This window comes from Galendromus occidentalis, unplaced genomic scaffold, assembly GCF_000255335.2.
Source record: "Galendromus occidentalis unplaced genomic scaffold, Mocc_1.1 scf7180000077450, whole genome shotgun sequence".
NCBI lineage: Eukaryota > Metazoa > Arthropoda > Arachnida > Mesostigmata > Phytoseiidae > Galendromus > Galendromus occidentalis.
In genome coordinates, this window is record NW_003805438.1 from 694,600 (window position 1) to 818,056 (window position 123,457).

Here is a 123,457-nt window from a genome sequence, read left to right on the forward strand (position 1 = left end):
CGAGCCTTTTTGTATTACCGTACATAATTGACGAGCCCAATGATTCTCTGTCAGTCGGCCGGCAAGGGACCCAGTCAGTCGATTCCTCGGCTGCTTGCGAGTTCCTTTCCCTGGATCACGTCGCCGGAGCCCTGAGTTCTTGTTCTCGCTCAGTCATTTAGATGAATGTATGAATAGAGCTCGGCAGGCGAGACGGAGAAAGCTGCCTTCGGCGACGGAAAATCGCCATGGACGGCGAGCTGCAAATGATTCGGAAATGGAACGCTACGCATCGGAGCCCGGAACCTTACTGACGAGCTCCGAGCTTAGGTATACCTACTGAGAGTCCAAGCTCGCGGGGTGCCGGGCGGAGCGATGCAACAACGGTCGGCATGGGAGAGTCGAGTCATACTTTCTTAGACGATTAGAGCTGTGGTGGCAAACGTGTCTACGGATGTAGCAGCCGAAGGGAGCCAAGACCAGACGAAGCTTTTTCTTTCTGCCGTCTGCTGACGAGTGTGTCGTGTGAAAAGCATTCAGAATACTCTCAACACCACCACCGGCTTGCGGTGCCACACACATCAACGACTGACCGAAAGTTTGGAGACCTAGATTGCCATCTATTCTTCAAAGTTTTCACAACGTGTGTTATTCCTGTTTTATGTTCACGGAGGAAAACAGCGTCCCAACTTACCTAACCGGATCGGATATCTCGCGACGAGCGTAACTAACACGATCCGGGCAACGATTATATCTCGATGCACGCGGAGCACTGCTGGAATTTTGTCAGGAACACTCAACGGTTGCGGAAACAAGAGCATGCGAAAACTCAGCGATCCGCTCCCGATATAATTCCCGAGCGAGCTTTATCCCGAGTTGTATTTTTCGACAAGGAAGATACTGGCTGAGCAGGGAAACTACCGCCTAACGACACTTAAAACTGTTACATCTTTTTCTTACTTCTTGTTAGTGGTATCGCTGGGAAGCATTTGTGAACTCTGGGAACTTCTCGGCACCTCACCGAAATTCTCTGGAAACTGTGCCGCTAAAAACATAGGGAGATTTCCTCGAACCAGAAGGAAGTGGAGCAAGTCAATGAATGCGGGTACAAATTATTGGTTTGAAACAGCGTGGACCACCTCTTCGCATAAGCAAACAAGCTCTTGCCGGTCCGGACGTTTTTCGCGGCTTCCCGTGTTTCCGAACCTCGTAGCGGTCAGAAGTTCCAACACTCCCACTTCGAGATGACAGTGACCCGGCTGAGGGATGTCTCATCTTGTCTGGCCGAAAAACATCGTCGCGTCGTCGGATCGTTCCCTTTGTAAAATCCGAGCAGTCCGGAGTTCGCATCGATTTCGGTGGGTGTTGGGACCATTCTCAATTCTTCCCGGCCGTGGATCGATCCTCTCAGATGAGCTCCCTATATAACGGTGCTTCCCCGAAACCATTCTGCTCACCGGACATGATTGAAGTCGTCTACTTTGGTGTTCGACTCCAACTCCATGGGATGAGCGCGGTCGACGGGAGCGCCCTTGAATCTTAATGCTCCAATCAAGGTCGAATGATCACTCACAAGGAGCAGAACTCCGTTCCACGAGGGAACGGGAGGCGCGTCATTGAGCTGCACGGCGACTCCGGAGACGATGGGAACGAGGAACTCGACGGTGGGAAAATAACGCCCCGTCGAGGATCGACGATTGTGGCGGGAGCTGCGGTACGGACTGTTGCTGGGCTCAGAGTCTGACTCGGCGGAGATGGGCTTAGTTCGACCTAATCCCCCCTGATGACCTTGACGGCGCCGAGCTCTCTTGTGTCTTTTTACTCGCGTTCTCCCGGAGCTTCTCGGTAAAAGTTCCGACTGAAGTAGCTGACAAGGGTGCCCATGAATCATCCGTGCGCTACCAGCCATGACCTCCCTCATGCACCTTCCATGCTCGAACTAGAAATCCAGACCGCGGTCCGAGCTCGTACTCTACCCGCCGCTATAGAATCCTTTGCGTACAGACGAAGACAAAAGTCCTCCGATCGCGATTTAAATCTCTGACATACACACCGACCGTACCAGGGTCGGTCGTAGCGTGACTTGACAATCACGTCAACGCGACCAGAGCTGCGGTTGCCGCCGCTATCCGTACCGTGGAGAAAGGGGATGTTCGTCTGGAGGCGACTTTGTACAATGGCGTTTCTCAAGCGTGCGCGGTCGAGCTAGCGAAGCCGGCTGTTGCACCAGACACAATACGCGTTCGAATTCGCTTGTCCCAGACAAACACTCACACACGGAGTCGGGCACAGAAAAGCACAGGGGAACCGCACACAGCTGAAGACGCGGGTTGAACGACCCCGCGCGAAAGAGGCCCGTCGCCGTCGACAGAAAACGGTGAAGTCCGAGAAGAAAGCAAAACAACAACGGTATGGAGAAGAGAAAAAACGGAATCCGACTTCCAGAAATTCTGATCGAGACTCGTAGCGAGAGGAAGAGGAGGACCGACCACCGTCAACTCGGTCAAGGGCACTCGAGCAAATAGACAAAAACACGGTCAATGAGATTTTTGGTAAAGTCAGCGGTTTTCACCCCATGGGAAGCACCTTAGATCGCATTAACGGTTTTGGAATTTGGGCGGTTTTTGCCGAATCGGCTGCGGGCTAGCGAGCCGCGTGTTGGAGCGGCAACTTCTTCACCTTCATCAGCTAGAAACGGCTAGGAAGTCTCCGCTCGTCTTGATTCCGGATCTCATTCCTCTTGATGATGAGCTCAAGCATGCGGTTCTGCATCCGGAATGGTTCAATTGTGAGAACCCAGTTCTACCGAGGGGCAGGGCGAATAATTGGCAATCGGACAGGGACGAAACGGAAAACGGGGTGTGGTCAGGAAACTCGTTCCCTCAGAATCGAGAGGAGAGCAATGATCCAGGACATGAAAGCGCCATTCTGACTCGTCTGTTCCTTGCTTTCAGGTGAGTTGTTCCCTACTGAAAATCGCCCTCTGAACAAGCATGAATTCCGGATTGTCACGGACGCGGAACCGGTCGGATTACATATCTGGATGACCCTCAGAGCTGAATTGAAGGCTCGACTTCCCCAGGACGATTCAGTGTAGTCCGGCGAAGATTTAGGAATCCATGCACAAAGGACGTTTCTCTGACAATTCCCTGGGGGATGGATCCCGATATTTACTATTGACAAATCCTTCCGAGGAAAAGTGATGTAGGAAGAGCTCCGAAAATATGAGAAGCGGATCCAGAAGGCGGGAAAGACAAAAAGGAAGCGAAAAACGGCAGCTGGTCTTGGTCGAAAGCCGGCTTGTTATAAAATCTGGACAGCGACGTTCTGAGCAGCAGCAGCAACAACGACGGCCGTCGTAGCAGCAATAATGTTATCGTCCACCCACGAGAATGACGTGACCAGTTCAGCCACTAAGTCACGAGAAACTAAGCGAAGTTTCTCCTTTCGAGCAGCGGGCGCTACTGGCATGCAAGACATCGACATGCGAGGGGGAGAAGCGGGAGGATGTGAATTGAAGATCCGAGATGTTCTGGGAAATTCTGAGAAGCTCCGCCGCGATCGCTTCGGTCAAAATACCACGGAGGCGAACACCGGAAGCGTCGCAGGGATTCGCTATCTCCTTCACTTGTTCTTCCCGTCGTTCCCTCATCAGATTTTCTCTGCACAGATGGGCAACAAGAGAGTAATGACCGTATGTATGTAGATCCTCGCCACTAGAGAGGAACACAGCGCAGCGGAAACAAAAAAAAACTGGTCAAAAGAAATGAAATCACCGGGCAGGGAGGGGATTTTCGCTCCGAGTAATGGCCTACACACTATCGGTAGAGTTTTCGAGAACCTCGATGTGATTCATCCCTCTGCTCCTGGAGGCCGGAGCGCGAGTATTCGATGGAAAACGGACCGCTCCCGTACGTCGGTGGAAGAGCTTGGTAAAAGCCGAGAGTGACGCAAGTTCCGACAGAGAGTGCCGAGCTAATATTCGATTATTCGGTCGAGGCTCCATGAGGCAACTTCATTAACAACACAAACTTCAAACCAGATCGATTTGCTTACTGCCTCACACTCACACCCTGCTTACTGCTCGTGGGAACGATAATAACATAAATGCTTTGTCCGGGATTCATCGGCAGAGGAATGCGACAGGGGGGACCGCAATGAGAGTGCAGAGTCTCCGCTGATTTTGAACTTGAGCTCAACTCGGTCGAATTCTATTCGGTTTCCAGAGATTTTTGTGGTATGGGCTCACTAATGAGAATTACGCTTTAGGGGGGAACAGTCTCCCCTACTTGCCCCTCAATGAAAGCTCGATTAAGCTCTCAGCGTGGATTTTGAGGCTCAACAATGCGGGGGAACTTTAAACGTTCATGATTAGCTGGAGGAAAAAAATATTCGGAGCTCCCCACAGCGGCTCCATCAAACCCATCGTCGGCTTTTCGTACCGTCGGCGCATGTGCTCGGGGCACGCGGACGGATATAGAACCACGACCAAGATCAGGAGTTTGCGTAGGATTAAGCGACGCCCGAGTGCATTACCTCCACCACATCGGCTTGTCTGGCCGCCTGCCTTATGGGGAAACGTCCTTAGAGGGGATAGGGAAAAGATATCCACGTGCGTCGGAGTATACGTGTCCTGCGGAGTGGTGAAGGCTCTGCACCACGTGGCGAAAGCGGACGGAACGACTCGGACAGCGCAAGTGCCTGCCCCGAGAAACGTAAGCTCAGCCTCAAGCCTGGAATCCGGCCCGAGTCAGAAACCACCGCAGCGTTTGCGCCGCCTCCTGGAAGAAACGGCCGGACGCTGTGTGGGAGAGGATTTTCGAGGATAATTACGATCCGAGACAGTCATTTTGCCTGCTGTGTAATCATCTAATCATGCTCCAGAGCTCAGGAAACAATGCGTCTCATGTATGGATTAAACATCGGAGCTGCTAATCGCGTACGATTCCGGAAAGCGGACGGGACGAACACGAGCAAGGCCTTGGTGGACCGGGGCCTCGTGCCGGCGTAGATGGAGCGGGCAGACGCCTGGGAGAGAATCGCGGTCCCATGTCGGACAAATTAAGCACTCATGGTTTTAAGCTTGTTTTGTGGCGAAGCTTTTGCTCGCGACGACTCGACGGAAAGGCGGATGAAGTCACAATGAGTCGGAAGCGATGTTCAAGAAGCCGCCCACTCTTAAATTCCTGACGAGCGCCAGGGATTCGGAGAATAGGTGGTCGCAAGTCAGTCAGGAGTCCCCGAATAATTCGTCGGGAGAATATATAAGTTCAAAGTGGTTGTATGCTGAATGCGGGCGCCGGAATCGCTAAGGACTCTGGCCAGCATGCAAATCGAGCACGACTTTAAAGATGGAAAAAGCTGATTTCCATTAATTATGGAAACGGCACGACGACGCGGTGCCTTAACCTGAAGTCCTGACGTCCTGTCTCCGTGCCTCCTTGTCCGCGCGTGTGAAGCGACCGTGCGGCGAAGCTGTTCGAATTTAAAGCGCCTGCTGCTAAAACGGATGCTGGCTTCGTTCACAGATATTCCATCCAACGGTTGCAGACTTTGCTCTCGATGCTTCGTTGTACGTCCGTCCGTCCGTCCAGAGCATCGTTCATAGACTCGAATCGCGGACATTCCTTTTCTTGCCGGGTTCCTGATGAAGTCTTGAACCCTCGCCCATCGAGGCTATCGTCGAGGTTTCTGCCTTGAGAATGATGTTTAAATGTATCTGATCTGTTCCACATGGTGAGCGTGACTGATGTCAGCGCTCATCAGGCCTCGTCGTCGCGCTTTCCTTCTAGGTCCTCTTGTGCGAGGACACGTCAGGCTCGGGAGCCGGTCATTAGACTAGTGGTCCTTACTCACGCGATGGTGGAGAACAAGATATCCTAATTTTTTGTTTTTCATATTCCCCACGAGCGTGATTTTCCATGAGATCCTGCCCCTGAGCTCTGTGCCGCTATTTCTATACCTACTCACTGGACTTCTCAAAGATATGAAGATTTCCGGTTCGCGTCGCCTCTGGCGTCGCAGATTCTTCCTCCAAGGAATCCCGGAAAACCTTGCGCTCCAAAATCTCATCCTAACTTTCGAGAATCTCAGAAGGCTGGGACGAGTCCGCGACCGATCTCTAGAACTCCACGACGCACCCTTAGAGCGCGAACGCGGTCTCATGCAAACTCGTTGTTCCTCGCGCCGTACGGTTGCCCTTCCCGCTCTGAAATGCTTTCATTTAAGGGACACTCCGCCGACCGACGAATCAAGCGAGAAGACCGAGAGCCTGCCGAGCAATACTAAGTCCGACATAAATATGAAAACATGCGCCCGCTTGTGTGCCACCAGAGCAGAGAATGAAACCGAGGGAGTACCGAATTTATGGAGCCAGCGTCGTGATGGATTTTTTTACGCTCGCTTCCACCCGAAGCAGCAAACTCTCCATTCGTCCAGACATTCGAGAGCTGCGCGGATGGAACAAGAGGAGCAACTATGTGGAACCAGACTTCGTCGGCTGCGGGAAAAAATCCCAGCGTCTACGGAACTTGCGCAACACGCGAACCGTTGCCGTTCGCGCCGTCATCTCTGCCTCAATTCAGAGACGGCGGGGCATCTCGATTGCGTCTGACCAGAAGAACGTTTCTCCATATCGGAGAAGTTACTTATTTTCTCCTTCTGGCTTGATGGCGGAAGCCCCCTATCATTAAGAGTAAGAGGCAATACTTGGCTGGCTGCGGGAAACCCACAAGCACGAGCCGCACTCCGAATCGTCTGGATGACGATCCTCCGAAGAGCGAAAGTCCGCTCGTCTTGGGATGCCGGATCAGTAGTGAGTGGGTCCTCAGCGCGAGTTGACAACGAGTCTCGAATTCCCATCTCGCTCATTTTCTTTTGCGGCCACGTCTGGTTCCCCCCGGTCTTTCTGCTCAGTCTGCGCTCTAATTGTTGGTTTTCCGAGCACATGGCCGAGGGCGATGTGAGGAGTGCGGCGCATAACGCTCCGGCCCCAATTGTTGTCGCTCCAGAGCAGCTCCATTGTCAATTTGCCTACGACATACCCGGACTGTCTCGCGAGCTAAACAGTCAACTTAGTCGAATGGGCCAGTAACGCCTGGCTTTTGCCCGCTCGATCCCGCCATGCAGTCGCTCTGTTGATCCGTCGAGTTCGACTGGTTGCTTGGTTGGCTGGTTAGCTAGCCAGCCAGTCAGTCAGCCAGCCAGACAGACGGGGCGCTCGACGACTCGGGGTTCCATTGGGAACCGTCGAACTGCTTTTGCTAATGAAATCCACAGACGGAGTGGTGGAGAAACTCAGCCAGTGAGAGAGCGCCACAGCTTCACGGTCGTTTTGAGTCCCGGAGCGAGCTTCCGTTTCGCATAATCATGGTCCTCCACAGCGGCGTAACTGTGCTACAAAGTTGGCGTATCCCATCGACTCCTTGGATCCGACGATGCGGAGACCATTCGTTGGTAATTTCAGAGGAAAAAAACGGATGAGGATCTTCGACGAGCGCCGGGGAAAATCAAAACTCGGGACAAATCCATCGACCTGCGGTAAAAGAAGAATGTTCGGAGTTGTTCAGGGGACGCTCGCCTTTCCCCATCTCGCACCAGACCTACGCTCCGTCAGGAGAGGCTTGCGGGAGCAACGTATTTTCAAGCGCTCCCCCGAGCCGCCGATTCACGTTGCCGGTGATACATATTAATAGCAGAGTGATAATCTCGTCGGAGGAACTCTGCTGCCTGAAACTGTCTTCGAGCAGTCGACGTCAACAGGGATCCGGGACGGCGATGACAGCAACGGAAAAGGACCGAGTAGACGTAGATCTGTGTAGATCGGCCAAGGCTGCCAACTAGCCGGTCTGTCTGCTCGGAGGAGCCTTCGGGGATGTCCTGATTATTGCATTAGTCCTTAATTGCTTCCTGCAATGATCACCGAGCGACGTCAGCATCCGTCGTCGTCCGAGCGGGATTGCTCCCCTCCGTGCCGCCGTCCTTGGCGTTCCCGCATTCGTGGAGAGCTCAGTCATCGCCACTCACGCTATCCGCGGAACAGGGCATCCAATGGAGGCCGCTCTGCACGGCAGACTGCGGCACGAATCGCGAGGCGTCGCGGTGCAGGAAGCGTTCGGTGATTGCGGTGCCTCTCGCAAGGTTGGGCCTCCAAGTCTGCTTACCAGGCCACAGATGGGGAGGAAGAGGGGGCGATTTCGAACATTGCACGCGCAGAGGATCACGTCTGGCGGCGAAGAATACCTTGAGCTATGCCGTTGCGGGGATCGAGTGCGGTAGCGTCGGATGAGACGTAGGCGCGAGGAGGTAGATTCCCGAGAAAAGCTCCGCACGAGGCTTCCTTTCCAACACGGACTTCACAGGGAACGAGAATTCCGATGATCCCGAAGATTTCTGCGGGCACTCTTCCAGCGGAAGGAACTTGTTCCCCTGACTGGAATGGATAGACGGTCGGGGCGAGAGACCTCATTCTCACACAGGTACACGGTCCCACGCGTTCGACTCGACCTCTCACTCGCTCTCGAGTTCGCCTTTTCGAGCTCTTGCACAGAGGTCGTGCAATCTCAGCGACTGTTCCGCTAATAATCTCGAAGCAGGTGTGCGAAAGCTGCTTCAGCAACATCTTATCCGCCGGATAGATCGACGATCACTGAATCAGAATGAGCTAATGAAAAAGCTCGCATTGAATGCTTATCTTGTCGCTCTTCGCGTTGCCACGAGAACGGCAAGCTTCATTATTGTTCACCGCTGAACTGGAATCTCTAATTGAAGCCATTCAGAGCTGGTGATGCCGGGTTCCGGCGACGACCCCGCAGCTTCTTCCGCCCGTCTCGGACCTGACTATTTCGCCCAATGTTCATCTTCGTAGGGAGCGATGCTCCACCTATCCCTCGATTTCGTTCACTCGGGGGAACCGTGAGCTTCCCGCGTTCTAAGATTCCCATAAGGGATGGGAACGTGTATGTGGCCGCGGATTTCGAGAATGGAAGCGATGGCGGACCGATTATTATCATCGGGGTCGCCGAATCTGGAAACCGCTAGGTGGGAGAAACCGATAGGTGATGTTCGAAATCTCGGCGCATCGCCTTCCGTGAGGTTCCACGTATACATAGAGGCCATTTGACACTGACAGACGCTCTGCTTCTTCTCAGGTAAATATGGGAATCCGTGGATGGGGTCGCTGCCTGTAATCACAGAGCCCCCGACCTAAATCGACGATACTCATCCAGGATGAAATACTCGGGGAATTCGCTCGAACCCGACAAGAATCAGCCTTTCCGTCCTGTTGCCTAGATCAATCTTCCCTGACGGTTCCGCTGATTCCTTCTTTCTCACAGAAGTCTCGGAGCTTCATCTGCATCACTCACCGAGTGAGATGCATTCTGGTACCGAAGAGAGGTGGGGCAAGGGAGATGCGGGATCCAGATGAGCAGATGAGGTCAAGGCAAAAAATTCTAACGGAGGGGGAGCTACACGACGTTCGGGCCAGGGAATCGGAAGCAGGAGTTGCTATGGATAGCAAACACGGTCATATCGGATCTCAAAGTGAGACCACGAGCCTCAGGAACAAGGAACGGATGGGGGAGGGGGAGTCCGGGGCTGGAGGGGGAGATTATTTAGGCACTTAGCGAAATTGATGCCGCCGCTGTCGTTTCTTTACTCCGTATGTAAATTTTTCGACTCGGATCGGAGCGATCAAAGTTGCTGCAGTGAAACAGTCAAACTTACGACCGACTTTTCCATCTCCATCTTTCTGTCTGCTCGCTGCTTCATGTCGAGACTTCTCTTCCTTCTCGGGACGAGGATTTCCCTCTGAGACTGGTTGTCGTCTACGCTGTCGTCTCCATGTGAAGTCGTGCAAAGATGGGAGAGCATAATCGACTTCGACGGTAGACAATTTGAAGAGGATTCTCATTCCTCGGCCCGAGCAGACGGTCTGAGCTACGATTTGAATTGACGGGGTAGTCGTGTAGGCGGAAAATTGCGTTGTCGAAATGCGCACCGGACTTCAAGGAAGGCTGAGCAAGAAAATTCCGAGACGGTTCGGCTGCGTGTGTTCAGCAAAGAGGATTCCCGCGTCTTGTAGCGTCCTGTTGTCATGCAAAGTGGTCAATTAGCTCGCTCTCGGGAGTCGCAAGGCCATGATAAGCGAGGAGCTTCGTTACGAGCTCGGTGCCTGAGCGAGGATGCTCAGGAGGGAGATCCTTCACGGCTTTGGACCCGAAGGACGGTCAAAGGATTCGCCGTTGTCGTCACCGTCGCCGCGCCGAGTAAGACGGAGAACAGAAGCGAGTGGAGCCGACGACGACGACCAGTGGAGAAAGGGTGAGGGAGAATGAAAGTGAAAATAAAGCCCGCGTTCCTCTGCGACGAGTGATGTTTTCCGAGCGACGGGTCGTCCTTCAAACGTTGGAGAGACGGGAAAGACGAATATGACCTCGAGGCAGAAGCTTCAATTAATCTTGTTTGTATGTATCTCTGACTGCGCGTTCCTGCGTCCCACCGTTCTCCGCTTTTCTGATATGATGATCCTGTTCAGACTGCTGCCCCCAGCTGTTTTGCGTTCGCAAGCGTTGTTCCGCTGACTGGGTCGATGGGCGAGCGTTTCATCTACCCAGTTTTTCTCGGGACTCGTCTCAGAATGCACTCGCGAGAAACCTATCCGAACGGATGACGGGATGGAGGAGAGCTGCAGATCAATGGGTCATGCGTCATGCTTCGAAGAGAGAGAGAGAGGAGAGCGGCCCAACATTTCGTTTAGTCTTCGAGTTGGAACTTCCGACGGATGGCGGACCCGAAGACTTTGCGGATATAGGGCGATGCAATCGTTTTAGAAAACTTGTATCCCTTCTCACTCGTCTTGAGCGAGGCTGCGAGCCCGCGCGTGAAAAGATCCAGCTGCCGTCGAGCGCGGCGACAGCCCAGCCACTTCGCTGCGTAGACGTTTTACGTGCTGAGGAATGCGAGGCAATTAGGAGGAGGCTGATTGCATCCGTTCTCGTGCTCACACGTGTGGTTGGTTGCTCGCTCGCAGACCGTTTGACGCGTCCTCATAGCCGCACCTCGCATCGAAATTGCTTGCGCTCCCCGATAGGGGGAATGTTCCCACTTACTATCTGGGAATGGTGAGCTTCGGGGAGCTGGCCGATGAGAAGTATGCGATGCCACAATCACTGTGCCGCCGATCGTTACGAACAGGTGTTCCTCAGAGCAAAGCAGAGGTATCAAGGGCTCTGTCGAGCCGAGCGACCGCCATGAAGTGGTTCGTAGGTAGGGAGACAGAGGACGGCCCATGGTCCGAAAACAATTATTTGATTCGTTCATTCATAGCGCTTAAAACCTACGCTTGAAGGGATGACTTCCGTATTTCTGCCACTGCAGAGTTCAACGAGTTCTGAACCGTGAATCGGTCGAGTCCTTACACGGCCATGACAAGGGGAGAAAATTGAAACCTTTCTCCTAGCCTTTTCTTCAGAACCTCTCTCTCATTCCGGGACTGTCAGCTGAGTGGGTCCCGAACGGAGAACACACATAGGTACCAATAGTACTCCTCTCCTCGTTCTTGTTCGTCCTGGGGAGGAAAGAAAAAAAATTCGTTTGTTCTTGACTTCTCAATATCTCAATTATACCTGCCGAGTCAGGCGTCCACTTGTCACATCCGTCCCGCTCGCGGAGTCTTCGATTCGTTCCGTTGGATAGGAATCATCGATTTGGAGCCGTGAGGGATACGGACAGAGTATCGAGATCAGGAAAGCGCAAGTATCCGGGAAATTATCAGGAGGTCGCGAACCATAACATGACGTACTCTGCACTTTCTTCAGACTCATTCGACGACGGGCTCGCGCCGCCTGGCTCTGAGAGCTCCTAAAGAAGGCTGGCGGGCTCGGTAATCGATCTTAGTGAAGGACGGCAAGCCTGTCCCTGTTTTCGCTCAAGCTCCCTCAGTCTCCAGGATGGATGTCAGAAGGCGGCAAATATTCAATTTCGCTTCTTGCCACTCTCGGATCGTTTCTTTGTCGGTCAGCCCGCCCGCCCGCGTGGCCGACCCGTCGGCCGCCCGTCTGTCTGCCCGTTCCCAGCGTCGCGGCCCCTGTAGTTTGTCGCCTCGAGTTCCCGAAGTCCTCCGCCACGAGCCATACGGCCGGCGGCCACCACAAACCGCGGTCGGGGCAAACATACTCGGTATATTTAGCCTCGCGACTATTACCCCGATTCTCGTCGGCCTACGGGCAGCCGAACGGACTTGCCGCGATGGCTTTCTAACTCGAGCCCAGATTGGAGTGTTGCCCGACCTCCGCAGCGTCGGACGTCGCCTGGAGAACGGGGTCAAGCGAAATCGGCTGCTGCCGGTCGGCCGCACCGGATCCCCTGATCTGGACAAGGAGATTTCCCTCCATTCGGATTGTGTATCCGTCGGTGTCGCTCACTAGCTTGGCTCCTTCTCCCGTTGCAATACATAATGCATTCGAGTAATGGGCGTTGGAACAGATAGATGACCGGAGCATTACTATGTTCGAGGACTGTGTCTCGGCGGTGAGGTCCCTTCGCAGGAGCGCTCCTACACAGCAGCGGTAGTGGTGGCACCGTCTCAGCTCGATCCATTCGAAGCGTCCCATTGTTTTTCCTCAGGCCAGCCGTCGGGCGGGCGGGCAGGCCGAGCAGCCTTCATGGATCTTCCACCGCCGATATCGTTGCTGGCGAAGCAAAAGTCTCCCATTCCTCAAGCGCCTGCGTGGCCGTATGTGACGACGGGAAGAAGAGTGCGTATGGACGACTGGTCAGAAAACATCGGCCGCCGACCGAGAGGACCGGCGTACGACGACCACTCGTCCCGGAGAAGAAAGATCCGCTTAAGTGACACTATACCAGCGGACTTAAGGACACGGCGACGAAGGGTCGATGCATCGTCGACATCGAGCTTCTTTACCGCTTTCGCCGGACGGACCGTCGGACGGAGGGACGGTCGGTGGGACCACTGGGAGTCTGACGCGGATCCGAAAACGGAACCGAGCCCCGGGGAGACCCTATCCAACCCAATGTCGTCGGCAATAACAGCGGGCACGGGGGCGTTATGGTTTTGGACTTGATGGTAAGCGGCTTAGCATTGTCGAGCGATGTTGAGTCACGCATGGGACGGACGACGACTTCGGAGACCTAGTCTCGGAGTTTTCGAATTCTGTCCATCAAATTTCCGCGACGCTAATAAATGTCACGAAAACGATGCGTCGAAGATCCATTAAATCGCTCGCTGTTCCGGCAATGGATGGCTCGCGGTCGGCTCGAGATCGGCTGCTTCTTCCTAAGCGTCGGGAATCGAAGACAGCACTCCAGCGTGGCCGAACGCGTTTGCGAAGGATGCGTCCAGCGAAACAGACTCGAGGAGGCGAGACTGGAATGGAAGCCGTCCGATCTGGAAGACCTCTGTAGAATCCGCGGAATGGAACCGATTGGAGTGCTCGAGATCGGTCAAGCATCATTGGAAGAGTGATTACGACCATTCGTGGAGATCAGATATCAGTCGACGAGGAAAAGCCTTCACTCACAGTCACATCTGGGGAGAGCGACCATATCCTTTCAAACAGGCGGGAAAGTGCGGCGACGGTAACTGAGGAATTAAGATGAGAACAGCAGGTGGCAAGCAGGTCATTGTAAGTCTTTCTCTGGGAGCAATTCAAATGGAGAATCTATTAACGCACTATTAGCGACCTCCTGACAGTGATGAGTTGGGTCGCTCCGTCGGTGTGAAGACTGCGGAAACGCTAATGGAGTCTAGGTGACTGGGAGAAAGTTGAGGCTTTTTCCCCAGCTCGCCGTCTCTCGCCAGTCAACAGGGCTCACACCGGAGGTATCGTCCGGAGAGCGCGCCGCGTATGGATGCACGCGTGGCGTTTATCGCTTCCACAATCAGATGTGACCGCGCCGAGTGCGATCGAAACACGCCGGAAAAGTCGGGACATCTCAGTGGAGCGACGAGAAACGACCCCTTGCAGGACCGGATAATGTTCGTATCGATATCCCATAGGCTGGAGCAAGCGGCCGCAAAATCCGTTCTCGGAAGCCGTCGCCTCTGACGTAAGCACGGTGTTTAGAATAACCTCGGCTAATGCGTCCGCCTCATCGAAGACTGCCGGATATCGACGTCAAACTGCCCTCCGATCACGAAGGGGGAAAAATTATCCCCGGAAGCTCCGGAAATTAATTAGGTGACTGAATTCATCTATTTGTATACCAGCCAGCCTCGAAATGGATCTTCATACAGGTGAGGTCTCTGACTGAGAGGAGGTGACGACTCGTCCCCCCATCGCAACGCACCGAGACGCACGTATCTAGCGTGCATGAAGTTCCGGGTGCTCTTGGCAGGTTTCCAGCTCCGTCTGTAGCTGCCACCTGCACAGATGGAGAAGCGGAATATTCTCAGCGTCAGGATGGAATGAGCACCCAGGAAGAAGTTACTCGCCTTCCTTGTTCCTCGCCGGCAACGCACACTGACTTCGTACAATATGGAGGACCTACTCTTGTGAGTGAAGCAAGTGCGTAAGTGGGTGTGCGGCTGGCGCTGCGGAGGCGACCGCAGGAAAGCGAGAGAATTCAAATTCTCTCTTTTGCAGACCGCGAACTTTCCAATTTATTTTCAAGCCAGGAGGAGACCACAAACTTGGCCCGGTCGTCAGCGGTACAAGAGCTGTCTTCAATTCAGGACGCCTGCCTTGTCAGACCAATGAGCAGAGTCAATCTGCCTTGAATCCGACGCCACATTCCTCCTCCTCGGTGACATGATTTAGCTCCTGACTTGAACTTCGTCTTAAGTCTGCTCTGCGTACATATGCCGTCGCCTATGTGCTCCGAGTCGGAACTCCGGATGACTCCGGGAGAGATTCTCGGGCAGATGAATTTTGAGCGCCGAAGGAACCGATGACCTGCTGAGGGTCCGAGCTGTCGGCGTGACATGTTGTATTCTGAATTGGAAGGGGTTCCGGCTGGGACGACTTCAAAGCCACATAACAGGCGTCCGGGTTATGCGGCTCGATGATAATAGTTCCGAGCAATGAAAAACATGCCCTGTCTACCGGAGCCATACTACATACAAACATATGCTGCTGCCGTCGTCGACGTCGACGACCATGACACCGTTGACGATACCGAACACCTGGACCGCGAGTTGCATTTGCATAACGACAAAGATGCATCAACTTTGGGATAAAATCACGACGAATCGGGGCCCAGATCGACGGGCTTCGAGCTCCGAGTGGTTCGTGACGGGAACAAGGAGGAAAAAATTCCAAGGATGCATGGAATGTGTAATACGGGCTAAGACGTTACAAAATACAAACAGCGGAGCTTGAACTTTTCAGAAGCGCATCTCAGGGAGGTCGTCGCGGAAAGTGCTCTGAGTGAGAAGGGGTTGCGACGGCAACGGCGGTGACGGCGGCGGCGACTTTAGTTCGACATGCGAAAGCGAGACCTGCGGTATGGCTGGAGGAAGCGATGTTGTGGCGACGGAGCTCCGTGGTCCCTGATGAAATATGAAAGAGGTGGCTTTGACGCGATATCGGCCGGGCTTTGTGGATATTGGAGCTTGACACGGTGGCAAACGCGTTGGAAAGCCGGTCCTCAGGGGAACGGCACGGGGCGAGAGCCTATTATACGAGCGTTATCCTGTGGTCAGCCATCGACGGTCAGCCGCTTTGATACTGTCACCTCTAAAAGCCAACGGCTTTGATTCATTTAATTCATTCTCTTCAAAAGGCGCGGCATCATTTTTCGGTGGAGATTCTCAGCGGAGCTCACCTCCCGTCGCTTGCATTCATTCATACATTCATTCGATGCCCGTCCCGCACTTCTCTCCATAGACCACGGTCCTGCCGACCAATCGCGGGACCAGATTCAATTTTCGACGATTCGGGGAGATATGAGGGCGAACATTCAATTGAGGGCGACCCTGAACTCCTTGCGACCATTGAGCCAAATGAGAATTGAGATAAACGGGAATCTAAATGCTCCGAGGAGAGGGCTATCCGAGGGAGGGGAAGATTGAGCGAAACGAAAAAACAAGCAGAGAAAGCGACTCGAACAAAGGAAGAAACGGGAGGAAAGGAACTCGGGCTGCACGAAACGCCGGTCGAATCACTTCATTACCTCATTGTTGTCGTTGTTGTTGGTCCTCCTGATGTTGAGGGCGATGGCAGTGTCTCAAGGGGTCTGATTGAACGACTCAACAGGGTCGTTACGGAACTCGGCTCTGGGCCTATCAGCGGCGTAATCTTTCTCCCTGTTTGGTGTCGGCTCCCTGCTCTCCTGGTCCGCGCGGAACAATGACCCGCACACGACCGATGGATCAACAGACAGATGGACGGATTGACTCGGTCGGATATAAATGTCTCATCAAGAGTCTGTCGAGAGGCAGTGCCATCGGTCGAATATCAGCTGAGGGCCTTCTGCAGGTTTCTCCCGGGTCTCCTGAGCGGGAGCATCTGACGGCATTATCTCGGAATTCTGTCGCCCTCCGAGCTTCTGTCAGGAAGGTGTCTTTCGGCAGGAAGCAATAAACGCATCGACTGGCGAGCCCCGAGAGCTTAAAGTTTTCAATTCCAACTGCCATTCTTGTCTCCTGGGATGTTAATCTAACGAACGGCGAGTCGATTCCTCGGCGCGGATCCTGGCGTGTGCGTCCGAGTTTCCCCATGGAAACTCCTCGCCAAGGTAGCCTCTCGTCTCATCCCATCTGAACGGTATCAGATCATTCCTAGACGTTGGATATCTGAGCCGTCCGAAGACGGAGGGATTATCGGGAGAGCCGCACGAGATCTCGCTTCGGGAATGTTTCGAAAGTCGAACTCCAAGATAACGCCGGGAGGAACGAGAGTCGAAAGTTCCGGACGAGATTTCCGAAGGAATGTGCTAGGGTTTCCTCGCTCGCTTCCGTCTCCCTCCTCTCGGGTGGGTTTATTCTGCTACTGCGAATTTCAGCGGCACCGGCTTCAGCAAGCTGGCGTCCGGAGCAGTTTGCTCTCGCTCCGAGAAGCAGAGATCCGCTCGCCTTCGGACCCATTTTTGATGAATTGAATCCGTTCGATAAATTGCTCCGATACCTCCGATGCGTGCAATGCAATCTCTGACGAAACCATTGGGCATCCGGCGGGGGTAGGAAGCTGATTGGCCGCGATGAAGAAAGTCCGCCGCGTTGCGCCTACCCGCGGAGCCGGCTCACTGAGGCCATTCGATTCGAGTTCCGTCGTGTTTTTCATAAAGAGGGTTATTCCTGGGTCGCTGTCAGTCTTCCGCTCTTCTGATCGATGATCTCGACGAGTTCTTATCGAATCGGGCGAGTAAGCCTTGAACTTACGGAAGATAGCTCCAATCCATTGCCCTGAGCGAGCTCGCGAAAGATCCCGAATCTCCAGCCCAGCCGTTGCTGTCTGAGTATCCCTGCAATGGCTGTGGGCTCCGACCCGCTGGAGTTCTCGTAGATCATTCCTTTTTTTTTAAAAGAAAATCAGCTCGAATTTCTCATACCGCACAGCACTCCTCTATTCCTCCGATGGGTTCAGCGCCCTCTCTCTCTATAGCTTCCCTTTGTTTTCCTCTCGTTACGTTCTGATGGTAAACAATAAAATGACAGATGTCGAAGATCAAAGCTAGACAGATCGACATGCTGGATGGTCAGAGCAACCATTGCGTTGATCGTAATGTCTCAGATTTTCGGTCTGTGCAGCAGAAAACAATCGCTAGAAATGTCGGACCCAACCCTCTTCGATTGTTTCTGCGCACACGGGACATTATGGTTGGCCGAGGGAGCGAGTGCCCGATAGATTGGGGCTCATTCCACTTGATTCTGACGTTGCTCCATCGCGTCTGCCACTCTGGCGCTAGATCCCGTGGGTGCGGGATCCCTGGTGACTTCACTCATCGCGTTCTCTTTTTCTTTTTCAATTTTATTTTCCTCCCATCCCCGGGCGAGGGCTCACTATTGCTCTGAGACACTCAACAGAAATTCAACTCCTCTCCTTTCCGGCGGTCCAGCTCTTGCGAATGTCAGAGCATTGGACAAGGAATTCCCAAAGTGGACGCGACCCGAGTCATCGACTTCATTTTCCGGAGGTGACCGAGGCCTCCTCCCTTATCTTCTGCGTTATCCCGTGGACGCGGAGTCGTGCCCGAAGAGGAGGACCCTAGTCTGGAATAGGCGGCGCGAGGCTCGCTGTCAGACTCTTCCTTATAGATGCTGTCGTTGCGGACCATCGATGAGTTCCCCGGAGCGCCGCGTTGTCAATGTCGTATTTCGCTGTTCGAGGGGACTCGTCGGTTCGCGTCGCTCTCTCCAAACAAGGCGGAACAGTCTTTTTCTATGTGGATCACGTTTTGTTGGGAGACGCTCGCGGTGACCGGAGCGTCGGAGCCGTACCGCCGAGGACGGGCACGGCTATTGTCTTCGCCGCAGCGGTCGGCTTCGATACGTTCTTTGGGGCGATTCGTGGCCTAATCTGACCGCCCGAGTCGACGGCTGTGGTAGCGCACGTTTAATGGTTGTCCGAACGGCAGGCATTTCTTTCTAGTCGGTCATATTCGAAGGGACCTCACAGACGCTCAGAAGACTATGAGTGTTGAATCATCCATCCTATGCACGGAATAATTTCCCGCTCACGAATGGATGAGCAGGCGGATGCTCCGGGAACGTAGGTGGTGGACGAAAGCCGCCTAGGGTGAATCACGCTTTTTCACTGTCGTGGTCGGATGACGTGATCGTTTTTAATCTTATTCCGCGCCATACGAGAAATCGCCGCGATTCAAACAACGCGGCGTTTCACACTGCAAGGGTGTGGATGGATGATTTTTAATTCAAAGCAGCATCTGCGTGATGGCGGTTTCGGCGCTCATGGAACCATCGATTACGAAAGCGGCGGAGTTGACACGTAACGAAGCATTAAATCACAGAATAATAATTTGCATAATAGCACACGTTCCGACGTTCGGACATGGTGGAGAATTGATTCCACCTTAGCAACGGAATAGTTTCCAAACCGAGTGGAGATTTCCCGCAGGAGCTTGCCGTCCCTACGAATCCGAGTATGTACGTGGACAGAGCAGTGGAGATTGCTGAGATCCCGGCGGATCCGCTGAATTTTCTTCTATCGCCGCCGATAATACCAGTATGTGTCTGCGACGAGTTCGCCAACAGCATTCATCGTATATTTCCGCTGTAATCGGAATTATTCCCACGATGAGATTCCTCCATTTCGAAACGATTATATCTCGAGCTCGATATGAAGTCCCGGCTGCCCGGCTGAACGACTGGAACCAATCTTGGGATTCCCGAGTTTGCGGCACACAGTTAGCCTGTCAGCGCTCCATCATCCCCGATGTTCCGAATAGGATCGGATCTCGTCTCTATAGCGGTGATGATAATCTTAATCATCATTCCGGCATCATCATTCCATTATTATTTCAATCAAGAGCCGCCGCACCGTGTCTCTGAGGCGTTTCCGAAGAATTATAAGTCATTTGGGAACATGTATGCATTCGACGATGGCTGGAGCGACAGGTCTTGGAAACAATTACGATGAAAAGTTCCCGGTGGAGGGGGGGAAAGAGCGAATTTTCCGGTGCTAATAAGGCCAAAGGAAGACTCTTGCACCGCGCTCTCTTCGGTGTCACTGATTGTATTTTCTGTCGCTCAAGCGAAAAGGCGACCAGTTCCGAGACATGAGCAGGTGAGAGGGAACTGTGGACTTCCTTGCTGACCACCGTCTTCCCAACTGGAACCAGAACCAAAACCATGACGACCACTTCGAGTACCCGAGTGACCTCCTCAGCGACGAAGTCGGAGCTACCAGGCGGCATTGTTGAAGTAATTCATTGTCTTGGCCTAAATTCACTTAATTTCGAGCATTCCGCCTGTTCTTGTTTAAGCAAGACGAGTTCGCCAAACACTGTCCGACTGACGGATGGTAAGCCGGGGTAACGGCCAACGAAGAGCCGTGAAAACTTTGAGCTGCGTCAAGTAATTTCAGTTCAAGCGCTTCAGGAATGAACAAAGTCGGCAGCCAGCAGTGAATCTTCTGCTATCCGTCTCGACGGCCAGCCGACCTTTGATCCGCAGAATTCGAGCAAAAAGTTTCCTCACGCTCTCGGTGTTCTGATTCCCATTTGAATCGCAGAGAGAGAGAAAAAATGGTATCGGACTTAGCTCATATCGTGCATGGTGTGTTTCGCTCGATGCGAGCACAGCTAGAGAGTTTCGTCATTGTATGATTGATCCCCCGGCACGACCGCGGAAAATGCGCCGCGATTGACGGCACGCTCCAGGAGTTTCTAGGAATGAGCATGCGGAGACTCCCGGGATTCCAGTGTTGCGAGCGTCGTTCCCAAGATAAACGTTATGGATGACCGGAGTTTTTCGTGCATACGGTCTCTGCCCTTAAGAGATAAAAATAAAACTGGGGCGACGTTCGCCATCAGGACGATCCGTCGAGGTCGTGCCGCTACCGGACCTCGGCGGCGCTGATGATCTCGCAGATGGATCAGATCCACCTTCGAGAGATATCGCTCACAGTGCTCCCACGACGAGGGCAACGTCAGTCACGGAACCAGAACAGACGGAGTGAAGTTGGTGGGACCGGTGGTCATGTTCACTCAATCACTGAGGTCTCCCGGTCTGTAGCTGCCTGTCCTTGCGAAGCGGCGCGGCGGTGACGCCGGCCAGCTGACGTTTCGCTGATGGATCGCGAGTGATGAACTCGCCGTCCACTCACTCGAACGGGCTCCCGGATACTATGGACAACTGGTCCAGCGATACCGTCGGAGACTGTTGTTGATATATCGGAACGGAGAACCGACCGGGGGCCAAATACCCTCCAGATCCAATAGCGTGGGCCGACTATTTTTTCCAAGAGTCAGCGGGAACGGCCAGACTCACTCTAATTCGCTCGTCCAGCGAGAGAATTCACTAGCGAGCTCTGATGGTATGTCGCTGCACTCGAGTCCTGACCAACAGACGATAATAAGTGAGAGCTTAACGTTCCAAAGCTTTTCTGCGGTATGTGGCATCAACAAACGCGCCTTGCCTCTCTCGTAGCCCGGTGATAATGAAGCTAATAAACGCTGCGCATGCACGACGTCGGCGACCAGTGGGCTCCGCGACCCGCAAGGTTGTCAAGAGATCCACGGATGGGGCAACGCAGGAAATTCGTGTTGCATAGCTTGTCAAAGTCGACTTCAGCGGAATTCAGCGGCTCGCTGGACCACATGGGCCAACGACATCGCGGCGCTAATTTTGTGCTCGAGCTTCAGTGCAAGCACTTAAAAACCCACAGGACTTGAGTCACTTCGGGAGGGTTCCCTTCCCAAAGGGTGGGAGCCATCTAACAATGTCTGGGGAGCCGGTCCCCCTCACCCAAAACAAGCCAGCAACCTTTATGGTTTTAAAGGGTTCATTCAGAACAAGGAACGAGACCGTCATCCAGATAAATCCGAGAGAATATATGAGAAGCGCCGCGATGTCACAGACGATGCGGGCGGAGGGACTGTCTGGCTTTTTGTCAGTAAGCGACCATCCTTGGAATAACTTCTAAGTCGATTTATCCCTGTCAGCGGCTCAGGAAAGGCGATTGATATCATGTCGGAAAATAGAGCGCCTCTCCCAAGGATATTTAAGACCCATTTTTATTCGATTCCGAGGTGGAGCATGTCGAAGAGCAACTCGATGAAATCTAGGATTTACCTCGACGTAGCGAATCAGGCTTCCAAGAACCGTAGTCGAGAGGAGCGCCGTTCGTCGGATTCCCCGAGAACGAATCCTTTTCCCGGAAGGGATGGCGCCCGCATGAAAACAGAGCGCAATTCTGATCTGCTTCTGATCGAAGTGGAGTGGACCAAACCACTGACCTCGGTTCAGCTGTTCGCTTCTTGCTTCTTGCACAAACGCATGCAATACTCTGTTCTTTCAAACTGTACTTTAGTCGACGGACTCCGAAGAGACTAGTACAACGACACGCGGAGCGCAGAAAGGACCCATTCAACGGGGAACGGGGGTGGAGGGGGCAGGGTGGGGTCAGCAACATCAAGCGACAAAATGGGAAGACCCCATGCAGCTTCCATCTCTAAATGGATTTCTGCCCAACAGCAGCCTAAATGGCTTTCTCTCCAGGCGGGCAAGCGAATGAAGGGGCTGGTGTTGGACAGCGGGAACGTTTTATGACACCAACAAGCAACGAACCAACACCAAGATCACATGGGCGGGCGTAGTCAAGCATCAAGCCCACAGGCGCAATCCTCGTCAAGCTCACTTACAGACTGAGTGAGTGAGGGGCAAGACCAAGAGAGGAACGACGACTCCTCGGGCATGGGGAAGCATTACTGTCTGGCGACCGTTCGAGACGAAGAACGAAGTTGTCTTTTGAACACGAGGAACAGCAGGAGTTTGCGCTCGCGGAGTTCGAGCAGCTTACGACGGTGAGGTGAACGGATCGAATAAGTTTGTGAGACACTGACTCTCAGATCCATTGACTTTCTGATCATAAAACGCGAAGACAGAGGAAGAAATATCCGCCTAATCGGCTTTATTTCTCTCCACCTGTACGCCATCACCGCCTTAGTCTGCCTGTCTCTTCCCTCTCCTCCCGCCTCTGCCTCCATGGTCACCATTCTTTTCTCTCTCTCACTCTATCTTCTTCTCTCTCTCTCAATAGCGTCTGTATCTCTGCGCCGACAGGGAAGACGGTCTCCCGACAGGAGACTCGTCACTAATCCGTTCTCGTGGAGGGAAGACTCCTGAGAAAAGGAACAGCGGCGGCAACCAACTTTCAAAAAGAACTAAGTGCTGACTTTCCTCCATCCACCGGAAGGGTTTCTTACATCCTGGATGTCCAAGGGTACTCCGTGGGCTGCAGTCGGAGAATGAGCGGGGCTTGTCTGATTTCGGCCCGGAGAAGCTTCCCCACGTCTTGCTCCGACTGTTGTTAGAACTCGAGTTCCGTGGTCGCGACAACACCTGCTGATTGTTACCTTGCCCCACGGTCGCTCGAGTTTCCTTTCGCTCTCGATCCCTGGCATGCTTTTCCCGCCGCTTGATTGGTTTCATGGCTTTGTTCGAATGTTCGAGCCCTTGTCACGAAGCTTCAGTCAATTAAGTCAATCAAATACCATCGAAAGAGCAACCAACGCATTCGTGCCTTACCGAGCAGAGGCGGCACCGTTCGACCCGATGTCTTCGAAGTCCAGTGCGAAAGAAGTGAACAGCAAGCTCGGCATAGCTCAATCAAGTTGGAGTTTACTCTTGATTGCCTGGGGAAGAACACCGAGACTCACTTGACTTGTTGGTCAGTGGGAGGCGCACGTTTTGTTGTTTTCTTTCGGTAGATCCTTCTTCTTGTCCTGTCTTACATTGGAAGAGTTGACCACTTATCCGTTCTCTAACAACACCTTTTACCGATTCCCTGTTCACGCCCACCCACTCGGTCGGCTGTCAAGCGACTTTTCCTTTCAATTATTTCGTTTCGGTCAGAAATCGTTACCGTTGTTTACCGGATTCTTAGCTCTTGGTGCCTCTCTCATGCTTACTAGGATCAGGAGCGTGAGATGGCGTTCATGCGAGCAAAAAAATTATCGAGACAAATAGAAAGGAATGACTCATCGACAGTCTTCAACATTCTGCTAAATAAATGATCGAAGTCGCTATCCGGTACCTACTCGAATTGTTCTCTTCACAACTGGAGTCCTCTGAAAACTCGGGTCGGCAACTGGGCTCCCCTAGCCCTATCTAATACGCATTTTTATCGGGGGTTGTTGCGTGCTCCGAAACAGCAAATACAACAAAAATAACTTATTCGTTGCTCGGTTTTGCAGGTGAGGAAAAGCTGTTCCTGAGCTTGCTTCTTGCGGAGCCAAATATATCATCAGAAGGATGAGGATGACGGCAGGAACCGCCCAGGAACCTGTGAGTTAGTTCCTGAGTGAGTGAGTGCGTGCGTGTGGGTGTCAGAGACTTCGGGGTTTAGTCTGGGAGCCGATCAGACCGGCGGAGAGTTTCCCGATTAGTCTGCTTTCCGTCTCGACCACAGCCACAAATATTCCTACTCTCTAAACAAGCGGCTCGTCGAGCTCTCCGCTCTTCTTGCCTGGGACCTCGAATTGCTCCAGCTCCTCAGGCTGGCGAGCTCGGCCGATGGGGACACAGAGTCGACCGATGCGTCCGTTCCATGAATGCCGAAAAGTTCCGAATATCGAAGACGATTTTATTCCCCGTTTGATCCCACAGGAGCGGCCGCTAGTTGCAGCCGCGATGTCTTAACGGACTATGAAGGATCAGGCGGGGAATTCGAGAGATCCGTTGGTGCTTCCTATGGCAGGCATCTGAAGGGACGATGTCTTCTTTCGCTTCCATTTCCTTCGGTCTCGTCGGAGTGAGGTCGCGAAACGACCGAAAGGCTGATTGGGCGTGCGAATAGCGATCGCCGGCCGACGAGTAGGGATATGGCGCTCGGGGGCCCAACCTGGGTACACAACCGATGAGATCGCAACGACGACGTTAGTTGATCTGAAGAAAATGCTGAAAGAGACTTCCATTCCGCGTCGCCAGCCCCGCGTAACGCGCATCGAAAAAGTGCATGCCGTCGGCTCGGGATCGTCCTCCGCATGAAACTTCTTCTTGCGCACAGATACATACAATACGCGACGAGGATCGCTGAGAGCCGAAACTCTTCTGAGGGACTTGCCGGCTCGTTCGGTGGATCGCCCGCCCGCTCGCTCGCTCCTTCTCCAGGACTTAGGAGGCGTTGGCGAGTAGGCGCTCCCAAATTCAGAATCAATACTTCAGCTAAATCTAATAGTCGACGAGAGAGAACGGGAGCGTGGGAAGACCAAGTTCAACTGCGCGGCTTCTATTCTCAACGAAAATAATTTCGCCATCAGACGGTTCCAATCCGCTCCGCGTACATCATGAAAGTCAGGCCCGAGAGGTATCGACAGGTCGTCCGACCCAATGCCGCCTTATAAGTTCTCCTTTTCCGCTTCCTCCCGTCTTCTGCTCCTCCTTTCGGCGGCGAATTCATCCTCTATTCAGAAACTGGTTCCGCCTTTGAACGGTGCTCTTAATTTCGTTTGACCCCTGGAAGACAGCCGTAGATTGATCGTTCCCCTGGGTGGCCGTCCCGACCGGCTCTTAAATAACTGCCGTCGTCTGAAGTCCGTCGACATTACCTCAAATCCAACTTGCGCTTCGCCCTGCACCGGGCTCTCCTCTAAAGCTGATTGAGCTGTCGTTGACCTTGGAAATCGTCCCCACACTTACCTGATGGCTTCTCCGATCCAAGTTCCAGCGGAGTGTGTTGTCGAAAACTGTGCCACGGGTCCGACGAGCCAAGCCAGCGTACTCGGAGTTCGTAACGCTTAGTGCGGTTTCTGCGACGCGTCGTCCCGTTCGTGACGCCCACCGACATTTTCGATTCCGAATCTGAGTTGAGGTGCAAAGCTGCGAAGCGCTTCGAGAGAGCGATCTTGACTTGGAGAGTGGGAGAGTTCTCTGGCTCGGTTGGCCGACTCATCTAGGGATGGAGTTACAGCGCGAATTTCATTCCGAACCCGCCACCCATCGGGTATCCAATGGGGATCGACAGCATCCAGCAAACCCTCTACGAGCCCCATCTGCTTCCCTCTAACGCTCGTACCAACGCGACGCTCTATCCCCGAGCTCTCCCTGGCTGCTGCGCAAGCTGTGGCTTTCGGAAGCCAGAAGAACCTTGTAGCCTAAGAGCTAGAACTTAACCGCATCCAAAAGCAATCTCTCCACATGACGACATCTCCCTCGACATGTTTCTCTAGGGGGCTACCGCACATCTTGAAGACATGTGGGCACAGGCCGACCGGGTCCCAGAGTTGTCGTAGTACTCTCTGCCATGTGTGTGGAGACTAACTGGCTCTCTAAGAAAGTGAGCAAACCGGCGCCATCCACTAGAAGTGGGTCCGTCCGTCCATCTATCCATCCAGGGAGTCTGTCGTTGCATCCGCGTGGTGGTCGGGATCCGTAAGAGTCTTAGAACACCAGCAGCGGTCGTAGTCGCAGCTCATGAGCGACACGAGTGCCGCTGCCAGCATGAGAATGACTGACTGAGACGACGACTGCTTGGCCGGCGGCTGCGGCCGCCGCCGCTTCGAGACAGTGTGTAGAGAGACAGTCGATTCGAGCGGGCACGCAACGAGAGGACCTAGAACGAGTGAGTGAGCGAGTGAAGAGAAAGACAGTCAAACGTGTGTAAGCGGACCGGTGACACAACCAAGTGGAACCCTTGAGCTGGAAGGTGTGTGTGTGTTTCGTCTCGGTAGAAAGCTCGAAAATCTCACAGACTAATTTGTTTTCGTCTCGCCCTCGATCCGATTGGATCCCTGAATCATTTCACTGGAAGTTCGTTGATGCTCCGTTCCCGACGCGGAGCACTGGTGCCTGTGTGTGTGTGTTGTCAAGTGTAGGAGTAGTCGAGTGAGCAGCGCTTGTGGTCAGTGTCCGTTGTTCGAAACGTTGACCAGGCGGGAGAAATTTGACAGAGTTCCAAGGATTAATCCGAATAATTCAGGAAACAAGGCTGGAATATTGTGACGAGAAATTCGGCGGCAAGCGTTTTCCGGGTGATTCGTTTGTTGTCTCCCGCCAGGGAAGGGACTCATAATGTACAGATACAGTGACCAGGCCAACACGTATGTGGACTTCAAGGGTTTCTACCGTGAGGCCGACAGCCCCGACGAGCTAGAGCCCCTATACGCTCGCATCGGACAACCAGGTATTGATCCACGAAAAATCATGTTCTGCAGTGAATTGTACGGAAATCCTCCGACTTGATACTTATTGAGAATGAGATCCTCGGCGAAGTTCCTGGCCTAGGGATCCTTCCACCTCACGTCCGCAGAAGAATCAGATCCTCGTATACAGATTAACTTCCACGTGATCTCAAGGTGGGGAGAGGCGTCGTGAACGTTTTCTTAAGCCAGACGTGAGGCTCTAAACGTCTCCGGTCGGACTAACTGTTCCTTTGGGGTTAGAGTTTCGATTCTGCTTGTCCTTCGCCATCGCCGCTCAGATGATGAAATGACGAGTAGGTACTCATCCTCGGTCGTTCGACGTCGAGGCGGCGGCAGTGGCGACGCCTCCCCGTCGATCGAATCAATGGACGAGCCGATGAATGGAAGGATGAGCTAACGGACGGGCGGCATGGCTCCTGAAGCGCGTCGAAATGTCCTCTCGGTAAAGACGGACGAGTCGGGAACAGCATGAAGAATCAGGGTATGGTGCACGTCATACTCGGCATTGAATTCAAGGAAAGAGCTCTGGGAGAAATTGCGCGTTCGCGCCCGAAGAGATGCTCCTCGACCAGCTCGAAAGATATGCGTTCGTCGGCTCCAATCTCGGGAGGATCGTTCGAGTGCCTGCGACAAAGAAACCATTGAAGAGCTACGGTCGTTCTTGAACATGATCGTGTTCGCCAGGTTATGCCTATTCGTTTCTTTGTTCGTCTCTCTTCGAGTGGGTTCACGAATTCGATAGACTGCTCCGGGAGACGCTTGGTCGATCGTCGACGCCGCGCTCGTAGGAACCGGAATCGTGACAACGTTGTCACTCAGTGTGATCCGACCGAACGGAAACGGTGGTCTATCATCGTCACTGTGACCGTCAAAACGCCCGGCTGCTCGGTCGGCGGACAGACGGCCGTGTTTCTTCTTTCGTGTTGAGCTTCGACTGTGATCGTATCGGATTGTAATTTCGGGAATCAAGGCGAGCCGGAATCAATTGATTTCTTGTCTTGCTTGAAAGATTCGCATGGCGACCGACGAGACAATTAACTTCCTGGCAGTGATATCTCACGCTCTTGGAGATTATACTCATTGTCTCTGTGCACAGCTCTCCTCCTCGATAGCCGCGATAGCTCGCAGTCTCAGCTCGAGAATTTTTGAGCAAAAAATGATACGTTGCTAGATTTCGAGAACGCTTCCGATACTGAGCGTACCGAGAATGAAAGCTCGCTGCCGTCGACCAAGTTGTCCGCTATCGCAGCGTGCCTAATGGTGCCTCGGAAAACTCTTCTTCTTGTTCGCCTTCGAGATTGCGGAGCTTCTCCATTGTCAGCTTTTTTCCCCAGCGGTTCCGCTCCCTAGGTTTCCCTCCGGAATCCCTGGAAGACTGATAAGACGCTTGCTCAAGTTCGAGCGGTGTCGCGAGCGACATTTACTCGAACGAGTTCCGCGGGAAACAAGTGAATCAGAGGTTTGAGCCACGGACGAAGACAAAGCAGACACGGAAAGCACGACACAGTTCGTGGAGCAGAAGTCTTTGCCCGTGTAGGCATCGAGTTATCTAAAATATGTCAAGCAGACGATGACAAGGACGAAAAGCGAGACCGATATGGGCGATTCCGTTCAAAAATGTAGAAACATCAGAGAGAAGCTCTCGTCCAACAATGTGAGCCCTCACTCACATGCAGATCGAAGGTGACAAGTCACCGGCCGAACTCAGGCGGAGTGCCGGAATTCGGACAGTCGATGTCCCGATTACCCTCATGGATTGGAGATATGCATCTCGTTTCCGCGTCCTGCGTTCTTCGATCCTTTGAAGGCAGACCGACAAACCCGGCCCTGGTGTCCCACCATCACCCCATCTGAGAATCATCAGTGGAGTTTGTCCCACGATCAGAGCAGGAAGTTCCACTGTATAACATCGACAAGACTTGTGCTCTTGAAAATGACGAGCTCGGGAGCGTTAAGAGGAGCCATTCAATTTGTCAAGACCTGAACGCTTGGGCATCACCGGCTCCTCTCTGAGTAGACAAGACCACCCTTTCGCTTCCAGATTGCTTTCCGGTGCACCATTTTCCCTTTAAAAACTCCCGGACACAGTGCTCTATGATTTGCGGAATGACGTCAGTCGTTGAGGTCAAGTGACTCAAGAAATAGAATCAGGGCCAACTCGGCCTTCGGCCTCCGCCTGTTCTCAGGTGCTCGGGTGTCTCATTAATTCGCAATAGAATCTTTCTCCCTTCACGGAGGCCCCTCCGGGAAATCCGCGTGGGAAATACTTTCCTCCGAGAGTGCTATCCGCGGCCCGAGGGATCGACAATCATTAAGTGACGACACAGATTGGAGAGCGAAGGAATGCGACGCACGACGTGTCAGAGCCTGCGGAATCACGAGAATGAATTCATACCATCATCGAGAGGAATCAAATAGTTTCCAAACGATACGCTTTCCGGACGGGAGCTTCGGGCAGGGGATTAGAGGAACAAGTTCGGAGCTTTTCAATGTCACACCGGCAGGCACTCGTCAGCCGTTCACAAAATAGACGTGCCTAGCAATGTGTTCTAATTATCAGCGGGAGTGAGCATCCGAGCTCCTGCTAATACGGTCTCGACACCAGATAGGCCGTCGGCGGTGCCGCATGCAGAGGGTAGAAACAGATCGGGACTTGCTGTGCCATGAGAGCGAAGTTTTTGTTGATTCAATGCTCTATGAGAGCGGGGAGCATGATTAGTAATTCCGCGGTCAGCCGACCAAGCGAGTAGACGACGTTCGACTCACCAGACCTACGACGAGTCGCGCACTGAGGAGAGCATTCAAGTCTTTCACTGTCACTCGATGACATGCCGAGGATGAGATCTAATTAAATATAGACCTCGTTGGAAGAACGGTATAAAAATTCCGGCTTCAACCATTCGCGTTATGCCCTCGGGAGACAAGGGCGAGCGAGGCGTTCTTATTTACCCTTATTGCCTCATTTCCCTGAAAGGAGCTGAGGCGGCATGAGCAAGAAAGAAGTTCCGGCGAGGAATCGGGCGTGGAGAGCGGGAGTCGAACTCCGATGTCCTGGGGTACGGGATGTCCTGGGTGTCTCGAAAAAACTTCACGATCCCCAGGCTCAGCACTGGCACATTCATTTCGCTCTCCCCCCTCCCCTCCCAGCCTTACAAATCAGTTCTGTAGTTATCGCGAGATCGGAAATATCCGCCCTCAATCATCTTTCGTTGATCGAGGGAGGAATGGAGGCCGGCATACGCTTCGTGGACGTTTACGCCTTTTTGGGTTGGTTTGCTCGCGTCCGATAATCGAGAGTCATGCTCACAAGGAACGTGCATGCATTGTGAGCAGAAAAAAGTGTAGGGAACGATTGCACGCCGACTGTAGGAAGGAGGAACGCTTCTTTCATATCGAGAAGATTCGCGGACCCTGCCGAGAATATCGCTCTTGTTGAATTTCCGTCTCTGAGCGTTCGCTCCGCGAGGAGCGAGAGCAAGCAGGAAGGACAAAAAGGAAAACCTCATCGGTATCAACCGGTGGAGGGCGAGCGAGCGGTTGGGTGCCGACGTTGCGAGGACACTGAGTGAGACTTCTAAATGGCAGTCTTGCATAAAAGAACCGGAGAGCAAGAGAACCATACGAGGAGGGATATGATCCGCAAAAAGAGAATCGTTCCTTTCGGACGATGTCGCTGCTGCCAACGCCGCCGCGAGATACGCGGCTTTCTCTGCTGGAAGAAGCGTTCCTGCCGCAGTTGCCAACGCAGTCGTCGATCCACGCGATCTCCAAAGTGCCCCGGCCACGTCGGAAAACAGAGATCGCTGTCGTCTTGCTTCTTCCTATCGCTCTTCCCCGTCTGTTTTCCCTCCATTTTCCCCGTGAGCCTCGAATCACGCTCCGGGAGTCGTTCCAGTGGATGAATCCCCCCTTCCCTTACGGACGTATTCTCGAGGAAGATCGGATGATCCAATAATTTGACCTCTGGAAAAAAACGCAAATCCGGAAGCGATAGAGAGAATTGAGGAGAAGGAAAAGACCTCAGCGTAAATAAGAATCGGACCTCAAACAGGGACAAATAGCCGGAGCACCCGGGTAAATGGATCGTGAGATATGGAGTTCAAAATCGCTTAGCCAAAAATATATCATGAATATGCAGGAGCATGACTCAATGGCATAATTCAGGAGAGTCTGCATTACTTCGAAATTCCTCGACTGATAAACTCCAAGAACGTCAGACAGAGGAGAAGATGAATGGTCTGAGTCATTTTCTGCTGAAGGGCACGTCCCTGTAGCCGGAAACATTCGTTCCGCTCAAGAGCGAAAAAAATCCCCATCTGAGGTTCCGACTCGTCTGAACCAACAACGAGCAGTCGCTTGGCTTCCCGGAGAGATAAGTCTGGCAGCGCTGGAATTTCCTCCAACACGTCCTCTGGGAGACTTCCCTCGCACGCTCAGTGGTCTCGTGGTTCCACTTCGATATTCCGGCACGACCCGATTCCAGATGACGAATGCTCAGCATCCGGGATGATAGATGGTGCGCTTCGTCATGCGCTGGAATGATTTCCAGGAAAATTACGGTCTTCGGGGTCGACTTCGAGGACGCTATGAACCTTTAGATAGGACGGGGGGGAGGGGGGTGGGAGCCTTGTCTAAGGATTCAGGGATTCTCCTTGAATCTGGCATCCTGATCTATAGGGAAAAAGCGGGCGCGAATCCAACTCGGTTTTTATCGATGAACGTAGGTAAGATTCGAGGTAGAGAGGTTAGGCAATCGATCAGGAAATATTCACGACGATATTGTCTACGGCGCACGCCGGGATACCAATCCTGAATCAAGAGGAGCGTAAAGAAACGGAAACCGCGAGTAGCCAAAGGAGAAGACGCCCCGACCGAGAAGCGCCTAGCGAGAGACGGCGGGAGCATTGCCGTGTGAGCGTCTTTTGTGTAACTGTCTCGGATACAATACAGTCACAATACCGACAGCGGCAAATTAATACCCACCCACTAGGCGAAGAGGAAGTGGTCTAAGAACATTTCAATGCCACAACACCCTCCATAAGTCATCGTAGGTACGTGCTCGCTCCCTTCGGTCGCTCCTCAAACCGAGACTCTCCTCTGCGTCTGGCGCCGCCGCTGTCTCCGACCCTTTCAAGAGCGAGTATGAGGATCGCTGCGGTAGGAGATGGACGTACCGGACACAGAACGCAGAATCACCCGGAGCAGCGCAACTAGGACAGATGCGACCCACGTAGATCGAGACCGAGTACGAATGGCTCGTCAATAAAAGCGAAATCGAGGAGCATTTCCCGAGTAGATGCCATGGCTCTTTCAAATGCCGGATGAAAAGAACTCCTCCGCCTCTCGGCGCATCATCGACGTCGAAGGTCTCGGAGACCGCTCGCTCTCCCTGAAATACATCGTAGACAAGGGCCATATCTTCGCCCGTCGTACTCCGATTCTGTGTGCATTCCTATCTTGGGAATGTGCGCGGAAGAGAAAAAGATAATCCCACCTCGATACCTGCCCGATAAGGTCGCACTCGAGGGCACCTGGCTATATCGTGAATAGATGAACACACTCGTGCGGGACCGAAATAATCGCCTTATACAGGCAATTAATGCAATGTTTGCAGGATGCTCCAAGTGCATTGTGATTAATGAGGGGAAAAGAGAAGATGCAACGCTTTGTGGCGGCGATGCTCTGGGCGCTCATGGAGACGCATCCGCCCGCGTGCGTTCCACTTATTCACAGAACGACGCAGCCGGGCGAAATGAGCGATTTTACCCCAGAGCCCATGGCTCCATCCTTGCCGCCCGCCTGGCAGAAGGGTTCGGAGGAACAAACTAGGGAAAAAGTTGAGTGAAAGGCACCAACAAAGTTGGATGCTCACACTAAGGCGTAATGGCCGAAAGAGAGAGTGCGGTGGTCATCTGCTATTTGTCGACTGCAGAGTCCTCCAATCAGAGATAGAGTTCCCCGGGGTCCGGACAGCTGCAATGAGGGGACCCCACCCAACCGCTTCGCTTTCACGGCTTCCGCATTTGTAGAGCACACATAGTCGGGGGGGGGGATTCGCAGGTGGGGGGCGATGAGCGTCTCTGAACACTCGAACGGCTTCCTGATAACCGCAGCGACGCAGAGAATTTCGGATCGAATCCGCAAGTTGACAACTTACGGAGACATTGCGAGACGGAAGGTCCACCATCGCAGACGGAACATCGCTAAGGAGAGCTGGAAAATCGTTTTCAACCCGAGACCCTTGTGGGGGGCAGGGAAGGGTTGCGGGTCGGAAGTCCCGCGGCGAACGGACGGAAAAGTACGCGAACGGGATCGACATGCGCCGCGGGCTTTTCACGGACGCTTCTCAAGAATGGTTCGGAGTCCAGAGTCTGTCGAGCCATCGCTGGGAACAGCGAGTTGCCGGTTGCTATTCTGCGTATCAACAACGAAAATTTGGATTCGATCGAGCGTTTCGCGACAGCTGAACTGCTTCTGGGCTCTCAGCTGAGGTCGCAGTCCGGGTGTAGCGATAGAGAAAGAGAGCGTGTGCAGCCCGGGCGGCGTTTAAAGCTGTAAGAATATGGTGTCTGAACTTCCCTCACAGCAGGCAACTCGAGGCCCTCCGTGGGGTCGGGCTGTGCTGGGGAGAGCAGCAGCAAGCCGAGAGAACAGAACAGCAGAACCAGCTCCAGCCTTTCGTGTAACAACACTAATGTTACGCTGCAGCACAACGTCGGCGTCACTCAAATTACTGCTGTTCGAGTGTTTTATGCAGCTGCCCATGTTGCAGATGCTGCGAGGCGAAGCTGTTCTGCGAGCGATGTCCGCAAAGACTCTAGCAGACGCCCGCGACCGACCCAAGCGCTGACTCGGAGCCGTATTATTGTTTTTATTTCGGCTATCATTGTTGTGGCGATGGTGGTTATTCCCGGGAAATCGTGAGTCGGAGCCGATCTGGTTTCGGCGAGAATAATCACACCCGGAGCGCATCCAAATTCGAATTTCTGCTCCGTGATGCTGGGGAATGGCATCCGCTGCAACGAATCAACTCCGTCGAACCAACAGTTCCCTGGAAAAGCAGCGGGACGTCCCGGGTCTCAGTAAACACAGGGTTGGTTTGCTCGACTCGGAATCGACGAGCCTCAGAGACTTGTTGAAACTCAAGTCAATGATGAGGAATAAAGGGAGCGATCGGTGTAATGGAATGAATTTTGAAAACTCGAGCTTGAATCCCTTCCCGGAATGATCTCCACCGAATGGACGGGGTACCGAGCCTGAGGCTAGGGGCACCCGGAACGGAGCACCGAGCCCCCGCTGCTTGTTTGCGATATTCATGACCGGGTGAGAACAAGCGACAATTTCCAACAAGCCGCTTTGATGAGCCTTCTGTTTGTTCGCGGAGCCCCGGAGCACGCGCAGCCGTGAGGGAGAAGATTAACCGACAAGGAATGCATGAGAGGCGGAATGAGACGCGCTTCTACTTTATCACTCATTCATACAGAACTGCCGTTGCAGCCTCCGCCGATACTTCGACGAGCGGGAACAGTTGGGCTGTAGTGGTGGTGGCGGCGGGAACGCATTCGTTCTGCGACGAGAATTTCCGTTTCCGCAGGGACCGTTCGCTGTTTGCGGAGGAGAACGGACAAAAGCCGAGAATCGGGTCTTCTAGAGAGTTCGGTGGAGAAGGCTCCGGCGAACACAAGGAGTTCGTATCTTTCGCGATGTCAGTCGTCGGTCGCCGAAAGGACAACAACAACAACAATTTCCAAACAAATACTCTTCCGGGGGTCGTCATTAGTTCCTCTCAAGCAGAAGAAACTTCCGATGGCTTTCTTCTCCCTCGACTGGGCCTTCTCCCTTTCTTCTGTTTGCTCTTCCTCTCTAGTCGTAGGGTAGAATCCGAGGATGTGGGATCTGTCTGGAAAGCGACCGCCAGTACCCACGCCGGCCAAGCACGGAATGCTCCGCCCGCTGTCCGAGCAGGATCTCCTCACGGATTGCGAGCATTTCTCGAAATATAGCCCGCTTCGTGCAAGCAAAGATCGAGGTTGACAGGATTAGCGAAGATTTTCACGAAAAGCCTCGCCACCGCTACGGATTCGACTACGGATCGATAGGCGAATTCGAAAGGGTTGGCATGGATCCAAAACTGGCCCTGTAGGGCGAGAGATTCTAATTCTGCTGAATTCTCCAGCTATTCGGAACGAGACCCCTGGCAAACCGATTGGAATCCGAGCGGTGTTCATAGGGACTGCTCCGCTGAGCGCTCTTATGGGGTCACGCAGAGCCGACGGATAGAGCTGTTGTCATGGCTGCTTTGACGCGATACCGAGCAACAAAAATAGTGAGCCGTAAGCGATCGTCTTCGTGATGCGGAATGACATGGCCGAGATCGTTTCGATTGGATCGGGCGACCCCATCGGGAAAATGACGAAAGCTCCCGGAGACTCGCGAGGGCATAATATGCAGCCCTGAAACGTTGCTTCCATGAGCGGTTCCCTTCAAGTGAAATGCGCTCGAATTTTCCTACATTCCTCAGAACGCAGGAGATATATGCGAACTACATAGTGGAATTTTCTGCCCACCTGATTGATGTATGTGATCGTTCCGGTGAGAAGATAGAGCGGATGTCGATCGGAACTCAGGAGGGAAAAAGCGTGGCCGGAATATCCACCAATCTCCAAGGCGGCTCTTGTCCCGCGTTACTCAAGACAACCGAGCCGGAGCGGCAGCAGCGGGGGGGAAACGGCCTACTGCTGCATCGAAGGTCTACCTATCCAAATTCAATACCCTAACGAACCTCCTCTCGCACACTCTCTGTTTTTTCTCCTTGTCGTTTTTTCCCACTCTCTGCGAACCGGACCGCCGCTGCTTGTGCAGCGATGCCTAAAGGGAGCAGCTAATAGCGTGCAGGTCTCCAGAGTGAACTCTGGTTTCGTCTCACGTTCTTTGCAAACGTTTCGTTCAGGACCCATCTCCGAGGATGCAGGGGCCACGGCTGGGCGGGAGCCGGGTTGGAGGAGGGGGAGGGTGGTCGACAAGGAGAACGCTCGGTCTGAGAAGCGGGGGCAGGGCATCTCGTTTGGGAGGATTGACGAGCAGCAGACGCAGTCCCTCCCTATGAGTCTTGTATGCCGAACTTCCGCGGCATCGAATGCCGATGATCTCTTGTTTTCGGTTTGTATGATACACATACCCCCGTTCTGCCGTCCGGCCGGCCGTTGGTTCGTTCGGTCGCCAGTTCGGTCGCCCGTTCCCTCGCTCGCTAATTGCGTTACAGACACCGCGAGCCTTGCCGGTGGAGTTTTCGCCGTCGACGGACCTCCACTATCCACATATCCGATATCCGGCCACCAGCGAACGAAGCTAGGGTTCACCTTCCGGGGTCACGGAAGAGAATTCCGAAAGTCTATCTAAGTTTCAGTGCACCAATGATCCGGGAGAGAAATTCTATGAAGGCCAAGATCAACGTTCCGACGCCTCAAAATTCGCCGCGAAGTCCTGCATGGCGGATCTGATAGGTAATCCTCGCCCCCATTTACACAGTAAACCTGTCGCGCTCGAAAGACGAAGCTCGGCTCCAATATGTGGCAAGTTTCGTTCGGTTTCAAGCTGTCCGTCAAGAATACCAGGTCACATGGCTTCTAATAGCCATACCTGAGCAATAGCGTGGCGAGGGCTAGAAGGAATCGAACGAGGACAGCGATGGGGGAGTTTGGGGTCGCGATGGAAAAGAAGGAAAAGCGGGACCAGGAAGAAAATGTGTTGAAACTCTCTGCTTCTTTTCCCGGGAATTCTCCCCGCACGAATCTCGCTCGTTGACAGTGACCGCTGCACACTGAGTTAGGTGTGAGTCGATTCTCGAGGAAGCGGGGGATCAGCTCTGCGGAACCCGTTCGTGAACCCTGTACTACGTCGAATCCTCTCGCGGTACCGAAGAAACTATCCCACAAAGCCTCGTTACGTCTAATAATGCATGTCCGGACAATATTTACCTCGAAGTCAGGCGTGGAGAGGAGCGTTTCCGCGGCGAAGTGCCATGCTCGAACGATCTTTTCTCGCACGTACCCAAGCCATGCAAGACATGCGCCGATGAGCATACATATGCGCGTACGCCGGCTCGCTGATAGGCGTCTGTCGATAGAGAGGAACCGGAACGTCGGCGACGAACGCGACGCCGAAGGAAAACATTACGTTGCCGCTACCATTAAATGAATGGTTGCATGAAAGGACGAATGGAGATAAAAATTCGGTCAATACAGCGTCTCGCAGAGCTGACGCTCTAAGTCTTTTCGAGCTTGCTCGTTCAATATCACCGCGAAGCTCGCGACAAGTCTCTCGGCTGTCGTCCATGTTTTCACTCGGCGCGCGGGAGATCCCGCTCGCCTGATAGGCGTTCACAGTTGCGCCCGAGCGAAACAAGAGGAAGTTTTTACGAATGACTTCGAAAATTTTTCCTCCATACCCGGATCCTGTCAATAGCACAACGATGCTCCACGAAGCTATTCCCTCTATAAGACTTCGGAACGAGGGAATTCCATCCAGCCGTGCTGCGCGAATCTCGATCGGTAGGATTCAACCTTCCGACGACGATTCAGATGACGACCGATATTGCTGGCGGATCTTTGAATAGGTCACAAGCTCATCCGTTCCTCAGCTGCATTGGGTTCTCAATTTCCGGTGTAGGCAGCGACGAGAGCCTAGATTCGTATATCCCACAGGCTCCGAGTGAAAACATCGCGTTTCTTTCAAATCGGATTGTTGTCGACGCAGCAGCAAGGGTATTCCGTAGATGTGGAGGCCTCGGCTCGGATACGACCAATCGTCGAGCGATATTTCGCTCCCGATCGATTCAGAGCGAAATGATTGTGCTAATGAAAGAAGATGATCAATTCGAAGATCCACTTCGAGAGAAGACCGCGGAAACGCTTCGGCCGATCCCACACGAGGTGCTCCGCTGCAGCTGATTTCGCCGGGGTCCCGCTAAAGACGTAATAAACACGCGAGCGATATACGGCGCAATTCCCGCGCGAGCTCGGGCGCAATGCCTTTCTGAAGCCCCTTGCTCAGAGCACAGCGACCTTTCCGCTCAGACGGTCTCGTCGTCGTTGTCGGGGTCGAGGAGGAGCGCCAGGGCTCGGAGCAATGAAGGGCAGAGATATTTCTCCGAAGCGTTGACATTCCAAACAGCTTATGAACACAGACGACGACGAACGGCTCGAGCAGTAAACTCCGCGTAGCTCCTCGGATAGATTGGTCGGACGAAGGGGCGGAAAATCGCTCCGGCACTGGGATGAGCGACAGAAAAAAAAGAGTTCGAAAGGTTTATATACTTCTCCCGGGGAGAAAAAAGACCCGTATAAACTCAGGAAGGATCCAAATGATGACTAGACAACGTCCCTCGACCAGGGCTTGGAACTAAACGAAATGATTTGTTGCAGGTGAATATAAGCAATGGCACGAGGATACGAAGAATCGTCCTACAGAAACGAGCCCTGGGGCTCTGGGTGCAAACCTCGGAGCTTTGCTCGGTCGTCTGTTCTGAATTCCCCGAGTCATCTTTCGAAGCGAGCGGAGACCCAATACGCTGGGGAACCTCTAAAACGAGACCGTTAGTCAGCTCCTGCATGCGGAACCACAAAAACGACAACACCGGAAAATTCTGAGCCACAGTAACTATCGTACGGAAGACAGGACAAGTCTCCTCTCTGTCGGCGAGTGGGTCACTCGGAGCCACGCTTGACCCGTGAAGCCTGGCTGGAAGGTCCCGTTGCTCGCTCGAGTCGACAAAGGAGGACCGCGACGGAGGCGGCAGAAAGAGAACGTGACCAAATTTAACGAGTGTAATCGAGAACCATCGCTTTGCTTGACTCCTCGACACGGAGGCGTTGGCCGCCCTGATCGGCCTGCTATCCCAGTCGGTCGGCACGCAGGCTGGCGGGTGGGCGGGATAGCCGGCGGACTAGCGATCCTAAGCGGCGATTTCGTCCACCCGGCGATCTGGCTTCCTGCGAGCTAGATGGCTTGCGAGAAACCCTGCCGGTCATCCTGACGGTTCGGTTAGCAGCGAGTTCTGAAAGCGCTGACTGCAGGACTTCGGCCGCTTCGAAACGGTAGCATTACATATCGCACGGTCTGAAGCCTTTACTTTGTGCCAACGATTGCAGAAGCGGAATATCAGTGGCGATACAGACGAAGTTAAGGCGGTCAGAAAATATTGATGGGGATCGAAGGGGGACGCTGTCGATACCCGAGCCTGAGTCAGGTCAGAAGGTCTGCGGTTCTCCCGCGCCCCACTGTTGACGGCTGGAATGCGATTTTTCCCTCGAGAACGTTGGTTTCAGCGTCCAAACTGGATCTCCAATCTTCAACGTTTTTTTCCCCTCGCCCGGAAACCGTTGAAAACTCGCAAGGCTTGTGATCCCCGCCGTTGTCCAGCGGAGCCTGAGGTCATTCGAGGAGCTCACCTCTGCCCTCAGCCTCTTCCCCACAGCCGTCTCCGACCCCCTCGATACGTATCCTCGTCATCTCCATTATTCCGAAACGTATTCAATTCAGGCATATCATGTGAGCGGAGTCAGTGCTCCGAGCTGTATCGGATTAGCTTCCAGGGCAAGTTTTCTTCCGTTCTATCCATCTTTTCGCAGAGGCAATTTATGCCATTAGAGCATCAACGTCACTTATTGAGCTAGCGAGCTAGGAGAGAAGCAAGCAGGAAGGCAGGCGCGCGGGAGAGCTGGCAGATCTTTCCTTCAGCTAAACATGCCATCGAAAAGATATGCTACTCCAATAGAGGCCGCCGCTCTCTCGGACGTCAGCATGACATGTCAATCTTGTCAAATCAACGACTGAGATGTCCTTCTATCCGGCACTCCTGGTTCCCGCTGGAAATGACGTCGTTAAGCAGGCGAAGTGTCGGATCAGTCGAGGAGGGTGGAAGAGACGAATAGATGAATGGCGCTCCTCCAGGAGCCGCTGATCTCCCGGATCCCAGGTGGACAGCTCGGCATGCACTCGACTCTGGGTCTCTCCATTCATCTCTGGAAGTCCCGGCTTCGTGACTCCCGACCGGGAATCGGACTCCCTCCCTTCATGAGATTAGGAACAACTTCTTCTGTCGCGTTCTCTGAATTCCGCCTGCGTTCCCGGGCGTGCGTGGCCCACTGAGAAACTCGCGGGATCGTTTGTCGGGGGATTCGGCTTTTAGAACGCAAAAAAAATATCCAGTCCGGCTGTGGAACCAATTCGCGGAAATTACGTCGAGACAGGAGAGACGGTTCCTGGACGCGGTCCGCGCCATGGGTTTCTCCCAGAACTCCCTCAATTCGAGAATCGGGGGGCAGGTATGGGCACGCCGATGATTCGTGCCTGGTGAGGAGCGAGCTGGGAGGAGAAGAGGAGCGAGCAATCGAGCTCCTGATGGAAATTTCGTGTTCAGTCAACTCACGAAACAGCGACTCGTAATCCAGAGCCGTCGACAGCGACTTTGATTTTTCTTTCTCTTTACTGGCGTCCTCGCTCGGTGAACGTTCGTAGACTCGTTCCGCGATGAGAGGTCTGAGAGCGAGAATGGATCGTGAGAAATTCCTCGCTGACGGGAGGGGAACTAACACATAATAGGAAATCTGCCGTCCCCATGGCCTCATGCTCGCAGACGCTGCTACTTGATTGGCGGGTCCGGTCAATTTTCTCGCAGTCTATCGGAGTCTGACTGCGGGGTTCCAACCTCGCTCTGCCTCCGAAGCCCTCGCCGCGCTGTGAGCTTCGGCGCAGAACCTTCTCTGCTCTCGAATACGATGCATTTTTCTTTCCGTCCCAAAGAGTCGCCGCCGCCGCCGTCCTCATCATCATCAGCAACGGGTTTCCGTGTCGTGTTTACGAAGCCAGCCAGAGGACGGTAAATTGAGTGGGCTAGGAGACCGAACGGGCGAACGCGCCAAGGTTGGCTTGCAAGAATGAGGAGAAGCGCGGGCTTAGGGGGTGGCGGACCGTCGGGCCGCCGGCAGCCCGTTGCTCCAACCGTTGGTTTCTTAAATAGCCACCATGTATTTTCCGCAGTGACCCTCCACGGGCTTGAAAAGGAACGAAACAAGAGGACGGCGGCGGCGCCAGCGTCGGCAGGGTCGAGAAGAGGGGAATGAGAAGGAGCTGAATGAAAAGAAGGATTGCCCGCCATACCAACTGCGGCAACGCCTGCGATGGCGGTTGCGGCGGCCCCGGTGGTGTCGGCGATGGCCGTCGTCGTCTTCCTCTTTCCGACGGCGGGATCGGTGAGTTATGGCGCGTAAATTTTAAATTCGGCCCCGATAAATTTATATTATATGGGTGACGCATTCCGCCCCTCGCTCGGTTTGTCCGCCCTGTTGAGCTCGTTTTGGCGCTTGGATGCTGTTCCCCCGAAACTCGAAGGCCGATACGATGGGAAAAGCTCCTTCAGCGGGGAGACGGCATCGTGGGAGCGCAGAAAAAATCGAGACGGTGTCGATATGAATTTTTGGCGAGCTTACCCCCGACACTCGATACAGTCGACCGACAAAGCGTAAAACACCGCAAAGTCAAGCCGCCCACTTGCACTCGTCCCGACTCTTCCAAGCTCACAATTTCGCGTGACGTTCATTTTTCATCGGACCGGCGGCGGCGGGGCGAGCTTGGAAGGCCGTGCCCGATGTCTTACCAAGGAATTGTCGATCGCGGCACAGAGTACCTCAGGTGTTGTACATGGAAGCGACCGGGACGAGCCTTTCGTGGGAAAATTCGTTCGGGGAACATGAATCATCCAGGCCGAGCTGGCGGATGCTGTCGTACGAATAGTGCGGGCGAGAACTAGGTTTTCACTCAGAATCCAAACCTGAGCTAGATATCGACCCTCTTCGAAGGTCCTCCACAAACCTTCGGAGATGGATCCCATCAGTGGTGAGCAGGGGGACTCGCTGCGTTCTTTTGAGCTATCTTGCTTTCTAATGTCGTTCCTATCGAAGAAGTGGGCTGGAAAAATCGAATCCCTTGTTTTGTCGCTTCCATGGCCGTCGGTGCGACTGTGAGGACATAGATTGAGGAAATGGGGCGACCGGGAAACGACGACGGAGGAGAATAAAGAGGGCAAACGAAGGCGAGAATGATGGGAAAAAATAGAGAAAAGTTGCCGATAGCAGTTCCGACGGAGTCGATGATGGTCTCATAGCTGGCTCGTTCGTTGCGCTCTCCGTTCAGCCCTTGGACTAGCCCTTCACTCCATAATGGATTTCGTCCCGCTTGCTTTTAGTCGGCTTTCCGTTCCTCTTCTCGATGTCTCTCTCTTATTTCTGCTGCGGAATTCAAACGTTCTCCGCTCGCGGGACTCCATCTGCTCCGAAGAGTTTCTCGATTAAGCTCTCTCCACGATTCAAAGGTGAACTTCAGAGGCCTCAAAGACATGTTTTCTCGAGGGCATCTAAGGCGAGGGTATCTAAGGAATGAAATACGGGAACGAACGGGACCAGCTCTGAGTCGGACCGGGGAGGGGTGGTGCCTTCAAATATTCACAATGGATTGCCATGGTTAAGGCCTCGAATTCAAAGTTTGAGAAGCAACGGAAGCGAGCTGGAGGAAGCCGTAGAGAGGGTTTTCCTCGCGAGAGGGTCTCCTTTTTCTTTTTATTTGAATTGGAGTCACGCCGTCTCCGCTACACCGCTCCCATGCCACCGCCACGCCACCGGAGCACATGCGAGGAGGCAAGGGTTATTTTTTGCGAGGATTTTCCTTTTTGAAGACGACTGACGGGGAGGAAACCTCGACCTCGTGTCTTGGTCGGGCGGACTCCGGAGCTTCCTTCGGTCATCCCCGGGTCCTTCTCGTCGCCATTTCCCGTTCGCGATCCCCTGTAAGATTCGGTCGATGCCCTCCTCCGCAAAACTGGTGAGACTCTGTTGCCCCAGCGTCACGCGCTCAAGTCAAAAAATCCTGTTGGGAGTTGTTCTTGATGATCGTATTCAATGATTGCAGCCTCAGTCCTCCGTGCACCCTGTGAGGATGATGGAAGCGTCGAGGAAGGCAGCATAGCGACAGTCTTCAGACACGATTTTATCGATTCCGAGTGGTTACATGTTCGCTTCAGGGGTTTCTCGCACCCGGTGCGAGAGGGTTGTCGATCATGGCCCGATTTGAAGATGTTCTGACTTGTTGGAATCATTGAGAAAACAGATCTCTTAGGCACTTTGAACAGAGATCCCATGACTCGAAGTTCCCGATCCTCCCAACTGTCAAGCAGCCAGTCGGCGCTGTCGACTCTGATGCGAAGTCACGCTCGAACGTCTGTCTCATCGTCCGCAATTATTGGGAGAAATATGCCAGCTCAGCGAGAGAAACGCCAAGAAAATCACTGCATGGATCGTTTTCGCTCAGGCATCGAGAGGGGAGCCGTCGAGAGAAGCGTCGAGACTCGGGACGGGGAAGGAGAGAATGCGAAAGTGGCAAGACGAGCAGTGAGAGCAATCTGAGGCGAGACGGCGAGCGGACAGAGTGCAGAAGACACAGGGCGCCTTGGCATTCTGTGTCTTCTGCACCTCCTACCGACTCTCCACCGACATCCGTTTTTCATAAAAAAACGTGTGTCACCACAGAGAGCCTTGAGGATGGCATGTTTCCACTCGTCCCATCAACAACATGCAGAGGAAGGGTGGCAGCACGGCCTTGCGGGAATGTTTGCTGTCTCTCTCATTGTAGAATCAGAAACATCACAATGATGGCAAAATTAAGAGATATCGTCACGTTCTTTCCGGTTTGCCAAAACCCTGAATCGCGGAGGTTGCGACGCTAATCCCTAAAAGGGAGGAATGGGCTCGCATTGTTGTGCTTGCGAATCGAAAAAGAGCCCAGCAGCGAGTCGGCCGAACGCACGATCGAGAGATTTCCTTACCGTCAAACAAGGAAGGAACTGACTTGCTTGCACTTTGCGCGCTCCGATAGCCCCCGCGAATGACTTCTCGACGGTTCCAGTCAGGCTCGAAGATTTTCTTTTTCTCCCTGATTGCATTCAGCTCAGATTGCCGCGTCGCTTCGAACAGTCTTGTCGCGGTCCCAACGGATTACGGTATTACCGGCATCTAGAGGTTTTCTGCCTCTCTAGCGATGCAAGGGCATATTCAATCGAAATTCGACTCAGAATCACCTCTTCGAGCACAGACGTGGAGCGATCGTATCGTGTGGCATTCGAATCTCTCACGGTTCACGTATCCTCACGATACGTCGCCGTGGCGCGACGGCCGAGTAGGTACCTGACGTCGAGGTTCTATTTATAGTCGGAGTGGTGAAAACCACGACAAGGTCGCCGAATGATTAAGTCCTGAGCGACAGTCTTCCGTGGTTGAATAATTGAAAAGCCAGCATCTCGATGGGGCGGTTGAGACTCAAGAACGTAGCAGCTCGTGTTCATTTTCTTCCGATTCATTCGAGCTAGCCCTGGACAGGGGGACTCTGAGGAAGTGAGGTCAGACGGGACACAGAAGTCATCTGCATTTCTTGTATTCTTCTGAGACATCGTCTTGTCGCTTACCTACCTCCGGAGCAATACCGTGACCCGGGCAGTGTCCCACGCCAGCTGGCGCTCTGTCTCGGCTGGTGGACCGCCGAAGACTTCGAGCAGCCCAACGCAACAGTAGCTTGTTTTCTTCTCAGAGCTTGTCCGGATCGAAATTCCGTGCCATTTCAGACAACATTCAGCATCGAACACATATACCCGGCCCCCTTTTGACACGGAGCTCCACAGACTGGGCCCAATCGTCAGGCGCTTGACACGTCGCAGTGCTGTTCGACTCGAACCCGGTCCGTACACTTGGTCCCGTTCGTTCGTTCGCTCGGTTCGTTCCGTCTCGCGTCGCCGACGGGAGGCAGATCCCGGCACGGAATTTCCGTCACATTTACTCAGGGGAGAACCTCGCACTCTCGAGTCAAGTACAGAGGAGCAGTGGAGTAGTGCCATCGAATCACCGGGGCCGCGCTCTCGCTGGCCGTCTCTGTTCCGGCTCGGAAAAACACCGGACGAAGTTGGAATCTGCTCCCACGAATTATTCCACGTCGAAAAAGCGTCCAACTCGGCGGCCTGTTGAAGAAGCGGCTTTCTCCCCGCTCCGCCCGTCTACTGCATGAAAGGCCGAGGTGGCTGGAGGTCGAGTGTGGGGATGACGGTGTGATCCGAGGGGAGGTAGGAGCGACTTCGAGTGAGTCCGACCGTGGAGAAGTCTAAGGACCTGTTATGTGAGCATCAGCAGCCTTTGAATTCAACTCGTTAACCTCGAAGGCTCATTTTCTTTTGACCTTGATGACCTCCTCAAGCTCTTAGGACGAGCGCAAAGAGATCCCCTCCGTTCGCCAACGAAGACAGCCCCACGCACTCTATCACCCGCTCATTCCGGAGCTACTCGTTCTGAAAGGCGTTCACTCTTCCCTCCACCTACTTCCACTTGTTCACGTCAACTCTCAACTCTCCCACGCCAGCCGAACGGCTGGATGTTTCATACAGAGCGCGCGTCAAAGCACCGCTCTGCCTTTAACGGTCGAAAGATCTTTCCCTATCCATCCGTCAGAACGGGTTCTCGTCGCCCTCATTCCTCTCTCGCTCTGTCATTCTCGACGGAATTGTGCTTCTGTCGAAACGCGAGACCGGTCCTCGACCCTCGGAGACGGACTCGGGTCCGGGGACGACGGGATTAGGTGTTCTTGATGTTCGGAGCGATAACGATGGGACGTTTCTTTGTTTCCAGGTAAATATTGAGCTCTCGTTAATCATCTTCTCTGAAAGAATAACACTCGCCGTGGAACAGAGTCCGACTCAATCACTCAGAGAAGCGGAGACTTGCGTAAGTTCCCATCATCGCAGAAATTGTTGTTGTAAAATTCGTCAGGAGCTGTTCTCGGGGGACAATTGTCATCGAATTGGAGCTGCTCGAATCGGGGGCGAGAATTCGAGCGTCAGGCGTGAGCCAATCAGGACGAAGAGGGATTGTGGGAAGCGAGATAAAGAATCGAGGGCGGGAAATGAAAGAGAAACTCGAGGGCCCTCAAACATGCTGGGCTCATCGTTCAAGTTCCTGGAATTAGAACGCTGTAAACGAAATGTTCGAAAGCCCCGCGTCGTCATCGATTGGCGGAATTCCTCCGATAGGAAACGATCGACAGGGGGTAGGTAGCGGAGGAGGAGCAGGCGAAAAGCGGAGCGAGATTGGAGCGGGAAGGACGACGACTACCGAGACGACGCTATTGTCGATGACGTCCTCAGTCAGTGAATAATGCATTATCAGGGTTATCCGTCATGTTAGCGATGCCTGCCTGCTTGACTGCTTGGTCGGTTGGACGGGCGGACTGACTGACTGACTAAAGGGGGACGCTTGCTCGGCTTGGATATCTTTGTTCGCGGTGAGTCGCGTGCTGAGCTCCGTCTACCGTCTGACCAAACATGGAACGTTCTTGCCGCTACAACGTCGTTGCACAATGGCTCTCTGTCAGCCCGGCCAACTGCAAACATTGCATTTCCTGGAGCATGAAGAATTCCCCCGCTACTCTACCACGAGGAGCATGACTGGCCGCCCGACAAGCAGAAAGCACCCGTGCATACAACCACGTACAATACAGCAACGACAACAATGATGGCCGTAATCCCTTCCTCTTTGATATTTATAGGCGTTCGCTATCGTCGACAGCAGTCGTCAATGTTATTGTTGCAATATTTGTAGAGGGGATCAAATGAGTGCGGACCAAGGGTCTCATCGATGAACAATCGGACCGCTAATGACAGGGAACTTAGGGTTCTCGGGTTTCAATCCTGTATGACCAAATCAGGAGCCCTTGTCGAGTTCGTCCCGAAATGCTCCCCGTCGCAGGGGTCGTCGGAATATTCTGCGTCGGCCTTCAGATGGCTGGCTGGGGCTTCCGTTTTCGTTGACGGTAACGACTGCGCGGACTGTTATTTTTCCCTTCGCGGCGATTCGTTTTTTCGAATCTGAACTCTTTTCCGGTTCGTGATCGCCTACCACCTTCCTCGGGCGCCGGGAGCGAATGAGCGAGGGATAAAAGAACGCGTCTGCGTTCGAGAGGACTCGGCACAGGGAGGCACTTGAGGTAACACCAAGGAGAAACGGTCGTGTCGACCACGATGATAGGGGCTCCGGTCTCCAGAGACCCATTCTGAAATCTGTAGACGGTCGTCTTCAATCAGCAGACATTCGGTCGCTCCACGGCTGGTCGAGTTTACCCCGGATGGAGTGAGTTCCAGTTAAACTGGATTGTTTCACGTGCTCCTGACGGCACAGTTTAACGAATCTGCATCTGCAATTTCTGCATCTACTGATTGCCCGAAGACCTCATCTCCGCTCCTGGTGAGCACCCCCCCCTCTTCTGCGCGAGGGGCACCCCCTTTTCCCTTCCACAACACGACCACTGGTGGAGGGTAACGTCACTGGTCCACAGAATTCGCTCTTTGCGAATCTGCTCGGCAACACATCACTCAGCTGTTCCTTAATCCCCTGTTGGATCCCTCTTGGTAGATTGGACGTTCTCGTCGCAGCCGCCTGGTCGCGCCTCAATCCCGAGGACAGGATCTGTTTATTTTTCGCTTCCAACTGCGAAGACATGACCGGCTGACACTCTAAGGGCTTACCATCTCTGCGGGCGAACCAGCGTGAACATTATGTGTTGTGTTTGCCGATACATACACGATTAACGAGACGCTGGAGCCGCCTTGGCCGTCCTCAGTCACCTCCTACGGAGGACTGCGTGCCGTTTCCAATCTTCCAGTCGATTCCCCCATCCGCAAGTCAAAGAAATCGGAACCGGAGGAGTTTCTGCGTTCTGAGCCGTCGATAATAATGAGCGCATGATAAACCGTGATCCGACTTCCGGTGGAAACTCCGCTCCCTATGGAGCGGTACGCGGAGGAAACACGCTCTAGGTCACGCTCGGGATGTCTCCCAAGGAACTCGAATGGGTGTTTGAATCTCCCCGAGGCCGACGTCGATGATCAAGCTGACCTCATGAAGAACAATCACCGATTGAAGTACCCGCATTCATCCACCCTGGAGAGGACAAATTATTCCTGTGTAGGGTTCATTCTGCCCCGGGCACGCAGTCGTTGCTGTTGCTAACTGTTTCACGCGACCAATGTAAGGACGAGCGCCCGGTGGGAACGGTGATTGAATTGGGAAGGCAGAGGAGATTTGATTAATGTCTCCTGGGTGGTTTCATCCGAGCTTGCCCGTCAAGTCGTTCGTCTGCATTACAACCACCCCACCCCCGGCTCACATCGATTGCTGCTCGCAAAACACAACCGCAAGTCTCCCTCATCGGGTAACTGCATTTGTCTCATCCGACGGCTATCCGCGGTCAGCTTACCCTCTGAGAGGTCGCTTCTTTCTCTGCGATCGACCCGTGCTCCCCTCGAGAGCCAGGAAGGAACAAATGCTCAGAATTGAAGCTTGTGGATATAATACTCACCGCAGGCGGACCGAATCTTTTTTCGTGAAGTGCAAAGGGAGCATTCTCGGAATCTATCTGAGTGAGAGGAATCGATCCCTGCCAATAGCGATGATCTGGAGCCGGGGGGACCGGAGGATGATCTTTGGGACGAAGCCAACGGTAGATCGAAACTTCCCCTTGGCTTCGAGATCGAGAAATGAAATTGGTTGGCGATTTGCCACAGAGCAAAATTTCGTTTCCTTGGAAAGTTTATTTGTTTTCTTGACGATCACTCATCTGGTGCTTGTTTTGCTTGTGATCCGAGCAAAAACAAATCCCTACCAAAGAATAACACGACATAACTAACCTAGTCCCATTGGACTTGGTAAGAGCTATCCCCTCGGCGTTCCGTCTGTCAGCTCCGCCGACGACGGTCTGTGCGATCGTTCGTTCCCCTGATTCGAGCACTGCCGAATCGATGCTTTAGTGTCAACAGACGTCGCTCCTCCGCCCTCGCCCCCCCCCCTGTCCGCTCAGACACTGGAGCCAGCGAAGCCACGAAATGCTTAATGCGCATTTCGCAGATCGCGGACAACGAGCGTTTGACTCTCACAAGCGAGGCGACGAGTGACGTGCGAGGTTTCAAATGGTTTTTCCGAGGCTTGGCTTAGCGGAATCCACTCTCAATTTGGAATTCTCGATGCATGGCTCGCGTGATTAGCCAATCAAGCTCATAATCGACCGATAAATCGCCGGTGAGGTCTATTGGGGAAGAAATCTACCCCGTTGTATCGAGGCTCTATCTGGTCACTCACCGGCCGTCAGGACCGATCGCGCGATCAAGTCGCTGAGAGTCTCATCCGCTTAGCATGATGATGAACTCATCTCGTAGAAGCCAAATTACGACGAAAACGATTCGCAGCTCTCAGATCTGGAATCACCGCCATGAGAAGATCGCTGGTTCCGAATCCTTTGTTCGCTCATGGAAACCTCGATTGCGCTGGGAGTAAGCAAGGACGACAGGACGGAACGAGAGCGAGGCTTCGGGGAGAGACTCTGTTTGATCAGCTTTGTTTGAGAGCTTCTTCGTTTCTCATGAAGGCATGCTTCCCCCTTGCTTGTTCGGGAGGCCGTCACTCGAGATGAAACCGGCTGGGCTGGCAGGACAAACGGGCGCACGGATTGATAGTCCGACCAGTAACTCACTGGCCAGCCACAAGCGGGGCGTGTAGGTAGTGGTCGTCTTGGTGCCTCCACTGTCGCTTTCGGGCCTCGCAACCGAAACACTTGAAGCAACGACTCAGAAGCATCTTGAGGATCTGTTTGCGCTCTTGAAAACGCCCATCCCCGCCCCCCTCTTCTTCCCCTCACTCCGCTGCCACACCAACGTGTATGATGGTGGAGTGAGCAGTCAAGCAAGCGGCTCACCAAGCAAAATCATCGCCGGGTGGTTTGCGTCGGGTAGATCTCTCATCACGAGGAGGAAGTCAGACTTGGTCAATATTTCTTTCGACTTCTCCAAGACGTTCCCGGCTGCCAGTCCCGGGAACAGAGCTCAAGTCAACCAACCAACCCACCAGCCGGCAGGAAGGCCAGTTAGACCGAGTGCGAGTCGGTCGGTCGGTCCGCTCGGAAGATCGGCCGACCAGCCGGCTCTGTTTGTCCCGAGAGATGCGACGAATATCTTTCGATATTGGAGACTTGTCGCCCGCGGGTTACCAGTTGTACACACCTCGCTCGGTCGTCTCCTGAAGTTCAATCGTTGGACGTCGACGAGACGGTCGATCTGTGAAGTGGTTCGCCTTTTGGGTCGAGACCGAGATTTCGCAGCTTGTTCGGAGCCAGTATGTGCGAGTGGGGAGAATGCGGCGGCCTCGGTACTGTCCCCCTAGTGGCACTGATAATCTACATGAGCTCTTGCGTCATGCGGATATATCCACTTGTCAAGTCGAATGTCCACCGATGGGACTAGCGACGACTCGAAAATTATTCTAGGCTCGCCGATCCCGTCGAGGACATAGCGTACGTCCATGAGTTCTACGGCAACGGATCAGCATGAGTTTTCTCCGAGACTGAACGTGGTCGGATTTCAGTGAAATTGCTGTGAGAATGAGAAACTGATGAGAGACGGATGAGACCGCTCTTCAGAGCACACGGTCCGACCAACCACAGCAATATTCCTGTTCAAACAATAATTCGGTCCTGAGGCTCTCTGCTCGTGGCGGATTGTCCGAATCGAGGACATCGGTGATGATATATAAGATTGGCGATTCATCTGACGAAGAAGGAGAAAGTCCACCCGAAGAGGACCGCAAGCTCTCGATGGATTGCTCTCTAAGCAATTAGTGGAGCGGTCTGCAAGCATGAATGTCCTCGCAAGAGTTTCGCTCGCTGACCGTCGATCTCTTCCCTGAGGACGAGCCTGTAGAGCTTCGGATCTTGCGCATCGCGTTGGCTTCCCTGACACGAGGAGGCATCGTCGAGCAGATTTCTCAAAGGCTCCTGACTGCAACGTACCCGACAGGAAGACTCTTGATCCTTATATACTGCCCGCTACTCGGATCCATTGTTGTGAGCGCGAACATTGTACCGGTTTCGGACTTTGAGACGCCTCCTGAAAGCTGGCAGTTTCCTGTTCAATTTCTCGCTGCGTGATAACTCTTCTCCTATTAACGCCTCTACGGTGAATCGGTTATCTCCAGCAGGAAGACGCTCCCTGTGTACTAGTAGTCGGTGAGCTACATTCTTCGTTTCCCTGCTCTTTTTCCGGCTTCTCCCACTCGAAATCATCGTCTCATTCTGAATCCGGTCCAGGAACGAGGACCCCGTCGGCTCGAGCGGCCTCCATAGCATCCTCGAAGCCTGTTCGAGCTAAGTCATCTCGTGAAACATTACTCCGCGAACACCGAAACCACGCCGGCTCCGCGCGGAACGGGACACCCACGAGAAATGGCGAGAGGGAGATTCTTTTCACAAATCCCGGATTTCGGCTCTAAGCGACACTCGACGAGGGAGGTTGATCCGGAATAGCTGGATACAACAGAAACGAAATGCGGCAACGGGAAAAAGGACAACGGAACAAAGAGAGGATGGCCAAATTGGCGAAAGCAATGTCCGGGTCCCGAAGGCAGAACATTCTGGATTTCTCTCCGAATCCCTCGAATAGGACAAGAGGGCTCCAATCTCGCGTACAAACGAAGCGGAGATACGCGACCGTCCTCTCGTCCGGAGCGTGTTCTATAGTTTTCTCGCCGCGGGAGCCTATCGCGGTGGATCAGGTATTCGTCAATCGATGGCATAGTTAATTGGCATCGCCTGGAACAGCTCCCTCTGAGGATCTTCCGCTAACCATATGTAACAGGGGCTCGATCAGAATGGTCGAATTCTTTTGCGGGTCGCTCAACGGGCTGATGGCCTGGGACCCCACAGCGGAGCACAGGGAAAAATCGAGGCACCGAGTTCGATGATGTTCTAGGGATCGGTTTACGGAGAACATATCATGGTCTTCTCCGCGGTCTCGAATCGTACTTCGATAAGTTCCCTCCAACGTCTCTCGACAGTGACCCCGAAGGTTCCCAGCTTTCTCGAAAGGAATAAGCAGAAAGGGGATAACCACAGACGGAAGCTTGCGACCAGGGTTAAGGCGAGCATTTCGAGTGCCGAACGAGCGCGGCGAGATGGAGCTCAGTGAAGGCGACAGAGTTAGAGATAGTCCAAGAAAGAATACTGAACGAGAACAAGCCCCGAATTAGAGGAAAACCAGAGGGAAAACGACATTGTGGGATATAACAAACTTTTTGTGTCACGGCCAGAAATAGAGGACATTTAGGCGGTAGCCACAATGAATCTGGGCCGCACGCTCGAGTGAGTCCATTCTGAAAGTGATAGGAGAGCAGAGAATGCTGCTCCCAGCAAACTCTCACGCCCTTCAGAGGACTAGCACGCCCCACCAGTTTACGTTGTGCATACTTTGTCCTATCCGTTTCTCACGGAGTCCGGGCGGACTCGATGATCCTGATCCGACAGAATCTCCCTAAACCTCCTCGTCAGATGCGGAACCATTCCGCTCATCGTTCTGTCGTTCTGCACAACGAGCGTTTTGGATGGCGGCACTCGAATACGTCCGTTGCTGGTCAGAAGCCTTCCATGGTGCAGAGACAATTTTAGCAAAGCTCTCAACATTAGCCGCGGCGTCATCTCCAGAGACAGGGCTTCGGCCGGTGCTGAAGGCTCCCATAGCGGACGGTTCGGCCGCTCGTACGGCCGGCCATCCACCCACTAGCTACTCGGTTGAGGGCGTGTGTGTGCGTGTCTGTCGAACAAAGGACAAGGAAGAAGGTTCCACGTCATTGGCTTATGGAGACCCTGTCCTCACTTGATGGCGGCAGCGATGGCTGCGAACGCAGCGAGCGAGGACCTCTAGCAGAAGAGAAGCCGCGACGGTCCCACAAGCTCCTATCCAAGTTTGTTACAAACTTTCGAAGACTTCCAAGCAAGCCAAGCGCGGCCATCGACAAATTACTGGAACCGACCACCGACACGACGACGACAACGTTGGCTTTCGAGGCTTTCTTGGGCGATCATGCGCTTGTGATCAGATTGAATTCACGGTGTCCTGGCGGGGAAAAAATCTCGTCCTCCTAGCGTTGCCTATTGCGTACGCTCGCGATAACCGACTTCAAAACCCTAGCCAATCCGCCGGCCGACGTACCACACACTCGGGAGCCTGTCGTTCATTGTCGTAAATAAGCGCGACCAGCCAATCGCCGCGTTCATTATGGCCATTTACGCGAGTCGCTATAGCCCCAGCCGATGGTCGTGCGAGTTCTCTTTTATTAGGGGGACGTTTTTCATACAGAACCGGCGATGTTTCCCACGGACGTTAGGGTTTTGCTCTCACTCGGAACGTTCCTCCACTCAGTACGGCCAGCCTCTGATGTTCTCGATGCGTCTTCTCCGTCGTCGGTCGGATCTGGCTTCATATAGACAATCCGGATACTGCTCTGGGACTTTTTAGCACGGATAGACGCAGCACCACATGGAACGCAATTCTCTGGTCTGGGGTTTCGTTTCCGGCTGCGATTGCAGTCTCCTTTGCGGCTACAGGAGATTGAGATTGGCTGAGAGGGGTGGGGCGATGGCCGAGTGAAATATAAAACAACGGCGGCGTCTTTCCATTTCATTATCGCGGGGCTCCAAAAGAGCTTCTTCAAAAGACCTCACGCCACCTGATCCACTCGTTTTGAGCTCGGTTCCGCCGGGAAGGAGCCGGCCTCAGATAGACTCACCATCATGCTCGAGTTTCTTTTCTGAATTCCTGTGCAGTCGGACAAGTTCGCCAGGCGTGACATTAGGACTCTGAAGCGGAGTAGTCGGATATGAGGGCCTGGGGTCTTTGAGTGAGGTGGGGTGAACCCGTAAAAAGAGCAAGGGTTTTGCAAATGGAGAGAAACGTTACTCGAGCCTTCATTTCACTCAACGGAGTCTCCGTCGCGTATCCTGGAACACGGCGCTCATCCACTTCCTCGCTCCCGGACCCACAAGTCACTCAGTCATCCTCTCGATCTCCTGTTCTCCAATAGAATAAGTGAGCAGATTCTTCAAAAACGAATGGGTGAGAACACCGTCAACTCCCTTTATGCTTTCTCGAAGAATCTCTCCGAACCCGGAGGGCTCAAGTCGCGCTGGTTCAAGGGACTGTGTATGAGGAATCTCGGCCGATCGTTTCTGATCGGGAGGAACTCGCAAAAGGATTGCATTGACCGTATCGACATTATCCGGGTCCGGTAATTCCTATGAGCAGTATCGCGTTTTCTCATATCGACATTACCGACACTGAGGACCGCGTTCGGGTCCTCCGGGGAAGCACACAGCATCGAGGCTCAATCAGATACTTCTGGGAACGACCGACATTTGGCTTAGCTATAATAATCTCGGAGTGAGTGATAATGAGATGAAATCCGATGGGTCTCAGGCGGTCAGGACAACCATCTCGATAACGTGTCCATCGTCGAGGTAAATTTAACACCCTTTGGTATCCTCAAGGACGACGCTGCGGCAATCAGTGAATGCCACAACGAGGAATCGTGGGCTCTCGTGGCACAGTGCATGCCCACAGCAAACATCTGGAATGTGCATGAAGCCCGTGGGCTTGCTCACTGGACGCTGAATTATTCCGCTGCTCGTGTCGTCGTCGACTACGAAAACGAACTCATTGCATTCCCTTCACGGCCGTCACCCCGAATCGCTGAGTGATGAGCGAAAGTCACTGTGCTTATAAAGAATGCTGGCTCGGTCCCGTCCTGAAGCAAGGCCGCGGCCCGATCATTCGCTCCGACGAGAAACATACTCTTCCCGGACACAGGAAGAATCCCGGGATCGGAATTTCTTGGAAGCTCCGTCGTCGATTTTCAAAGGGTTCGATAAGCTTTGGAGGAATAAATCCGGTTGCCGATTTTTGTGACGACTTTTCCTGTTTTCTCTCCGAAGTGCCCGGTTCTCGCTCGCGCGGATATTAAAATTCATGAATTCGCCCAGTTTACTGGCTTGGAGTTGCGCCATACGGAGTCAACACGTTTTCAACTTTAGAACGCCGGGCCGCCGATATGGGAATTCAAAGCCAACCCTCCTGTGGAGTCTCCACTCTCTACGGATTCGAAGCGGGTCGCTCCCCATCACCGGCGTCGCAGTCTGGTCGCCCCTATTGAAATATGTATGTAGGAAGAGACAAGTTCGTATCTTCTTTGTTCACGAGGTGAAATTTGAGTTCATCGCGCCCCTCATATCTCTCTCAGATACGCGCACGACGGCTTTTGAGGGCATATCGTCGCGGAAACTCTCAAGAATGTAGCTGCCTCCTCGTCGGCGAGGGACCTTTCAGCGTCTCCAAAAGAAAAACGAGAAATGGGCCCGGAGCAAACCCTGAAGCTGTGGCTCGGCGGGAGTAGGCGAACTTTCTCTGGTTTGATTTTCTCTCAAGGAGGGTGACCTCGAGAAATAAGTGCTGCTGGTCGACCGAGCGATTGCCAGAGGTCTGAGGTTGTTAGTCACCTTAACGAGAGACCTGTGCGACAGCTGTTACGCCTTCGGCCACTGGCGGGAATTCGGTCATCGATCGACAATAATTGGATGATATTTATGTGTCTCGCGAACGAATTTATTGTGCTCCGAACAGGGCCATCCCATATCGATACGCGAGAACAGACTATGGCAACCCGAAACTTTGAAATATTCAAATCTAACGCTCTCCTCGAATTCCGCGAGAGGAAGCCGGACGGGTTGTGGTTTGTCGAGTCGAATCGTGGAGCATGGAGCATGCTCAGCGAATACACGAGAACTCACTGCAATTCCAGGCAGAGCCGCAGACGCCCGGAATTGCCACGCTGGAGCTCTGCCGGCGAGCTCTGATATAGACGTTTTATTCGAGTTTACAGCTCTCGCTCCCACAAAGAAAGTGTAACTTGTTAAAGTGGGTTCAGGTGGTGATGGCGTCGGTCAGTTCCAAGGAGAACGCGATAGCAGCAGGGAATAAAGGAGGGCTCTGATTGGATCGGGACGTGATCTCTGCGTTATTGAATTGTCAGGCGGCGTCGAATCACCGAGAGGGATCTCCGAGGAGGAGATCGTCTCAGAGAACATCTCCAGCGCTCCGTTCATTTCCCTGAGCTCACGATCGATGCTGGACCGATAGAAGGCTTGACGGGTCTGTCCGACTCCGTTCGACCGCGCGACACCTCGAGAGAGGTCCTGTGAGTCGTCAGGCGAGGTCACAAACTGCAATATTCCGCAGTGTGTCGAGCAAGCTAGATATCCCTTGGGAGTTGCTCAAGAGTATGGAGTAGTAATCTTCGATTCTAATATGTGCAGCCTCCGGAGCAATCAGGCCTGCTATGCCTTTCGAAACTTTGCACTGTCCACTGCAAACGGCAGCGGTGCCGACGACCACGCCGGTTCTTCGTCGTCTGGCAGCTGGACAAAGCCCGCGGTGGAACCGCCCGGGCCTGCCAGTTAATCTCTTTTGTCTGGACAGACACTAGTAGCGAGCTATTCCGACCACGAGCTTGTACGGCCTGCAATAATGCCGAACTGACCGAGCGAGCGGACGGACGGACGTCGGTCCGACGAGTGAGAGTCACAAAACTCTCCCGATGTCACCGGGAATGCCGCTGCCATGTTCATTCTACGAGTTCCGTCCGACCCGCGCAACACCCCTTGCCTCGCCCTGCCCTCGCACTTCTCCAAGCTTCGTTCTCCACCTTCGAGTCAGCCTTTTTGCCTCCGGACTTCGGTGTTCCCCCCAGAGTGGCAGCCGCCTCGACTGACTGACTGACTGTCTGTCTGACTGCTCAACGAGTAAGCGAACGTCAGTCTCTCGGCCGAATACCTGACTTTCTTTTTTTCCCGCGCGCAATGTCCTATTTGTATGGAGATTCATCCTGGCAGCCTTTCTGGTAGCGGCGGCGTCGGTAGAGGCGGCTCTGCCTCAGCCGTTCCAACTCCATCTCTATCAGCGTGATTCCTTCGCTGAGAGCCCTTGGGGAGCGTCCCGTACGGTGCGTTCGTTCGTTCGTGCCCTACGTACGCTTGTACGTTCGTTGGTGGCTCGATCCGTCGCGAGCGAGTGGGTGCCGCCACCGCCTCTGACGCAGCGGTTCTCCGTCGCAGCAGAGACTCCGTCGTAGTGAATAGGAGCTGCTTCTGCTGTCGCCGGATTCTCCAGCGACTCGGGAAAACCGATACGAACTAGTTGGATACTGGACTGGAGGAACGGTTGAATGATAATAAAGCGGAGATACAATGCCCTGACCGAGAGGAACGCTTATGCAAGGGCTGCCTCGAACAAGGTCAATGGTTGACATCAGCAGCCGCACTCACTAATGTCGTTGCTTGTAATCTGCTTTGCGACATCGCTGTTCGTCCCCAGGGGAGGGGGCGGCGACTGGGGAACGTGTACGGCGCAGACGTCCGGGAGGGCGAACGAGGGAACTCGACTTCGCTTCGCTTGTCAGTCGTCGGCCTCTGTTTCTGCGGATTCAGACGCTGAAACAGCATCTGCTCGGACTTTTAGTGCTCTGTCGCGCCTGTCGCTGCGCGATCGGGAGAAACTCCGCCGATCTCGATTTAGAGACGCTTCGATTTATGTAGACCACAAAACAACGTGCCGCGGCATCAAAGCGCGTAAACGTAGAGACGGACCGGAAGGCACACAGTGCCGGAGATGGGGAGCGTCTGGGAATGGGGAACGGACGGAATACCCACGGAAGGTGAGGTTGTTGGTGGAGTTGCGAGTCACTACGGCAAACACAGAAAGACGGGGGAGGGACCGAGGGAACGGTCGGGAGAAGTGCGGGAGCGATGAAAGCTCACGCTCGATCAGATCTTAGTGAGCCGTATCTGATTGACGTTGCTGCCCCGGTCGACGCCATATCCGACCCTCCGCTCGTAGTCACCCACCGGCTCAGTCACTCACTCACTTGAACGGTTGCTGGGTGGGCTGAGTTGCCCCGTGCTGAGGTTCTTTTGAGGTCTTCCCCGACTCGCTCTCTGTCATCCCCACGCGTTTTCTGCCGTTCTTATGCGCCCATCGTTCTCTCGATCGCTCACTCAAGTCGATATCCTTTCGGTCTTCTCTCTCTTCCTCCCTCGTTCGCCGCCATCACACCTCTCTCGCCCTCCAGCTCGCGTCCGGTAGACGAGCTGATTTGCCGATTTCCAATAAGAACACGCCGTTGTGCGGCTCCGTTCCCCCGATGTGGATTATCAATTTTCCTGCGAGTGGCGTTTCATGAATGGACAACAACGGCAACGACAGCAAGCGACACTGACTGAGCCGACGGCGTGTGATGCGAGTAGCTGTTGCTGCTCTGAGTGCGAGGAGGGGACGGCGAAGGAAAAAATGGTGGGGGAAAGGGGCGGTCGGTCGGGGGACCCTCAAAAGGAATTGAAATAAGCTGCGCGCGCGGGGGAAGCAGCGAGCAAGAAAAAGAACATCTCATCGACTGAATCGAAGTTCCAACCACGCGCGTCAGCTGTTGCCTCTAGCGCTCTTCGACCAGGACTGGAATTCTTTTCTTCTTTTTTTTGCTTTCTGTCCTTGTGAGTGACTGAGTCTTTCTCTTGCGTTTTGCTCTGCTCTCTTCTGTTGTTCCCGCCTTTCTCTGACTTTATCCATCCTATCCTGGAAAGCGAGAGTGTTTTGACGACTGCCGAAATTCCCCACCGCGTCGTTGTGCCGGCTCCCAGGATTTCTGTCCCTAGAGGGGCGCCTGCTCTGTCGCCAACTTCGTGGCCGTCCCTCGAAACGAGACTAAATTCGAGTTGACGAACTTACATTTATCGCTCCGTGTCTGAGCCTCCCCTCTGGAAAATAGTTTCGCCTAAACTGATTCCCTCTCTCTGTCTGCGTGTGTGATGCATGGCTCACCGGATGCTCTTTTCGGAAACAAGAAACATTCGTTTCGGCTTCGACGCACGGACGAGCCCTCGACAGGCTTTCGAGCACAACGTCAAGCAAAAGAAGACAGACCGCTCCGAGCCGTCGTCATCGACGTCGACGCCGAGGAGAATAATCCCATAACGCGGGCGCGTAGACCAGCTCTCGAGCCACCAGGGTAAAAGCCGGAACGTGATTTTCATGAGAAAACCTGGATGCTCGCAGACTTATGCAACACACACGCAGCGGCTGCGTCCCAGTGAGGGAGCATCTCACAATCTGGCATCTTCTGTCGCCGTCCGGGCTAACATCAACAGCGAGCAACGCAACGCTGGTAACAATGGGAACGGCATAACGGTGCTTCTCCTACAGCCGGAAAAATTGCCCGCCGAGGCCGAACACGTCTGGCTCTGGAATCCCGCTTCGTCCACTGGGAGATTCAGGTCGCTCCATCCGACGACATCCTTAGTCGTCGGTGTTTGTTCCCGACGTCGACCGAGCTCCCCTACCTCGTGTGGACGTGTTTCTGTCTCGCGGTTTCGTCTTCCAACAACGAGTTCGAAAAGTTCTCCTCATCGCTAGCTGTCTCCATATCCCCCCGATAAATATCCCTTGGAATGGAGAGGCGGAGCGAATGTCTCCGCGTTTCGCAGCCAATTTCGCTGACGTTCGCCCATTGTCGGAGGTCGAGAGATGGACAAAGACGGACCGTTGCCGTGAACTCGACCGACCCTCCGAAGACAGGACAAGCGAGACAGCCGACTCCTGCCCGGAGGGCAGGTCGTGAGGCGCTGACAATTTCATTTTCAATTTGGTAATCCCTTCCTTATTGAGGTCTGACAGCCCGCGGCACTTGGAGTTTCTTTTTCGATTCGGAAGAGCCCCTTCCCCGTACGTTATCCTTCTAACTGGACTGGTGGTCACAATCCCTTCGTATTTTCGTCCATTCTATCGTCTTGCGGAAGTGTCATGATTTGCTACCTCCGATATTGTGTTGACATTGTTGACACCACTCGACCCCAGTGGATTTAATCACTCGCCGAGCTCCGAAGCAATCCAGACTCGACCGCAGGAGGTCCCCGGTCAGAAGCCTTCGGGTTCCCTCGAGATCCAAGTTTCCCATTCGGAGGTCGTTTCGAGCATTTCAACTCTCAGCGGGGACGATATTTTCGAGGTTCCTATAAAAACCTCCAAGAGCATATATAAACCGATCGCCGTAGATACCCCTCCGTACGCTCCTGGGCGTAAAGCCCTGCCTGGAGAGCTACGAGGAGCCTCCGGTTCCGTTCACACGAGCGTTGGGGTCTAGATATTCCTCTCCGAGGGTTTCGAGGAGCAGCGCCCAATCGATTCGGATGTCGAGCATCGTTGAGAACGCATGTTGCTTCGGCTTCCTGTCGTTGACTTCCCTGACTTGACTTCTGACTCGACGTCTACCGGGAGAGCTGAACTCGGCCGCGTTCACCTACCCAATCAGCTTTCTTGTGGGTCCGTTCCTCAGCCGGCGGAGCGGCGGCATTCTGCCAATTTTCCTGCTTGCAACGAGAAACAGACGATCTCTCGCCACGCTAACCCGGATCGCGTGTGGCTCGTGAGATGTTTTTTTCGGAGTCGACAGCGTTCCGAGACCACTCGACTCCAATTCAGGATACCCGTCACGGCAGGGAAAAGAGCCGGGCATCTACCGCCGAGGGAGCAAAAGCCTCGACTGGTCTGGTTGCTTGCTGACTGACAGACTGACTGGGTGACGGCGAGCGAGTCGACGCTTGATCCAAACCCTCCATCAAGGATCCGCTTGTTCCGTCTGAAATCAATCTCTTCCAATTCTCCCGATATCAGACGGTTCCTATTTCTCGCTGCCGTCCCAGACTTTGGTCTTTTTTCCATTCGTCGTCTTTTGGTGGCGCATTCTCCGCCCCTCCCAGGCCCGGAGCCTCTAACAGATCCACTCAGGCAAGCAGTCGCCGGCTCGTGTGCCCAATGATTTCATCGTCATTCCCCATCGTTTTCTGGCTCCAAACGTCTCTTTTCCTTTCTCGCCAGATGGATGATTCGATGAACTTTCGCTCCTCGCAAATCGAATCTTCCTCCGACTGGGCCCGTTCCCGCCCTGTGCATCTGAGGACGCTCTCGCTTCCACGTCCAGAGATTCTACTCTGGGTTGATTTCGAATATCTCGCTCTCTCTCGCCTCATAGCGTACCCATCTGATGTGGGGAGCGTAGATCGACGTTCAGAACGGCTGCCGCTATCGATCGAAGACATTGTCTGATGTCGCACGATCATGTCCGACGGCCCGATCGTCGGAGCGGTCAGTTTCCCTCCGAATCGCTCACATCTAAACACACCCCGACACGGTAAACCACTCAAGCAATCAGAGACTACATCGAGCAAGCCATTATCAGCGTGTCCTGTTGGTACAGTAGCTGCTCCTGCTGATAACGCTTGTGGATCGGGCCGCGATTGGTAGCCGGTGGAAACTCTCGAGGAACGGGAGTGGACCATACGCGGCATCGTTCGCCGCCAGGTGACCGAATGAGTGTGCGATATATTCACATCGGGGTTGAGTTTTGATCCCCGCTGCTGTTTCCGGGGTCGAAATCAGAACTGAGGTGCCAGTCTGACAAGCCTGGCGGCGGAAGAACAGGCACGGCTTAGATCGGGCCTCGCCTCTCTCGGAACATTCATGGCGGGATTCAAGGGGGGGGGCGACGTATCCAGTGTATGAATTTGCTCATGGCGTATTTCGCGAGTGCTGTCATAGCAAAAAGTATTTGGTTAAAAAATTATGCCGTTCGATCCTGTCTAATCCTCGGAAGTCTCCTCTCCAGTCTGCTCCACGAAGTTCTGCTTCGCTCTGCTCTCGTCGTACATCGAGCGGAGATCGTTGAGTTTATTCAAGTGAATCAGCCCTTGTCATTCCTTTCTCTATCGGTACAACCATCTGCGGAGGCGGTCTGTTGCTGGTAGCGGCTGAAGAGGTAGTGAAGGACTGAGTGGTTTAGAGAGGCGGTAGTCGTCAACCGCAGACTAGCTGAATTCTTCTACCAACTTAATGAGCGCTGTTCGGTTTCAGCAACAGACGTAAACATCGTCACTAACAACAAACTAAATCGTTGTTTGAGTTCATTGCTGACGCAACGACGTGAACCAATAAAGAGTTCTCGAAGCCCACCCCCCAACCTCCCGAACATCCGCTCGCCTTATTGGAGGAGGCCGTCGAGTTGGCCCGGTCGTGTACGTCGCCGACGACGCCTTTAGTCGAGACGCTCCGTGTGTTATTCGTCTGTCCCTCCGGCTGACTGGTCGACTGGCCGACGGCTCTTATTCGTTGGGGAGCAATAAGACATCATTAGGAGCGTATAGTGTTATGTTACCTCAATTTGCTTGGCATTCTCACGCTGCAGGCTCTCACGTTGTGAGCAAAACCGACCGTATTCGGTATCAACATCGTTTCTCCGAAGCAGAAAATATTACGGCGGATACAACTTGGCCAGGACGCTAGTTTGATGGCTCTCAATAAACTTGGCCTAGAACCGTGACGCTTTGTCGTCCCGCACCGAGGCGTTCGTGGCGCAGCTACCGCAACGACAATTGCACCGGATGCGTCCCCGCAGTCGGCATCCGCTCGTCCGCGGGGTCCGCCACCGGTCGTCTCAGATCCGACTATCGGAATCTTTGACTTCGGCAGTCGAGCCCGAGTATCGGAGACGAGCTGCAAGCGAATATGACGAAGTGCGTCTTCATGGCGATGCGGCTGGAGGCCGATGACGGAAATCGGTCACGGATTGTGTTTGCCTCGCCGCCGCAGTTTGAGAGCGACTTTGTTGCTGCGCGTCCCGAAAGGAAGAGAGAGACGGAGAAACGCGCGTTCGCTCGACTTGCCCTCAAACGCTTGTTGTTGCATGGCTCAATCGCAGGCGAACTCATCTCGATGAGAGAAGCGACGGCGACTTACTGACTGGAAAATGATGTCGGAGAGACTGAGCGAAGTGCTGCGACGACCGCCGGGAAGAAATCATCGACTCTGTTGCGGGAACGGAGTTTTCGGAGAGAATCCGCAATCGCGAGACAGACGGAGACTCAGTGAGCGGAACGGCCAGTCAGCAATGCCGATGACGAATCGATGCTTTCCGGAAACCGAGAGGCATTTTCGAGATCGGCGTTCCGAGTCCGCGTTGCGACCCCGGGGAGAGAATTCCCGTATTCCGTTGCGAGTTTTCGCAGAAACTACTCAAGAGCCGACCCCGATCCGATAGTCGTCCTTCAACTCCCGGTGATTCTCACGGCTCGAGGACTTGGCTTCGACGACATTTGCGTAGGGTATACTTCGTCGGCACGCAATCTTCCCCCTCGAGGAGCAGGTAGTCTCCGGTGGGGAAAGACGAGATCAGCTGGATGTTTCATAGGAGAGCGATTCGACGGCATGTCAGATTCTATTTCTGCGCATCGAATTGTAGCTGGCACGGAGTCCGTGACGGGTGGGCACGGAAACGGGCGTACGGAGCTCCCTGATGGGAGCATTCGAAACCAGCAGGAGCGAGCAGGACAACCGGGCGTCCATACGCCCTACTCTTCGACTTCGATCGGTGTGTCCGCGTGTCTGAGGCTGTTCTCCGTCGTTCCTTCATCCTCTGACTGTTTGCTCTTACGCCTTCTCTACGCCCGCTGGCTCAGTTGCCCTCGAGTTCGGAGGCCGCCCGGTCCGCTACCGGTGCTGTGCCAACCGATCGTGAGGCACTGCAAAACCAAGCGAGGCGTGGTAGACTTTATCGTCGATACCGTATTGCCGACAACACCAACGCTTCCCTGTCGTAGTCGCCGTTGTCGGTTTTGCCGGATGGAAGTGCACACCCATGTTTGTTTTTTTACACCATAGGATTTCGACACGGTGCGAGTTAGCGCAGTCGGATTGTTTGAACTGGGTCGTCTTTGTCGAGGCGGCCGCTTCCGAAGACACGCGCCGATCCCGACGACCTCTGACTCCGACGACGCGACCTCTGGCAAGGTCCTTCGCATAAAAACCTATTGATTAATTACCGGTCTCGACAATTCACCCGATCGGTGCCGTGCTGATGTGCGTTCGTCGTCGAGCCGGGCGGCCACCACGGGGAGGACAGGCCCAGCAGCGTTCGAGACACCGTTGCGCCGTCCGGTCAGTACGCAGGACGTGATACGCGCGTTTTCGACGGCGCTGGCTTCCTGAGTGAACAGCTCCGCCGCCTAAATCTCCGCTCTGTTCATTCATAACGCGCTAGAAGCACGAGGCCGTCGGAATGGACGGCTCACAGCGGAAGAAGGGAATAACACCATATCGGAGCACTTTCGGGTGGAGGGAATCGCGACGGTCTGGGTACCGTCGACCGAGACAAGGGGAAAAAATGAAGCCGAAGCCTTCGCGTTCCGGACGGCATCTACATACTTATTCTGTTTGCCAATGTTCCTGCAATCCTTCATTCGGGCTTGTTATAGCATGCTTATATCCATAAATTCATCAGATGAGACACATCGGACCGCTGACGGTCAAAAGCCGGATCCGCCGATGCCGCCTCACCGGCAGAACGGCGGATGTCGACGTGGAATCCGCGACAACCTGGATCGACAACGACCTTTGATGAACGAGACGAGCGGAGATTTTATCGAAGGGATCGCTCGCTTCGCCCGTAACTATATCGATCATAATTATACCATTGAATGATTGTCCCTCGGCAAGGCTGAGGGAAGGGGGCGGAGGAGCGAGAGCGTCGCGAGCAGCGAGCCAGACGGGGGAACCAACGAAACGGACGTAAAGGGATATACGGATGAACGCAGTTGGAACGCACATACACGCAGCGACCAAACTGTCACACTAGTGGGAGACGATCAGTGATCATTTTTCAAATATAGCGTCCCTCGCAGCGGCGCCAAATCGCCCTGCACGACGGGAGATCGATTTATAGACAAGATCATTTGTATGAGGGGAAATGTGGGCTCCAGGGGAAAGCAGCGCAGAGAATGAACAGGCCGGCGTAGATCGAACGAAAGACGTTAGGGAGTCCGAAAGGAGTTTGTCTTCCTCCCGAGGAGGGAACACGGGGCGCCGACCTGGGGACAGTGAAAAGAAGAGGCAAGAAGAGCACCCTGCCTACCCGGCCGCGATCCCTTCAACCACCCATCTCGGCTGTCAGACGTATTATTAAGAAAGAAAAAAAAAGTGATTATTTAGGAAATTTCATCGATTTCTCCCAGACGGTGCCTTTCGCGTCATCGACGTCACCGCTTTTGTGAGCCCGGGGCTCTCCCCGGTCTGAGCCGGATGAGAGAAGCCGCGAGTTCTTGGCTCGGCTGTCGGAGCCCGCGCTCGACGAGCTCACTTGTCGACTTTGCGCGGTCTCCGACTGGAAATGCGGGAAGGTGAGCGACAGGAAATGCAACAGGAAATCTACTCGAGTAGCTACCTTCGACAATTCGCTCATTTCATATCCGGTCGGAGGGGAGTAGTTGTGCGACGGACAAGAAACCCGAAATGGATTGGAAGAGACTCGATGACAGAGATGTAGCGTCGTTTCGGCGCCAGAGAGCTCATGGCAATGCCTGCCGCCCCCCAGCGGCGCCGCCGTGCGGGGACAGACGTCCGAGGGGATACAGATGCGAAATATATACGCCATATTAGAGCATGGGAAGGGCCCCCGAGGATTCGGATGGAGCGAGCTCGGCATTTGAAAGGAAAACAGAGTGAGATGAGAGCCGGGTAAGAGAGACAGAATCTTCAAGTTGCGATGGCGCAATTTGTTAAGCCGACTCCCTCCAAGCAACGTCGACTCGTGAGGCTTCCTCCGTCGTCGAACGAACGGACGAACCGTCGCTGGCCTCTTTTTTCATTGCTTTCACTCCGGTTGCCGGTCTTCGATCGACTTGTCGTTCCTGTTCTCGTTCCTGGCCCGCGATCGACTCGGATAGGTCTCGTCGGGCGGCCGCCACGCAGTCTTGACCTATCGGTTCTATCTTAGTCGAGAAGTTGGCAAACTCGCTCGAGTCAATACGACAAGAGCGGACTCGTTGCAGCGAGTCACCGGAGTGGCCGCCGTCGAGACCCCAAAGGGTTCCGGATCGTATTTCAGAGTCATCCTTCTTACTCAGCGGGGACATATTTATCTTGGATATCCACCGCCTCGCCTGCTCGGCTCGCACGCTGCATGGGCGGTTGTCTTGCCAGCGGCTCGCTCGCTCGCCCGTCGGTTGTGGACCGCTCTCTCGGCCGACTGACGGAGTGAGCTGTGGGCGAAGGAGGCCAACTTCTGGGAATACATTAATTATATCATTATATTATTGCAACGTTCGTCCACTTCCAACATGGCACGGAGCCGATGCGAAGACCAATTCATAGCTCATGCGGATCGAAGATATCGGCAGCCATGGCGGCCTGTCGACTTCTCCAGACCGGCTGGCCCTACACCAAGAACGACGCCAACAAGTCCACGGTCTCGTTCGGGAAGCTCTCTCGCCCCTGCGAAACCGATCCGGGAAGCGACTGAATCGAGCTCCCCCACAGGAGAATTCCAGGACGGGATCATGTGATCGAACAAAAATCTTGTTAGGTCCTTACTGAACTCTACGGGACTGACATATTTTTCTCTGAATTTCAGGCGATCAGGGCGGCGCTGGCAGTTTCGAGCTGTCCAGGATGGCACCGGACGCTCAAACGACGCTGTCGAACGGCAGTTCCGCTATTTCTCTATCGTCGCCATCCCCCATCAAACACAAGCCGCAATATTCGTCACAAGCGAATGTCTCCTACGAGAGCGAGGGAGCCTGCGTCAGCTGTTGCGTGGCGTTCTTCTATCTCATTGGTGAGCGTCCCGAAACGATCCTCAGAACAGCCTTCGCGGAACACGAGTTTCGCGGAACTTGATTCTCGAATCTCCTGTTTCCATTGAATTCTTCCTTAACGAGTCGTTGTGGGGGAGTCTCGGCTTGAGGAATGAATGTTTTCTTGCAGGCATGTTGCTCATTGTCCTGGGAATCGGAGCCACCGCGATGATCACGCAATACCCCGAACACGTTCTCTACTTGGCTATGGCTGGGGCGAGCGGAATCATTCTCGGTCTCGTATTCGTATCGCTGTCCGCGACGATGTGCCGACCTAGGCGAAGAAGAGTAAGTAGAAGAGAAACGACGGAGAGGGGGAATAGGACGGGATGCCCCGCTCGAGATTCGAATCCAGCTTATCTCGAAAGCGGCATCCAGTCAGGCTTCGTTTTTGCCACCGCTCCTCCGGACGAGAACGACGACAGTCAGGTGCACCGAAGGAGTGGCCGTAAAACAGCGAACAGCAACACAGTGGCGACATATGAGCAGTTGGACGTTGACTGTTGTTGCAACACAGTTCGCTTGTCAGCAAGCGAACTCTGTTGGAACAAGTACGAGACAGTTGCAATGCAACTCAATGTTCATCTCGTGCCCGATTCGCGCTTCTGTCGTGAGCCTACACGCCTCTGTTTGCGGGTCGACCCGGACACGTTTCGACAACGCTTGGCACGGAGTTTCCCGGAGTTTTCAATTCACAATATTACCGCTCGGGGCACGAACGAACGATTATTTATCGGATCGAGTTGCTCGGCGCAAATCACGACGCGGCACTCCCGTGGGCCGGGAAATCGACCGATGCCGAATCCGATGCGTTCGTCCGTCACATTGTCGTTAGCGACACATGAGAGCGAGCAACTCGCAGATGTTGCGGTGCACATCGGTTTCGGGCGACATCGGCCCCAGTGAAGGACCGACTGACGAATCAAATGAAGGGTCGTACAGCTTAATGCTGATTTCCCGGTCATCGCAGCCTTGGGCGAGCTGAGCGAGGCTCGTTTAGGTTCCCATCAGCGATTACAGTATCGGATACTCGGGCCCAAGGCTGTCCTGTTTCCTGCGCTGTATCTTCCCGGCGAGTTCAGCAGGAGTTCCGCACTCGATCGCTCGACACGGAGATTCCGGTCCTGAGTGATTTTCATTGAGCAACTCCTCGTCACCCGGCATGTCGCTGTCTCGCATACCGAGAACAAAAGTTCCGCATCGCGCTCGACGTCGAGACTCTCTCTCTCTCTGACGCAGAATCTTCTCCGTTCAAGGTTGTAGATGCCAAGTCAGACGTGAACGGCAACGCGGGCAACCAGCAGAACGGCAAAACACGCGCCATGAGCAATGGTTTACCGTCCACGAACCGGTACGAGGTTCGGGCTGGAGGCAGCGCTGACGTTGTCGATGACAACCTCGTACTCTCTTCCTCCCCTAAGATCCATCAGACGACTGCCGGAGTCTACCATCACACGGACGGCAACGGCAGCGCTACGGGTAGGCTCAGCCAGTCGTCACATCAGACGAACAAGGTAAGCGCGGTGAGCGTGCGATGAACGAATCCATCTCTGAATCTCGATTTCCGATGTGATCGTAGCCGTCAATGACGTTGTCCCTGTTGTTTCCCGTCGTTGTATTTTTGTTTTTAATCGTGGGCTGTCCCTCCGGCATTGTTCTCTTGTCCTCTTGTTCCGTACGAGAACAATGTCCGCGCAAATCTATTTCGCTCACTGATCGCATTATTTGGGATTTTACGTAGTTTAGTGGAACGCATAGTCCATCCAGGCTGTAATTCGGTTTCGGTGGTGGTTCTGGTTCGGCACTAATATCATTCGCTCACTAACAACGCTTCGTCCATTATTCCTCCCTTTACTACTTCTCTGATCATCATCATCATCATCGTACCACTGATTCGATGACATCAGCCGATGGCGCCGATTCAAATGAAATTCGCCGGAGGCGTCAAAGTCGGACCCCCGACCATCAGTGACTACACGATTTCTGCTCACCATCCTTACGGAACTCTCCCTCCCGCCTATATGACCCTGAACAGTCACATGAGCCACCACCATCATCACCAGTATCCAGCCGATATTTCGGCTCACTCTCTGGTAAGGTGCCAAGCCCTCCTCCCCCCTTCTGCTGATAAACCTTCCGATCATCAATCTTCCCATGAAATCAGTACTACTGTTAGGGATCCAGCGACATCTGGTTGCCACCGATGGAGTGAATGACCGGGGAGGATGATTTTCATTAGAATTGGAGTTTGTAACTTTCTTGCAACGGTGTGATAGACTCCATTAGATGGTGCATCTTTGATGTGGGTGGCCTGCATTTTCCATCTTTGTGGTTTGGGGATGAGCGGGCGATTCTATATGTTGAATGTTTGAATAATCCAAATGAGGTCCCGGTTGAGGTTTGTTCCATTGGACGTCACTTAATGAAACCCTTGCTCCCTACGCTTCCACAGGTCAACAACTACGCAATCGACACTGGAGCAGGTGTCATAATGAACGTGATGGGACCGTCCCACCCTTCCGAGGAAGCTTTGATACACAGTTCACTGAAGAACGGCCATTCGACGGCGACACTACCGTTGCCCGCAAAGGTTCGCTCCTCTGTAAGCTACAACGACATCCTCCTCGAAGAGCCAAGAAGGGTGAGTTCCGCGTGCTCCTTCCTATTCGCTTGTTTTTCTCGCTTTCCTCCGCTCCTGGGTCCGATGGTACGAAATCATCGGTGAAGCCATCAAGAGACGACGTACGAAACCGATGTTTGGGTACGCCGTCTCTCCACGGAAACCAGGCATGCGCTTTCGGATAGCAGGCCCCGGCAGGAAAAAATTTTGGCTCGAAAATATTCCGAGCGGAGAACGAGAGAAAAGGAGGACCTGTCCCACCGATGTGTCTCATGCATACCCTGCTGCCTCCCCTTCCCTCTACGAAACGAGGCAGCACAGGACCCCGATAGGAGTCACCTCGCCTTATCTCCCGCTATCGTTATCTCTTGCTAATCAATGGATTCCGCGTCAGCGGCTCCAAAAAAACAGCAGCAGCTTGACACTAGGATTGTAGCCCCTGCTGCACATCACTGGAGAAGATCAAGAGCCCGCCTGGCTCGATGAGAGGCGGCGCAGGGAAGATTGGCAGCAGGGTGGCGGAGGTTTAGTGACCTCGACAAAAAAACGGGAATCGTCTAAATTCGATTAAACATTACCTACACCGCTGATGTACGCTTATGAGAAGGGGTCGGCGAATCAGCGCCACATAATTCCAGGACCGATTACATGGCGACGGTCAAAAACGTCTACCATGAGTTCAGAACGGGTGCATCAGACCGAAATATCAGAATCCGTACAAAATATCCGTGGGTTCGTTCGGAGGATTGTGTCTCGCTTTCTCGACCAGTGGCGCTCAGCCATGGATACAAGTGTCAGAGGCTCGAGCTTTTGTGGAGTCGGCGTTGAGAAGTCGTGGTGCGAAACGAATATTCCCGCTCTTGCTCGCAGGCTCCTCGAGCAAGTTCCTCTATTTCGAATGGTCCTATCGGATCCCCGCTACAGCTGATCCTTGGAGACCAAGATTGTTAGCTGATGAAGGCATCGTTTTACCATGTCAAGTCACGGGACTTAGTAAGAGTCCAAGCTGCACTTTTCACAACCACGGGGTCTGAGGTTCCGTTGGCTGGGTATTCTGCCAGGTTCGAGTTAGTCGAAGCGTTCACCTGCACCACGATCTCCGAACCTTAACGAAGTCTCGTCCCGTTGCGGAGTCGCTTGCTTGCCGCGATTATTTTCGTACTCATCACTATGCTCGCCGCCTCTCACGTGGGCGTCGACATCGGTGCAATTTATTATTAGAAGGATGACTTTTTGTGTAGGTATTTGCCAACAAACATTCTCGAAAGACCGGGGAGGTCAGGATGCGATAGAATCTCTCTCGGTGGTGCTTGAGATCACGGTGTATTCTGATTCCGGTCTCGATCGATGAGCTTCCCCTAAGGGAGGGTCAAATTCAGCACACCGTCCCTAATCGACCTCTCACTTCTGGAGGACGTACGAACTCGTGGCGATTGATCGTCCTCGCGCGATTTCTATCCGAAAACGGGAGTTCCATTGTCGAGGGTCACCGCTGCCGAAGTCGTCCACGGACAAGCTCTGACTCCATTTTGCGAACGGCGCCGGTCCTTTCTTCACACAAAATCGAGAAGCTGAGAATATATACCTACATTTTTTTCTCTCCATGCCTGGACTTTTAAGTTCTCTTGCGAACAGAGTAATCAGATTGGAAGGCCTTTCAGCGACCTAGCCGTCGTCCAGGAGATTATGAGAGCCTTGAAGGCGGACGGGCGCGCAGGCAGCCGGTCGGGCACACAACGGACGATTTTTAAACTCAATTTGTGCAGAATAGACCAGGCAAGAAATAAAGCTGCCTGCTAGCCCTCCGTCGTCTTGTCGGTCTCAGGCAGGTTCGCTTCTTGAAATTTCTTCTCCAAACGTCAAGCGAACGTCTTTTAGTACGTCGGTGGGGACACTGGGGAACAGAGAGCCTTGTTTCGAAGCTCTCACACCATGTTCACGCGATTTAGAGAAATTCCGATAAAACGACGCCGACGCCCACCATCTTGCGAAAATTCGACTGAGATCGGGGGAAAGATCATGGACATCCATACTTCCAGTTTTGACTGACGGGTCGCTGGTCGGCTCCATGATATGAGTGGATAACGATCTGCAGCATGGACGAAAATTCGCAGCAGGCACCCTGAAATATGTGAATCAATCAGCTCTTATTGGGGTATGAGTTGACCTTGATGCTGCACTCCTATATCAGGCTTCCACCAACCGGTTTTGACTACAGCAGGAGTGGACTTTGGGAATCTCGGTGGGTCACTGCCTATGCGATCGACCGCCTGGTTCACCCACGCAGCCAGACCGAATTCCAAGCGACCCAGAGTGGACTGATCGGACGCAGCTACGTCCAAGGTTGACCGCAAGGGATGAGAAAGGCCAGTTTGAGAATTTCGGCCCGAGCTCCTTGCAGCCGTTGCCAGCGATTGCAAACAGCGTTGGCTTGGCTAGACCTGGGTCTTCTCGGCTAGGCGAAAAGGCAGCGGAGAAGATAAGGCGTCGCTTTCTTCCTCTGAAGAATTTCAATATGTTCTTCACACTTTGAGCATTGAGGCAACGACGACTGCTCTGCGTCTATTGGAAGCCGGAGCGAGCGAGCGGGCAGGGAAGGTACGAACGAACGAACGCAGATTTAATTTCATGTTCTTGAAGAAGGGCCAAGCTCTGTCCGCTCGCAGCGCTCCCAACAGCCGTGACTTGCAGTTGGTTTCACTGTTATTGCATTCCACAAAAAACTAAACATCAACCAACCGACGAACGAGCCTGAGATGAGAAACGGTAGTCCCACTCGGAACGTCTCCTAGACGAATTTTCAGCGCACAGTTCCCCACGGGGAAAGCGCTTCTCACATTGCTGGCACGTCCACCTGCTTCTGATGCCGCCTCGACGAAGTCGACGTCGAAGTAATCACGTCAAGTATGCCGACTGGTGTACGTCACGCACGCACGCTCGCATTCCTCAGCGACGACGGAACATGAAACGCCCTGACTCTGGATCCATCATTCCAGGTGGGAATCCACATCTTGCGACAGCGCGAGGCTTCATCCAGCGAAGGTTTGGATTCGAACGGAAGCGACGAAGCCGCGACCCCGATGAACCACTGTCATCTCGGAAATCAAGGCCCGATGGGAGCGATGTCTCACCAGATGGCCGGGCATTCCCAGTCCCCAACTCCTCCGAGTGATTGCAGCGGGGAGCAACAAGTGAAAGCAATTGGCTCCGCTGGCCATTACTCGCAAAAGGTAATTTCCTCGAGCCATTGATTTCGGCTGGACGTTTTGGACGTCCAAGTTCATTCGAGAGCCGAGACGAGTCGATTGAAACCCCGCATTCGAATGACACTCCTCGCCGTGTCCATGAATAAGCGCATATGTCTCGATTGCAGGGTCGCAACTTGGCTCCTGTCCGGGAGGCACAGACTCACCACTCGACCTCGAGTGATGACCGTAGCAGCCCTCGTAGTGACTATTATTCGAAGGAAAGTTCTATTGCCTCAACGGAACGCCAGATGGTTGTCCAGAGTTCTCAAAGTGCCGCCCAGCCACTGTCCAACATTAACACGGTAGGACTCCCCCAGGCCAGTCCGCGAAAGAAACCCCCTGAGGTCGCGCCCAAGCCCTTCATGGTGAGTTCTCCCCTTCGTCTCATCCGAATGTTCCGAAGCTCAGGGGATAAGCTCGGAAGTTCCTGAGATTCGTTCGAGGTTTGATATACATAGATGAAATAGTGAGAATTTCTCTCGAAAACTCCGAGGTTCTCATCGCACAAGGCTTCCTGTCTCCACCCCACCAGCCTCGTGTTCACGATGAGTGATTCGTGGTTGTTACTATTCCAGATCCCGAATGTAGCGGGCATGCGGCCAGTCCTCCCGCAGATCGTTCAGCCATCGTTCTATTCTACGATGACCCATACCTACCAAAGTACCCAACAGGATACTTCGTACGCATCGATCGACCATGGGATGGTCCACCCTGCCAATGTCGTGGCCCTGAACCCCGATGACGACCCCTCAAGGAACGACCTCCTCGAGACACAGATTTGACAACACGGTGACAGCGCTCAACAGTAGACATCATCAGACTCGGATGTTTATGGGAAACTGAGAGATAATTCCCTAGTGATCAACTGGAGCTAAACCCCTAGATACATCGGAGCCGTAGCGTAGAACCTCTCGATAGGTCAGACGAAAATGAAAGTGAGTCTTGAGTATCACTGCTCGAACCGTGCGAGTCGAACAACAGTTGGAGCAAGGAGGAACTCCCTGAGGTCGTAAGAAGGTCACAACGAATGGTTGTCTTTCGAGGTTGTATATAACACCCGGTGGCACAGCAGAGAACAAGATTTCATTGAATGCCAGAGAGAAGATGCATAGAGGGTATATAGACGATGCATGATTCAGTCAGGAGGTTGCAACCATTGCTAGAAGCGAGATACGGTCCTCGAGTTGTACCTCAGGTTCGGACTGGGCTAGCTAATGCAGTGGAATTGTTAGAGTCAGCTTAAACCAAAAGAATCCACTCGCTGAGTCTCCCTCAGGAGCCTGACTCTTTGAGCTCAGAAACAGCTTGCTGAGAGAGGATTCGTCGTGGGTCTCATCGTCGAGAAGCATGTGTTTGTACATTTCATCCCGCGTCATCATCATCCGCGTGAGAATACGATGCTCTCTGTAAGATAAAATGAAACGTATACGCGTATATTTATATGTTCATATTTTTTTATCATCCAGATGAAGTTTGAGTTGTTGCCGAAGATTGATCGAAGTTAGAAACAGAAGTCGATCCGCACGACATCATTTCGAGTGTAGCTTGGCTGAATTTTCCGATGAAGATAAGACGTTGGAAGGGAGAAATACATAAAAGTGTGTGCCTGAAAAAATTCAACACGTGCTCAGTAGAACAGAATAACGTTGCGTGCACCTTCGGACGAAGAACGGATCGCTATTGGAGGTGTCACGTTCGGGAATGAGTCCACTCATCGTTTTCTCGAGAAATTATTGAGAATACCGCGGACACTCTCTAGGTCTAGGTGATCGGAGAGTCGGGTGCGACGTTGGGAATGATCTGAGCTAATAGACTGTGGATTCGGAATCATGCCTCGGACAAGATCCTTGACGATTTCCGACTCAACGAATTCACGCTAGATCATTGGTTATTTTCTCCAGCAGTCTTTCTGCGAGACGGAAGGTCCGGAGCTGCCCATAGTCGAAAGTGATCCTCAGTTTGTCAAGGAAGATCAGATGAAGATTCCGACTCCGATGCATGTTTGGTCATGATCCGTCGAAGGACTCATTTTTCGTTGAACTTAAAGTGAATTGTCGGAGTGTATAATCTAGAGAATCTTGATAGAATTTCAAGTTGTCCACGGAGTGCATTGGCGTCCTCGATACTGAAATGATTTGTACATAATGTGTCACCGTCGAACGAGAACTTGTGCATAGATTTCAAGAGGTGACTGAACACAATGAATAATATATACATTTATATTAGCTATATATAGATATATATAAGCGAGCATAAGATTCAGATGAGTCCAACGATAAAGCGCCGAGATTCGAGAATCACATGAAACCACAGAGACTATGAGGATATAGATGATCGAGTCCTGATGAGATTCGGAAATTGAGTACGAAGCTAAGAAGTCCGGAATCAGCCCATGTTCGCCTGGAATCCAAAAAGTCTCAGAAGTTTTGGGGGCGCTCTCTCAGTGAGTCGATCATGGAATGTCTCAGAATTGTTGCGCGAGTTCTGCGAGCAGAACTCAAAGCTCGAGGCCTTGTTGAGCAGGATGAAAGTTGCGGGAGATTCCCGCAAATTGAAGGCAGAATTCCGAAGCCGGTGAGCCAGAAACCACGGAAACCCGAGAGCAGGACGATTTTAGGAAAGATTGATTGATTATTTGACGATTTGGAGAAGAGAAACATCGATGATCGTCGATAATTTATTTTATGTAAAAACAAATTCAACACGACATCAGTCAGTCAAAAGCACGAAGTTGAACCAAACACATGCGGAATTGATGTAAGAGGGAGAGGAGACGGCATTTTTTCGACAACGGCAGAGCTACAACTCTTTGTGCGGAGCAATTCGAATATTCATGATTCATGATCAATGTGTGTAAAATCCGTTGATTCATCTCATTCAAATGATAACGGACTAATAAAGTATTACCAGTTACGAAATAACGCTGCAACCATTCTTTCTGCTAGACGTTCCAAGGCATGGCGGCGGAACTCAGGACCTCGTTTGTACACTCAAAAGTACTGGCATTACGTAACCGATCGATTTAAAAAGCATTCCTCTTTCATCATAGTCACCAAATCATATCACCGGTCAGTCTAGTCGATATGCCGGTCCTTGGGGTTTCGAGGTCCCGAGGAGTTCTCTGGGACCAAAGTTGAGCGGGGCCTTTACTCCCGAGCGGAGTGCTGGGGTATTTGACGTCAGCGGAGGGAGAGAGCGCTTTGTCCGGCATCGACGGGGGAATAATCCCTCGCGAGGCCTTTCGGACGATCGCTGGGGAAACCATCCGACTCGCTGCTTCGAGCCAACAGGGACACCTTGAAAACATTAAAATTGAGGGATCTCCCTAAATATTTCCAACGATGGACAGATTGCACACTGGCGAGTCTTTGAGAACCGCCAGATTATACACTCGGACTCGAGGAAAGTGCTCTTACACGAGCTCCTCTACAAAAGTAACAGAATCAGGTCCAAGGAGCTCATATGATGTTATCCTTTCCCGCGATCGCGCGGAAGCTCCACCGATCTCTCAAGTGCAAGATTTTCCGTTCGATATACGTCCAGAATCTCCTGGGTGCCGAGCTTCCTGAAGGGCATCACAATGGAAACAAGGATCCACAGAATCAGATTCGAAAACCTCAAGTTTTCGATGGGGCGTGGGAGTCCTCGCTCTCGTCCTTCGAAGAGAATGGGCCATCGAGGCTCCCGCTCGAATAAAATCAAGGATACGGATGCGCGGACGTCAATGATAATAAAGTCCATGTGTCCAATAGTCATGAGCCGTAATTCACTGCGGAACCGTCCATCGCCCAGGATTTTCTTATTTGGATGAATCATTGTAGTGGCAACGCAGCTCAAGTCTGTAACGGTGCAGGCGAGGAGGAAAATAGATAAATCGCGCGCCACGCGTGACAGCTCTGTTTACAGGGATCTTAACTCTCGGAAGTCGACGAACGACGAGGTTTGATTGACATGGGGCATCGAAGTCCTCGGTCAGATATATCCGTTCCGCGCTGTTTCTCGTGGCAAACTCAGAGAAAGCGTCGATTGCCGCTCTCCGGGCCGATATCTCGACGGCAGGAAGACAAGAACCCGGATCCGCTCTCTCCGCCTTCCGTCCGATAGCCCAGGTGTTCGGCGTTCGGATACGCGGAAAGAACTTCAGCGAGTGGTGATAATCAAACATAGCGGCTTCGCGAAAGACATTCTGGAAATGATCGGTGGATGATAATTGAATCATGAGTGGGAATAGGAGACACCGGAACGATGACGGCGAGAGCCGTCAATCCTCAGGTCTGTCAAGAGGGGGCGTCAAAAAGAATTCGAATCGAAGAAGAAGCAACTCATTTGATAGGGTCTCTTTCTTGATGCCTCGAGCGGCATCTGGCTTTTCGATTCCTGCGCGATTCTTCTCAAATACGTATCAATTGAGACGTTGCAGATCTAGAGAACTGTCTATCGGGCTTGAACGGATCTCCACGCTATGATCGGATGACGGATGCCAAAATCGAAGTCATTCACATGAATTGTGTGAATACGACTGCTGTGCGGAGGGTTTTCCAGAAGCATGCGATGACTCTGGCACATTCCCTGTGCAGCTACCTTCTGAACTGTCCGTCCGATGAGACTTCGAGATCCTACGTCACCGACATCTTAGCTTATGTTTCGCGAATCCTGATCGAAGATGAGGTTCCTCAGCTGCAGGTGAGGCTTGACTCATCTGGTCCCGATAAATTCCAGATCCATGACAAGTCGAGAAAGTGATACCGAATGCTGAGCCTTGTTTTCAGGCATATCTTGAGGTTCTGGCGAAGAACGTCGACATGCCAGGAGATCTGTGCAAGATCTCCATTCTGAATGCGATCACAAAAGTCTCGAAGTATCTCTGGAAGAATCAGATGCTATCGATCGGTGCCGAAACGCTGCTCGGAACGCTGTATCAAATGCTGGAACAAACCAACAATCCTGCCGTCCTGAAGCCTATAATCGAGGGTTTCTTGTATTACGCGAATGACGAATCCATTTTCTCACAGTATTTCATGGTAAAATCATCGATCATATCCTGGCTTTGATCAGATAATGCTTGAAAAAGCCACATATCGCATCTAGTAGGGGTTCGGGTTCCGATTTTCAAGATATTGTTCCGTTTACAGGATGTTTCTGACATATTGATTGGCTGGCATGTCGATGGCTCCGCTGGACAAGATCTTGCATTGTTCATGGCCTCCTCGCTGTCGGCCATGGCTCCATATTTTTCATCGGATGCGAGTTTCTCGGTCAGTCTCATAAAGCAGTTCCAAGAGGACATCGCGTCGTTCCGAGAGGTAAGAGCTCGCGGAAAGTTCTGCCAGACGACTAATTGCAGGGCGCCCTTACAGGTAGCTGCATGAGCTGAAGCGCCGAAGAAATCAATTTTGAAATCATGCTCCATCCCTTACAGAGTATCCTGAAAGGACACAGTGACGTCATCGACAAACTTTGTTCCATAATATTGGTGATGACGAACATTGCCATTGCCGTTCAAGATCAAGTAGATATCAAGGTCAAAGCTCCGGAATTAGTGCAGAACCTCTTGGCCGTCCAAAAGTTTGTAGATCCATCGCCACATTTATAGCTCTCCACCTACGAAAGCATGGGGCAGCTCCTTGTAATACACCTCAACAAAGGTGTATTCGGGAAACAGAAAGCGTCATCAGACATATATAGCGGAATCTCTTATGATTAAGGTACTTGGACGAGTCGCCCAAACTATTGGGATTCTTGACGGAGGCGAACGTCATGTGTTCCTCGCTCTTCGTGCTCATCAATGATTGCCCAGAAGATGTTTGCTCGTTCCTGACACTACAGCTCAATCACGCGCCCCGTTTCAAAATCCAGACTCGTTACCTTGAGGGTCTCTTGAGCCTCGTCTCACTTGTGATCGGCAGTGGAGTTGAGGGCGAAGTTCTTGTGAGTGCTGTTGTTCTTTAAAAATTTTGCAATCGGGTCGAGATATACATCAGTATCTGATGGCCTAGCTCGAGTCGGTCTGTGATGCCTCCACGGGGATATTTGATTCGCAGATGAAACTCATGCATTCTCTCTTCTCTCCTCTGGGAGCTTTGTACCATCTCCGAGCGAATCGGAACATCCGAATCCAGGAGAGATTCGCTGAGGTGTGTCGAGACCTATTGGCGTTGAAAGATGTTGCTCTGGTGCAAGGAGCTTTCGAACACCTCAGGAACGATCTTCGGAGTTCCAATGTTTCGACCGCTCTGGCAGCCGTCGAGGCGCTGAAAGGAATGGCGGAAACGAGAGATTCAATAATACCGGTGAGCTAAACCGTCCCGAACCCGGATCCGCCCAATGAGATTTTCCGTCGAATCGTTTGGGCTGACATTGACTGAATTCCTCAGATACTCGCTCTGAGGCCGTCTCTCTTCGAACTCCTCCATTCGCTGGTTGGGGATCCGATGGTTGAGGAACGGGTCAAGCCTGAGATCCTGAAGCTCCTCCGAACGCATTCTGCAAGCAGAGGACACTTCATCAGTACCTCCGATCTCATAGGACCGTCGACGTCGATATCTGCGAATTACTTGAGGATGGTCATCGAACTCATGATCTCAGAGCTGCCTGCCGGAGGTTATACAACGTGAGTGGAACACTCCCGAGATTCCTGAACTGATCGTGCCGTGGGCTGAGCATGTCTCGGAAGAAATACCGCTGGCACCGACATGTCAAAAATTTGCTATTGTATCGCCCAATTGCAGGCTCTACGTCCTTATGTGGCTGGAGGATCTGGTGTCGCACACTGCCCTATCATCGAGCGATCAGTTAGCGCAGTCTCCGATAATGAGCAAGCTCGTGAAAGCCTTGACCGACTTCATAATCAAACAATGGAAGGATACAATGGCGGAGAAAGCGATGATTTTGCTCCATAAATTATTGTTCCTCGATGGATGGACATTTAGTGAGGAGGCTCTTAGCGCCGTTAAACAGCTCGGGGTCCTCACATCCGAAGACAAAGAGGTCGTTGAGGCGATTTCCCTGACCGGATCGACCGAAGACCTAAGCCAGAGACACGAATGGACAGGAGCTCATTTCGTTGGCTTCAAAAAATTCATGACATACGTCTCGGGCAAAGCAGAGAGGTGAGGTTGGTCATGAGTCATAGGGAAATAGAGGCAGACGCCCTGCAAGTCGATTAAAGAAGCTTCGCAAGCGTATTCCAAGAGAGAGGGAGCTGGGCAGGTCTGGGAACTACACTCCTCTCGGCCTAATCAAATCCTAATTACGTCACAGATTATCCAATTCACTTCTATTGCGGCTGTACATCAAGAGTGAAGGCGACGGAAGTTCGTGTGTGCCTTGCAGCGGCGTTCTCTGGACGTGGCTGGCATGGCAGAGCGCTCACTATCTGGTACATAACAAATTGAAGAGTTACCTCGGGAAACCCATCGAGACTCTGGGGTGAGTTTCGAATCCGAGTCCCCTGATTCCTTGCCCCTCTTATCGGGGGCTCCATGTATCCCGCTCGGAACGATTGCATTTGAAAAATTTCCTGTCTTCTAGCTTCGTGGAAGCTGTTCTGAAGAGCACGCTGGATGAACACCGAGGCATCATGATCTTGAAGTTCGTCGATTATCTTGAAAGGTGCATGTATCTCGCCTCGGAAGGAACAGTCACGGTCAGCAATACATTTTCCAAGGTCAGTCCCGAACAAGATTCAGTGGCACGCAGATTCGCTACTATATATGATATGACACGATTATAAGGACATTCGAGGTGATTATCGCGCTCAAAAAATATGACTCTCTCCCGCAGGCGTGTCGTCAGTTTTTCCACACGAACAGAAGCGTTTGCCAGGAATGGCTACAGAGACTGAGATCGCATATAACGAGATTAGCCCTCAATCGCTCGCAACCTCATTTCGCTCTGTGGCAGGTCGAATCTCTCTTTGAGAACAAGACCATATCATTGAATCAAGATCAGTTGAGCTTCTTCGCATCCCTGTACGTGAGATCGGCGATCGAACTGAAGGCTCCGAATCGCTTGCTGAGTTTCTCGGGTTTCCTCTCGAACACCCAGAAAGTTTCCGATTCACTCGGACAATGGCTCAAGGCCAGTGCTCTGCACGCAGGGCAGAAGTTCGAAGTCGCTCTCGGGAGCTACGAGAAACTCAAGCTGAAGGACAACTCGATTCTCTCCGAAATACTCAGGGATCAAATCAAAGGATGCCGGAAGAGTCTACAAGTTTGTGAGGAATTGGTGAATTGGGATGAAGTTAAGGTGAAGAACTTCGTTTCCACACAACGCAAGAAGTCCAACCTTAACCTAGCGTTCGATGCTTTGCGCAAATTCGAGAAGGTGAGGAGTTCCTCTACCCCCGAAGCGATGACAGGCATATGTCCCGGGTCGTTCCGCTGTTCACCGCACGTCGAGAGCTAATTCGTGTTTTCTGTGCGAAGGTGGAGGACGACGGAGTCCCTCTGATCGATATGGACCCGGAGAGGAGAGCTGCGATCCGCTTCGACTCCGGCATGGCCAATCGACAATTCAGCAAACTCATCCATGCTTTAGATGGTTGGGAGGCAGCCATCACAATATTATCGGGCGGTGAAGTCAAAGATGTGCGCTCCCTGGTTACTCTCGCGAAACTCATGCAATCGCCCCCCGACAAGAAGCTCGAGAGTCAAAGTTCTTGGCGAGTGGGGATGCTGTTGAGGCAAGCGTGCAAACAGCAGCCCGATTACGCCAAGGCGTACTTCAAGTTCGCCGACTGGTCGTACCGATGTGGCAAGAAGTACGTATCTTCGTCTGGGCCTCTTCTATTGAAGGATATATACCTCGCGTTCTCCCGGATGGCTAGAAATGAATCAATCTTTCGCCTCCTCGCAGGGACATTGAGTCTGGAGACACTCAGATAACCGCCACGGACCAGAAACTAATATCGGACAGCCTCTTGCCCCTCGGTCTCCACCAGCTCGTAGCTCCCATGTGCTCGATCATTGGTCGTGTCGAGTTCTGCGATTCCGGGAGCTGTGGCTGTTCTTCGAAGAAGCAGAAGGTGACTTTGCGTGAATTTATCCTCCGATATTCTTGAGGAGTTGGATGATGGTATTTTTGGGAGCGCTCGGAGTATCCGTTTAACATGAAAGTTAAATGTTTCTTTGCAGATTTCTGACATGTTGCCTGCGACTCTCCCACCTGCCACCCTTCAGGCTGCTACAGACGAGCTCTACGATATCGAGTTGCGCATCCAGCAGAGGGTTTTCGGCCATTATCACACGGCATTAGATTCTTATTTCCATTTTTTGAAATTGTCCCCGATGGGCTCAGACGCGACCCAGGTCGAAGCGACTCTTCGTCTGCTCCGATTGATCGTCAAACACGCTCACTCACTGCAAGATACGCTGGAGAGCAACATGAGCGGGAACATTGTCACTGGTGAGCTCATGGAATGTTTTTTATTTTTTTACCGCAGGCTCGTTTTGGGGAGTGTTCAATGCAGAAAAAGTTCACCTCATGTCGGAAAATGATGATTGGGATGAATTTTCCAGAACCTTGGCACGCAATCATCCCGCAATTGTTCGCACGTCTCAATCATCAAGAAGTTTACGTGCGGAAAACGCTCATCCGATTGATTGGCAGAATTGGGGAAACCTCACTCCAGCTTGTTGCGTATCCCGCAATTGTCGGTGACCGCGCCGCTCGAGAAGATAAATTGACCAATATACGGCGACTCCAGCAGGAAGAGAGTCAAGAACTGAGCCAGAGTGGTGGCGACACTCAGGAGGATGACGGGTGAGCTCTCCGAATATTCTCCTCCCTCTTTCGACTCCACCTGGAACAGAAACTTTGGAAATGGGCAGACCACCGAAGCAAACACGCACCTATGTTTCAGCGAGGCTATCGCGGTCGAGGAACTCGACGACACCTCGAAACAATCCTATGCCGAAATTTGCATGGCACTCAGACAGGAAAACCATGTCAAAATGAGCGAGATAGAGGTATTCGTTCGTGAGATGGAGAGGATCTCCGTTCTTTGGGAGGAAAAGTGCATCACGGCGCTCACCCAACACTACGCCCAACTCCAGCAGCCTGGGGGTCATCAAACGGTGAGCTGAGGCGGAGCAAGGGAGTCCTGACTTTCAATGACACTTCGACTTCATCGGTCTCCTTCGTGCGACCCCGTGCTCCTGCTCAAATCCTCAAGCCAATATCATCCCCACAGTGTTTGGATCTATTGAGGAACTTGAAGGCTCTGACCCTGGATGCTGGCGCCGAAACTCCGCACGAAGAGTGGTTCCAAGAGAGCTTCCGCTCCAGTCTCATGAAGACCGTTGAAATATTCCAGAGCTCGCGGGTGAGTCTTTCTCTCCGACGACGAATGAGAAATAAGGATGAGGAAGAAATTTCTCTTCCGTGTTCATCTTTCGGCTCGCAGAATTCTCGGCAGAGATCCGATAACTTGTGCGCTCTCTACTCACATAATGCTCCCATGAAGGCTAATTATTCTCAGAACAATCAGAAAGGTACTCATGGTCGATGACGCTCGGGTAAAGCATTATTTTTCCTTCAGGATATCGATACTCTCAAGAAACAATATAAATCACTGTGCGCGACACTCAACAACAAGATTCAAGAAGATATTCAGTCTCATCTGAGTATGGCGGTGATTTCACCGCGTCTGGCTTCGCTCCGGAACACGGTTTTGCCCATACCTGGCCAAAGCGGCAAAACCGTTTCGTCTGTAGCGTCCACGGTGCTGGTTCTCCCGACGAAGTCTAAACCGAAGAAGTTCTCGCTCATAGGCAACGACGGGGTGCGATACACGTTCCTTTTCAAAGGTGGGTCCTCCTATAACCCTTGTCTGAGCGCTCATGACTCATGGTACCGGAGATTTCGAGTGATATCGCCGACTGATAGAGGAGAAAAGAAAGAGAGAAAAAAAAGAGAACACCGTTGAATGGTTCCTTAGAACCGATTTCCGAATTGCTGATGCCCTTCGCAGGTCTCGAGGATTTGCACCTGGACGAACGCATAATGCAATTCATTTCGATATCGAACCGAATCCTGAGCAAGCGGTTCGGTCAGAACAGCTATCTTGCACGAAGCTACGCCGTGACTCCGATGGGGCGACGGTCCGGCTTGATACAATGGATCGATCAATGCGTGCCCCTCTTCACGCTCTACAAGCGACATCAAGTTCTTTCCCAAGGCTACGCGACGCGACCGACCGAAATGTTCTACAGCAAACTGATCCCCAAACTCAACAAGACCACGATCCCCACCGGTGAGCCCAAAAGCAATTCATTGAGATTCGCGGATGTTAAGCGTCTCCTCACTCTGAGCTGCAATAGTCTACGAGAAGATTTCGACTGGGAGATCATTAGACCGCTCGATCTTTTTAACCGGGAAATCGCTCTCGCCGCCAGACAAACGCCGGGAGTGGCCGAAGCAAATCCTCGTGGAAGTCTTGGAGGAACTCACCAAGGAAACCCCTGGCGATCTCTTGCTCAGAGAGATTTGGGCAGCTTCGGCGAGTCCGGCTCAGTTTTGGGCTCGACAGAACTCTTTAATCAATAGCGTGGCCGTGACCTCGATGATTGGTTACATTATCGGGCTCGGTGATCGACATCTCGACAACATTTTGCTGGACGTAAAATCCGGTCATCTCATCCACATTGATTACAACGTCTGCTTCGAAAGAGGTGAGACTCTCCAAAGCAACCAAGACCATTCAAGAGCCCCTCCCTCGGCTCGAGGGTCAGATAGATTCGTAATCAGCCCCCGAATGAATACCCCGCGAGGATTTTTCATTAGATAAGTTCGAAAACAACGTGCAATTCACCAGTGCCCTCATTTCATTTTAGGAACTCAACTGCGCGTCGCCGAGCGAGTTCCATTCCGATTGACCCCGATAGTGACCGAGGCACTCGGTCTGAACGGTTTGAATGGAGGCTTCAAGGTCGCAGCCGAAAACATTTTACGAACCTTACGGCAGAATCGCGAGACGCTCCTCACACTCCTCGAAGCCTTCGTCTACGACCCTTTGGTCGACTGGACTGTCGGTAAGTCGCACATCTGCCCTGCAGAGTCGCCAAAGCGAGCGGGACGACAGCGGTCATCGGATTGAGACGCTGACTACAGGATTCCTCTTAACGTCGATTTCTTGTTAACTCCAGGTGGGCAGGCAAGCAGCAAGCCAATGACCTCGATGAATCTCAGTTCGGCGGTCAAAGCGCTCATCGGCAATATTTCCGAGGAGAGTTTCCTGCAGAGTCTCATCAAGGTCGAACAGGAGCTGCGGGCTATCTGGAACGTGGTCACGGCCAATGTCGTGGGATGGTGTGAGCATGCCACGTTACTCCGGGACAAAATCGAGCTCCTCAACGCCTTGCAGGTGGGTCGCGAATCGGTGCGGAAGGCCACCTTTTAATTTTTCGGCGCAAACTCTAATTGAGTCGCATTCGCAGGATTGCCCGACCGCCCTCGATGAGGTTAAGAGTGTGCAAGAAAGGTTCCAGCTGCTCCGGAAACTCATCAGGGGCAAACAGATTGCCGGCTTGTACCTGACCTCAGATGATCCTCTAATCCAAATAATGGCGAAATTCACCGGCCAGACGATTTCTCTATGGCATCAGTGGCTCACCCATGTCGTAGCGAATGTCGACCTCCAGTCGGTGCAACAAACGCTGCAGCGGTTCCATTCGAAGAGCATCGTCAACCCTGAGACCATAATCGCCGATCTCGCATACCTGACCGAACAATCGCAGATGTTTAGCGCGGAATCGTCGACGAACAGTTTGTTCTATCCGCGTGTCATCTATGAATCATCGGCTCCAATCGCAGCGCGTCTCATCGACATGCTCGATTCGTTCAAAATCGACATCGTACCTCGTCTGATCGCTATTTCGGACTTCGACTACGTCCACTCTCCGCTAGAATCTCTGGTCGGCGAGGGCATGGAACTCCTATCGAGCATGATCGCCACATCGGACTGTGACGAAATCGCGGAGAAACTCGAGGCGGAATACGAAGCGCTGATCGCTCCGGCGGCGAGTCTCGCCTCGCCGCAACAAGCCCTCCTGCTCGAGCTCGATTCGCTCTTCGGAGAGCTTCGTTTCATCGAAAAACTGCAACTCATTCACGGGCTGTTTTCGGTGCTGCAAACGGTGCCGTCCGGAGCGAGTCGTTTGGCGGGAATATCCGCAGTGGTCGAAAACCTCGTGCTGCCGATGCTCGAAGTACAGCCTGATGCACCAACCGCGGAAATTCCGCCTTCGAGGAAAGCGAGGGACTCCAAGATGATTCACGCTCTGACGGCCATAATAAACTCAACGCTGGACGATCCGATGCCGGATATGCCGTCGATGAATTCAGTCAGCGGGGAACTCGGTATGCAGACCCTTGAGATATCCGAACGCTTTAATTAGGCTCGCTCATGTTTCACTCACGACCGACGTCCTCCTTCCTTACAGCTGATCCCGACGACATTGAATCGAAGCAAACTATATGCGAGACAATCATCGTCAACAGGGAAGCTATCCTAGAGGAGAGCATGTCTGCATGTACGATTCTGGCCGAGCCGAGTCACTCCCGAATCGCCATGGAAGGGGACCTCACCGACGTAACTCGAGAGCAGCTGATCGACGAGACCTCGAGGGCCGTTCAGGAGCTGCGGATACAGACTGATGTCTTGTGGCAACCTATCGGGTTAGGCCTCATATGTTTCGGGCTGATATAATCTCCTCTCTGACCCTTCTCTGTGTCAATCCCGTAGTCTAGCTCTTTAATAACGCTGAACTTATCTCGCTCGAGCCTAGAGTTCCATCCAGACGTTTGGAGACTCTCGGTTCCAGTTCTCATACTTTTTGTATCACAACCGATCATTTTCGAGCCTTGGATGAAACCGAATGTTCTTTCGTCCTTAGCGCGGCGCTCCAAGACGCGGACGTGAAGCTTCAAGGACTTGTGGAATTGATAGCATCCGTTCGCTCAGCCGAGCACACCGAATTCCTCATGAGAAATGCTCAATGGCCTGAACTGCCCTTCAGCCCGGTCAAGGTAGGTAGGGAGGGAGAGACATGGGTCCGACCTCAGCGCTTTTCTGGAACTCGTCAGGTTCACGGTCTATCAATCGGAGTCGATTTTCAGGTTTGCTTCGACACGATTGGTCAATTCAACAACACCTGTCAGTGTGCTCTGCGATCATTCGCTGAGCAGCAGCCGGAAACTGTCGATCTGCAAATGGTGCACGAAGCCTCCGAGCAGATCGGAAGTGTCTACCACGTATTCGAGGTTCTTCGAGAACAACTTCAGGAATGCAGGGTGAGTTGAATAATCCCAGAGGGTTCATATCAGGGATTCCCGGGGAGCATCGGACTGGGATCTGACGTGATACCAGAATTTGGAATCATGTTCAAGAGGATCATCTCGCGGCGGCCTTTCCAGGTCGTGGATCTGCTCGAGAGCAAAGGCGAAGACGTGAGAAATCGTCAGGGAATGCAGATATGGAAGAAGGTCAAAACCAAACTGGACGGTCAGGATTTCGAGAAGACCAAGATGAGCGTTGCTTCCCAACTCGAACGAGTTATCCAAGAAGCAACCAACGTTGGCAATTTGGCGCTCATGTACGAAGGCTGGACTCCGTGGGTTTGAGCGATCAAGCATCATCGAGCCTCGACCGCATCAGACCAACCCAAGGGAACGGGAAGCCTCAACCCGCACAGGATGAGTTCCTCGATACCAACATCCAATGATATGTTCAATACTTTCGAGTGGACTTGGAAATCCACGAGATGTTTTGGACAAGTGTCGCGTAGTTCTTTCAAGCGATCCACCGGATTCGAGTCTCGTTTGGAATCCGACGCTTGAATCGAGCTGGACACCGAAGTTTCTCAGGAGACGGCTCTCCCACTCCGCATGTGGGGGGGATATGATTCCTGTGATAATCTTGCGTCACGGACTCTTGGAGCAAGCCTCTCCATGAGGGGAGCACCGTCGCAACGTTGAGCAGCGGTTCGGAGATCCCACCATCGACGCACTCAGCAGATGAATTCCTCTATAGTGTGACGTTCGAAATATGCCGAGAAGGAGAAACATGCAATCAGAGGCAAAAGGTAAAATATTCGGGGGAACGCGAAAAAGTTGTGAAAATTATCAGAAAAGAAAAGAGTTCCGATGCTCGAAAATATGTGATCCGTCTGGAATGAATCCTCATGAAAATTATTCACTTCAGCGATCGCGATTTGGAAAATAAATTATTCATATTATTCCTTTCGATTCCGAACTAATTCTTCGAAACTCATCAAATCTCTGAGGAGCTCCCTTCGGCATCACCACCTCGGAGTCAAAATTCATGGGAAACGAGGACGACTCCCACGCACATGTTATCTCGATTGAAATCTGGAGCATTCTTTTCTATAACACAATAGATTTCTAGGAATTTCACGACCGCGCAGTGATTCAGAATCTGCGAGCAGCATGAAAGGGCTCCTCCGAGCTCCTAACCATGATCATTCGCTTGAGGTATGGAGCCGTTGAATGAATGATTCACACAGTATTTGCGAAAAGCAATAATATCGTTATCCGCAATGCGGTCAGCCGCTCCGTCGCGCAGACCGTGCGGCGCTGTAAAAGCAAAGCTACAGTCGATCAACCAGAGTCTGTACTGAGAACGGTTCGTTCGAAAATTCTTCGTAGTCTAGGGGAAACCGCTGTTTGAGCGTGGTTAGCCAGGCTCGGCGGCGAGATCTGGCAACCGTTTGATCTTCGCTGTACGAGCCATGTCTGATCTGCATTCAGGACGAAAGATGAGATGGTTAAAGACGGTCTGCGGTACGATTCCCGACACATCGTTCAGCGAGAGATTAATATGTATGTCGCGAGTCGCCCGTGTCCGGTCGTCATTTTGACGATCTCGTAAATTCCAATCATTTCTTAAAACATTCCAACTCAGAGGCTTCCATGAGCCGATCACGGAAAATATTCCATCAAAACTCATAGATCGTACGATATCATCGTCGCGTCGCCGACGTTCCCAAGCGAAGTGTTTGTTCGCGAGGCGTTGTCTCACCGTGCTTCGCCTCGATTCGGAGAAGTCTTCTACAAACACAGGACTGTCTTTCGCCCTGAATGGCCGGTACTCATTCTGACCGCTCTGTATGGGAAAGCCTCATTTGAGAGGTCGGATTAAGGCTGCCACTTTTTATCAGTAAAGCTGTCGCTAGTTGACGCCTGGAGCTTGGCGCACGGCGTTCGCTGCCATTCACATACACTCGCTCATAGTTCTTGGTCCGCCTGCGAGACACCGAAAACGTATACGATGACAGGTCAGTACCAATGGGAGAATTCAGACGAGCCTCACGGTAGATAAGAAACTAGGTACAGAGTTTCGGAGCATGATGGCGTGAGCTGCTCGTTCCGATGCTATCGACTAGTCGTTAAGAGGATTTATCCGTTCGCGGTCCGACTTGTCAACAGAACTAGCTTTAGCGAATGGGAGCTACCAGCTACGTGAGCGGAACAGAAATTCGCTCACTACCGGCTGCTTGATTCGGTTCCGACCATCGACTCGATATCGGCGACATCTTCTAGGGCGGTAACATTCGTCCACTCTCTGCGCCAGCAGTCGCTCTTGCCGCAGTAGCGCCGCAAGTACTGACTGATACAGACGCCCGTTACTTCAGTGGTAGAAGGTTTCGTTTGTCGAACTGTGCTGCTCGTGGTCCGGCAGCCAAGGTCACAGCGGTAGGAGAGCACTCGTGAGTTTTCTGTAGCCTGTCCAATTCGAGATGGGTAGGCGATCCAATGAGTTGAGTCTGCAGTAAAAGGATAATGCCTGATTCGCTCCCTCCATCCGTTGAGAAATTATCCCGTGAATGAGATAGCAGTTTTCGTGAGCCCGATCCAGACCCACGATTCGCGAAGATTCTCGGAGTTCCCTCCCCTCGTCCTCAAGTTCGCGATTAGATTCTCCGAGACACTCACTATCAGGCCGGAGAGGTGCGCCAAATTAGGTCGATGCTCCTTTGAGTTTTTCTCGGTACTCTCAGAACAATCGGCGACCACCATCGCGGTCGATAGAGCTGAATATTCTGCGATGATTTGTGTAAGGAATGTTGACTTTATGGGAGAAATCGATAAATCCCTCCCGCGCCAGCGATAGTCTCGATGTCAGACCCGCGTCAAGGCGAGAATGCCAATCGACCACTCCGTGACTTACGCAAGTTCCGGTAGCGAAGCCTCGAGACATAATCGGAGGGATGATCGAACACGATGACGAGCTCTGCCTCCGCCTAATCAAAAGCCTTCCATGCACCACCGACGCCGACGTCGCGATCGAACCGAGCGATTAATATGCTAATTATTGGGTGCGAATTGCTGTGATGACCGGTATCGACGACGCTCCGACTGCATCTTTCCACGCTCAGCCCAGAGAACAATGTGGGCTGTCTTGAGTGCCCATCTACTCGATCGATCTATCGCGCGTTTCCACTCGGCGGTGTCTTGGCCGCCGCGCCTAATACAGCTCGACAACACTATGTGTAAAGACTGCGAGGCGTTTGCACTCTGTAAATATTCGATGCACGGAAGAAACCTCTGGGAGATGATCAGTGCCCATCCGCTGAGAACGGCAAGTACGTAACCTCCGCCCGTCGTTGGGCCTGGAGCCGATCGAACGCGATCAAGTGGACTCTGGACACCGTAACAGAGCGGGTTGCCTCTCTCTAACGGAGACCGGACACTTGAGACAGCATCGAGAGAATAAGTCGCGAAAACATCTGCCGGTCCAGGCTCCGTCGCTTCACTTGACGTGAGCGGAACATTTTCGTGACAGCTTGTGAAGGCCGGCTATTTTCACCACATGTGTCCGTTGGGAATAATTCCCCCTTGTGGATGTTTCCCCGAAGAGAGATCCGGTCCGAACGGATTCTCTCAGGGAGAGTTCCGACCGAAGCCTTTGGTCCGTCTCCGTCTTCGGGTCTTATGGAAAGGGAGGGAGATTTCGCGAGAGGACATTCTGGAAATACCATGAGGCTCGTCAGCGAACCGGCCGAAGCGCCACCGGTCGGTGATAGGGTGCCGCTTCGTTAGCGCATCGCAGATAATTTACGTGATGAGTTCATATGACATAGTCTTCAGGCTGTTTCGAGGTGCTAACTGTAGTGTTTCTATGAACGACCGGAATGTCGTTCAAAGCGGGGGAGCTCATCATGCTCTGTGTTTCTCCCGGACAGGTATGGGCCCAGTGTGCAAACCTGGGAGCGTGGATCCAGCTCATCTCTTCGCTTGTTATAACTGCAGTGCCGTGAGAGACAGTCTTTGGATTGTTTCGTATGTTGTCGACGTCAGCGCGATCGACGAGTGCTTGTGCTGTGTTGAATGCTTAGTCAGAAACTTCAGCGACCCAGCATTCAGTCGGGAACACAAAATTTCCCTGAGGTAAGCAGCGATCCTACAATTGCGATTCTTTCCCCAGTCACGGTGATAAGCGATCAGCTTCGAGCGAATAATTTGACCTCGGTAAACGTTAGCTGTTTCTGTGCTGCTTTCGTGGTGTAAAAAAAGAACCGATCCGAATCCGTCGAAGCTTGCCGAAGCTTTGAGTGAAATTGTCCATGGTCATCCGTAGCGCTCGGTCGACCCGAACATCTGTGAGAGAGTATCGCTGTTAACGGAGCGAACCCGAATAGTTATTCGAGGCAGGATTCTTGAACGGCGTCCGGAGTGTATTCGAATAGAGATCGCGGTGGCTTCGGGCAGCATCTGTATCTCTTGAATCGCGCAAGCATTCGATTTTATGAAAACTCGAGGATTAGAGTCCAGACAACCGAAATTCCAGGTGCGGTGGTGACGGTTGTGCTCTGAAGCTTGACACCTGGACCAAGTCTCCCGAGCTAGTGATCTCGTTCCTGAAAGAACACACGGAGAAGTGTCCCTTCCGACCGATATTTTGTCCCCGAGGTGTCGGCAATAGAAAACTATATCTAAATCCCGAGTCCGATTGGAAATACCGTCCACATCCCGCTCGCAGTAAAATCCCGCTCGAACTCTGACTTCGTAACATTTACAGGCTGCAAGGTCGTCATACGGCGTCAAGATCAAAGTTTCCACGAGGCAGACTGCATGATCAAGAGCACTCCGGAGGAGAGAGAAGCGCTGAAAATGGAAGAGCTCGAGAAACGGCTCATCCTCCCGCCCGTGAAAATGCGCTATCAGAAAATGGCCGACGTTCCTCTGAAGCGTCGAGACTCGTGGAACAGCTCATCGACTCCCGAAAGTGTGTCCTCCGATGAATTACGGCAATTGTATATTTTTCCCTTCTCCTCCGAGACGAGACGATACTAACAGGGGAGAGGAATCGCTTTGCAGCACCTCATGAAACCCTGCGGCGAGAGGCATTGAACGTATCACGGCGAGGCTCGGCAGCTGTCCTGACATCTGAAGAAAGCCTCAGTTTCTCAGACGACAAACTTAAAGAAACTCCGAGCTTCCTCAGGAAGTCCTCTCTCGTCAGCCCCTCATGGAGTCGACCTGAGACCCCAGGTGTCAACGGCAGACTATCAGACGAAACCTTGGAGCAGCTCGAGAAAGCTCGCATTGCGTAAGAGGCCGTATAATTACTTCAGCGATGATGACCAAGAATCGAAAATGGAAAAGTTAACGACTCTCCGGGAGAACAAGTTTCGATGCCTCGCCACATTTTTTGACAGACTCGAGCAGCAGCAGCTGGACGTCGTCGATGGCTATAGTTTCTTGCCAGAAGTTTTCGCGCAGAAAATCAACAGCGAGGATATGCCCCTGAGGAGTCGAGTGGAAAAATTGGAAGACGTGCTCGCGACTACGAAGGCGCAACTAGAGAAAGCGTTCGTGGTGCGTATCATCGAGAATTAGGAGGTCGCTCTTCCCTTCACAACCTTTGGAAATTAATTCGGTCATGACTCTCTATTTTGATACTTTTTCGTACTTCAGGAGATCCGGAACCTGAGAGCACTCTTAGCCTCCGAGAACAAGCTACGAGAACTTCACGTGAACAAGCTCCGCGACGAAGTCGAACTCCTGAAGGGCTTTATTTACAACAGCACGAAGCAGCAATCACCCGATGCGGGTTGCGACAATTAGCCAGGGGAGCCGTCCTCGATGAACGAATTTCGACATCTAGCTTGCCATCAGTTGCCACATACTGTATAGTCAAGATTCTGAGTGTGGCTCAATTCTGTGCTATACTTGCCTCGGGAAGCAGGGGCAGCCTAATCGCTGAACCCGCTCAGATCACTGTTGATAATTATTGCACTCTCTATCCACCCCATCTATTGAAAATAGCCGAATGTCTTTGTCCTGTTGAGATATCGTATCCGGAATAAACTAAAGTGAATGAAGTTCCAAAGAGTTTACCGAGTTCGCGAATCATTCTATGGCTTCAAAACTGAAAAATAGCCGACCGAACCTCATATCTCCTCCGAACCTCTCCAGGACCTTTCGTTTTCGGACCTCGGGAAAAGTGCGCTATCAGCTTGGATCCACATTCCCTTACGATTCGGACAGAGGAGTGAGAAAGAGGCGGATAATCATCTCCCCCCTTGAATGCAAGGCATCTCTCTGAAAACCCGTACGCTCCCTTCGATGATTGCCTCGAATTATCATGCTAGATGAGGACCTCTGTCCCGAAACCGCAATGCTCCTCCATCGCGGTTGAGATTCGGGGCGATCAGCTATGCACACTTGTATCATTCCACTTTTTGATCGAATGTGCCTTCGACGAGATGCTGAAACCTCGGACATGCGGCGTTCATGTGCGAGCAACGCGCACACTCCGAATGCAGACGATAGTCAGCATGTCGTTCCCTTGACAATGAGATCGCTCAACAAGAATAACGAAAGCCCTGTGAGAACCGTATGATCCTCAAGAGATCAGTGCGCGCCGGAACCCCATCCGAACGGCGGTCATGGAGGACATAAGCATCAAGTACTTTAATCAGCAAGGCCTAGAAGAGCTTCACCGTCGGCTGATGGAGGACAGCAGATCTGACGGAGGCAGCCTCGGTGAAGAGCTCGCGCACGCTCTAAATAATCTGGGAGTCTACACTCAAGAAGTTCTCTCCAATATGGGAGACGGCTCGGAATGCCAAGAAACTGCGCTGCGTGCTGCGTGTAGATCAGCCAAACCACGCACACTGCCCAAGATCGAGCAGTTATTGAGTTTGCAGGCGAAACCCGATCTGGAATGCTTCCGGAACTTGATGTCGAACACTCAACTCGGTGTAAGTCGACGTCTATTTGCTGCCGAGCTCTTGCGATTCTCTCATCCCGAACTGCGTCTTCGCGCGATGTGGCTTGCCTGCATTCTCGGTGAAACCGACATCGTAGAGCTGTGTTTGGATTTAAACGTCGATTCGAACTCCACCATGGACCTTGATGTGAACACGAAGTCCCGCGACTTTTGGAGCTATCCAGCCCCTCCCCTACCGATTCAGTATGCGGCCTGTCGTAGCTACGAGCGTATGGTGCACGTTTTAGAAAAGTTCTTCGACTATGACAAACACGCTGCTAGCGAATTTTACGTAGACTACCTATTGATAGCAGCTTGTAATGGACATGATCGCCTCGCATCTGAGATTCTAGAACGACAGCAGGCCACGCTAGAGAGCTGGGCTCAGATATATGAGGTTCTCGGAGCCCATGAGGTCATTGTCGGCAACGTTGCGCGCGGTAAATCGCTTTGGAGAATCGCGCTTTCCTATCACGAATCGGGTGGGACTTATAAGAGTCGACTATCGAACGATATACTCTGTCTCGAACCGAGGATCCAAGGTTTCCGAACCGTGCAGGAGATCGAAGCCATGCGTGCCAAAGAGCTACGGATCCAGGCTCTGGCTATCACGCGTCTGTACGCCGGCGACAGCTATCTTTTCAGCGACGCTCTCTTGAGGAGAGAGTACTCGAAGAAGATTTCGGTTTTCGCTCTCGAATTCCTCAGACAGCGAGACTGGGCGAGCGTGAAAAATATCCGGAGAGTAGAAGACTCACTTGAGCAACAAGGCTTCTTTCTATTCCCCGATCGAGAGCTGGTCTCGGCATGTCTGCTATGGTGTGTGCAATTTGCGGGGGAATTACGAACACTGCTCGAAATCCAACCGTACTGCGCCGCAGACCTCGACCGTCTGGAACTGTTGGTTGATTTCACTTGTAGAATCCTTCAGTGTGTCGAGAAGCTCGAAGGAAATCTCGTCGAGATTGAACATATCCTGCGGCGGACCCTTTCGGTATTCCAGCCATTAAACGAACGATGTTGTCTGCTCGAACGCCTTCACTGCATGCAAATGAGAAGGAAGGGACCGAAACATATTTTTAGGATTTTGAATGATGCTTCCGCCGATCTCGTTGTGTTAGATGCCGCAGGGGAATTGAAACGCGATTTCACGTTGGCCGATGAAGACATGACGAACGAAGATGGAATCCCTGTGGTCAGTGAGCGCTGATAGAGCCCTCAATTTTATCCTTTAAGATTCTGATCGGTGACCATTAGTATTGAAAGTGATTTTAGGAAGTATCGGAAGTGTTCAACCACCCGGAGCGACTTGTGTCTCCCGTTTAATCAGAGAAAATTTATTTTACACAGAATGATACATCTGCTCACCGGTAGCCAGACTATCTCGTAAGTGTTTACATCATCATAATTATATACAGACTATTCCGGAAGACTCCGGATCGGATTTTGCCCGGTCCTGCGCCCTCGGCGCTCTCTTCGCTAAATTCGTAGCAGATGCGGGAGGATCGTCGATGTGAGGGGATAGTTTTCGAACCTGAAGAGACTTCGTTATTTTCAACTATCTAGCTCAAAAAATAGTAAATGATCGTTTTCCCCAAAAACAGAATTTTTCTGTCCTGATAACAACTCCATGAGGCTGTCCATCTCGGGTCTGCCAAACGTTGCCCCAGAGCTCCCAAATCCTCGCCCTCGGAGCCTGTTCGCGGAAACGCATCCTCGGCAGGAGCCTTGGAGCATTTAGAGGAGCGCTTCTTGCGTCGATCGGTGTAAGACCAAATCTGCGCGGGCTGGAAGTTCATCTCATGGTTTCGGTCACATGATTGAGCTTCAGCTCTCGAGAAAATCTCGATTCCTCGCACCTTCAGCTCCGAGAAGAATAGATCCTCAGGAACGATACTTGCTCGGTCGATGGTTTCTCCTGCAAACCCGATGTCACCCCACGGCCACGAGTGAAGAATTCGTGACGGCTCATCGATGATGCACAGTCGTACCTCACAATCAGTATCCTTGATTTGGACCAGGTCCCCCTTTCCTAACTTGGCGCTATGCTGCAGCCGGCCCGATGCCAACATGAATCTTTCCTCGAGCTCCCTTACAGACCACCGCACCGACCCCCCGGGAGCGAGATATGCGGAAGTCATCTCTGTACTCCGTCTCTTGACGCGATGCGATTCTCTCGACCTGACCGGAAGCAGTGTCGATATCGAAGCCCGGCGCGGATATCATTCCTGACAGAGCTTCTTCCTTCCTTTGCCTGATCAATAATATTTACTCGGGCGCGTACAGACGACTGGTCTGAAATTCGCCATGTCTTCAGTTGCAAATCAAGCACTTAGTGACTTGCGAGAGTCTCTTCTCCGATGAGCTGAGCGGAACTGTTCTAGGCCATGAAAAATTTCCTGGTAGATCGTGGTCAAACAGCCAGTGATGAGGAATTATCTGACGTCTTTCGGATCCTCCCAGGGGATTTAGTGAGGATATCTCGATTTTTCGAGCAGTGCGACTTTTCCAATGATCATCGATCATCATAAAAAGGCTCATGATTTAGCGATTAACTTCGTCTAAGCTTTCTGCTCAGATAAAATTCATTCTTCATTCGGTGGCTGGTGTTTGTGTCAGTTGCAAACAGAAAACTCCAAAGATTCAATGGCCAGACGGCGGTGTGCAGCTGTGGATAGATTGTTGGAGAAGTTGCGGAGTGAAGGCCAGCTGGAAATCCGCCCGGTTCCAAGGCATGGACGTCGGCCAGGTGAAAATCGCCACAACCCGTACGAAGCCGGAGTGAAACGGTACGAGATGACCGGGATGGGTATATACCGTGACGATAACCTGAACGAGCCGCGACCAGATCCACCGAAAAAACGTTCAAAGTACCCGAAACATCGGAAATCCGCGAGGAGGCCCAACCATTCGGAAATCATGCCTACGGAAGAACAATCGCTCAGCGAAGATTGCAACGACCTCGGCTTGACGCTGCCCGATCTTGGCGTAGAAACAGATCTCGAATTCCATGGCCCGGTCGAAGAAGCCTCGTCGTCTTCGACGTCGTCATCGAAAACTTCAACCAACGCAGAAACCGGATACGGCTCCCAATATGTATGCTCACTTGACTTCGGCTTCGTCAACGAGGAGGTCACCATTTGAACCCTGTGATCTAACAATACCCTTCAGCCATAGTAGTTGCTGGTCGAAGCATCGACACCTCGCAACGTTTCCGAAGACGTCTTGTCCATGCGCTATAAATAAGACTTGAAACATTTGAACATACCGAGTCGAACCGTTTATTCAATATTGATTGACGATAGGTAATCTTCGTTGACGAGATCGGCTTCGTAGCGTTGCCCTTTGACACAACGACCCGGAGTAGATTGATCCTCCTGGAAACCCTAGAATTCGCTGATGCTGACGATCGATGAGTTTCCATGTCCAACCCGCGCTCGTAGTTTAGAGATCGAGGGACTTCTAGTAACGGGGTCCGACTCACTGTACACGTGTTTTTCGGAGCTCTCCCGGGCCATATTTCTTTCCTTAGGGAATCTCCATGGGGACGGGCTCGCCGCGAGCGACAGACACCCTCGTTGGAACCCCCGAGACGAAACGAACAGGAGCGAGGACTGTCGATCGGAAGTTTTGTCGGCAGCAATCGTTGTCAGAGAACCTAAGAAAAGGTCAAATGACCCCACGAGGTAGTCGGAGACGTGCTCGAATTTCGTTTCAGACCCTCTTCAATCTCCGAGTCTCTAGCTCTCGCTTCCACTCTTGAGGGATCAGATTCCCGGAAGCGATTCTTCTTGGAGGGGAAGCGCGACTGTCCGATCACATGCGGCTTCCCTCACTGTATCGCAATAAGCCGATAAGGGATGCGGGGCCGTCGATCAGCGGTAACGAGGTGAGCTGTCGTCATTATCTGCTAGCGCGCGTGATTCCCTCCCGTGCCGTCTATAGACACCAGAGGAGGCCCTGCAGCCCCCTATGTACTCGCGCCTCTGCCCTGAGGAACCTATTAGAGGCGCGAGAACTCTCCCGATGCTGAGAGGAATTATGTGAGTCAATCCGATCCAGAGCCGGAACTCCGCCCTTCAATCAACAGCTGGAATCTGTCATTCCGCCTCCAACACCACTTTTCCCTTGATCCCGAATCACCTTCTACGAGGAGCGCCTCTAGGCTCTCCAAAAGTGCTACAGCAGTAGTTTCCGCTAGAATGTCGTATCGAGGCGGTGGACCTCGTGTTTTTAATCATCACGGAGCTAGAGCCGGAATTTTCCGGTCGGTGGCACTTGAACCGTTAGGGTATGTGCTAGCAGCCCAATTACTTGAATCCGATGCGATGAGCACTGCGATGCTCGCACCCTTCCAGTAGAGAGACTCAATTGAACCCACCGCCCATCATGTCGGCTCCCTTATCCAGTCGGAACCGTCGACCACACTATCGAATCTACGGCAAACAATGCCAAATGAATTTTCCGGGAGGAATTTTTGTGGACATTCCGCCGCAGAAAATTCAGTCCCGCGTTCGGAGTATACGGTCGCTGGAAGAATGACCCAGCTCGCGATCCGGAGGCTACGACCATAATGCACCTTCGATTCAATCATCGACCTCGAGAAGCTTGTGATCGATCAGGTAAATTCCGTGGGAAGATTCAACAGTCTCTGGAATCGATGATCTGAGCTAAGCTTCCTCGTGGCGAAAAAACCAATTCTTGGTCGTTCGCTTGGATGGGAGAGTTTTTCGCTCTAGCATCCATCCACTGGACTCTCCCGTCTCGCTAGGGAGTCATAGCTCAATCCGAATCCATACCGGACTTCCTAGATCTTGCGATCACTCGCAGCCGCCCGGGCGCAAGCACACGCCTCGCCTTTCGTGGGTCAGCACGGAGATACAAGGTCCGATGAGCGAGGAGACAAACGACGGTATAATGAATGTTCCGGGTCTCTGAACGCGAAGGATGAGGAAGAAAGTGTCAACAACATCTCTGTCTGAAAGGAGCCTCAGGATGATTCCTCGTCACAATCGTGGGTCTCGAGCCGAGCCACTCCTTTGGTGATCTTTGCCAATAAACTGAAGCTCAACGCAACGGAGGGACATATCTCCCCGGCAGCTAGAGACGGGGACCTTCAATACGGATGAGAAGGATCATCTCGATCCTGGAATCCAGGGAGCCCTTCCTCGCAATGACACGACAAGATAATGATGTCATTCCGTTTCTTCCGTTTAAAACTTCTATCATTGCCGGAGTTTCCCTGGATGAGGTTTTGCCATCACAATATGAAATATGATACACCATCCGCTCACGAATATGTATATTCCTCAAAAGTCAGAGTTTCTCACAAGTCGTAGAGAAAGTCTCTGCCAGGCTTCGAATATTACGCCCGGGGCTGGGAATTTGGCGCGATCGCGCCGAAAGCCGTGAATTTCCACGGTATTTTCAGGCGATCCTCCATAGGAAGTCAATGGGGGAGTGAAAACTGCCATGAAATTTCGGGAAAAACGCCGTGAATGATTCCCAGCTTCAATTATACTCTCTGTGGCTTGGTTGTCCGCTCTTCGCGTCATGTTGAACAGCCGAGTGAACGAAAATCTGCTGGTTTCTCGCGGGAGTGTTCCATCATGAATACCGCGAGAAGATTGAGCAGATCAGGGCTCGTGAATGCGCACTCGAGCGTCGCAATATGACCGGTGGAGCGAGCTGTAGATCCATCCATCCATGAGAAGGTCCAACGAGCTCGATCGACAGCATCCTTGTCTCCTGATCAGCCGCCGAGGTCAAGTGCCCTCGACGAGCCCTTCGAAAGTTCTCATGTCTCGTTGTTCAGGGCGCCGATCCTGCCCTGACACCAGAGGATTCTGGCCGCCAGGCGTTTCCGAGAAAGTGAGGCAGGGGAATCGCGGCTCTCAGGACTCCGAGTATTCCGAGGCTCACGGATAGCTGTCAGAGGGTTCGACCTTTCCATGCAAGCTGACGCGAACCGGAGAACGGGCAACTTCACGATATAGACAACGACACGATTGTGCTGTTGCCTTGGGATTTTCCCCATCCATTCCACGGGGATTGAAAAGGAGAGACAAAAGATGGACAACAGTCGCGTCATCGTATTGCCTTGTCCTTACTAATGGCGCGCGGGAATCCCTCATCTCGATGAAAGGCAGCCAAAGATCATGAGCATCATCGTCCCAATGTACAGATAGCGATTTCCTGCCTTCGATTTCGGGACCATCGCAGGAATAAATAAATGGGCATAACCTCCGGTACTCTGTTAGGTATCTTTCAGCTCTTAAGCTCGCGAGGACGCCCGTCTTCTGCCTTTCGTGAGTTCACGAACTCATTGTTTTGTTGTGTGTGTCCCCGGAGACATCGTCTGCTTCCAGGAAAAATAAATAAAATTCGAAACACTCGATGGATTTCGCGCTGTCGTGTCTTTCCCCTGTGTTCGAAGTCGAAGGCTCCGATTCGCCCGCGGATAAATCTGACCGAGTTCCAAATCACGGGGATTCCCCCTCAGCTGTGTTGCCGTCCCCAAGCGAGATCACTCGGCGTTGAAGCGCTCCGGAAGATCAGCCCTGTCTGTTCTGTCGTGACTGTCGCTGGTGGGAAGCGGGAAGAAAATATCCTGCTCAAAGAGTCGCCCCAGCAAACTCCGACGCCTCTGAGAGGGGACATTAGCACGATGACGTCCACACCCGAAATCTTGACAGGAGTGGGCCTCGGAGAATCGCGCCGGGAAGGTCCCGAGCCAGATCCTGGCAACGCCGAGGCTCCGTCGAGTAGCGCTGATGAGTCAGAGGTGGCTCGGCAAAAAACCGAAGAAGCCGTTGAAAAATTCTTGAAGGCAATTTCTGAACTTCCGGAAGATCCAGCCTTGCGGAAACTCCGAGAAATTTTCGTCGAGTTGAATAAACCTGAACGCACGGATGAAGCATATCTGCTGTCAGTTGGATTTCGGAACACCGTGAAACTCGCGGTGCATCGCTGTCAGGAACGACCTTCGAAAGCCAAAGCGCACGTTCGTGAAGTCATTGATAACATGCGGCTAAACATCCCGAAAACACCGGTAAGTCTCGTCGTGAATTGAATCTAGATGAAACTTCCGGTATAATATCCGATGAGGACCGATACCTGAACTCGACTTTGGTCCCGCAGGCTCCGGTGCCAGACGGATAATTTTTCTGAATCCCTCCGCAGGAACAACGCGAAAGGCTCCTCGCCTTGCAGAGACGGAGAATCAATGCCAGACGATCATCGGAGACAATCATCGAACGCCTGTATCTGAGTCTGGAGAGCAACATGAATAAAATTCGAGCGGTTCAAGCTCGAGAAGAATCGGAAGACGATGATCCCCAAGTCGAATCCAACTATGAATACTTGGACAGACTACAGAAACGCGCCGTCAACCTTTACAAGAAGATCCAGCAGGTAGGATTGTAAATCGTGACTATCCGGAGAGTTTATCGGATCAATACATCATCCAGTTGAAGATGTAGACTTCTGAAAATGAATTTCCAAATCTCCGGGCAGTCGTTCAATATCGCTGATTCCTTTCAGCTCGAAGGAAATCGCTTAGACGCGCTCGCCGACTTAGAGCGTCCGATAGTCGTTCGGGGCACTCAGTACCCTGAGATAAATAGAGCCACCGCGAAGATGGCGAAACGCTGCATGAAGCGCGGAATGACGCCGGACTTCCCCGATGTTCTCACCGTGGTCAAAAGAATAAGCGAACAGGACGATCTCGGCATGACCGACGAGAAGAAGAGGTTAGATCGAGTGCCCTGACCCATCTCTGCACGGCAGAGGAGCTCCTTCCGAACATATATATGATGATGCTCCTTCGAATCTCTCCAGGAGTGTGGCCCAGGTGGTTTTCAAAGAGATCATCGGTCAGATCAGAGAACGACGCATCAAGGAAACGAAGCGAAACATGGAATCTCTCGAGATAGAAATTACCGAATCGGTAAGGGTTCGATTTTCGTGCCAGAATTGCCGCCGTGACCCTCATTCCACCAGCACTGAGGCCTGACCGAGCAACCTCCCTCCCTCCCCCTACCAGGACCATCCAGATCCCGCACAGGAAGACGTGGATCTTAAAAAGCGATTAGAGGAGCAGGCGATCGAAGGGAAACGGAAAGTTGAAGCTTTGATCAACAGCTTCGCAGACGGACAAGTCAACGGTGCCGGAACCTCGAGTGGGCACGATCGAGACACTGATTCAGCTTGTGAGTATCATTCACAGGGAAGAATGAGGAGCAGGAGTCCGAGTCGCGTGTTCGAGGGTACGGACAGCAGTCGACGCCATCTCGCAAATGATCAGAAACTCTCTCTTATGAGTCTCCTTCGAGTTTCAGCCGCGAATGGAACTGGAAATGGCGACACCACGAACTCGGGCGGTCCAGACGGGACAGCGGCCGAGAAGGAGGAGGATTCGAGCCGAGAATCGGAAGTGGACGAAAGTTACCTGGACACTGAGTCCTCCGAGAGCGAGAATAGCGAAGATGTCGATTGTGATGAGATCATCCAACGTTACGGTCAAGACAGGGAACGTCCTCGCGTCGAGGTGAGAGACCATGCCCTGCGAGCGTCGTACGATCTCCCGACGCTTACTTAAGGAAAAGGTTTCGAATTCTGTCCCGGCATCTGATGAACTGATCAATTTACCCCAGGTACCAGACCAGTCTGCCGGTCCGTCGAATGCGACGAATGGAGAGATCGTTCCGAACGGAATCGAGGCGATGGAGATATCCGACCGGGCTTCTGCGGACCCTGAGGCAGCAGGGATCAAAAGATCCGCCGACATCATTGAGTTGAGCTCCTCAGATGAGGACGAAGCCGAGGAATTCGTACGCACCCAAGCGCCGAGGCGGGTCATCCCGAAGCGACTAACCACTTTGGGAGAACCTTTAGCGAAAAGACACGAGATCGAATCGGTGGGAGACAATGTTGATGCGGACGTCGAGGAAAGTGCAGGAGAAACGCTTCGGAAAGAGCCCCGCGAGGAAATCATCGAGATATCCGATGACGAAACCTAAGTTTCTGCAGTATCCTATGGTTCTCATGAACTCGACTGTCGGTGCCAAAATCATGCTCCTGTGTGTTCGGGTTCTTCTCGCTGGTCAAATGCTGGGGAATTTCGGAGTCTGAGAGAAATTCACCGTTTTCTCGCCATTGAAGTACAAATATGAAGGACCTTATCCCTCTTGGAGCCTCACCATCACGGCGCCCAGACCCCGGTCGGGAGTCGGGGGACGATGATATTTATTAACGAGGATGCAGAACCACGGTCAAATGCTTCAGAAGCATTTGATCATGGTGCTAAACGGAATCATGATAAACACCCTCTGTTTTCTTGAAGCTGTGAAGAATGTACTCCGCCATTGGAATTGTTTTTTCCCCCATCTGCGAATGCATTTTGAATTACCCTCCCGACAAGATGAAGTGCTCGCAAAGCAGCACTACTGATGTAACGATCGGCCGGTGACTCAACGATGGAATACAGCGACACATGAACGCATTTTATCATTTTCATATTCAAAATTTTTCCCGGAGCTTCGCGGAAGCGTCACAATCGACTCTGGAATTTCGAATTCCGTGTCAGATATGTACATGCTTATCATACGGTATATATGACTCTTAGAGGGATTAATTCGTTTGTGAAGTTATGAAATAAAGTCCCAAGATGAGTTTTATGGATACAATCCCGTGAGCTTCATGTCGAAGTTGACAAAATTATCTCAATATCGATCTTCGCCATCACCCCCGTGCAAAGGAGTATTGTCTTCCCTCTTGTCATCCTCGAAAATCTCGAAAACCGAATCATTCGAGATGACGGCACCAGTGAGTCAGCCGACGCTCGCCTTGCCGAATCAAAAATCGCATTCTTAAAAGCTCATGAGTTCAGAATTTCTCGTTGTAACGTGTGCCACATCGGTCCAATGCCCGAGACCGCGCCAAGCTTCGTGAATAACGACAAGGAGATCGTTCGGCGTCTCTTTGACGGAAGGGATTGGTGAACCGTGATTGGGTAGCGAGATTTGCCTTGATCCCCGTTGCAAAAGGTCACTGGAGTCTTTCGCGGGAGGCTGTTTGGGATTTCAGGAGGAATGGCTGGAGAAACTCTCCAAAGACTCGTGAGCGAATTTCTCGTCCTCATCGTCGCCTCATGTGAGACTCCGACCCGAGAATTGGTGCAGTGTGGCGTGCTTGGGGAATTTCCTCAGATTCGGTGCTGGTACAGCGCCGTAGGTCGAGCAGTCGCCAACGATCTACGGAACATGTTGCGTCGAAGTTCCTGAGAGCAAAAACGGAGTCATATCATTCCCAATCTCATTGCAGTGAACATCGCTCGGGGAGCGAAGGAGAATGACGGCGGCCATGCGGTGAGATACGCTCCGCTCGACATCCGCCATCGTTTCTCGTATGCTTCACGGGCTTGTTGATAACGTCTCTTTTCCAGGACGAAAATCGTCCTCATGTACACGCCTCGACCGATTTGCACATATATCTGGGAGTGAGTAATCTCATCATTGTCGTCATCGTCCTGGGATTCTGGCTGCACAGAGTCTCCCGGAGGACTCCGTGAGGCAGGAGCCGCATGTTCATCAACTCCTGCCGGGTCTCGGCCGAGACCCTTGATGCGACCTCCTGGCAGGGATCCGGTAACGGGCATCCCTCTCGTCATAGACCACGAGATTCGCCTCCATTATTCAATAAACTGACTCATGTTCTGGTTGAAAAAAGATAATTAATAAGGGAGACGAGACTCAGGATTGGTTCCTCGGGAATACCTCTAGTCCCCAGAGCTGTCATGAGATCTCTCGAGCCCCGCTTGTCGGTCCTTGCCGATTCCGGATCTGATTTGAAGAACCAACGTCGTTGCCGAGCGATTAACGCGCGCGAACATGTGGTCACGCGCCTCGGTGACGCCACAGTCATCGGGGAGGTCGATTTCCAAGGCCGGTCGATAATTCTTGAGGGGACTCAGGGCGTTGTGGGGATCAATTGGGATTCGAAAGATCTCAACAGCTACATAGCTGCCCCTTTTTTGTTGCGGCTGCACTGCGGACGTGGAAAATGATTGAACAAAAGATACCGGTAATTCGAATACCACAGCTGAAGAGATTTCCAGGCGAACGCGTCACCGGAGACGAAAGCTGCGAGATTGACGCAAATCGTGGAACAGAGAATGACACGAAACAAGGCAGAAGTTTCGGGCCGGTCTAATGGTTTTCAGTTCCGTACGACGGATCTCTTTATCTCACTGCTCCGGTGAAACAGGGCATATCCTCCATGCATTCATCGACAGAATCTCATGAGTTCGGAAAAGTTCGTGGAAAAACGCCGAACCCCCTCCGGAAGCTGAAGGCATGAGAGTTCGTGCGGTTCCGGTCGGATCGAGGGACGGTGGAGGAGCTATCCTACTCGAACGAATCGGACTCGCGAGCCGATTCACAATTCGAAAGAATTCGATCAGTCATTCATGGGTTGCCCATCTCCGTTCAGCCGCACGTTCCCTTAGCCCTTCTATTGTAATCTGAACAGCCATTGTTTCCAAAACACTTGAGAACTTTCGAGGAGACGACTCGAGAGGCAGAAATTTCCTGCGACGATCCCACAATCGGCTTGAAACACAATAGCATTGCTAACTGGGGCGTTCGCTCAATTCTTTTGATAACGCATCGTGGAGGAACGGCTTAATCCCAGGCGGCAATGGAATTTCGGAAGATCAGTATCGACCTAGCTTCAGTGCGTCTCTGGGCATTGATTACGAAAAATAAATGAGAGCGCCCAATCGGAAGAGTGATAGGGACTTCCGCAACGGGGATACAGGCAGGCACACAAAAAGGAGCTCATCGGGAGGGAGCGCTTATCTCAAGAACATGATTCTGAACTCCGAGTTCAAGACCAACGAAGAACCTTCAGCGTTAATCCGATGCATAGCAAATGATAGGCGCGCGGCGGTTGACGTGACCGGCCGATCTAGCGAATACGCAGTGCTTCGCTGCCGACCTACAATCCAAGCAAGTGGCTGGCAGGTTCGCTTGCCAGCCTGACCGATGGACAGACTGAGTGACCGGCGGGCGGGCGAGTCAGTCATTCGGTCGGTCGGTAGACCGTCTACATAGCTGCCAGCCCGCAGAATTGCTTTTCAGTGGAGAGAACAAACGCTTGTTACGTCCGCTTTAGCTTCTAGAGCGGCGGCCATAGTTTACCGCGAAAGCGAGTGAGAGCGAGACTGTTGGTGTGTCGATAAGTCTCCGACGGACGGACGGACTGACTGACTGAGTGACTGACAGACGAACCGAATGACTTATTGTCTGTGTAATTGCCTCAATCACTGCTCAAAATCGGAACAGCTTTCGAAGATCGTCGCTCCCAATGCAACATGTGCGTCTGAAACGATTCGCGAAGTCGTGTCTCGCGTCCGTTCGACCGAAGTTTCCCGACCGGAAGAATAATGCCCGACTCGACGATCCGGAGCGGATCGGAGCGATTTTCCCGCTCAAAGAGTGGGACTGCGAAAGCCCGCTCAAGGAGTACTTCCCCATACAGGTCAGTCTACTCGAAAACAAGCGCACTCCTTGCTCATCCATCTCAGAGTTTATCGTCCTATGGAAATGATTCTGACAGCCGTAGCGCGGAAGAATTCTCCCAAGCGACAGTCCGCTGTGCTTTCCGCTGAGCGCTTCCGCGCGCTCACAACGGGACACTGAGCCTATGTCCACCGTTAAAAGTCTTGATCGTGAAGCTTTCCATCGGCCTAGAGGTAGTAAGTGGGGCAGAAATAGGAGACTCTGGGGGGTTCGATTGCCATTGAGTTCGGATGCGAGAAGCCATCCCGAGAAGAAATCTCGAGGGGTTTTCCGATCGACCAGCGAGCTTGGATCCCATGGGAGGCCGAGAACTTCGTGTTCCGACTGGATTCGGCCATCGAAATTGAGTCGACGATGAGAAATTGCATAAAGGTAATCCCACCTCGTCTCCAGGATTGGCTCCTCTTCCACGGCAGCTCACCAGACAACAAAACTAGATTGATTGTCTTCTTCGAGAGGACATCGCATCAGTTGGCAGTTTTTTGGATCGTGCTAGAGATTCGCGGATCCATCCTGATCTCGAAGGAGACTTACCATGCGGATTACAGTAAAGGTAGGTAGCGTGGAAGTTCATCACGCTGGCTGCCGATCGCGATCACGGCTCGTTCCTGTCTCGTATAGGTACCCACAAAAATAGGATCCCAAAAAAAAAATAGCATCCCGGCAAAATAGGATCCCAAGAGTTCCTACTTGGACATGTCATTCGTGATTCCACATCTTCCGGGAACGATTCCCCGAGCAGCTTTGGCGTAACGAGACGGCAAGTTGCATTCTTATTCAGGGAGCACTTTCTGCGCGGGAGGGTTGCGACTCGTGGTCGACGCTCCTCTCCGCCGATGGAGTTTGTCGTTCAATGGACTCATGGTGGACCAAACCCGTCTCCAAGACGTCCACGTCAGGATCGCGGCCAGATTCGCAGCGTTCACTAAGCCCTTCGAGTTCCCGAGAGACATCGGACCTTCGAAATTCGCGCGGCGATATGAGAGCTCAGGCAAACCGATCCGCCGAATCCGCGAGGACATGAGGGGGTGAGTTCCGATACTGGGTGCTGAATGAAAGTCGAGGGCAGGATTCCTATATGTATTTCGAAACATAGAACGGTTCGAATCATATTCCTCACCTATTCATCGAGCTTAATGGACTGAAGGGATTTTCTAACTCAGCAGGGGTGGTGAGTAGAGAAGCGTAAGCTTAGTTCCCAGGGCGAGAGGAGAACGCTATCCAGGAAGGGACGATCCAGATATCTTCCAGAAATTCTCTTGAAAACCCATCCTATGGCTTGCAGAGCTTCGCTATTCGCCGGTTACGAGCAGGGCGGCACTTTCTACTGCGATCTCAAAGTCAACGGGACGCAGTCGGAGGAAGTCCTATTCGGGACGAAACTACGATATATAGGCGCCTCCAGGACAAACTCCTCGAATCACTTGTCGCTGTTCAACCGAGCGAATCATCATTTTGGCTACGCCACCGTGAGTGACATCGCCCATCGAGGTTACCTCGAAGGAGGGATCAAGAATTCCTTATCGACCAGAGAAGATACTGAAAAAAAAGCTAATCCAAATGAGAAAATGACTTAACGCGACGGAAATTAAATATTTCTGAGCTAATGACCCATCCCCACCATGCCAACAGAACGGTGCTGTATTCCACATCGTCGATCTGCCCAACGAAAAGTGCTACGGTTTCTGCTACACGCCCAGCGTTCGTATGCGGAGGATATCCGGAGGACGTCTCACGTCGAAAGGGAGCCGGGTGCTCTCGACCTTCAAAACGGGTCAGCAGAGTAGAAGCGTGCAGGAGGTTGAGAGCTCTGGACTCTTCACGCGGTTGGAAATCATTCCTTTTTCTCCTCTCAGGACCCCAAAGCTTCGAAGGCAGCTGGTCGACAGCTCAGAGGCTCGCGGTTGCGTCATCGGAGGCGCCTGCGAACTCCACCTGGCGAGTGTCTGTCTCCTGGGGATCGTTGCGCATTAAAGGCAATGATTACAACTGCGGCGTGCTCTCGCTGAGGTTTCCCGACGAACATCTCGTACCTGAGGAGGAGGTCAATCGGTTCGAGGTTTTACGCTCCGAATCCCCGGCACCGGAAGACTTCTGCGATGCAGATGCGATGGTCGTCGCAATTGACGAAGAAGGATGTCGTCACGCCTCCCTGAGTGGAGGAAAAGGATCGTCGTTGGCTGCGCTCTACGCTCTCTCGGGAGAACTCGGAACGGTGAGCATTTGAAATGCCGTTTCTCGGGCTGTAAACTGCATTGCTTATTCGAGGACGGGAACTCGAGCGCTTTCCGTTTCCAGTTCACCGTCCCAAGGGCTCTGGTTGTGACGACCCGCGCATACGAAAAATTCGCTTCGCAAAAATGTGTCACCGAGGTCTTGGAGAAGCTATCCGAGGATATCCGCGACTCGGCTGATCCGGAGACTGGAAACTTGTCGACCAGTGATGAATGTGTCAGGAAACTATCGGAGTTCTGCTTACCTCAAGAACTCAGACTGCAGATAGAGCAGAAAATCTTGGAGACGATTGGACCCTTGAACGAAATTCGAGCGGTGGCTGTTCGCTCGTCAGCTGTGGGCGAGGATTCTGAAGAGATGTCCGCAGCCGGTCAAATGAGCACATTCCTGAACCTCAAAGAGCTCGACGAGATCTACGAAGCCGTCGTCAAGTGCTGGGCTTCACAATTTTCGGTTACAGGTGAGTGGCGTCGAGACGATTTGAACCCGCAGTAGTTGATGCTCCCGAAGTGCACAGAACCTTAAGAGCTCTTTCTGCCGTTCACTCTCGCAGCTCTGAACTATAAGCGCCAGTACGGCCAAAAACTCGAAGGCGCCGGAATGGCGGTGGTCATACAAGAAATGGTCAACCCTGACGCAGCTGGCGTGATGTTCACTTGCGACCCGGTTTCGGGACATCCTGGCATGATCACGATAACCGCCAACTACGGTTTAGGCGAATCTGTCGTTTCGGCACAAGTCGACCCAGACACCTTCGTGTTGAAACGCAACGGAAATCAAGATATCCACCTCGATTCGAAAACGGTTAGTTATCCTTCCTGATCTCCCGCGCTACCGACGCCAGAGGTAATTGCAACTTATCGTTCGAATGCCCTCGATATTTGAAATTTCAGCTCGGCAAGAAGGACGGAGGGATTTTCCCGCGCTTCACTGGGGGAGTTCTTAAAGCATATCTGAACGAGGAACAATCTAGGAGCTTCTGTCTGAGCGATTCCACGGTGGAGACTCTCGCTCGGGTCGGAGCTCAGGTAAGAAAATCTCGCCGCCGAGAACAATTCCATACTCCTGTTGTTGCCATCGAGAAGTCCGACTGATCAGGGCTCTCAACTATCCGTCCAAAATTGAAAGGTGGAAGCGCATTTCGATAGGCCGCGCGACATCGAGTGGGCGGTGAAGGACGACCAACTTTTCCTCCTACAAAGCCGGCCAATAACTTCGATATTCGCGGAGACCGAGTACGAGACGACGCACGATCTGGATTGCGGCGTTCCGACAAATCGAGAGGTTTTGAGCAGAGCTAACCTCGAGTGAGTTCCGAGCGTTCCTCTTCATCGAGCTTCACATTATATAATGAGCCGGGTGCCGGTCCCTCAATGCGCGATCCAACGGTCATTGTTTTCTCTGCAGCGAAGTGATGCCAGGCTGCCTTACGCCAATGACTCTCGACCTCATGACCATGAACTTCGACGTTTTCCTGCTACGAATCGTTAGGAAACATTTCCCCGACCTGATGGACTACAGTCTCTACTCGCCCAAATTCTTCCACCAATTCGGCAAAAAAGCCTTTCTTAACGCATCTCAGGCAAGTATTTCGAACTACCGATAGACCCGTCCAGAATATCCGATTGGAGAGCTTCCGGAACGAGGTATAATTTTGTTTGAAATCCATTCCCAGAACCTCTTCGGTCTGGGACACAGGCAGCTCAAGGATCAGGCCCTGACTACGATCGGCACAGATATGAATGGCCATGAAGTTTTCCGACTCGGGATCTTCCATGAGTCGCTCGCCTCGAAAAATACTGTCATGAAAATGGCCCGGATGACGTTGGGCGTGAGTTCGATCCCCTGAGACTTTTCTGCCCTTCTGTATCCTTGAAGGGTCATTGGAGTCGAATCGGAATCCCACGGAGTTGAATAAAACGTCCGATATTCCAGATATCTTACGAAACAGACGAAATTCTGCGCAAAGGGAAGCTAGTGGCAGAAAATTTCTCCATCAACCTGCCAAGCTGTGCAACATCAAGTGAAATGGTCATCTCCTTTTTAAAACAGCTGCACCAAATGAAGAATTCGTTCGGCTACCTCTCTGGGGCGACCATTGCAGCGTCGAGCTGGATGCGAGCCACAATCCGCGTTCTGAGGGGGATCGTGGGGAAAAGAGGTGAGCGGTGAGGAGTCTGTGAGAGGAGTGATCGAAGGAATACTTTCTACAAACCAGGGGAGTGCGATCAGCGGAGTAATATTTTCCCGAAATGATTCCCCTCATTCAAGCCCCCGCCGGTGAACTGATGTCGCTGTTCTCGAAGCTCATGCGCTCCGAATTGGAAGTGGAAAGCGCGGATATTCCCGAAAATCTTCGAGCAAGTTCCCAATATTATTGCATGCCCTGCAGGTTGAAGGGCTCTATCCGTATCAAAATTTTCAGCCCGTGGTAGGTGGATGTGGTCCCTCCGTCGCTTATTCGAGCCTGATTTTTCGTAGAAACTCGCTTCCTGCATCAAGTCGTCCAACATTGGAGATTCCTTCGTGAAATCGAGCCCGGAGGAGGCCCTGCTCAAACTCCAAGGGGATGAAGGTGAAGCGGGACAGCATTTCCGAGACTTTTTGAGAAGACATGGACACCGCTGCTATAAAGAATTCGATCTGGCATCCAAGCCGTGGGACATGGACCCGGTGCAGCTTATCAAGTACGTCCAGCGGCGCCCCGAAAGGAGCGATTCCGTGGGGAGAGACCTCCGGTCATCCCATTGATCGCCGCTTTCGTGGTCTTGTGGAAGTATTTAGATATAGCCAATACCTGTGAAATATTTTTCTTGGTTTCGCTCGTAGAATACTCCAGTCGTACGGCTCGAAGGATTCTGCGAGCGTCGAGCCCGATGTCGTGAATCTCCGTCCGGGCTTCGTCAACAAGTGAGTTCTCTATTCCACATTGAACACTCAGCCATCATGCTGAGCTCTTCCGAGGAGGAGCAAATGTATCAATAGGCTGAAAACTTCGTGTCTTTGCAGAAAACTTTTAGAGTACACAGTTCCACGCGCCCGCAAAGCCGTATTCGCGCGGGAAGCCATGAAATCTGCGGTGGTCAAGTGTATCCACGAGATCCGTAAGGCTCTTCTGATCATCGCTGCTCGAATGCGCGGAGAGTACAGATTGCCCCGGGAAGAACTGATTTTCTACCTCACCTTAGATGAGATGTACCGCCTTGCAAAACAGCATGACTCTAATCTCGTTTCTAAGTGCGTGCAATAATCCTATTGACCAAAAGTAGCCATCCTTTCGGGAACTGTTCCCTGAGGGGTTATTCTGGACCATCCTGCGGCGTGGCTCTTCAGGAAATAAGGTCTTCCTGGAAACTAAACCCTCGCTCCCGTATTCCAGAGCTAGGCGGCGAGAGCGATTGCATCCGAAAATCAACCGAGAGAAATTCCCCGTCATAATTTGCGGCATTCCCCAGCCGGTACAAGCTCGTTTCCTCATCCATCAGTGGAGCTTCGAGATATCATTGGGGTGATGAATATTTCCGTCTGAGATCTGCTTGTCCGAATCCAATCCCTACGTTGATTTGCCCTCCCGTCCACAGGAGAAAAAAATGGAAAATCTTCTGAACACTGCCAACAAAACATCTTCCTCGGGAATGACTGTCAGCGAAGGCACGGTCACTGGAGTGGCGAGAGTGATCCATGACTTTGAGAAGGAAGCTCACCTCATCCAAAACGGCGAAATACTCATCACGCATTGCACCGATACCGGTAAGTTCCGGAACATGGATAGCCGCTGTCGGCGAGGCAGACTCGAAATAATTGGGAACCATAGAGGATCTTCATGGGTTCCCGGTGATATGACCGTCGGAAACACGGAAGAGCGTTCCATTAATCCGAGGTCATCGCCAGGCTGGACTCCGTACTTCCCGATGCTGTCAGGAATCGTCACCGAAATCGGAGGCATAATCTCCCACGGAGCCGTAGTTGCGAGGGAATTCGGGCTCCCGGCGCTAGTCGGCGTCATCGGCGCCACCGAGACTTTCCGGTCCGGGGACATGGTGGTGATCGACGGGAATTCTGCTACTGTATCGAAACTGAAGCCGAGAAGACGCTCGGATTCTTTCGAGAGAAAATCGGGAGCTGTCACTGATCTTGGTGCAACTCGTTCCCCTGTCCACTCCGCTGAGAGCATAGAAACCGTGAGTGATTGACTTCTCTTCAAGACATTCGAGCTGCTCGATTTAGGGGTATATTGGAGCGTCGAAACATGATGTGAGCCTGCCCTCGCTCCCCGATCGGTGTCGACGGTCGAGACGCTCGCCATTGAGTTTTCCAGTTCCGCAAACGATTGAAATGTTCTCTCCCAAACAAAAAGGGAGAAGCTGCCGAGAAGATCTCTCTATCGCTCGAAAAAGTCACGGGGGACGCAGAAGATGCCGAGATCGTGCCTGAGAACGCGGCCCAGGTAAATGTTCTCCACGGTCGACGGTGCGAAGTAGTCTCTAGTCTCTCTAGTCAACGAAATGATTGGCGAGCTTTCCTTCAAGCCGGATATCAGTTCGACGAGCTCGCATTCCACGCTCCAAGAGTCGCCTGTGACGAAGGTCCTGATACCGAAATATTCGGAGGAGAATGAAGTGTTCGTTTCTGCTGAAGATCTCCTGAGCTCAGAAGAAGAAGGACTCCAAACGAGAGGTAGGCCGTGTGCGACATGTGCCGCCGTGACAGCTCTAAGGGATCCGATGCTCGTAGTGCACTAGGAGCATCTTATCCAATTCCAGATGAGATCCCGAAGAACAACAGTGGGAAAACCGCAACGCACGGCGGCGAAGAACCGCCACTCCACGAGAGACTCATGCAGGGAGTTCAACGTTGCGCTCAAACCTCCGTGCACGAAGAAAACGAGGAGGTCAGGCAGACAAACAGGACTTAAATCATAATACCGGGTACCTACATCTCCAGTTGTGACGGGAAGAGGATTTTATTCACGTATTTTCTCCTATAGAACGTCGAGGGATATCCGATTTCCCGCTTGGTAATCGACTCGACTGTGTCGCAAAGTTGGCCGAATCATGGTGATCATCCTCCAGAATTATCGAGTGACATTCCTTATGTCGAGCTCGAGAGTGAGTTGTGACGGGACCGACGAGAAGTGAGCGAATAAAACAAAAATCAACATCATCCGAGTTTTTGTTTCGCCAGCACGAGCTCATGTCAACCTGTGTCCACCTCGATTCAAAAACTGAATCGCGTACTCATTTGGGGAGAATTCAAAGTATTTCCGGTGACAACACCGCTTGCTTAGAAAAGTTCCCAAGGGAAAGTCAGTACTCCCCTCTACTACTCCTGAGAAGTGAGAGGGAGGAGTACCGTTCTCTTGAGTGAGCCCGAGCATTTCTCCTCAGACCTCACCTCGGAACCCATTCCTTCGCTGTTAACGGTCGGGTCCCAAGCTCCTGGAGATCATACCTTCCCCTCTCCTCCCGCTCGCTGCATCAGTTTGAATGCTAGAACGCGGCGATATTTCCGTGCAGGGGAGACGTCGGCCCCCGGGTCGTGATTCGTGAGGGAGATCAAATGTGCAGGCTCTTGCCTGATTGAACACAGATTTGGCGGCCGGAGCACTTACCCCAATGAGTCCGAGCAATGCGCTACATGGGTGCTCGAAACTCCGGCATTATGAACAGTACAGCTCCCCAAGAATGAATCTGAATGATTTGTGTCCCACCAATACATTCAACAAGAATCATCCTGCTCATCCTTGCTCGAACATAGACTGAAATCCGACTGAGTCCCTCCTTATCATCGCAAACAAGACTGACTCCTTAGGGAGTTGCGCGCTCAGCCCGCTTTTTTTCATGGTTGACGGGGACGGTCGCGCCGGAATCCTATCGATATCGACGCACGGCCGACTCCTCGGGGCGGTCCGGCCATCCGCGCAGGTTTGACCACATTGACGTCCTGCCGGAGCGGCTGTCGGCTGCGTGCGAAATGTGCGAAGGAGCGATTTCTCCTCCGGGTCAATGCTGATCTGCGTTCGATAAACACGCTTCGATACTCGGATGGATCACTTATTCTATAAGAAAATCATCTCATTCCGATTCAGCACCGAACAACGGAAGGACGAAATTCGGTGTGTATAAATGAGTTTTATTGTCAGGATCTCCAATCTACCATACTTGCACATGGTGACCGGACCATGGGGTTCGACTCAGCATGTTAAAAAAACTGAGGCTAGAAAATGTGGTTTACATTGCATGAACTCTTAAGCGAAATCTGGTTCTTCCATCCGAGACTTTCATTACAGACACGCTCTCAAGGAGGGGTGGTAAGCCGTTCCAAGTCCACAGCGGAAGAAGTGAGGACTGCAGTGGGAGCAACGGTAAAAATGACCACGAGCATCGGGGCTGGGATAGAATCCTTCATCGTTCACATTCATGCAATACGCCGAGTTCGCTCCGCACTCTCCGTCCACCGGAGGACGTGCAACGTCTCCGTCCGAGCCCCTACTGATCCCTTCGCCTACCGCGCCAGGGCCAATGTCATCCCCTGCTCCAGGAGAACCCGCGCTTTGCTGCACGTTTGCGACCTGGCTAATGCTTCCCGAGTCGCGGATGCCTGCTTGTTGATGAATATTGGCCTCTTGTCTCACGTTGACGCTCTGCCGATGACCACCGCCAGTGGACGACGCCGATTGCCGTACATCGGCTTGTTGTCTGATGCTGCCCGTCGGGGCGCCCCTGATCGAAGCCTGCTGTCCGATATTGGCGGTCTGATCTACAGCGACGGAGCCTCCTGGAGCACCTTGATTGATATTGGCACTCTGTCGGATAGACCCTCCGCCAGAAACGCTTGCGCTCTGTTGAATCTGGGCCTTCTGACGGACACTGTCGCCGCCATGGTGTTTCGGGCTGACTTCGGGTGTGCGGACTTGGCCTTGAACTTGTCCCTGCTGAGGAGCGTCAGCACCCGGGACAACAGCTCCGTAGAGATCAGACTGCGGGGAAACAGCTGTTGTTCGTCGGGATGAATGGAACGTCGTGCTCACTGTTTTGTGCGACTCGGTTCTCTGCGATGTGTGGGTTTCCTTCCTCTCTGTTTTTTGAGTGCGGGTAATGATCTTGGTTCCCGGTGCTAGAGCAACTTCTGCGGGGGCGCTACCTACTTCGGTTTCAGTGTCGCCAGCAAGATCCTCGGTCCTAGGCTGAACACCCGATTCAGCAGCCGGTTGATCGGTCGGTAGGAAGGCTGATTGGAGACGGGTGATGAGCGGGTGCGCATCGCCTGGTGAATCACCTGGGTGCGATGAAAGGGTTGCAAGCGAGAAACTCAGCGATTAGAGTTTATTAAGTCGAGGGCGTTACTGACCTTTGATGCGTCTCAGCCTCAGAAGCCTAAGGATTGTGCCTTCGCTCCCGACTACCAAACACAACGCTAACAATAAGAACGCAACTCTCATGATCGACTCGCTCGAGCGTCCGTTGTCGAATGAGACGATTTCCCCAGAGCAAGCTCTTAAATGGACGATTCGGAGGCGACATCAAGTCGATCCGCCTCCGAAACTAGGTTACCGGAGGGAAATTCAAGGTGGCTTCGATCGCTAAGTTTTAAAGGGCTTTTGTTAGTGTGCTCGGTGCCCCAACCTGTCTAGACACAGCAGGTAGGCTCCGAGCACTCGCGCATTATCAGCTGTCTGCCTGAGGCCCAGAGAACGTCGAATTGCCCCACGGTTAATCGCCCTCTCCTATTTCTCACATATATAAGAAAGCGATTCTTCGTCTCGGAGTTCTAGCTCGATTGTGGTTTCTCTTGAATTTTTAGGGCTCCCTATTCATTCTTCAGCGGAGCCGGAGACGCGGTTCGCGGTTGCGCGGGCTCTAACGGCCAATCTTGAAGAGCGTATTTCTCTTGCTTGAATCTCTCGGAGTAGGATGCCCCCTGACTCAGAGGAACGACAACTCGGTCCGCCACAGAGCACCCTGGTGAACGCTCGATAACAATCAACCCCGAGATCTCGGGCGTTCTGAGAGAGCTTCACCACTCGGACTAGGACCGAGGTTTCCCTGAGCCCGTATTTCGACTTTGGGACACACCCATTCGTTAGGCTCTCTCAGAACCAAACATGCTTTCAGTCTTCCCACTGCGTTGAACATCTTAGCTGAAATACGAATCGCCAAGATGGGCAGATCACAATCAGAATAGGATCCGTCCGTGCACACGGATGGCTTTCTCTCGTCTGATCCGAGCTAGCTGCTGAATGCTGATAGTCAATTCCTGAACGGACCGATCGACCCTATGAGCGACTAATTTGAGTTGCCCGACGAATGCGCGATACGAAAACAAGCAGAGTTCGCCCGCGAGCGAGGATTCCAAGCAATTCGTCTGCGGGCGGAGCGCACGGACTGCGGAAATTGCGCGCAGAACTTTCCGGTGGATTCGACCATTAATATGGAACATTTTCCTATCGGAATTTCGGAGGAAGAAGAATCGCTTGTGGAAAGCTACCAAACACTTTTCAAGTACGCCGACTCTTGCAAGGAAAGCTGGAAGTGAACTCCGGAAAGTCGACGTTCTTGAAACCTGTTTCCTGAGAATGCTCGTCAGCCAGCCTCCGGCTGACAGCTTCGTACGTTGGTGAACTTTCGCGTGATCATGCCGCCCTCTATCGCGTGATCATGCCCCCCTCTACCGCGGGTACGTAAAGTTGAAACGAGATCCCGAGTCTCCGAAGGGTAGTGTACCCGACGGAAAAGGGTACGAGGAATGAAAATCTACGTACCGAATTAAATAAACCTCAGGGCCTCATCGAGGCTCGCATCCTCGGGACTTCGATGATTCTGACACCAAATCTTCGGAGGCAGATTGAGCCTCATTTCCAGATGAGGTTTCCGTCGAGGCAGATAGCCGCTCTTTGTTCGCTCCCCTCCGCAACTGCAGACTGCTCGAAAACTGAAGCGTGAATTCATCCGTCAGCGACGGGAGCTAGCAGAAGATAGAATCGATTAATGGAAAAAACGCGCGGCGAGCAGAGTCGCCCGCGTCCGGTATCTAAAGGTTTTCATCCGCCGAAATCGCATGTTGTGCCGAATTATTTCGTCGTATCCTCTTCCAGGTCGATCGTCTTTCCAGACTTGCAGTAGTTGTGCCCAAACGAAATCTGTGACGCGAAGGCGATGTCAATGGGGATTGCGTTCCGTAAGTCCCGCGAGACGGCATATTTCTGCTTGCGGGAGATTCACCGTACGTGACCCGATGACCCGTTATCGTTCAGTTCACACAATGCACGTTTCCGCCGTGCACCGCTTTCCTCATTCCACCGATCCCATCGAGCCACAGGACGCGACGCAGAGACAAATCAGTTTTAAGAGAGAGCGAAGCATCGATTCTCATCGCTGCATGTCTTGCATCCCGACATGTTCTTCACCGATTCCTTGCGCGTCGTACTCCGCACCAACAACGTCGGAAAATAAAAAATACGGTAGCTGACCCCGGCTTCTTTTTCATCGGGAGCAGTCGGAGGACCGCGATTGCGGCTCGAGTTTGAGGGGGAATCCTGCACGAGGGAAATTCGTCCCCGTAAAAACAATCAACAACCTTCCGGTGTGCGGCTTGTTACTACATAACGATACATCGGCACGCGCATTGTTGCGATTGCGGCATTCAGCCCTAAACGATTTATGGTTGCATTATATACAAGGGGACGTTATGTACTAATGTACACGTTTGGCCGACTAATCTCATTACGGGGCGGAGCCTCCGCACGGAACTGCCGTGATTTCGCTGCTTCACAATGGAGACGACTAAGCTTCAAATACATACTACATGTATAGGTATGCCTTTTCCTTATATTCCGAACCGGGTCCCGGAACAACCCAGAGCTTCGCCTCGAGTCAAGCGATTGAATTTGTTCAGGTTCGCCTGCATACACAAACGTATACGCACGGAAAGCACGAAACCTAGCACGTCGTCGTCTTGAAAAAAATCCGAGCGGCTCCGAACGATTCCATGAAGGACTCATTGAGCCTGTCCCACTCAACGGAGTCCGCGAACATCGACTCCGTTGCATCGCGATAGTGTCCGAATCGCGGTCTCCGTACGTGCGGCCGAGCGAGATGCGGGCGAAATCCCAGATTTACGGATGCTCCGTCGGTTACGGCGCGACCGACCGACCGACCGACGACAAGAATCACAGGGAGTCTGCCACTCAAACGACACAAGCCCGGGCCAGCGACCGCTGCAGGTACAGCCAAAAGCGAGAATAAACTTTCGCAGTCTCTGCATGTTAGCGAAGTTTTGGTGACATCCTCGGCGACATGGTGGCAAACACACATTCATGGAGGGATTCCGCCGCCAAGCCTGATGAAAGGAGCCTGCTTATGATGTTGGGCCACTCAAATTTCAACGGGGTCAGATTTCGCACTTCTGTATGTACTAGAATTCAGAAAGTTCCGCCTCCATTCACCCTTCGATCGTTCGGTCGTCGTCCGTTTGCTCGCGCTCGGTCAGCCGGGCTGCGGTAGTACGTGTGCTTCAGGAGCGGCTGCAACGCGGTCCTGCATTAATTGGGGTCATATTGGGGATGGATGGGAGCTGACACTCGAAACTCGCGGTCCCTCGAGCCGACGTGCTCGAATTGTGAATCCGTTCGATTGAGGAAGTGCCAAGGAATACTAACTACGCAGTAAGAGTCGAAATTTCCCGTGTCTCAAGCGTGGCGCGCCTCGCTACTCCAAGAAGTACGCGGATTACCGAATCACTGTCAAGCATATGATCCGCACACCAGCGATGCAGACCCTGCAGCAACTGTTCGAAATCACCGGCCGAGCACTGCATGCCTTCAGTTCCAATTACCCGGGCTCCAATTCAAAGCAGGCAACTGCCTGTCGAATATGAGGTGGATCTTGTAGCCAGAGCTTCAAATGAGAACCGCAGTGGAATTCATGGATTATGGAAATGAGATATTTGCGAAATTGCGATGGGAGCTCCGGCCTCCGACTCCGAACGAAAGCTTCTGAATAGCATATACGAGATTTATCTCTGTGTGATTCCACGAAAAGTTTCACGGGGGGCAACATTGAGATCGAGTCCCTATATAAATTTCTATGGAGACGCGAGAACCTCCCTTCGAGCTGGGGGTCCGATTGGATAATGCAGGCGGACTCGTGACGCGAACTTTTTCTCTCGCCGGATCGTTCGGAGTTTATTTAGGAAATCTCGTGGAATGAAGTTGCTTGCTCAACCAGCGGTACTTTTGGGCTAATTACCGTCCTTTCACTCAGACTGTTTATTGCGACAAGTTGGTGTATACTTAAAATCGATTTGTCGTCGCTGCCTTGATTGCTTCCGCTCTCGCAATGAGATTAGTGCGAACAACTCAGACTTGCGTCACGATCACTCTTGTTTTCTCGGTAGAGTCTTCTCGCGACAGACTTCCAGCAGTGGCATTTCGCCAGACGACGGGCTCTCGAATCCAACACGATTTCCTCTCGGAAACCGTCTCGAACCGTGTCCCGAGGTGATGAAAGTTTTGCAAACTCAGTTTTTCGTCGAAGCTCCCAAGAGGAAGTCCCCTAGCTGGAATGTAATCCTATTCAATTGGAGAAAAAGATTCCTCCGAGGAGGAAGCCAGGGTGACCGGGTATCTATAATGAGATTATATCGGGGAGAGCTTATATCCAGGATGGCGCGCGCATTCACTGGCCGTCCTCCAGGTGGTATGAGGAATAATCCAACGGGAGGTCCCTTTCCCCTTCACAAAGTCTCAGCCGTTCCCGCCAGCAAACCGGAACGCGTCTCTGATCTCGAGGAGCTGCTTCAGAACAGAAAGCGTATTCGTATACATCAAGAAGACTTCTGCTTGATGAGCAAACCATGTTTCCTTGGAGAGGGGTCCTCCGCCGGTACTCATTACGGGCCAAATAAGCAGAGGAAGGAGAAACGACGAGAAATGGATTATTTCCGAGGGCGAGTCCTGAACGTGGAGTTCGCGAGAATAATTGCTTCCGTAAGAATAAGGGGGAAGGTTCCCACACACTGCAGCAGTGGAATGCAAGACGCAGACTGTATTGAAAGGTTCACTAGAGGAACGGGGCGGGGGAGTTCGTACAGCGGGATCCCGAGAGGTCTCTCCGCTCTGGAATATCCAAGCATATATGTACGAAGATTGCGGATGCGAATCCGTTCGATCGTATTCACTTGCTGCGAATAAACGGCCTCAGCATCTTGCACATGGTTCAGGAACATAGTGATTCTCCCCCTCGATAACGCCTTTGTCGAACAATCTTCGAGCTCCTGTGAAGATAGGCTTGACAGGATGCTGAACGTGAAGGCGACGCCGCAGGCGAGATCCAAGGCGTTTGTTTTGTGAAAGGCCTCGAATCCCGCTCATGATCAACTCTAGACGTAGAGATCACCGACCGGTAATCTGACTCAGTGAGACGATTCTTCTGAGCTTCGTCATCGAAAATGCGACGTTCGAGCGCCATCTGCGCGGGACTCTCGAAGTTCGCGCAAGGCTGGCTAGCGAAGCTGGGCGATTGAGGGCGAGTCACGGAACGTCTCCCGCGCGGGCTCCCAGATTGATAATTTCGAAACTTCTAACTCCTACCTCATCGACATCTCTCCTGATCGGAGCTCACCGTGTCTTAATAGCTGAGAGCCCTCCCTCAACAGGGGCACTTAGAATCGAATGTTTGCTCTTCATTCTTATTATGATTATTATCTTCCGGTGTCTCGTCACATCGCGATTCTCGCCGAGGAGTGGGTGGATTTCCCCGCGTGGATCCCCAGGTCGCTGCTTCCGACGTTCGACGCTCGCTCCTGATCCCCGGGAAGTAGGGAGTTTCCGCGAATTTCCTTGAGCGGAACGAAAGTGGGTGGCAGCAACTCCTTCCGGGATCGATGACGGCTTTTATTCGAAATTCATCTTCTGATCCATATGGATAGTATGACGTTCGAAAAGCGCGGCCGGATGTGGATCAACATACGAGTCCGAGCCCGCTACAGCCGAAACGCTGCACCTTATCGCCTACATCCCGCAGGTCCTGGTGTGCGAAAATGGAGACCGTCCGTTCATCTTGGACGGAATGGCCGAGCATCCGATGAAGCATTCGCATTAGATGTGCCGTCCATGAATATTTCTCGAGCCGAAACGAGAAGTGTTCGCGGACAAACGAGCCGACGGATCCGCGAACCGTCGGGCGGATGGACGGAGAAATGGACGTGATGCAGGCGCGATCGCAGCGAGTTCGCTCATGCATCCCTCCCCTATTAGATATAACCGAATGATAAAGTAATTAAAAATCTTTCATCAACTGCACAGCGTGGGTCTAGCGGCCTTATTGCATTTCTAGCGTGTGAACACGTCGACTCCGCTCGGGCGTTATTATATCGCATCGTCTTGGAGAGGCTATAAATTCGCGCCGGCTTCGTTACTGCATGGGGGCTCGGGTCTAGTTTCTATCATATGATATCGCTCGGAGCCATCGAGCTGTCGGTCCACGTCTGGGATTCGGAAGATAGATTGCCCATATCTTCGCAAACTTGAACGCCCTTCGATCAGGGTGAAGAGAAAGAAGCTTCGTTGAGGCGAGAGACCTCTCTCGAGACCCTCGAAGTGAGCGTCGCGTCGATCGCTCATTCGAATGATCTCCATTTTGCCCTCCTTGTCAAGCTTGACACGATCTGTTTCCGGAATCAATTGTCAGGAAATTTCGTTCCCGCGATATTTCTGGTTTCCTATTCCGAGAACGACGAAATGGAAATGAATATTCATGTCAAATCCCCGCATCATCGAGTTCTGCGCAACGAAACTGAGTGGGCTATCCGGGAATCGATACTCCGCGCTAATGAAATACTCGGACCAGATGGAATCGTCGTGGGGACTATCCTGCCAGCCCTGGTGGTCGGCATCGCCAAAATCGGTCAATCGAGCCCTGCTGAGGTAGGTTGAGATTCCTCGGGTCTGACTCCGAATATTCGCCCTCAGCTTCAGCTCGGACCTTCATGGATGTGCACTACGCATAGATTCCATGCGCCGCGCCGCATTCCGATTCGTAGGCTCTGACGGAAATTACTATCTGTTGTATCGATTTTCCCGTTCGTATACAAGTGTTTCTACGTTGCGCCGCCAAGTTCGTCCCTATGCCTGAAAGAACGATCGGAGACCCAAGTTCGGACTCGGTGATCTCAGTCAGGTGTCTGGTTGCAGGTAGCGGTCTCGAAATTTCCGGATCGACATCTGGAGCGAGTGAGGACCCTCGTGGAGGAATTCGCTCAGACGGATGCACTCGAGATGCTGTCGCGTACGAGACGGATCACGAACAAAGAGCCCCCAGACGCGTTGGACGAGGCTCGAGGAATTCTCGATAGCTTCAACGACCGATGGACGAACCTTTTAGGGGATTTGTTCCGTGTTTACGCCGACGCACTGTGTGAGCTGCTCTGCGATTGGGCGCCCTTGGGTCCCCCACCGCCCAGCGGCATTGTGTCGATTCGGCGCCTCGTCGACGATGTGCGCGATTTCCAGCCGGAAGCATTCGCAACAAGTTTCCATGACAAGCTCGCCGAGATTACTAAAGAGACCGCGACTGCGGAAACCCGATTGATCGAGAGCTTTTCGCTTTGCGAGACAAAATGGCTGGAAGCTTTGGCACGGAGAAGGATTCCGGCGGATTTAAACCGTAGCGACGGAGAGAAGATAGACGGGAATGACGGGTCCGACGTGGGATCGAGTGAATGACGAGCAGCTCATTTAAAATCTTCGAAATGTGCTTATGGAAACGGAAGAGAGAGATTTTTTTTCCGATCCGCAAGGATCATCTGTGGGCTTTCCCGTCTTGGGCTTCGCCGGAACAGGTCATGCGAGTAAGCGTGATACCGACCATGACCCGTGTGCTCCGAGACAACGCTGAGTCAGCCGATGGTATTATGGCTTTTTTCCATTGCTCTCAGAATAGCGAGGTCTCAACGTGTCCCAGAACGAGTCTGGGCATAATTTGCGCAGTGATTAGCGCCGAGTCTGCGTGGAGATTTTCTCCTCGAGATCGAGGCACTAATGATACCGCGAAATCGGCCATGTGTGCAACGGGGCCGATGGGAACAATAGAAG

At 52.6% G+C, this 123,457-nt stretch overlaps 7 protein-coding genes and 1 long non-coding RNA gene across 8 annotated transcripts; all 8 read left to right on the forward strand.

Annotated features, from left to right (window-relative positions):
* Window positions 1-26,632: 26,632 nt before the first annotated feature.
* On the forward strand, window positions 26,633-73,097 carry LOC100905726 (uncharacterized). Its single transcript, XM_029111561.1, has 12 exons — window positions 26,633-26,727; window positions 39,638-39,678; window positions 40,723-40,735; window positions 54,805-54,850; window positions 66,254-66,428; window positions 66,578-66,735; window positions 67,704-67,961; window positions 68,355-68,540; window positions 68,900-69,088; window positions 72,064-72,297; window positions 72,441-72,680; window positions 72,891-73,097. Exons 1-12 carry the CDS (start codon window positions 26,633-26,635, stop codon window positions 73,095-73,097), a joined length of 1,842 nt encoding a protein of 613 aa, XP_028967394.1.
* Window positions 73,098-76,532: 3,435 nt separating this feature from the next.
* nonC (serine/threonine-protein kinase Smg1) lies at window positions 76,533-87,545 on the forward strand. The gene is made up of 28 exons (XM_003743698.2): window positions 76,533-76,587; window positions 76,736-76,998; window positions 77,085-77,336; window positions 77,448-77,618; window positions 77,735-77,880; window positions 78,021-78,243; window positions 78,357-78,605; window positions 78,690-78,925; window positions 79,044-79,424; window positions 79,576-79,743; window positions 79,846-79,981; window positions 80,098-80,640; window positions 80,742-81,076; window positions 81,172-81,340; window positions 81,450-81,720; window positions 81,834-82,077; window positions 82,178-82,391; window positions 82,508-82,639; window positions 82,856-83,123; window positions 83,288-83,569; window positions 83,712-83,987; window positions 84,150-84,347; window positions 84,462-84,679; window positions 84,753-85,674; window positions 85,758-85,992; window positions 86,211-86,343; window positions 86,434-86,607; window positions 86,731-87,545. The coding sequence occupies exons 1-28, from the start codon at window positions 76,533-76,535 to the stop codon at window positions 86,935-86,937; spliced, it is 7,101 nt and encodes a 2,366-aa protein (XP_003743746.1). The 3' UTR covers window positions 86,938-87,545.
* Window positions 87,546-88,540: 995 nt separating this feature from the next.
* Window positions 88,541-92,660, forward strand: LOC100908788 (uncharacterized). The gene is made up of 7 exons (XM_003743634.2): window positions 88,541-88,610; window positions 90,519-90,723; window positions 91,124-91,245; window positions 91,355-91,561; window positions 91,654-91,885; window positions 91,995-92,154; window positions 92,254-92,660. The coding sequence occupies exons 1-7, from the start codon at window positions 88,604-88,606 to the stop codon at window positions 92,401-92,403; spliced, it is 1,083 nt and encodes a 360-aa protein (XP_003743682.1). The 5' UTR covers window positions 88,541-88,603; the 3' UTR covers window positions 92,404-92,660.
* Window positions 92,661-96,196: 3,536 nt separating this feature from the next.
* LOC114828245 (uncharacterized) lies at window positions 96,197-96,712 on the forward strand. The gene has a single exon (XM_029111562.1). The coding sequence runs from the start codon at window positions 96,197-96,199 to the stop codon at window positions 96,692-96,694; it is 498 nt and encodes a 165-aa protein (XP_028967395.1). The 3' UTR covers window positions 96,695-96,712.
* A 4,544-nt stretch (window positions 96,713-101,256) lies between these two features.
* LOC100909074 (uncharacterized) lies at window positions 101,257-102,839 on the forward strand. The gene is made up of 5 exons (XM_003743636.2): window positions 101,257-101,301; window positions 101,390-101,498; window positions 101,595-101,760; window positions 101,890-102,098; window positions 102,205-102,839. Exons 1-5 carry the CDS (start codon window positions 101,282-101,284, stop codon window positions 102,568-102,570), a joined length of 870 nt encoding a protein of 289 aa, XP_003743684.1. The 5' UTR covers window positions 101,257-101,281; the 3' UTR covers window positions 102,571-102,839.
* A 592-nt stretch (window positions 102,840-103,431) lies between these two features.
* On the forward strand, window positions 103,432-104,264 carry LOC100909216 (uncharacterized). Its single transcript, XR_145494.1, has 3 exons — window positions 103,432-103,702; window positions 103,874-103,917; window positions 103,995-104,264. It is a non-coding gene; the product is annotated as an uncharacterized LOC100909216 (long non-coding RNA).
* A 1,652-nt stretch (window positions 104,265-105,916) lies between these two features.
* LOC114828246 (uncharacterized) lies at window positions 105,917-107,163 on the forward strand. The gene is made up of 3 exons (XM_029111563.1): window positions 105,917-106,090; window positions 106,525-106,684; window positions 106,913-107,163. The coding sequence occupies exons 1-3, from the start codon at window positions 105,917-105,919 to the stop codon at window positions 107,161-107,163; spliced, it is 585 nt and encodes a 194-aa protein (XP_028967396.1).
* On the forward strand, window positions 107,022-113,529 carry LOC100909360 (putative phosphoenolpyruvate synthase). The gene is made up of 22 exons (XM_029111573.1): window positions 107,022-107,159; window positions 107,295-107,600; window positions 107,764-107,905; window positions 107,988-108,346; window positions 108,430-108,826; window positions 108,920-109,170; window positions 109,260-109,394; window positions 109,495-109,673; window positions 109,774-109,948; window positions 110,042-110,197; window positions 110,302-110,527; window positions 110,638-110,726; window positions 110,848-111,053; window positions 111,196-111,276; window positions 111,376-111,603; window positions 111,746-111,824; window positions 111,948-112,116; window positions 112,258-112,547; window positions 112,724-112,813; window positions 112,896-113,043; window positions 113,130-113,257; window positions 113,354-113,529. Exons 2-22 carry the CDS (start codon window positions 107,406-107,408, stop codon window positions 113,483-113,485), a joined length of 3,855 nt encoding a protein of 1,284 aa, XP_028967406.1. The 5' UTR covers window positions 107,022-107,159; window positions 107,295-107,405; the 3' UTR covers window positions 113,486-113,529.
* The last annotated feature ends 9,928 nt before the right edge of the window (window positions 113,530-123,457 follow it).

Excerpts from the sequence above, each read along its gene's own strand:
- LOC100909360 (XM_029111573.1), top strand. The coding sequence starts at position 107,406 with ATGGCTTGCAGAGCTTCGCTATTCGCCGGTTACGAGCAGGGCGGCACT. Across the intron at positions 110,198-110,301 it reads TGGCCCGGATGACGTTGGGC|ATATCTTACGAAACAGACGA; the intron begins GTGAGTTCGATC and ends CCGATATTCCAG. Across the intron at positions 113,258-113,353 it reads TGCACGAAGAAAACGAGGAG|AACGTCGAGGGATATCCGAT; the intron begins GTCAGGCAGACA and ends TTTCTCCTATAG.
- LOC100908788 (XM_003743634.2), top strand. Across the intron at positions 91,246-91,354 it reads ACCGATATTTTGTCCCCGAG|GCTGCAAGGTCGTCATACGG; the intron begins GTGTCGGCAATA and ends TAACATTTACAG. Across the intron at positions 91,562-91,653 it reads CAGCTCATCGACTCCCGAAA|CACCTCATGAAACCCTGCGG; the intron begins GTGTGTCCTCCG and ends ATCGCTTTGCAG.
- nonC (XM_003743698.2), top strand. The coding sequence starts at position 76,533 with ATGAGTGGGAATAGGAGACACCGGAACGATGACGGCGAGAGCCGTCAA. Across the intron at positions 76,999-77,084 it reads ATGAGGTTCCTCAGCTGCAG|GCATATCTTGAGGTTCTGGC; the intron begins GTGAGGCTTGAC and ends CCTTGTTTTCAG. Across the intron at positions 85,675-85,757 it reads TTCAGTCAGCGGGGAACTCG|CTGATCCCGACGACATTGAA; the intron begins GTATGCAGACCC and ends CCTTCCTTACAG.
- LOC114828245 (XM_029111562.1), top strand. The coding sequence starts at position 96,197 with ATGGCCAGACGGCGGTGTGCAGCTGTGGATAGATTGTTGGAGAAGTTG.
- LOC114828246 (XM_029111563.1), top strand. The coding sequence starts at position 105,917 with ATGCAACATGTGCGTCTGAAACGATTCGCGAAGTCGTGTCTCGCGTCC. Across the intron at positions 106,091-106,524 it reads AGGAGTACTTCCCCATACAG|GATTGGCTCCTCTTCCACGG; the intron begins GTCAGTCTACTC and ends CCTCGTCTCCAG. Across the intron at positions 106,685-106,912 it reads CCATGCGGATTACAGTAAAG|GGAGCACTTTCTGCGCGGGA; the intron begins GTAGGTAGCGTG and ends ATTCTTATTCAG.
- LOC100909074 (XM_003743636.2), top strand. The coding sequence starts at position 101,282 with ATGACCGACGAGAAGAAGAG. Across the intron at positions 101,499-101,594 it reads AGATAGAAATTACCGAATCG|GACCATCCAGATCCCGCACA; the intron begins GTAAGGGTTCGA and ends TCCCCCTACCAG. Across the intron at positions 102,099-102,204 it reads GGGAACGTCCTCGCGTCGAG|GTACCAGACCAGTCTGCCGG; the intron begins GTGAGAGACCAT and ends AATTTACCCCAG.
- LOC100905726 (XM_029111561.1), top strand. The coding sequence starts at position 26,633 with ATGTACAGATACAGTGACCAGGCCAACACGTATGTGGACTTCAAGGGT. Across the intron at positions 66,429-66,577 it reads GGCGTTCTTCTATCTCATTG|GCATGTTGCTCATTGTCCTG; the intron begins GTGAGCGTCCCG and ends GTTTTCTTGCAG. Across the intron at positions 72,298-72,440 it reads CTGGCCATTACTCGCAAAAG|GGTCGCAACTTGGCTCCTGT; the intron begins GTAATTTCCTCG and ends TCTCGATTGCAG.